General features: G+C 37.9%; 2 protein-coding genes across 3 annotated transcripts; both read left to right on the top strand.

The window, feature by feature from the left end:
* Nucleotides 1–21,663: 21,663 nt before the first annotated feature.
* On the top strand, nt 21,664–52,372 carry LOC149808433 (toll-like receptor 1). The gene is made up of 2 exons (XM_089977143.1): nt 21,664–21,844; nt 47,079–52,372. The coding sequence occupies exon 2, from the start codon at nt 47,333–47,335 to the stop codon at nt 49,700–49,702; it is 2,370 nt and encodes a 789-aa protein (XP_089833269.1). The 5' UTR covers nt 21,664–21,844; nt 47,079–47,332; the 3' UTR covers nt 49,703–52,372.
* A 22,981-nt stretch (nt 52,373–75,353) lies between these two features.
* Nucleotides 75,354–134,990, top strand: LOC149808432 (PI-stichotoxin-She2a-like). Of its 2 annotated transcripts, none has more exons than XM_089977131.1 (3): nt 75,354–75,483; nt 126,849–126,986; nt 134,770–134,990. In XM_089977131.1, exons 2-3 carry the CDS (start codon nt 126,860–126,862, stop codon nt 134,931–134,933), a joined length of 291 nt encoding a protein of 96 aa, XP_089833257.1. In that variant the 5' UTR covers nt 75,354–75,483; nt 126,849–126,859; the 3' UTR covers nt 134,934–134,990. The 2 variants fall into 2 exon arrangements, with proteins under 2 accessions (XP_089833257.1, XP_089833248.1); XM_089977122.1 differs by lacking the exon at nt 75,354–75,483 and adding an exon at nt 123,918–124,075.
* The last annotated feature ends 5,880 nt before the right edge of the window (nt 134,991–140,870 follow it).

Raw genomic sequence — 140,870 nt, 5'->3', positions numbered from 1 at the left:
CGATTTCCAAAACGATAATGTTTAATGTGATAAAAAGAGCACAGAACTAAGTCAACTGAATCACTGATTTATAATTTCTAACCTGACTCTGACCAGAATGGCACTAATATGGCATCCCCTGCACCATTTCATGCTTAACGGACTTTCCATGCTAACACGGCGCCATATTGCGCACACTATAGGCTAGTTTATTTCCATCAGACAACATAATGACGTAGTTCATCCTGTTCGGCAACTGCTGAATAATTGCGTAAATTACATAACGTTGTGAGTTTGGAATTATATCCCTCTGCATATATGAACATAGAAATTAAACCGCTTGTTAAATCCACATGAAAAGCAAATTTGTAGGTGTCATGATTTTCCTTTGCTTGATTAGACATTGTAAATATTGGAAACAGACGACTTATGTATGTACATCTATAGTCTTGATTTATCCCTTTGCTGAAAATGGACTTGTCCAGAAACTGGAAATGGATCCGAGCATGTCCGTCTATTACACTGAAAACTTCCGTTAAGCATGAAACGCGCATAAGATGAGGTGTTAGGGCCACTCTACTCAGAGTCAGGTTAGAAACTATAAATCAATAAATGAATTGACTAATTGACTAAGTTCCTTGCACTTTTTATCACATTAAAGATTCCATTATTTAAATCTGTAGGGGGGTACAAACAAACGGGTTGGTATTATCAGACTATTGTTAGAATGTTGCAAGATGTATCCTTAGTAGTGAAGTGGGGCACCCTAGGGACAATGGGAATTACCATTACAGACACCCCTGGGCAACTCTGGGGACTATGCAAATTTAACATGGAGAAAAATCGTGGGCAACTCTAGGGACAAGGGGAATTAGCATTACATGGGAATAGAGTTTGGGTCTGTCTAGGGACAAGGGAAATTGAACATGGTCAATAGAGTTTGGGTCTGTCTAGGGACAAAGGGAATTGAATATGGGATTTTTTTTAAAAAAATTTTTAACATAAAAATTTTTTAAAAAAAGGGGTAGGCAATGGAAAGTCATTCTCTTTTCGAGAAATATGGGTGGCCCTGAATAGGGCCTTTGGTTTTTTTTCTTCTTCTTCTAGCTCCTTAACTTCTTCCACCATCCTCTTATTTTTTTCCATCATTCCTTTCTTCTTCTTCTTTTCTGTTTCCGGCATCCAGTCTGGGTGACCCATGGCTCGGAACTTCTCTTGGATTTTCATCCAGTTTGCGTTTAGTTTCTCTAGTTCTTCCTTTTTCTTTCTATTTTCTTCTTTTCTTTCCTTTGACCACTTTTCTTTGATCTTCTTGACCTCTTCGGTCAGCACTTTCCTCATTACTTCTTCCGCTTTCTTAAGCTTGTCTAAGCCCCACTTCACAAAAGACCAATCTGTCCATTCTACAATGTCTTCTAAAAAACACCTTACACTCGTCACATAAACTATGGCTTCTTTCAACTTACCCACTTTCACGTACGGTGGGTTAATTAAACCTCTGATTCTCTTCTCCTCATCCTCTATCATTTCTTTTACAATATTTATGGCTAAGTGGAGGCTGGTTACTTGTCTTGAGACGAAGTCTTTTGTCACTGCATGCCTCCATTCCTGTTCAAGCCTTTCTGCTACATTCAATCCATCCACCATCCAATACCAACTTCCCATAAGGTTGTTGTACAAAGCTGAAGCTGCTGGCATCTTCTTGTTTGCTTATTCCGTAGAATGGGCTCCAATGGCAAACACTGTTAGTTTAATACTAAAAGTGCGGACGTGAAGGAAAACATCCCCCTAAAAACATAAAATTGATCTTACCTAGATCATGACCAAACAACGCGCGGACGTGAAGGAAAACATCCCCACTTTTCTCATTTTATATAATAAAACCCAAACTATACTCTCCACATACGCTAAGAAACAATAAAGAAACCCATACTCTACTATTCACACAAACTTACGTGAGCAGTTACAAACACAATCACTAACACACAAACACATACACTCTCATTATTAAAAAAGAGTTAGTGTTTATATTCACACTACTCTACCTACACACAAACACACACACACACACACACACACACACACATTGGCAAATGTATAGTTATTTCTTTTCTAGAGTATTGGGTAGCCCTGAAAAGGGCTATTGGTTTTTTTTTTTGAACTCCAGATGCACCTATCTAATGATGGCACCTTCCTGGACTGGCGCCACACACGCATCTTCTTCCCCAGTCTCCTTTCACCTTTCTTCTTGGGAGTGCAGAGGCGGGATGATTGGCTTCAGCACCCCAATCCTCTGTCTCTGGTATCTTGTAAGTCATCCTCTCTCCTATTTTTTTTCCTCCTCTTCCCTCTCTCTTCTCTCCTCCTCTTCCTTCTTTATTCTCGCCTCTTCTACTATGGCTTCCGCGGATAGTTCATTTACTATGCGCCTGGCATATTCCAGGTGCATCTGGAGTTCTAGCAGTTTCACAATTCTGGTGTTCATTCTTCTGGTGGTGTTGATCAATCAACAAGGGTAGCTATACTGCCGAGCGAGTTTCAATTTATACTGAAAGCGCGGACGTGATGGAAAACATCCCCCTAAAAACATAAAATTGATCTTACCTAGATCATGACCAAAAAAAACAACGCGCGGACCTAAAAGAAACACTCACTCACTTTTTATGCTACCCATTACTATTGTAAAAAATTTTCATTAATCACTTCTATGGACTATTCACATACGCAAAGCAATCAAACCCCCAAATCTACTCCCCACACCTCAAACACCAAAAAAAAATCATCTTAATCTACTTTCCACACCAACGTACGTGAGCGGTTACAAACACAAACACACAAACACATACACTCACACTATTAAAAAAAGAGTTAGTGTTTATATTCACACTACTCTACCTACACACATTGGCAAATGGATTGTTATTTCTTTTCTAGAATATTGGGGGTAGCCTTGAAAAGGGCTGTTTTTTGTTTGCTATGGCAATCTTTTAGTTTCTAAGAATGCGATGTCCTCTGAGGAAAGACTTTCTGGCGATAGGTTTGCTTCTTCGGAAAGAGAAGAAGAACTCTTTGGTGTCGATACGACAATCGACAAAGCCTCTGTCAGCTTCAGGTTGCTGCTGCTTCTGCTGTTGTTGTTGTTGTTGTTGCTGCTGTTGCTGCTGTCTCTGAAGTCTGTACTTCTCTGTCCATTCTTCTTTCTCCCTGTTCACTTCTTCTCTGAAGAGCTCTTCTATCAGGTCTTCAGTGACTTTTAACATTCTCACATTCTCTATTTCTTCTGGCTTCGGTATCAGACTGTGTCTGACCCTATGCAAATTCACGTAGGCTTCGCTGAGCTTAGCTAATTTGGAGCACACCTTCGTAGGAGGATGAGTCGACAATGGATGGTTAGACTGGAAACAACCCCGGTTCTTAAAGTCAAAGCGCGGACGTGAAGGAAAACATCCCCCACACGGATTTCGAGTCGCAACGTTCAATGAGTGTCTTGAGAGGGATAGTAAGAAATTAAAGAGCATCAATCAAACATTCTTATAGCTAAACAAAAGACAAGGCATTTTTTTTTTCAAAACACAACATTTTTTATTCAAAAATCACTTAACACTAAACAACGACATTTCTAACATTTTTAACAATAATCCAACATGATAACATCAAACATTTTTTCTTCAAAAAAAAAAAATGAAAAACATTTTTCTCAATTCACACTCTACTTTAAACAGGGCTGACAACGTTGTGATTTCCACTGTTGGAAATCATTAGGCCATTGATGGACACTACGTTTCCTAGCTTGAGACAAAAGATAAGCATAATGGTCACAAAACCATCGATCTACTTTCACATCGTTTCTAGTAGAAGAACGAGGATCAAAATGAGTTACTAAACGTTCTAAGGAATAGCCCAGGCTGCGATGATGCAGAAAATGCACACAATATTGTCCACACACCAAGGAATCTGTGCCTTGTAGTTTCACATTATTGAATCGGGTGGTCTGAGCATTTCTTCTCATAAAGTCAATGATATCGTCTTCCAAAGGGGGCAATCCGTACGAATCGAACTATTCCACACATCCTTCTTGAGGAAAGTAGACGGCTACCCAGTGGGTTCCTGGGAGATGACTGTCGTCCGTGTTGATCACGTAAGCTAGATGGTCTTTAGGTTTGCGATGAGGGAGTTCATCTTTAGCACAGACGACAGGATTCCAAGAAGCCGTATACGAACTGTGGTTCAAAAGGTAATAAAGTTCCCAGGTATCCATTTGTGTGTTGTTTTTTTCTTCTTCACAGGTAATAATACGTTGTCAATTCGATCCTGACTTTTTGCTTGAAAATGTCTGACAAATAACCGTTTCTTCGTTTCGTATCCTCACTCTGATTCAGGAGAGCTTCGATACGATGGATCTCTTGAGTGGTTAATGGTGGACAAGAATGTTCACGCAAGTCTTTATACCACTGGTGCCACACGTCTTCGTCCGAGATGAGACTCCAAGCTTCGTCCAGATACTCGTCCAATTTTTCTTCTTGACTTAACATCAGGCATTTATCGTGTTGAATTTGACTGGGATGATCGTTTTGACATCCATAGCAATTTTTCTTGATCAATTCCGTCATTTTTTCGACCAAGTGTTTTGCAAAACAGGAGACTAAATGGGCTTCTTGTTCTGGCCATCTTGACTTCATCATAACTTCATCGTCTTTGTCTTGGGATTCTCCTTCCATGGTCTCCTTACATTCCATGTCCAAAGTTTCTCCACTAGGTAAAGAGGGATAACAGTCTTCCATGGTTTCTAGCAATCTAGAATGACTTCTCTCAAACTGTTACTTTCTATGGCATTATCGAATTCTGCATACAGGATGACGTTCACTGTCTCGTCCAGTGGCTTTGTAAACTGAAGTTCCACACGAATCTGGCCGGATTTTATAGGGTGGAAATGTCCCTCGTCGCTGCCTTGGTCTGGAGTGAAATCGAAAGCCCACAAAGCGTAGCCTCCTGCATAATCCTCGTACGTAATGCCGTGACTGGTGTTGGTTCCTAACTGTCCCGTGGCTTCGTACAGGGACAAGTACGACCTCAAATAATTCCCGTCACCAAATTTAGGTTCGAAAGGTCGGGTACACAAGGTCTTGCCATCGCGACTGACTTCGATCTTGGACACGTCAAAGAGTTTAAAGTAGAAAGGATTTTTAGCGATAGCTCCGTTGAAGGCTGTATTCTCGACCATACCAACGATTAAACGTTTGAGTAGCTGTCCTTGGAACAGATGATCTTCGATCATGGATCGCTGTCCCCTAGGAATGGTGAAGGTTTTCACTTCCACACGTCGGATCGGATACTTGGCTGTCGTTCTGCTCAACGTCTGACTGATGTCGTTTCCCACTTTAGGTAACACTTCCACACGGCGTACGTAGAGTCTGGTTCTTGGATTTTGGTTTTGTAATTATCGTCACTATCAGCTATTAAATGGAAAGCGGTACTGCTGCGATTCAGTCTCAGGCGGACATCCACCCCGTTCAGCAAATACTTTTCTTGCAACCACATGTCCAAATGCAAACGATCCATCAGTTCTAAACTCTTTCCATCTTTGATTTTGTCTCTTCGTTCTACAAATCCCGCATTGTGGTCTTTGGTTGGATCAGTTTTGAATGTTTCAAATTCGCCTGCATCGTCAGCTTCCTATACCACACAGGCATTGAGATGAGTGTTCTTGGCGTCTATTCCGTACGTCAAGAGATTTTCCAGGTACGCTCCATAAGGGTAAGTATCCATGCTGTTACTGACTAGTTTGTTATTCAAGTACAAGTCCACTCCGGTAAACAAGGAATGCATGAAATTGTTGACGGGAGCTACTGGCTCAGTGTCTATAGCATTTCCATCCTTATCTTGAACTTTGACTTTCAAGTACAAGTAACTGCTATTCAGATCGATGTAATCTTCGGGCTGTCCTTTGATTTCAAACTCGATGGGAGCGGAATCGGTCAGTGAGGAGACGGGATGAAATTCCACCTATTGGGATTCTTGCATGGTCATCATGGTGGGTGGCATGGCAAACAGATCCAGTTCCGTCTTGGAACAGGCGCAAGACTCTCTGTGCATCATTTTTTTGTTGCTGTGTCTCAATAATCGAAAACGTCTAAGTCTCGGACGGTTCTTCTTTTCTTGGCCTTTCTAGCTTTAGACGTGTGAAGTCTGGTGAAAGGATATTTTCTTCGTCGTCTCTTTCTGCCTTGTCCTTGCTGAATGCCTGACTCGGTAGCGTGCGGGGCATTTATAGGTGTTTCTCGGCGGCCCAAAAGGTCTTTGCCCGTTTGTAGCAAGACATTTTTGCCTGCCCTCATGAAGGCTTCTTTAGGGTTTTGTTTGTCGATGATGACATTTTGGAGAAATTCTTTGCCTTGCGTCAGTGCCGCATCTTTCAAGGCGTGCAATCCGCGTGTCACCATCGGTTTCAAGACTGGGGCCACCGAACGAAAGGCCGATTTTAACATATCTCCTAAACCGTGTCCTCGCTGCCGAGCAACCCCTCGATACACTGGATACATGACTTACGAGTCGTGAGAGAACCGTTTTCGAAAATGGAGTTTCACCGTGATTTTTCCTTTGGTGAATGGAATATTTTGTCCTAGATCTCCTTTTATAGCAATGTTGACCGTGTCCAAATACGACTTGCTGACAGGCAAATAGTGAGGATGTACAAATTCGCGGTGAACGTGATAAGTGTTCCCGCCTTCCTGGTCACTGGTCGCAGCACTATCCACTTTGAAGGGAATGACACGCAGTAACGGTACAGAGGTGTGTCCCACCACGTTGTACTCCACCACATCGGAATACACAAAGATCAAATTCAGTCCTTGGTTCAGTTCTACAGGGAATCGAAAAAACTTGTAAAATTCCGTATTGCTGTTGATCTTCGGTTTAAAATTTGGAGCCATTTTTGTGTCTCCACCTAAAATATCAAACAAGTCACGATTAAAACTGATGGACAACGTTTGGGTATCCTGAAATTTCATCAGTAAGCGACGAGCCACTTTATGGTACTCCAGGGTGACACTTTTTTTGACTTTGTTCAGGGCTTTGCCAAAGGATAACTCGAACCTGGAAGTAATGGTGTCCACCAAATGTTGGCCACTAAAATAAAACCCTGCCGGAATTTTCAAGGTGTAGATATTGAAGGGTGAATTGTTGGATGGTCCTGTGTCCCCTGAAAACCCGATGTCATTCATGGCTTCTTGTAATTGTTGGTTCAGGATTTCGACCTCAAAAGTGTTTTGCTTTTCGGTGATGTTTTGGATTTGTGTAGGGTGAATCATTTCTACCAAAGCCACATCCCAATGGGATTCGTGATCTAAGGGGATGCCCTGAGGTAATTTGGCCGTGTAACAGCACAACGTGTTGTTGGGAAACACCTCCAAGGAACTGTCACTGGGTAAGGTTAAGTAAAATTGGTTTTGGTGACTCATAATTCCAGAATTCTGTGGCTGTCCGAGGGGTTACTGGACGTCAGAGGCGTGTCTCCGCCCAAAATGGGGTTCTGGTTGTTGTTGTTGGAGTGGTGACTGACACTGGCACTGGACACAAGGTTCCCGTGGTTCCCGTTCGAAGAGAATTTCAGGGAGGGATTAGGAAGCAGGTAACCGATGCAACTGCTCAATAAAATGGTCCAAAATTGTTTGTCTCTTTGTTGCAAACTCAAATTGGCAATGGCTGCCCCGATGACACAATACACCACGAAGATTTGGCAGAAAAAGACGATTTGCGTTTTAGGCACACGTTCTCCGCACCACACCCACAAGGGTTGTTTTTGTAAATCTTGCACAGAAGAACTAGGTGAAGGAGTGGTCGACGTAGCTGCGTCTGTGTGAAAGGGCATGATGGTCACTTCTTTTTATAGTCGATGACTTGCGAAGCGTCGATCCAAGAATAAAAACTGGGTGGATATCCTTTCCAACGTACTTTCACTTCTTTGACACGTCGTTTGCCCACTTTACGGGTTCTGCGTTCGAGAATGCTTTCGATGTCGTACACGTCGTCTTCTTTTTTGGTCACACGTTGTAACTCGGGCAAATAAAACGTTCCTTTGAGCACTTCTCCGTTCATGTCTTCCAATTTATAGACGGTAGGATGACGACCATGCACTCGTCCAGTGACGCGAAACAATTCGGTCGTCCAGTTAGGTAAGTAACCTTTGTCGAAAGTGCGTTTGGTTTTGCCAATGCGCACCCAATCTCCTACGGCCAACTCTCCACTTTTCTTGGGGACAGCCCTCGTCGGGGACGTACCAAACAGGCGCTCAAACACCAACACTTCGTTGTCGGGAGTCACTTCTTGCGGGGCACGTCCGATGCTTCAATGGTAAGATTGGTTGTACGCTTGCACCAGGTGCGGTAAGATGTCGATGTACTTCAGAGTGTGGTGATGCGTAAAATATTTCCACATGCGTTCTTTCAAAGTGCGTTGAAAACGTTTCACGATGCTGGCTTTGGTTTCGGGATTCTCGGTGGTAAAAAAATGAATGTCACGTTTCTTTAATTCTTTTTGGAAAGCTTGGTTCAGAAATTCGGTGCCTTTGTCCGTTTGCCATCGAAGAGGGTGACGACCGCTTTGTTTCAACACCCGTTGCAGGGCTCGCACTAACTCGCTGCTCGATTTGGAAGTCAAGGGCACGACCCAGGCAAATTTGGAAAAGACGTCGATGACACAAAACAAATATTTGTAGCCACGATTGTAGCTGGCCAAATGAGAGACATCGGCTAAATCGGCTTACCATTGATGATCGATGCCTTCCACTCGGGTGCGACTTCTGGCAAACTTGCGTCGAATGGGTTTGTGTAAAGTGTAGGTAGCTTGTTCTTGTAACCATCGTTGCACTTGAGGTAAACGGAGACTTTTCAGTCGAGTTTTGGCAGCACGATACAATTTTTGAACTCCTGCGTAACCTGCAGGATGTGAGGGATCGTAGTAAATGCTGGCTAAGACTTTTAACATTTTTTGTGTTTGTGTGTTAATAAGATACACACTCTTGGAGGATGCTACTCTTTTTCTCTTGGGGTATTTTCTTGGATTGCAATGCTTTGCGTGTGCGACCGGCAATAGGTGTTGAAGAGGAGGATGTCTGAGCGGGGGATATCGGTTCTTGTTTCACTTCTGTCTTCACTTCTGTCTTCACTTTCTTTTTCTCTTGTGATGAAGAAGGGGTGGCCATCATCTTTTTAACCCATCCAATTCTGGAGGTAGGTGGTGTTGTTAACTTGCGTACTTTTTCTGGTGGAGTTTGAAACCCTTCTTCTTCTTCTTCTTCTTCTTCTTCTTCTCCTTTTTCTGTCTTGGTCACTGGTAGTGATGGTACTGGTACTGGTACTGGTACTGGTGATGGTGCTGGACTTTTCATCAAGGTCTTAAAATCTTTCAGAGTGGGTAGAGCTGTTTCGTCTAAAGCTTTCTGGTGAAAGAGTTGCAGTCGTTGCAAGAGTTGACCGTACTTTTGCGATTTTTCTGTTTCGGACAAATCTTGGCGATCCATCAAGTACTGCAATTCGTGTTGTAACTGGGACATCTCGCTCAAATGGGGATTGGGAGGTAAATGCAGGGTGCGTTGTTCTTGCCACCGATGGTATTCCATCCATCGTTTGTAAGGCACTAAAGCCAGTTTTCGTGCTTCCATGGGGTTGTCAGGGGTCAATTCTGAGATCCTGGGACTTCCGAGGCCTTTTTATCTTGCTCCCACCAGTCCTTCCAACATGGTTCCCAAGACTCCTTTCAGTAAGGGGCCTAACAAGAGGGGTAAAATACCTCCACGTTGGACCAACATCTTCTTTTTTTGACGAATGGGAATTTTCTTTTGAACCATTTGGCGAAGAACGTGACGATGTTTGCCTAAGCATTGTTTCTGGTGTTTGGACAAAGGGATCGTGCCTTTTAAGACGTTCAAACAACATTCGCACACGGTATCGATGACCTCTTTGGAGGCCGATTGAATGAGTTTTTCCCGTAGAGGTGGAGAAGCTTTGGACAGGACAGATAACATGTCCTCATGTTTGACTAAACGTGTTGGTAGTCCTTTCCTTTTCTTTCCTTGGGGTTTTCTGGAGGGTGACATCTTTGAGTCTTCAGGAGCACCAAAAAACACTGATACCCTACTTGGTCACACACCTTTTTTATACTGGAACGCGTCGCCACTGATTGTCTTTACGTCGTATCAGTTTGAGGACAGGCATGACACGTCGTGCAGGGGTACGCAACGGACTAAATCGAGCCAGTTCTTGCTTGGACAAATCCAGTAAACTTTGTAACATGCCCAATCTTTCTTGAACTTTGATTTTGGGAGAAGGTACTTTGTGAGCAGCAGCCACTGCCACTAAATTGGAGGGTCCTGCCAGTGGGGAAGTTCTTTTTGGGGTCATCAACGGAGAAGTTCTTGGTGTGATCAACGTCTCCAAGTACTCTTCAGTTCTTGGTGTCATCAACGGAGAAGTGGATGAACGTGAGGATGCCGGAGACGCAGTCACCGCCGTGGCAGGTCGTGGTTTGCGAGTGTAAGGTTGCGTCCTGGCCGAAGTGCCTCTCTTGCGAATAGTTTTCTTCTGTGGACTTTTGTTTTTCTGGGGACTTTTTCTCTGTTTCTTTTTCTGAGGGCTTCTTTTCTTTTTCCGGGGTGGTGTCTGGTAAGAGGAGGGTCCCGCCACTGGAGAAGTTCTTCTTGGGGACCTGGTCTTTTTCTTCTTGGGGCTTCGTTGGACCTTTTTCTTGGGGAGAAGTTTGGGAGCATTAGGATCCCATCTTAAGAGAGAGAGAATGATGACCCCTCCTAGAGTACCGCTCCCTCCAGGTTTCAGAATGATTTGTTTTTTGGTTTGAGTGTCGATGCGGGGATCGGCCAGTTGGACCAAAGCGACTTTGTTTCGATCGAAAAAGCGTTTGGTTTGATGAGGAATCTGAATGATTCCTTGGAGTAATTGACGTGCCGTCACCGTGAACCATCGTAAGACTTCTTTGAGACTAGCTTCTAAGACACGAGCTCGTATTTGTGGATTTTTTTCTCGACTGATGCCATACAAGGCACGAATCAATTTGACTGGAAGATGTGACTGAAGGGACGACATGTTGACGTTGTGTGAGACAGACGAAAAAGGGTCTGAGGTTTTTATAGATTTTTTTATGGGGAGTGAAATTAAGTCGAGGACGGAGACGTGTACAGGACAGGCCCTCCGTCTTGGCACCAGTGGTGAAACAAGTGGGTACGAAATCGCAAATCCTCGGGGATCGTAGGTTTCAAATCGACGAGTAAATAGGCATGTGGCGTTTGAGTGGCATCGTCGTACGCCTGAGTCAGCCAAGGCGTTCCTAACTGTTTGGCTAAGACTTGCACTTGCGATTTATCTCGAGGGCTTTTAAACAAGACCACGTAATGCGCATTGAGACTGATGGTACGATGGGCTTTACTTTGTTGAAACAAATTTTGGGTGATGTAAACGGCACTGGCATTACGGTGATGCCCTTTGCGCGTGAACCACAGTTTAATTTCTTCTTCGTCTTCTCCTAACATGTCGTCGAAAATGACCAAATTGGTTTGACGGGAGTCAGAGACGATGCCGTCGTCTTCTTTAGGAATGCCTTCCACAAACACGATGGAATCGCCTTGACTTTCTCGCAAGAGGCTGTACGCCGATTGCCACTCTTTGTAACACCACACAATCCGTTGAGGTGGCCGATCGATCAAATGATGTTTATGTTCGATCAAACGTTTGACGAATTCGGTTTTGCCTGAACCGCTAGGTCCAGCAATGAGCATGTTAAAGGGATGGCGAAGATACAAAGCCTCCCAACTGGCACGATCTAAGTGTTCGTCGATGACTTTGACAGTAGAGGAAGAGGGAGCAGAGACAGCAGAGGTAGCCATAGTGTGAGAAATGTCACTTGTGACACGAAAACAACAAGACAAGAGTTTATATACTTTTTTCAGAACACGTTTATTGAATGTTTCAAACATGAATACGAAAGACAAAAATACATAAAAGCCAAAGGCTTAAGTACAAGGATAAAAGGCACATGATAACCATTAACGTGGAATAAACACAAGTGTCTGTACAACATGTTTTGGGTAATGTTCTGACCAGTTCTATAGGGGGTAAGGTCACACAAGTGTCCTCCCGAAAGGGTCTTTCAGGCCTGTCCACGACAGTCCTGTCCTGGGTGACGGGTTCTTCTGCCACCGTCACTAACACAGGTTGAAAAGTAACTTTTTTCCTTGAACAACTCTCGTGCATACTGGGCCACTTCCTGGGTCCAAGCCTCAAAATCCCATTATTTCCAGGCATGAACATCTGTCCAATGGGGATGTAAGTCACAAGCTACACACACATCGTCATACACGTCTTGGGTAGCTAAAAGTTGACGAATCTTTTTTTTCCCGTAGAGGTCGAGAAGTATCCAGATGAAACCGCAAGGCTTTGAGCAAAAGGAGTTTTTCGTGACCATTTAAGGCCATTGAGGTGGTAAGTACTGATCGTAAAGAGTCCACAAAGAATCGGCTGGTAAACGAAATCCCAGAAAACAAGTCACTAAGACACACACCACTTGTCGACCCAAATTGAATGGATACAGTTCTTGTAATAATCGATGGTAATGTCCAACGGTTTGAATCTGGTCATTGAGTTCCTTCCACGAAATCTGTTCAATAATATGTGACATAACCCGTGGCATGGCAACTTGATTTTATAGTGTCTTTGTTTCGGAAGCAATAAAGGTAATTTCTAACTAGACATGTTCGTTCTCCAGTAGGGAATTTAAATGTTACATACTGTAACTGAAACTTCAGAGTTTGTCTGGATGTTTCGTCCTTCTCTAAGCAGATTCCATGTAACAAATGTTGGTAATCCTTTAACTCGTCTTCCTCAATACGTTGCAGTAAGTGAATCTGGATGTAACCAAAATTACGAACGTCTAGTTCATCATCATTCACAAACTGAAAATGTTCAACAAGGTCTGACCACTGAAAAAATTTCTGACGAATCAGTCCTCTTATACCATTCAGGTACCAGTGGTTAATGATCTGGTGACGTAACGGATGCAATTGTTCTTTACGTTTGACTTGTATTTTGACCAGCTCTCGGTAAATCCTTTCTCTCAACTCCTCAGGCAAGCCCAAAATGTTCTCTTGTAAAGTATCCATAAGTATATACACTGTTTTTGGAATCGTTGGGTGGTGGCCAATAGCCTCGTTTACCTTTGTGCCTGATGTAATATCCACTCATAATCAGTATTCTTATACTTTGAAACAGAGCATAATTTAAAAACGGTTGAATAACTTTGCGTTTGCGTTTCACTTGTATTTTGATCAGTTCTCGGTAAATACGTTCTCTCAACTCCACAGGCAAAGCACGAATGTTCTCTAGCAAAGTATCCATGAATAGGTCATACTAAATCCTCTTTGGTCTGACACAAGAAATGTACTCTTTGCACAAACATGGTTTTACTTCAGTGTCGAATTTAAATCGTTTAGTCACTAATCTACACATTACAATTCGTTCAGAAGTTTCCCCTTTCACTAAGTTGACATTGTGTTCAAGATGTTGGTAATTCGTTAACTCTTCCTCTGGAATTCGATGCAGTAAGTTTACAATGATGTAGTAGATAGAATCGTCCATAACAAACCAATCCTTTTTAAAACTAGGGGATCGTTGATCAATGTCTGTCCAATGGAACACTTTCAATTGAATCAATCCTTGTATAGCCTTCAGGTACCAGTGGTTCAAACACCGGTGACGTAACGGATGCAATTGTTCTTTACGTTTGACTTGTATTTTGACCAGCTCTCGGTAAATGCGTTCTCTCAACTCCACAGGCAAAGCACGAATGTTCTCTTGTAAAGTATCCATGAACAGATTATGGTAAGTTACTTCAATGTCTCGGTCCCACTAAGGGTAAGTAATGACAATTCGGTGACCATCGAGCATGTTCTACGTAGGCCGAATCTTGCGGTTCCCAGTGGTGAAGTGACACACCGCAACTGAAGCACTTGACTTTATCTCCTTCGCCCAAGTAGAAAAATCCGGCTCTGGCTAATTCTTCGGGGGTCGGTCCTCCCAGATATTTAGGCCATTTTCCTTTGAACGATTGAAGAAGATTTTCAAAGTTGCAGTATTCCGACAAACGCACAGGGAACGAATATTCGTCTTTCACAGGTTCGTTTCGATGAGGGTTGAGTGACATGGGCAGGAGTTTGCTCAGGGCTGGATGACATCCGTAGGGGGGTAGACGTGAAGGTGAACATTCCCCTTTAAAACGAAACCCAGTAAAATGTCCAAGAGGACGAGCGGCATCACTTTCGCATCCCACAGGTTTGACACGCACAGCATCACTTTCCATGATAGCGGTAGTGAGAACAAAGTTCCCATGATGCTTTACGGCATCGCTAAGGTCACAGCGTACAGCATCGTACCCATCGCAAGGTTCACAATCGCATTCCACTTCAGAAGCCTCACACTTGAATTGTGCCTTTCTAAACAACTTGTTATGTGTTTCTCTGAAAGTATTCATCTTGTTCGCTTGGTCTTGGTAGTCACAATGAACTATCGGTCTTGCCTAGGGTTCCTTTTTATATACAGACCAATACCGACATGTCCATACGATAAGGTGAAATGATTGGGAAGTCGAACTCGCTTCTGGTACACGATTTGATAGACTTTTTCCAAGGGCCGACTGACGATGTGGTGAGTGGGTAAACGTACAATCTTGTTCGGTTGATAGGTGGTCACTTTAAAGTTTCCATCCTCTCCCGATTGCAAGGCTTCTTTCAATACCCCAAAGTTCACCACTCGACTGGTACGATAATTCAGAGTCAGTCCCTTCACTTTGCACGTCGTGTGCACTTCTCCTTGTTTGTCCCGGTATTCGTAGCCGTAATTTTTGGGACCGCCACTGACGAAACTTAGAATCTTGTCGTCGGGATGCTCGTCTGTCCAGGCTCCTAAACGGTCTCCTTCGATGTCAGGGTGCTGTTGACTCGGGTGATGGATATAAATGCAACTGTCCGTGTCAAAGTACAGGACGCGTTCTCCTAACAGTTCTAAAGCTTCGTTCAATTTTAAGCGAGCATGAGCTGTCACGTAAGCCGCAATGATGACATTTCCAAAAGGGTCGTCTTGTACAAAGTCCAGATCTTCTTCGTAATTGACCAAGATCAAATCCTCTCGAACGACGTCCACGTTTTTCATGTATTTGGTTTTGTCGTGAATCATCTGGAAGTAGCGGGAAGGTTCTGTCAAATATTCCGTCTTGGGTAAACACGGTCGTTGTGCCATTTTACCCCACAAGCAATTTAACATCACTTTGGCAAACGATCGCCTGCCTTCGTTTTTCTCGATGTGGTCTAAAGAGATGCCTTCTTGTTCATAGTATTTCTCTTTGAATTGTATTTGGTCTTCGGGACTGTGACACCAGGACGGATAGCCGCTGGCTTCTTGCTTCAGTTTCAAAAAGGCATCCACGTAGTCGGCGAAAATCCTTTCTGACTTGGGTCACCCTTGTGGTATTCTTGTGTCTTGGGAAAGTGGCATATTTCGTACACTTCTAACAGTTGGTATCCCATGTCCAGAGCTTTGAACAATTCTACGCTGACCCACGTCCCCGTCAAGGCCCGTTCTTCTTGGGTGTTCTGGCAAGGTTGGTCTTGGTTGCACGTTTCGGCACAAGTACGGCACAATGGAAACATCAGTTTGCCTTGACAATGGTGAGGTAAGACGGGATGGTATAGGTTCGTGGGAGGCAAAACTTTACACTTGATCAAGCCTTCGTATTGTCGAATGTTTTTCAGGTCGATGTGTTTCGTCAGCAATTGTGGGTGCCCTACAGCAAAGCGACAATATTTGCACACGTCCAAGTATTTGATTTCTTCTCCTTTCTCTTCGTCGGCTTGGTACAGCAAACAGGTGGCATTGGTCCTTCCTCCGTACAAACTATCCCTCGGGTTCAGCGGGTCCATGAACTGGTAACTTTCCACGAGTCGTTTAAACTCGGGATCGGTTTTCATACGGTGATCGTACTCGTGTTCCCACATTTCCATCACTTGGTATCCTTGCTGTTCCAACTTTAAGCGCCACTGACATGTGTCCTGGTACAAGTCTTCCATGGTTCGTTGTAAAAACTGATTTTTAGTGCTACGGTCAGGGTAACAGACGGGACATCCGTGAAATAAGCAACCGTTAAACTCGTACACGATCTTGGGGTTTTCTAAGTCTCAGCCATCGACCGAATACGTTCCGATGGTCTTTTCGCCCCCTCCGTTGCGGGCATGCTGAATCCACTTGTCTTCCTTGTCGCACAAGTAATGTAACCAACGTAGGGCTTTGACCGAGTATTGACGTTTGACAAAGTGGGTCGTTTGAGGGCTGATGACAGCCACGGTGTTTTCAGGCATGAATCGTTGTCGATACACTAAGGAACACGCTTTGGCAATGGTGCAAGCTTCTTTCAAAGGATCGACCCCTCCGTGTTCCATGAACAGTCCTCGAAATTTTCCACAGCAACGTCGTAAAATGTCCACGTCGGAACGACAATACTTTAGCATTTCTTCCTGAAAGTCGAAAGGGTCCGAGGCGTGAGCCTGGTACCAAGCGTAGAAAGCTTCTCGTTGTTCGGTACGCATGTTGTCGGGGTCGTAATAGTGAGCCTCAGGTAAATGGGGTAGAACGGCGTGTTGATTGGCTTCCGTATTGAAAAAGTGTGGAAAGTACCCTTTAGCCATTTCTGTCATTCCAAACGTTTTAGGCATTCGGCTCAAAGGCATGGCCAAGTAACTCATCGAATCTTTAAACTGTACTTGTCCCACTTGCATGAAAATGATTTTGGCTCCGTTCAAAGTCACTTTAGGACGCTCGGTGCCTTGTTCCGTATAGTACCTCAAAAGAAACTGTCCATCGTATCCGGAGAAATTGTGAGCCATCACCATGGCATGGCGATGACAATCTCCGTAACGTTCGATGTCCTCTTGGCTCCACGTCTTGTCGACGGGGTCTAAAACACATTGGGCAAAATCGGCTAACGTGTTCGGTCCCCGAAAGATTTCTTCATGCCCTCCGGGAATCTTGCTGCAGTGAGGGCAATGACTGAAGAAAGGTTCTTGAATGCACTTCTCTCACGCTCGATGAGCCACGCAGAAATTAGGAATGTGAATGCCGGTCTCTTGCATGCATTCGAAATCGAAAAAGATCAAATTGCCTTTCTTCTTGTGACTGTCCTCTTTCTCTGGTGGAGGTTGGTATTTTTGCACGTAGTATTGGTGTTCCAAGTCCACGATGTGGTGACAAATGTGACATTTTTTCTTTCCTCGACATACGTGTGCCTTGGCATTATTGGTAAGTATGCCTTGTCCACACGTAGGGCACAATCTCAGGAGTTGACAAGCACATTTCTGCTGTGAACCTTGCGTCTTCAAATGTTGTTGGTAACAGGTAGGGCTGACAAACGTGCGCAGACAAGTTGAACAAGGCACTGGTTCTTCGCTCAGACAGGGTGGAGAGGCCAAACATCCTGGGCATTTCAATCCACAATGCTTGTGTTGCTCTCGATTATTAAAACCATAATCACATTTCTCACAGTAATAACTGTATCCCAGGAATGCAGTGATACTGGTAATGGTATCGAAATGGTCATCGTGATAATCAACATGAATGTATTTTCCGTCCTTAAAATCTTGGCCTCGAAACAACAGAGGCCCGCGCATTTCTTGACGGTGCACTTTCAAGGTGTATCGTGGAGCTAAGGCATCTTGCAATTTTTGCATCTAAGGAATGCCACAGGGTATGTCTTTGGACAGTCCGGCTTGTTGTAACAGGAGTTCTGCTTCGTTTCGTTGTTTGGCTCGGTTCGATTTTCGAATGTTCTCCCAGGTTCTTTTCCATTCTACCGTGTCGTTCTTGTTGGCATAGGTTCGTCCCACCACGATGGCACGGGCTAAACACATCTGGTCTTGAGGGTTGTTAATTCGGACGAGACTTGTTTTGGTGTTGCGAAGGTCGTCCAACAATAACATCTTTTTGCGTCCAGTCCCTTGAGGAGGAGAGACGAGGGTCATGTCCAGTGTGGCTTTACCATCGGTGATGTCAAACTGATCATTAGATTGTTGTACGTGTTGAATCTTGTCCATGACTTTGGAAGCAGTCAATTCTGCAGGGGTGCTAAACTCGATCCAAACAGGGGATTTCAAACCGTCGTGTTGTATGGAAAGTCTCAAGCGATCGTCTTCTTTGGGTTGACATTGTCGCTTGAGTGCGGTGAGCAAAGAATCTCACACCCCAGTGTTAAACACTTCTGCTTTCTCTAACGGCACTTCAGCCTTGAAATCTTTAAACTTCACTGTGTATTTGTAAGCCGTGGTTCTAAATTTTCTAGAGGAGCGCTTTTCCGTCTCTGGAATGGAATAGTATTTTTCAGGGTTGACTAAGGGTGGTGAACTTGGTTTAGAGGGTTCGGATTCTGGTTCACTCATGTCCTCTTCAAAATCACTGGCATGAATTTGTGCCAAGATTTCAACCCTGGTACGAGGCGATAGATCACGTTTCTGCCTCTTACTTTCTTCTTCTTTCTTCTCGAATGAATAGGATCGTTTCATCTTGAGTGCAAAACGTCAAATGACTCAAGTTTAAACACCATAGACTAATTTATAGTCATGGCAGACCAGCGTATATAAAAGGGTGTGTGTCTTGTCCTTTCACTATTCATTTCACTCTCAAGCCGAGCACAACGATGGAAGAGACTAGCCAAATCGAACGTTTCGTCAGAGCTTTGCGAGGGGTCATTAGAAAATTCTCTTCAGACCAGCCCACGGACTATTCTCCTTCCTTTCGAGATAAAAGTCAAGATACTTGCTATATCTGTCAGAAGAAAGGGCATTGGTCTTCAGAGTGTCCAGACCGTCAAAAAAGAAAAAAAACAGGGGCTAAAAAAGACAAAAGTAAAGATACCTGTTATTATTGTAAAGAGAAAGGACATTGGTCTCCAGATTGCCCAAAAAAGAAACAAGAGGAATCAGAAGAAAAGAGGAATTCTTCAGAAGAAGAGAGTGATTCTTCAGAGGAAGAGAGGGATTCTTCAGTGGAAGAAAGAAGACAGGTGAAGAAAAAGAAACAGGAGAAGAAAAGAAGGGAAGAAAGCGAGGAAGAAGAGTTAAAGAGTGTGACGGTGAAGAAATTCAAAAAACAGAGAGACTAAACAAGGAGAAAGAAGAAGTCAATGAACTTTTAATTAAAGTGTTCTGTTGTGAATTGTGAATTGGATTGTAACAATGGAGAAAAGAATAAATTAATGATACAAGGTAAGTGTCTTTGAGTTTTGATTTTAAAATAAGAAGCTACACTCACGCACTCATACACAGACACGTACTATAAGGGTAAAATGGGTGGGGTTTTTTTTGAGTTATTGGCAAATTGAAAGGCTATCTCTTTTCGAGAAATGTGGGTGGCCCTGAAAAGGGCCTTTTATTGAGTTTAACCAATCAACTTTAACTGCCTTAAGCCTTTGCCACGGCCAAGGCCTACTTCTGGACTGCGTAATGTTGATGATGATTGGGTTGAAATCACTAAGGGTGGTACGGTAGGCTTAGTCACAGGGTTGACGTGTTTAGCTCGGGAAGGTCGTATTCTCTTCGGTCGTAATAAAGAAGTCTGATACATTTGTTTCAGACTTCTTAACTCCGCTAAAATGTCCAACAGTACCGTGACCGTTTGATTTTCACCCTCTTGTTTCTTTGCTGCTACTTCTTCTTGCTGTTGTTGCTGTTGTTTTTTTCTTACCTCTTCTTCTTGCTGCTGTTGCTGTAGGAGAAAAGCTTGTTCAGCTTCCTTTTGTCGTTGTATAAATTTCTCCAATTCTTCTTTCTGTCTCTGTCTAAAATTCTCCACTTGCGGTAATGAAGAAGGTAACGAAGGTTCCGGAACAAATTCTTGCGAGGTAAGAAAATCCACAAAATCCCAATGTACCTCTTCTGAAAGTAAGTCCGGGTTCCCTTGGGCGGTCTCCCCTGCTGGTGCACCCCAATGGATCGTAATGTACCTCTTCTGAAAGTAAGTCCGGGTTCCCTTGGGCGGTCTCCCCTGCTGGTGCACCCCAATGGATCGTTTTCTGAATTTCCGTCATGTTGAATCACTGTCGCATAGATTGACTGCACACAAGCGCTAGCGAATCTATATAGACCACGTAACGTCACAGACTGCTCTCTTCGGATTGGATGCGGACTGACTGAATTTTGTAACGCGTGTTCGGATTGGTGAATGAACTCAATCCGTTTCAATCCTTCCTCTACCTATAAATAAGCGTAGTTCACTGCATTGATTCACCTGTCTCGTCGCTTCAAGATGTGGACCACAGTCGAATCATCCACCCTTGTGTCTTCCATGATGTTTAGGACGGACATACTCATGTATGTCCGGTCCAAGTGGACCATTGTCGACAAGTCAGACACCAGTCTGTGGATACGAAGAGTGTACGTAGAAAGACAAGGTTGCCTCAAGAGGACACTGATTTATGGCCCTCGAGTAAGACGCAGCTTGAGGACTAGAAGATGCCGCAGATGCCCTTTATGTTAATGGATACATTAACATAAACCCAAAGGCCCTTTTCAGGGCCACCCATATTTCTCGAAAAGAGAATGACTTTCCATTGCCTACCCCTTTTTTTTAAAAAAATTTTTATTTTAAAAATTTTTAAAAAAAATCCCATATTCAATTCCCCTTGTCCCTAGACAGACCCAAACTCTATTGACCATGTTCAATTTCCCTTGTTCCTAGACAGACCCAAACTCTATTCCCATGTAATGCTAATTCCCCTTGTCCCTAGAATTGCCCACGATTTTTCTCCATGTTAAATTTACATAGTCCCCAGAGTTGCCCAGGGGTGTCTGTAATGGTAATTCCCATTGTCCCTAGGGTGCCCCACTTCACTACTATCCTTAATAGGCATTGGCTCCATACGTTTTACCGCCCCTCCCTTACCGTCTCAGTAAATAAGAGATATCCTCCCACTTTTTCAAGCATTAAGTAATTAAGTGAATGATATGAAAGGAGATTATAACATGCATTTATCACGTGCTCATTTATATCTAGGAGAATCTGCATACTTTGCTTTAAATAGAAGCATTACGTGGACAGATGTATGTTCCCACATGACCAGCAAGCTTAACGATAACCACTTCATATTCATTAATATTCTCTTCTTATAATCCCTGAGCATAGTTCTTTAAATGTATTCCTTTAAAGAGATGACCATATTTAGAAGCAGCCTATTTACATTAGATTCTAAAACCAGGCATTGCCTGTTCATTTGACTCGATCTAATTGGAATGGGTAAACAAATCGTATGTTTATGACTGTGAAATATTGGTGACTGCTTATCACTGCTAAAAGTATCAAAGGTAATAGTATCTCAAAGGGGTTATAATTTCCTTATCAGGAGTTTTAAAAGGCAAGCACGATGATAAAATTTCTCTAGTACGTAATGGATACACATTATTGTCATGCATGATTTCTTCCTTTATTTATTCTTTTATTTACTTCCTCTTTCTATTGGGATGAAATCGTGTCATTCATTTTATTATTTAACTTTTTAACGTCCTACACCAGACTTCATGTACCTTTCCAATACATACCTGTATACTTCACGCTTGGGTAAGCGCATTGAGTTTACTCGGCAAGAAAAGCGAGAGGGTTGTAAAGCAATGATAATACCCATCAAAGTATAACAAGCTTGGTAGCTGATTGCTAGTTTTATATGTTCGCATTACTTGACCACGAGGAGACGAAGATAAGGAGAAGAACAGCAACAACAAGCACAACAAGATGCTGATCGTGACCATGATCATGACGATGAAGATTTAAAGGTAGGCATTAAAATAGATTATCTTACTGAATACTTTGCGATAACGAGAAATGACTAGAATAGTTTTGCTTAAGACGCTACAGACGAAGTTAATTAAGTGCATACCAATCGATTTTGCGGTATTCTGGACACTGAAATCATTATCTTCTTGGGCGCATTTCACGACATCTGAAGCAGTTGATTTAAACTAATTCTATTAAGCAACATCTATCCATTCACAGATAGAACATTCCGTATACAGAATAGAGCAACAATCTGTACTTTCTGTGTGCAGCATTCTCCTTGTTAACAGTACTTAGTATTATCATTCGTAGATAACATACCATATGTATAGGGCAGAGCTAGTAGAAGGTTTGATCGCACATCTTCCGTGACATGTGCAAGAGATTTATGAATGAATCGGATTAAAGATCATTTGCATCGTACTTACTCCACTTCTACCTTCTGCTGACAATCTACCTGTTTTCAGGTACACGTTTCTATGGTATCCAGAGCAGCAGGGAAGTTCTACAGACCAGACGGTTCCGCCAAAATAAAGCCTCCTACGCGAACTTTCTCCGTAGAAGCCTCAGATTTCAAAAATAAGCCTTCCCACGAAAATTAATTTGCGTAAATTCGTCCCTGAGTGAATTTTTTGTGTGCAAATTCGATGATTCTGGACAAGTAAAAAACAAAGATTTTGGGGGGGGGGGATTTATTCTGGTGTCGACGAAGTTTGCAAAGTTTGGCTGCTGATCCTAATTTTACCTCGCATTAAAACAATATAGTTGAAAATAATATGAGTCCGAAAGCTAGTACAGTTGGAGAGCCTCATTCTGCCAGATTAGCGCGAGAGCAATTAGCGGCACTAAAGAAGCTTATCCCGACAAAACAATTATTCAAGAGAAATGTTCGTGGTTACGAAGATGTGCAACATGGAATCTCCGAGGTATCGTCGAAATGGTTGAAGCCAGTTACCGGAACAATCGAGCAAGTTGTATTTGGTGACGAAAAAGATCCAGATACCAGGAAAAGGGGAATTTTTCCTATGTTGAAAGGTATTGAGGAACAATCACGAACATTACCCGAGCGATTAGCAATAGCAGCAGCAGCACAACAGGGGCAACTTGCAATTGATTCTGGAGCAAGTAAAGGAAAACCTGGAAGAGGAAAACCTGTAATGATAAAAGGGAAGTATAATATCGATAATTTAAGAGAAAATTTCACCGATGAGGGATGGGAAATAATATCACAACCGCTCTCGACACTGTATAACATAGATGAAATTGGCCAATTTGCGGAAGAATATTTTAACAATCGAAATACATTTCTAACTGCAATAGGAAAAGGAAAATATGCAACTCGCGACAGTTGGTATGACATGGTATATAAAGTTTACACAGAAACAACATCAATAAGGAAGACAACGGATCCGCGTTACAGGAGATATATATCTGCAGCAAGAGATACACAAAAATATAATATGGAGCAAGCGAAAGAAAGAAAACAACAGGAAAAAGAAGAAAAGAAGAAAGCGAAAGAAAGAAAACAACAGGAGAAGGAAGAAAAAGCTAAAACACGGAAGAGAAAAGTAATACCACAGGAAGAGGATATTCAACCACAGGAACCAATAATTCAACTAGAGGAATTAGGAGCTAGACCAAAAGAAAAAATTACACCTCAGAAAAAAGAGAGAAAATCAAGAAGGAAAAAAGAAGATATTCAACCACAGGCACCGATAATTAAACCAGCAGAACCTAAAGAACAATTTCCCGAAGATATAGGAATGAAGGAAGAATATGAACTTTCTCCAAGATTAATTGATACTAAAATATCCGCTGATAATTATTTGAAAAAGAACTTGTTGTATTTACTCAATAACTATGATTCAAAAATTCAGATGGCTGCGGATAATTCTCTGGAAAATAAAAGATTATTTTTGAAAAAAGATATTGCTGATAAAGTCGAAGAAGTTGATTGGCTGGCTATAATTTATTTTGGTACTTTAGGAAAACCAATAAAATATTCTGATGAAAATTTTACAAAATTTATATCGGATGTTGGTGAATATAAATTAATGAAGATAAGGACAATTCCGTCACCTACAATGGCGAGTGATACGTTAATCCCCCAGTTTACCCCCCCTTCCTTCCACCTCCCTTCAGAATCATCACCCCCCCCCCCCCCGCTCCAGTGAATACCAAGACATTAAAAAACCGTATGACCCTACAATCTGGAAGAGTCCCGAACTTTCCCCCAAAGTAAGATGGGGTATTGATCCAACAGAGGGTTGGTTTTTTAAGGGTTCCCCCCCCCCCTTCACCTCTACAAGTTTATTCACCACTGTCGTCTGATTCGCCAGGGCCATCGTCAGATGAAACAAAACCAAAAACAGGAAGCGGATATACCGTTTGCCCTGACAGTGTTGTCAACGATGTATCTCGCCTCGAGGTATTAATCGGAGGAAAACGAGCCGGAAATAACTCCCGTGAAATAATCAACGAAGCCTCAGATATTTGTCAGCGGTTATTCCGCGGCGGTGTCATTAACTCTCACATTTACAAGGAACTCGTCGATGAACTCATCGATTAAAACAACACAATTGAAATAACATGATTGTTCACAAACATCAGCGCAGACCCAAACAGGTCCGCATAGTAAACTCTAGATTGCCCGTATACAAATATATACACGGCAATGGATTTGGCGATATCATTGGAAGTCTCGTTACGCGAATAATACCTAAAATCGGACCCGTGGTCAAACAGCTCGGGTTAAAAGCAATAGGAAAGATTGGCGAGACTGCTATCTCTGGTATCGGTAATTTGGCCAGCAAGGGCTTCAATGTTGTCAAAAGTAAAATATTAAATTTAATACGCAAAAAACAACCCGTCAAATTACCTAGCACCAGAGAAATGCCACCCGAGATCAGTAAAGCCATAAACGACGCGGCAAATAAAAAAATAAACGATCTAGCGCAGGAAGTTGCTAAGACAAATATAGCGCAGGAAGTTGCTAAGACAAATCTCGCAAATGAAGTTGCTAATACAAGTTTTATTTCAGGCAGTGGTCTTCGTTTTAGATGATATTCTTAATAATAAATGTTCGCACAAGTGTCAAATGAAGTGTTTGACATGGACGAGCCTGTAGGTAGAGACACATCCGTGCGAGATTTCCAGTATTTCTCGTACGATGCAGTTGAACCAAATACATCTAATCGCTTGGAAATTCAAGTTCACGATACAACAAGATATTTTCTTCCATCTGAGGCATATATCGAAGTTACCGGGGAAGTTGTTAAAGCGGATAATACCGCCTATGCAGCAGATTTTAGAGTCGGATTTGTTAACAACGGTATTATGGCGTTATTCAAGAGCGCCACTTACATGATTGATGGAAGAGAAATTGAGTCAATTACTAATGATGTTGACTTAGCAACGACGATAATAGGCCTAGCTAGATACTCGGATGATTTTACTAGATCAGCTGGTCCTAGTATGATGTTTGCCAAAGATAATTCTGATCGTCCCGATAGTAGGCCGCTTGACATCAGACAGCCCAATGATCGCGCCGGTCCTCCAGCCGCCCCCTTTCCAGGTATCCAAGATCTTCCTGTTGGCACTAATAATGATTATAATCTTGGATTTGCCACGCGAAAATCTATGCTGCGAAGAGATCGCAGAAGATTCTCTTGTGCTATTCCGTTATCCCATATATTCGGATTTTGCAGGCATTTCAGAAAAATTATCTACGGAGCGAAACATACCATAACACTTATCAGAAAAGGAAATAGCGATGATGCTATCTGGCGAGAAGGTAATATCGATTACGCTACTAACGTGATAAATGCTCTCGATGCGGGAAATGCCGGCCAGGTAAAAATACTCAAATTTACCTTGTGGATGCCAGCGATAACTCCATCAATAATCGAAGAAGAAAAATTATTGTCATTTATGAACCAAGGCGGTAAATCTGTCATGTCATGGCTAACAACAACAACAGATTCCATAACTACCGATATTGATGGTGATTTTACTTGGCGTATTGCATCGCAGCAAGGTACCTCCGCACCTAGGCATATCTTTATCGCTTTTTTGCACACGCGAAGATATCATCAATTATACAGCCATATGATATTCGATAGTATCAACGCAACAAACGTGTCACTGAGAGTAAATGGCCAACAAGAACCATCAGAGGAAATATCAATTAATTTTGACAACTATTCGACAGCTCGCGCGTATTATCGATTGCTAAGTTTTATGGGTCGCGATCAAAATATCGATACCGGATTGCAAATATCACAGCTAGATTTTAATACTCGCTATCCTATATACTACTTTTCCCTGGAGCATCTCGACCTGATAAAGCAATCCGTTGTTGATATTCATTTCAAAGCCAGAATTCGCACAGGAAATAATTTATATAGAGCAGTTGCGGTTATTCTCAGCGATAGAACAATGATCTTGGAGGGAATCAGCGGCAGAATGAGAGTCATCGATGCTCCTGTCGAGAACATGTGACAAATTCCAAATTTAGATTAAGCGATTATTAATATGCCATACGAACACGTCAGTGTAACTCTGACCCCAGGTCAGATGAAAAAACTCCAAACAGCGATATCAAAGCGATGCGGTATGAAATTAACACTGAAAAACGATCAGATTCACGGTGGACCTAACAAACTGTCGCTAACTAGAGGTCAACGTGAACGATTTACCAAGGCCAAATCAGCAAATTCTGGCGTTCATGTGAGCCTTTCCATAGGCGCCATCAGAGATATGGTCAAAACAGGCGGTATTTTTCCTCTATTTGCCGCTCTTCCGGGACTGCTAGCTGAGATTCTTCCGGCAGCCGCAAAAGCAGTAGGATTAGGTGCGCTCGGAGGTATAGGTTCCAAATTAGCACAAAAAGTGATGGGAGGAAGATACGGTAAAAAAAAGGGGAACGGCCTTTATCTAAGACGCCCCCCGTACGGATCCGGCCTAAGATTAGCACGGCCTTTTCAAATTTAGATCTAATCAACGAAGCAAAGAATAAAAAAATAAAATTTTTCAGAGGCGTATTTATGCGGGATCAACTACCAGAAAAACCAAACCCTACCGAGACAGGAATAATAAATCTAGACTTAAATACCGGCCCTGGCACGCATTGGGTTGCCTACGCGATTAATCCTCGCGAAGTCGTTTACTTTGACTCATATGGATTAGCACCACCAAACGAATTTATCAAATACGTGTCTTCGCTGAGACTTCCGGTTTGGTATTCGACTCTTCCAACACAAACATTAGCGGATCCACCAATATGCGGTCCAGAGTCAATTAATGTTCTTGACGCAATTTCAAAATCATCCGGCCCTTATAACAAAATTTTATTTGAATATACCGTAGATAAATATCATGGTTGACATTTATGGTAGATCGCTCTTTAGGAAGGAAAAAACAGAAGCAGGCGACATCGATACATCAAAATTTGCAACCAAGAGTGATATTAACAATCTCCTATCGCTGTCAGAAGTAGATCCTGGCGAAGTTGCTGTTTTTCAAAATACCGAGGGAAGATTACACACCAGCAACGTGAAAATAACTGATATAATCAAGCGAGAAGAATATAATGATCATATCAGTCAATTTACTCGTCAATCAGAATTAGTGTTGAAATCTATAGCTGATATTACCGATATTATCGCGGAGTTCCCACCAAAGGCCGATCTCGTGGATATAAAACAAAAAAATAGTGAGTTATCAGCGGCGATGCTTCTAAAGTCCGATAAGGCATCACAGGATGATTTCCAGGAAAAAATAACAAAAAGATTTAACAAGCTAAATAGTGATCTTAAAAAACTCGAGGAGGTATCAAAAAATCTCAATAAAAAACTCGACGAGGATATAAAAAAGTTCATCGATACCTCCTCAACTACACACAGCGATCTCATCGAGAAAATAAAAAAAAATCAACGAGGAAATTACTAATATTCTTGCCGAAATTAACGAAGTAAATATCTCGTTGGGTCAGAGAACAACAATCGACGATCTCAACAAAAAAATCAGCGAGGAAATTAATAAACTCAGCGATGTTGTTGTTCCCGAATTTACCAAGGGGTTTAACGCGGCGCGTGAATCGACAGATGAGAAAATAAAAAAAATCAACGAGGATATTAACGCGGTACGTGAATTAGCGCGTCAAAAGGTCGATACATCAGTGTACGACAGAGCTATTGACCAAAAGATCGATAAATTCGTTTACGCCACTGATATACCAAAATTGAGCTCGGATCTTCTCGACGCAACTACAAAAATTAACGATATCAACACAAAAATATCACCACTGAATATCCCAAGACTGGAGAAATTATATGTGCCAAATAAATTGATAGACAGAATTATGCGATACAATCTAACATTTGTGTTAACCATGAATGATTCTGTCTGGACACCCGAGAATAACACATTTAGCTTTACCGCGCCAATTGCTGGCACATATCGAGTACATATTATCTCCGATATAAAATTTAAGGTACAACCGGATCAGAATTATAAAATTTATGAATTCTGCCCTGGATTTTTTATTATTATTTCGTTAAGTGAATATAGCAAAACAACATTCACGCTAGAACCGCCAGACAGAGCAACATTCACGCCAGACAGAACCAGCATGGGAGTGGTGTATTATTCTGTAATTTTCGAATTTTTATCCGAACATACACCATATTATCCGTAATTGTTATCGTAAGATACTAATAAATGACCGCATCTGACTACCGTTACAATCAGGCGCGATCATGGCAGGATTCGCTAAAAAAACTCCAAGACGAATATCAAACAAAAATAAAAAAATACCAGCGTAGATTAGTTATCATTGACGTCGCTGTGTACGCGGTATCCGCGATAGTCGCTGGTGCTGGAATAATTTTATCCGCGGTAACAACGATAGCGCCGATCGTAGCAACGATAATAATCTCGTCGACAACAACAATCGCTGGTGTTCTCAATATCGTAGCGAAAAAGATATCCTCGTGCACAAGTGAAAAGTTATCATTGTACAAAAACAAATTATCCCAGGTCAACGACGCGTATTCGAAATTATCATCGTTTCTTTCTGAAAGTCTCAACGATGGCGTTATCTCCGATCTAGAATTTTCGGCAATGATCAGTATTTACTCGGAGATTGAACAAATGAATATTAATAATGTCCGAACTGGCCCAGATCGTGACAAACACGACACCGCCGACAACAACACTAATATCGTTAAGCTCCACCAAACCTGAATTTAGCATCAATTTTCCAACACCAATCAGCGTCAAAGAAATTGCGTTAACACAATTGCGTGTCTACAACAGCTGGCCTAATATCAGATCGAAATCATTCGGCAAATTATTATCAAACAATTCACTTGTTTTTGCCAACAAAAACAAACCCGATGGAACACCTGATTGGATCGTCGTTGGCATACCAACAGGCAGTTATGAAATTGAGCAACTAGGTAAGGAATTTACCAGTAGAATATCAAATATAACCGGCGATGCTACTCCGGGAATAAAGATATCTGCGCACGATCCAACACTGTCATCGATGATAGAAGTGAAATCACCGTACATGGTAGATATTTACCAATCATCGATTAGGACCATATTAGGTTGGCCTGAAATCGCACCTCTGGCAAAACCAGAAAAACCAGATGTTTTTATTCCAGGTTTTCACGAGGAAGCTCCTCCAGAGCAACCGGAGCCAAAAAAATCAGATTTTACCACCGACGAAGGATGGTACGGAGATATCAAACACAAGTCTCTAATCCACACTGCCATCAGCTTCGTGAACATCCACAAATTTAACATGTTAATGTTCGCTTTTACTTTTAGGGACGAAAAAATTCTCTCGTGGTTGGTTCTTCCCAAAATTTCCCCCGGTGTGAAAATCTTCGACGCTACCCACATTAACAGGAAAATATTCCCCATAGAAGGCATCTCGATAAGAAGAACCATCAACGAATTTAATCAAGAACATAAATTACATTTAAATTTATTGCGGGAATCCTTTCATGAATGCATCTTAAATAAATCAGGCTCATGTAGCGAAATTATCAAACGCGTGAAAATTTTAAATCAACTCGCGAATGATGTTGAATATTATCATGGTATGTTTATTCAGGCGATAGTCGACGAGATATCAATTGCCGATTATGTTCTTCCTATTAGCAAATTCGAGTTGATCAGAAATTCAGGAGAAAAACAAAAATTCATGAGAGTATTTGGATTAACCGAGGAAACGCTACCAAATTTCAAATTTCCCGATTATGATGTTGATAAAATGAGAAAATCTGTTACTGATACCATCGATGATTTATTTCCGAAGTTACATGCCGCGTGGACTAAAAAAATACAATCAGAATCGATTCTCAAACACAATAACGATCCCGCCGGGCAGGGGCGGCATATCTCGCCAGGTATCGTTAACATAACGGAAGTTATCGCGATTTATCTTCACGCGGATGTTGTCGAGGGCAGCTACAATGTTGATTCGTCAGAGTCAAATCAGGCGCAGCAGGGATTTATATTGTATTCGTTTTCACCTAGCGCTTCTCCTGGTTATTTGATAATAAAGGAGCCAGTGAATCCGTTTTACCTAAGATGTCATAATCGATTGTTGTCAAGGATAAATTTCAAACTAACGGATCAGAAAGGAAATTTGCTTGATATACGCGGGGAAACGATAAGTATCAATCTGCTGGTAAAATCGTGAGAATCGCAGATTTTTTGAATCTGTACACCAGGGAAAAATGGGCCAAAAAAATAAATAAAAACCGGGGAAATTTTCAAAATTGGAAGATTTTTTTTAATTTTTGTTTTTTTTTTGTTTGCGGAAATCTTCAGGAAAATTCAAGGATCAGAAATTTCCTTGGCCTTGCTCTCATCGACAAGTTTTTTCAGTTGTCTGACACGCGAGCTTGTAATTTTTTTTGATTCATATGCATCCGATAAAATCAACCTAGCTTTTTCCACTAGCGTAGATAATTTAACAAAATCCTCGATTTGATCATCGCTGACAGTCGCAAGTGATTGATACATGGCAATTTGGATCTTTTTTATTAATTTGTACTCTGACGGCAGCGTGTATTTGTATTCGAGTTCTCCCTGAACAATCGTCTCGAATTCGGATCGAATTTTATTCGTGTCTAGATCCGATGGAAGATTTATTTTTTTCTTTCTCAGATCATCGATGGCTTCGATGATGTTATTTATATTTTCTTCGTCCATATATAATTTTTGTAATATTCAATTAATTTTCTTCGGATATTATCGGAATATAGTAAAACTCGATCCATTCGCCAAATTCATAGGAAAATGCTGCGTTGATTATTTTTTCTGCCGCGCGTTGCACCGATGCTTGATTAATACCAAAATACCTTGCGGCGGCGTTCATCGACGTGAATACAATTTCTTCATTTGTTTCTCGATTTAATGATTTTACCGCCTTAGCTGATCGATATCCGCCATTAAATTTACAATTTACACTTTGAGTTACAGCCCGGAGATTGGATAGTTTGTTGTTAAGTTTATTTCCGTCAATGTGGTCGATAACAAGACCGATTTTTATTGGTCCGTGATAACACTCGTATACGAACCTGTGACAGAAATAAGTCGTATATCTTCGTTTTTTATCATTACCGATGGTAATTTTGAGATATCCAAATCTATTAACACCACCGACTTGATTTTTCGTTTTGATATTTCTGACAACACCATCCGAAGATGCTTCATATCCATCAATGGTTGGATGAGATCTATACTCGTGCGTGATTGTTGCTGGAGGAATCGTCGATTTCAGTTCCATATACAATATTCTGTTTGTTTAAATCGTAATTTGCCTTGAATCGATTAATATAATCTTCTTCGCAAGTTATTATCGACGAGGATCTTTTTTCATAATATCGGCGCAATTCTCGATAATTTTTCCCTCCACAGGATAAACACAATCGAGTCTTTCCTCGAGTGCCAACTTGGCAAACTAAACACCGTTGTGGTCCTTTACTGCCTCGTCGAATCGCATATATGTGAGCACCACAATAATCGCCTCTGCAGGATTTGTCGCATGATTTTGTTGATCCGATTGGTATCCACGAACATTTATTCATTATAATTTAAACATTTGTCTAAAATATAATAATGGATGCATTTGATCTTGATGAGGCAGAATATATCATTCCTGAGGCTGATCGTGCCAAAAAAGAATTTTTCGATGATGGAGCGGTTCACACTTGGTCGACATGGAAAACTAACTCTGTTGATGCTACGATGAATCTGGAGCGAGCGAAGAAGATAATCGAGCATATAAAAAACGAACATAAAGAAGAACGATTTATCTTCGGAATAAAATTTATTGCACAAATGCCTGACGATACTTGGATTATTCGCGATAAACGAGATCCAGTGCGTGGCAGTAAGAAAAACGTCGTTCTTGATAAAAATTCGAAGCCGGGATTATTATTGGGAATTGACGGTCCTTATTATGCCAGGGCGTATCCATCTAGCGCTGTTGTTTATGGAATTTATCGGCTAAATAATAATCCCGACATGAAAAATCTACCTGCGATGAAAGAATCGCCGATGATAAACTGCGTGGCTGAGCGTGTTATCGAGCATATGAAAAACGCTCGTCGTGGATCTGGTCTGACTCAGTTGAGATTGAATAAAATTAACGCGTGGGCAAAGACAGTTGTTGATGGCGCATCGATTGACGATGTTGCTGTGTTGAGCAAGAAACTTAAATTTCCTATCACGGTGAAAACGCTATCGGGAGAAATATTATATTCGTCGCCGTATAGATCTCGAGGAGTACCAATCGAAATTGTTGATCATAATTCACATGCGTGGTCGCAGTCGGTAATGATATTTCCGCGAGATCGGGTTGTTAAATTTTATCCCGTTGAAGGCGCAAAGGACAATTCCGATGCTATGTTCCGATATATCAAAATATTAGCCGCATCTGATCCGATATCGGTTTGGTTATTTTCGAGCGAAGAAAGATATGATCAGTTTATATTGCCGCGAGGAGATATTTACCGTGATGAAAAATTACATGAATCTATGAAAAATATCGCGGTGAAATATTCGTCAAATCCTGATCAGTTACTGACAAATTGTTTTACTGTTCCGTCTGTTGCTGCTCACGCTGCCAGAGAAAGAAATTCGTGGAAACCTACAAGGAACGAATTTCTCACTGATATTCAACTTAGTTGTATCGAATACGGCCATGGCGGATTGTGGAATACCAAGTATTATTTCGAAGATATGATCTCCGTTGATATGAGCGCGTGCTATCCTGGAAGTTTCCTCGGATATGGTGATTGTGCGGATTATTTTGCTAAATTTGGCCATCCCACCAGCGAGATGACAAGGGTAGCAATTAACGGACCGTTGCCCGATTTTGTCATGACGGGATTCGCTTATGTTACCTCATTCGAGTTTGCTGAAAATTTACATAAAATTTGTTATATTTGGTTTGGTCGGCATTTATCTCAACGCAGATGGGTCCCTACGGTGTTGTTGAGATATATGCTGGATTCGTCAATGTTAATATCGTTGACGGTGAGTGAGGCGATTATATCATACAGGAAACAAACTGAAGTGTGGTTGCCGACGGATTGTGAAAACGCGAAAGATATCGGAAGAAAAATAATTGGCAAATTTACTCAAGGAGGATCCGTTGATCATAAACACCGACACGCTAGGTTATTTATCAACGACGCCGAAATGGACTTTATTATTGCCGATACGGTATCGCGAGGAATATTCTGCAACAGAGAGAATATTATCATTGACGGAGAAAAATTAGGTACCGTAATTAGCTATCTCGATGGAGAATCAGCGCAGTATACGCATTTGAGGTCTTCGATGCTCGCTTATGTGAGTATAAATTTGCTATCGATGATAAATAAATTTTCTGATATCGCGGTAAGGGTTGCAACGGACTCGTTTTATATCGATAAGAAATACCAGTATAGGCTGGAGAATTTAATCGCCGATGGTTCTTGGGGAACTTGGAGGATAAAAAACGAGGATATCCTAGATTACTGTGAGGACGCCGATGTCGAAGATTGCGATAAATTTCATCGAGATAAATTTGAGAAAATATCGACGGCTGCATCTGCATTTGACCCGATTTCACGTAACAAATTCGTTTACATGAATGGTCCTGGTGGTAGCGGGAAAACAACGAGAGCGATAAATTTATTTGCGAAATCTGATATGATAGTGTTGACTCCAACTCACAGATTAGCGCGAGAAATAAGGCAACGCGGCGTTGATTCTTGTACGTATCACAGTTATTTCAAATACAGCGGTGGATTATGGGATTCGGCTCGTATGGGAAATAAATATATCAACAGAATTATAATATTTGATGAAATTTGCACAGTAAATTTAGTTGTATTAAAATCGTTCCTGATCTGGCTGGAGGGGAAAAATACCGCCGTAGTAATGTGCGGAGATCATGGCCAGCCTGATCCTATTGATGGAGAATCTCCTCACGAATGGCTCAGGAACTTCGTTGACTATTATGAGGAAATCGACGCCGATTATAGATCCGATGATATTTTACTGACTGAGTTTAAGAAAATAATTCGATTACAACCGAATAAGTTTCAATGCGATGTGATGAGAAGAATAATCGACGAGACTCCGATGGATATTTTTCTAAATTTGTGGCGTCCCGATCATCTGATTGTTGCTAGTAGGAAAATTGTTCGCGATGTTATTCAGAATATGTTATTCAAGCTTCATTGCGAGAAATTTCCAACATTGCAGGTGCCGTTGTGTTACAGGCCCGCTGATACCAGGAAACAAAATATCAGTGTTACTTTACCCTGCGGAGAGGAAAAGATCTTGGTACTGAACGATATTATTCTTGTTGATATTAATCTTGTTAATGACGCGATAAACGCAGAAAGATCGCCATGGAAATTAGGCTACGCAACAACGATACACTCATCGCAGGGATTAACCGTGGATGGTCAAGTTTGGATCGTCGATGATAGAATTTCCTGGTCAAATTTAGTGTATCTGGCCGTGTCGAGAGTAAGAAAATTATCTCAGTTAGGTAGAATTCGGTTTCACATTAATGACGCTGGCGGTAGTTGAGTATCTTTCGGTATTATTTGTAATTCCTCCTTGGTAAATCCGCGTTGTGGCGCTAGCGAATCTAGGAAATAAATTGCTGGTCTTCCCGATGATCTTGTTACGGCTGATATTTTGTGTGTTGTTACGCTCCAATTTGGATCGGTTGCTCTTTTTCTTCCTCCTTCAGCCTCGCCTTCTTAAATACCGGACCGTGACGCTACCTAGCACAGGTGGAATTGTGGAATCTCGCTTTAGGGGTATATTCGATTTTGTAATTGCAATTGCGGGTTTCATTGCTATTGTTCGAGTTACTTCGTTATTTAACGCGTTAATCACATGAGGCAATCTTGATACCCAATCATGAGATCGATTATCTTGAATAAATTCACGCGCGTATTGGTATCCGAATAATCGTTCTGCAAGAGTTTTGTTGAATCTCTCAACGATAGCTTGATTGTGATGAACACCTACAATACCGCGACGGATTTTAACATTATTCTTTTTCATCAGTGAAGTAACCGCGCCAAGAAATTCTCGACCTGGATCAACCTGGAGAAGCTTCGGCCATGTTAATGGAGATCGTGAATAAATTTCGCTAAACGCCTTAGCGATCTCCGTTGCTGTTTTATTCGATAACGGTTCCGCTTCTTTATACCTGCTGGCGATATCAACGACTGTCAAGACATATTTATATGTGACTCCGTCGACGGTATCGTAAGGAAGAAACATTAAATCAGCCTGATGGACTTCATTAGGGACACTGACGGTGAAACTTGCATATGGTATTTTCTTAGGCGGAGGAAGATATATTTGCCAGACTGCCTGTTTCGATAACCACGATTCAGCGGTGGATTGTTTTACTTTAGCGGCTTTAGCGAGTTTGGCAATTGCTGATTTTCCTCGCCAGAATCCTCGCGGAGAATAATATATCTGCTCCATTATTATTTACCAGCACCGAATACTAATTTACCTTTCATTGCGCCTTTTATCAACCAAGTTGCCAATTTTTCTTTGAAACTTTTGTCAGGAATCGCGTCTATTGCATGAATTAGCCTAATATCAGCGAGATGTCTTTGTTGTAAATCCCCGCTACGATACGCAAGATCATGATAGTAACACGCGTTATCGATGGCGTTTACTGGATCTTCGCCGGGATTTGGTTGATTATTATCGTTGAGTCTTATATCAAGCCTCGTGCCGGGTCCGCAGTAATTGTATCCTGGCAGATGCTTCTCTCCGGGATATTTCGCCCAGGGCAACCCGGGTAGATTTTTCATGGAGGCGGTAATGTCTCCTCCGGTTCTATTTTTTTTTTTACAAATTTAAACTTTCGCGTGCTACAAACTTCGCATTCTCCCTTGATTGCGTTCCTGTTATTGCGTGTGACAATTTCGATTGGATTCAACGTAGCTGTGTGAGTGCGACACTTAACACAATATAAATCCATGTATTCTAGTAACATGAATGTAATTGATTTTTCAGCCACGAAGCGACGCGAGCAGGTGAAACACAACGCGGTGTTACCAAATTCGATAAGGATGATAATTATTGGCCCGTCTGGTTCTGGAAAGACGCAGTTGTTGCTAAATTTGATAATGCGATGGCTAAAATGGGACAAATTGTATTTGGTTGCACCGTCCGTTGATGATCAGCGTTGTTATCAAGTACTAAAGGAATTTAGCGACAATACCGACGAAGGCACAATCGAATTCATCACAGACATCAATGAAGCTCCATCAGTGGAAAATTTAGATGGCGATGTTAATAATCTTGTCGTATTCGATGATGTTATGCTAGATAAGCAAACTAATCCGGCTAGGATATTCTCGCGTGGCCGACACAAGAACACCGATGTTATTTACGTGACGCAGCGATATACGCAAATTCCAAAGGTGATTAGAGACAATTGCAATATCTTATCAGTTTTCAATGGCGTCGATACTCACACGCTAAGAAATATTCATCAAACTTGGTGTAACGGCGATATGGACATAAACAAATTCAAAATTTTCTTCAGCCGCGCCCAGGCAACACCGCATGGTTTTATCACGATTAATCTTCATGATCCGCGTAGTAGATATCGAATCGGTCTTGATCAAATTTATTCATGAGACTTGCAGCCAAATCCTGACAAACTTCGTCGACACCAGAATAAATTTCCCCCCCCCCCAAAAATCTTCGTTTTTTACTTGTCCAGAATCATTGATTTTGCTCACAAAAATTGCAATCGGGGACGAATTTACGCAAATTAATTTTCGTGGGAAGGCTTATTTTTGAAATCTGAGGCTTCTACGGAGAAAGTTCGCGTAGGAGGCTTTATTTTGGCGGAACCGTCTGGTCTGTAGAACTTCCCTGCTGCTTATCCAGGTTTTCATATAGTGACTGTTTCTTTCCTGTGTAATTATATACCCAAATTTTCAGCAAGCAGTGTAGTTACTTAGCATGGGCCCATATAACTTCACTGCCCCATATCATTCCATGGCCCCGTATGATGACCTCATATCATTCCATGGCCACATATAACTTCATGGCCCATGGCTCCATATAACCTCATGAGTAGTATAGTGGGCCACCCTAGCGTCAAGGGGACTTTAGTGTTAAACTAGGGTATATCAATTCTGGCGTCAAGGGGAATTTAACATGGGGAAATTTAACATGGAGTGAATGGGGAATGGAACATATCGACAACGATTGGGATACCCTGGCGTCAAGGGGAATTGAAGATGGGAATATATCGTGGGACTATCTAGCCTCAAGCGAAATTGAACATGGGAATATATCGTGGGACTATCTAGCGTCAGGGGAAAATTAACATGGGAATATATCGTGGATTATAAACACTTATACAGCATGAAAAAAAATTGGAGAGGCAAGAAAGTCAATTCTTTTCGAGGCCTACGGGTGACCCTTACATTCACTTCACTTGTTATCTGCTATCCACACACGGAATGGTGCCATAACTAACCACACATTTACTATCCATACACGCAAAGGTGCCGTAACTAACCACAAAATTTACTATCCACACACGCGAAAAAGCCAAATTAAACCCAAATTATACTATCCACGCACGGGAAGAAGCCAAAATAAATCCCAATCTACTATCCACACACAGGAAGGAGCCAAAACATAACCATAATCTACTATCCACACACGGGAAGGAGAGCGTAGGCATTATTTTGCCACACTAACTTCGAACAAAACAATGCATCACTCATCATAAACGATTTAATTGGCTAGAATTATTTTCTTACCGCGTTCACTTCGAATTGACTTTGATAATAATTTGCTGTCCCAACATGGATAAATATATAGCAGTCATACCATATAGGACACACACATAGCACACACGGGACATAGGTGACCCCTAGCAAGGGTCAACTATGAAACCTAGGGAAGGAATTCCGAGCAGGTAATAGAAACCGTTCTCAGATGAACAGAAACACTAGGACTTCTTAGAAATACCCCAACCAACTATTTCTGAAAAAAAAAATTCTTTTTATTAAATGACACATACAACACACCTTCGGGGGATACATAAACACATAAACACTTTACTATCTTTGGCTAGGTGGGGGGGGGGCATCTGTCTGGTGTCCCCCCCCCCAAAAAAAAGAAAAGAATCTACTTCAGTAGCTCTTCACACAGTGTCGAGATAGGTCGTGTTTCACTGCTAGGCGATTTATAAAATAATTGAAAAAGTAAAACTAACGCAAAAACAATCGTACCCTGGGCGATCCCACAGAAATTGTGTCAGTTTTATAGTCAAATACATCACAGCATATTTGGATGAACTATTCTGTGAGAACTTTACATCCACGTTATCAAAAAAGGAGGAATTTTTAGTTTCCATAATCTTCAGTTCACTCTGGTGATATTTAATAATGGTGTATTTTTTCTATGGCTGTGATTATCTAAGTGGAATATGTGTTTCTTTGAATCTTTCTTAAGGAAAATATACTGTAAAAACAAACGTAAGTGTTGTGATATGTTCTACAGTAGGAATAACACTCTCTCTCCGTCATAGTAGTTTTGATTGAAATCCTAATGGTATCTGTGCCTGTTTGAAGATACCTCTCCAAAATTGTGATCAGTAGTCACCATATTTCTTTGAACTGTTCCGTTTGTCATGTAATATTTTTTTAAACACTTACATCCTCACAAATTGTAAATCAGTAAATCGTTGGATGAAATAAAATCTTGAGCTGACGAGCTTGTACAATTCAGGTATCGTAGCTTTCTCTTTATTTTGACACTGCAATGTGTCACGGAAAAAATTCTAACATTAGATCTACCGTTTTTCAAGAAGGAAACAAACAGAAGGCTTTTTCAAGAATGACGCGAGTGACATTGCACTGTATAACCCTGCCTATGGTTAACTCTGAATTCTAAAACCAAAACACATGTTCGGAAAAAATGTAACAATGTTCAAGAATGACAATATTCGACCTATTTTCTCTCAGTTTAGACTGTGGATAGAACAAGGAGCGTTATGGTGCTGTTTTTTTTTTCTCCGACCTTAGATTTGTGAAAACTTTGCAACATTGTTTGTAGTGTGTGCTGCGAAACACAGGACATATCTTAAATCTGAGATATGTTAAACAAATGTTAAGCAGTCAGTCGACAATAAATATCGCATTACCTTTTTATGAAATTGATGAATGAATGAAAACAAGGAACATATTTCACATAGAATGTATGGTTGTCTCAATAATCTTTGTCCTATAATACCGCAAGAATAACGGAACCAAAAATGGTGTCCTACGTTTGTTTTTTCTTTACCATTCTTTCCTTCTCTCTCCACTGTAATGTTAAGTCTATCTGTCCATCTCTAAACACTCCAGACTAAAGTACTGCCCGTTCTACTGTCACCCAATGCAGTAACACTTGTGTGCGTGTGCGTGCGTGTGTGTGTTAGCTTTCGCTTGCACACATATCGTTTGAACGAACATTTAATAACAAAGAAATAGCAACCATTGATGTAAACCATTTAATGTAACTTTGTAGGTGTATGTCATCGTTCTAAATTTTTATGCAAGTCACTTTTGGGTCACCTAGATTGTAAAAATATAATCTTCATGAGGTACCAAACAAATTTATTTCTTCACTGGTCGTGCTGGTTCTGTAATCCTACTGGATTTACCACCGTTGTTCTCTCAATCTCTCGATCTCATTCTGTAGTGGATGGAAATGGTTTTGGATATGAGATAATTTTATCATCTTCAAAATCGCTAGCACAAACCTCTGCTAATACATTTTGAAAAGTGGTGTGTGACACGGATTGCCACTGTCGCTTGGCGTTTGCTTTCTCCTTGGAAAATAGATTGTTTCGTCTTCACTATAAAAAATGTAATTTGACTAAGTTTTACACACTACTTGAACACTTAACATTTCACTTTGTAGATGTAAACCGTCGTTCTCAGATTTTTGGAAGTTTAATTTTGCGTTTCTCAAATGTGATAATATTTTTATGGACGGAACGAGTTTCTTTTGGCGTGAATCAAGACTCTTGGTTTTGTGGCATAAGTGGAGAGCGTTGATTCAAGCTCACTTATGTCGTCTTCGAGATTGCTGGCACAGATCTGAGCTAACACTTCAGCTCGTGCGTGAGGCGATACTACATGGATAGTGGATAGTAGGTTTTAGTTATGTTTCTGCTTGTCCGCGTGTGTGAATAGTATATGTTGGTTATGGTTTTGCCGCGTGTATGGATAGTATAGTTTGGGTTTGATTTTGCGTCTCGGCGTGTGTGAATAGTAGATTATTGGGGTTTGTAAGCGCTCGCGTACGTTTCTGTTGATAGTAGAGTGTGTCGTTATTTAACTTTCCTTCTGTGTGGATGATAAATTGGATTTTGTTTTTGCTTCTCCTCGTGTGTGGATAGTATAGTTTGGGGTTTGTTTTTGCTTCTCAACATGTGTGGATAGTATAGTTTGGGGTTTGATTAGGCTTGTCAGCGTGTGTGGATAGTAGATTTTGGGTTTAATTTGACTTCTTCGCGTGTGTGGACAGTAGATTTTGGGTTTGTTATGCTTCTCGGCGTGTGTGGATAATATATTATTGGGGTTTGCAAGCACTCACGTACGTTTGTGTGGATAGTAGAGTGTGTGGTTGTTTAACTTTCCTTCTGTGTGGATGGTATAATTGGGGTTTGTTTTTGCTTCTCCGCGTGTGTGGATAGTAGATTATTGCGGTTTGTTTCTGCTTCTCGGCGTGTGTGGATAGTATAGTTAAGGTTCAATTTGGCTTCATGGCGTGTGTGGATAGTAGATTATGGGCTTAATTTGGCTTCTTCGCGTGTGTGGATAGTAGATTTTGGGTTTGTTATACTTCTCGGTGTGTGTGGATAGTATATTATTGTTTTTTTTAAGCACTCACGTACGTTTGTGTGGATAGTAGAGTGTGTGGTTGTTTAACTTTCCTTCTGCGTGGATGGTATTATTGGGTTTATTATTGCTTCTCCGCGTGTGTGGATAGTAGATTATTGGGGTTTGTTTTTGCATCTCAGCGTGTGTGGATAGTAGTTTGGGGTTTGATTAGGCTTGTCAGCGTGGGTGGATAGTAGATTTTCGTTATGTTTCTGCTTCTCCACCTGTGCGGATAGTAGATTTTGGTTATGGTTTTGCTTCTCCACGTGTGTGGATAGTATAGTTTGGGTTTGATTTTGTGTCTCGGCGTGTGTGGATAGTAGATTATTGTGGTTTGTAAGCGCTCACGTACGTTTGTGTGGATAGTAGAGTGTGTGGTTGTTTAACTTTCCTTCTGTGTGGATGGTATAATTGGATTTTCTTTATGCTTCTCCGCGTGTGTGGATAGTATAGTTTGGGGTTTGTTTTTGCTTCTCCGCGTGTATGGATAGTATATTTTGTGGTTTGATTAGGCTTGTCAGCGTGTGTGGATAGTAGATTTTGTGTTTAATTTGGCTTCTTCGGGTGTGTGGATAGTATAGTTTGGGTTTATTATGCTTCTCGGCGTGTGTGGATAGTATATTATTGGGGTTTGTAAGCACTCACGTACGTTTGTGTGGATAGTAGCGTGTGTGGTTGTTTAACTTTCCTTCTGTGTGGATGGTATAAGTGGGTTTTGTTTTTGCTTCTCCGCGTGTGTGGATATTAGATTATTGGGGTTTGTTTCTGCTTCCCGGCGTGTGTGGATAGTATAGTTTGGGGTTTGATTAGGCTTGTCAGCGTGTGTGGATAGTAGATTTTGGGTTTAATTTGGCTTCTTCGCGTGTGTGGATAGTAGATTTTGGGTTTGTTATGCTTTTCGGCGTGTGTGGATAAAATATTATTGGGGTTTGTAAGCACTCACGCACGTTTGTGTGCATAGTAAAGTGTGTGGCTGTTTAACTTTCCTTCTGTGTGGATGGTGTAATTGGGTTTTGTTTTTGCTTCTCCGCGTGTGTGGATGTTAGATTATTGGGGATTGTTTCTGCTTCCCGGGGTGTGGGGATAGTATAGTTAGGGTTTAATTTGGCTTCTTCGCGTGTGTGGATTGTAGATTTTGGTTATGTTTTGGCTTCTTCCCGTGTGTGGATAGTATATTTTGGGCTTATTATGCTTCCTCGCGTGTGTGGATAGGATATTTTGGGTTTGTTATGCTTCCATGCGTGTGTGGATAGTATAGTTAGGTTATGTTTTTGCTTCATGGCGTGTGTGGATAGTAGATTATGGTTATGATTTTGCTTCTTCGCGTGTGTGGATTGTAGATTCTGGTTATGTTTTGGCTTCTCCCCGTGTGTGGATAATATAGTTTGGTTATGTTTTTGCTTCATCGCGTGTGTGGATAGTATAGTTTGGGTTTAATTTGGCTTCTTCACGTGTGTGGATAGTAGATTATGGTTATGATTTGGCTTCTTCGCGTGTGTGGATAGTAGATTTTGGGTTTAATTTTGCTTCTTCGCATGTGTGGATAGTAAATTATGGTTATGATTTGGCTTCCTTGCGTGTGTGGATATTAGATTTTGGGTTTAATTCGGCTTCTCCGCGTCAGTGGATAGTAGATTTTGGTTATGTTTTTGCTTCTTCGCGTGTTCGGATAGTATATATTGGGGTTTGTAGATAGTATAATAAGGGTTTGTTTTTCTCCTTCCCGTGTGTGGATAGTAGATTGTGGTTATGTTTTGGCTTTTTCATGTGTGTGAATAGTATATAGGTGTTTAATTTTTTGCTTCTTCCCGTGTGTGGATTGTAGCTTGTGGTTATGTTTTGGCTCCTTCCCGTGTGTGGAAGGTAGACTGGGGTTTATGTTTGCTTCTTCCCGTGTGTGGATAGTATAATTTGGGTTATTTTGGCTTCTTCGCGTGTGTGGATAGTATATTTTGTGGTTAGTTATGGCACCTTCGCGTGTGTGGATAGTTGATTTTGTGTTTGTTTTTTTCTTCTTCGCGTGTGTGGATAGTAAATTTTGTGATTAGTTATGGCACCTTTGCGTGTATGGATACTAAATGTGTGGTTAGTTATGGCAGCATTCCGTGTGTGGATAGCAGATAACAAGTGAAGTGAATGTAATGGTCACCCATAGGTCTCGAAAAGAATTGGCTTTCTTGCCTTCCCAATTTGTTTCATGCTGTATACGTGTTTATAATCCACGATATTTTCCCATGTTAATTTTCCTTTGACGCTAGACAGTCCCACGATATATTCCCATGTTCAATTTCCCTTGAGGCTAGATAGTCCCACGATATATTCCCATGTTCAATTCCCCTTGACGCCAGGGTATCCCAATCGTTGTCGATATGTTCCATTCCCCATTCACTCCATGTTAAATTTCCCCATGTTAAATTCCCCTTGACGCCAGAATTGATATACCCTAGTTTAACACTGAAGTCCCCTTGACGCTAAGGTGGCCCACTATACTACTATCATGGCCCGATATCATTCCATTACCCTAAATAACTTCATGACCCCTTATAACTTCATGGCCCAATATTATTCCGTGCGTCTGTGATTTAGAAATACAGTACATATACAGGAATGAAAAGAAAGTCAAATTGCATATCATTTGTGACGTTTTCAGTTAAAATTATTTAAATTCTCAAAAGCATATTATCAACTATTGCAAAAAACTACCGTGCTATGATTACGCTGCTTCATCGATTACAAAAAGGAATTCCAGCTATTTCGATTTTAAATAATCAACCAATCTACTGAACAAATGTTGTATTGTTAAGTTTTGTTTTCAGCTGGAAAACAAATGAATCATCTTCATTCATGTGATGAAGTTATATTTGAAATACGCATTGAATTCGATAACGTTCCTCTGAAATTATGTCTTGTTCATGAAACAATAGTCCTTCCCAGAGACATAAACGCTGGAATACCTGCTGTTTAAGCGGATACATAAATATTAGGAAACACTGTCGTACATCTTGAATCCATTCATGAACATGAGGACAAAACAGAATATGGTCAAAGCGGAATTTGGGGTCTATTGATGTTCCAAATCAGTAATGAATTGGATTTAAAAATTGAAATATAAGATACGGTCCTTTTGACTCACTGTCCAACCCATTGTCTTCACTCAGATGTACGAGTGGTAATACTTCAGTGTGTGGTTATGTTATAGTACAATAATGGAACGAACTATTTATGGAATAAAGCGAACAGGACCCACCGATACATTTAACCGAAAAGTATAGTCAATGTACAATATAAGTCTTTACACCTTAGACGCACCAAGGAGAAGCACACAGAAGCGAGAGAAAGTTACACCACTTTTTTAAACTTCTAAAAATCAAAAATCTGAAATGTTTAGAATAGATATAGTGTTTGGGATTGAAACAGTTTATTGACTCAAAACAAACACCCAGATTTAAACCTCGTTTTGTCCGTAGACAATCTAATAAATGCTTCGACTTTAATTTTAAAAAATTACACTTATGTCTTCCAGAATGAGTCTGGATATGATTGTGCGTCTCCTTTGTCGAACATAAAGTTTCCAATGTAATATTTCAGAGATTTTTTTATATAAATAACTGAACTCATTTCTTCAAAGACTTTTAATTTCACGACGGTATTACTGTCTTACTCTTTTCTATTATTTATTTTAAGACCATAGAGTCGTAATCAGTGCCGTTCTTAGACCGATTGGGCCTATTTAGCCCAATCGTGCACCGCGCTCACAGGGGCTACACGCAATAGTAATTTTTAAAAATACATATATAAGGCGAAAGTAATTTGAAAGCGATGGAAGAAAATTTTAAGTTCAATATCATATAAAACTTGTTTAAAAGATTATTTCCAAATGCCGTGCTTACAGGGGGCCCCGCGAGTAAATACAGGGAGCCCCGCCAAAATGATCCAACTCAGGCTCCGCGTTTGCTAAGGATATTTTTTTAAAACAGCCTGGAAATTAGAAGTAATGCAAGTGTATTAAGACATTTGTGATAAAGAAGTCTTAGCTTTGAAATCTAAAAGCAATGATTTTTTGGTAAAAACGAATGCTGCCAGAAAACGTACTTATTCATATCATGCCATAAAGATGTTGTCAGTTTTTAAAATCAAGCTCATAAATATAAGGGGTGTTTAGCTATTAATTCCCCGACTTTACCTCACGGTTCTTCGGTCAATAAACTGCCATAGAATTAGCAAAATTAATATATATCTACAATTAAAGAAATGAAGTACAAATTGCTTTGCTTCAATTAATAGAATAGGTTGCGTGAATAAAATCTATAAACTGTAATTATCTTCATATTTTCTGAAGTGGACAAAGTTCGAAATATAAAGTGTTGCTCTGAAATACGTTACTTTAAAATAATAAAAAAGATCACAGTTGAAATAACCATAGCAAAGAAAAACCGAAAAGACAAAACTATTAACGATAAAAATAACACTAATGGAGTTAAAAAGTAGTTACTTAGGACGATACTAAAATAGAATACGAAAAGAAATTAAAAGAAAGAAGAACAAAAAGAAAATGGCCCAATTGTCATTTGTAATTTTGTACAACTATTAGTATAAATAGAATTGGCACAATAAGATTACGTGTTCTTCACTTTCTTAAACACTCTGAGTAAAATGGAATACATAAGTAATATTTCCGAACGAGAATTGTCTCTAATTGAAAATATTGAAAGAGGAAACTTGCACAATACTCAATACTTAAACAAAATGCAAGATGCATTTTATTTTATTGCTTTTTTATTGTTTCTATCAAAGGAGGGAGGGGGTTATGTTTTCACCTGACGATGAGCTATACACACTGCTAAAGATAAAGCTACGCTCGATGCGGCGGCTTATCTTACTATTGAACCGGAATTTAACTAAGGGTTTTTGATGTCATGTGTTTCCATGTTCAATTGCGGTGAACTTTCATGTATAAAATTATTAAATACAGTAATCTAAAAGGTAAATGTATATTCCAGTCATGAAAAAAGTGTGGAAAAGATAACATGATAGAATTAGAAAAGGAGCAAAAATCAATCACGATATTATAATACATTAGAAAATACCCTGAACAACAAATTATTCAAATAACCTTTTTGTACTTTTTTTTCTTATTACGGTAATTTACACTTCCATCAATTTCAGTAGAAAGCAATAAAACCCGTTATAATAAAATCATAATGTATCAGTAATTATATTAAGTATTATCTGCAATATTAAATTGTTCAAAGTTGTAATGCGTGTGATTTTGCTTGATTATTTATGATGAAGTCTGCTATACACTGCAGTCTATGCTTCAAATATATATATATATATATATATATATATATATATATATATATATATATATATATATATATATATATATATATATATATATTGCTGATATACGATATTGTTAATTGTTTATTACATATTTCAATATATGTGTTTAATAAGACTATTGAAGTTACTCCCTAAACGTATCCTATTTTTCAATAATTGAACTCTTCCATACATTTACAGGTGCATGTTTTGAAATGTAAGTGAGTGACACAGAACTTTGGTTACTAAAGAAAACACGTTCATCAGGATCAAAGCTAGATTATTTTAAACCGTTAATTTATCCATTCTTTTTTTAATATAAGCTCAAGATAATTGCTTTGCATAAAAGCTTTCGTCTTGATTACATCTTCAAAAGATTTTAATTTCGGTGGCAAGACATTTTAAAACTCTCTTTCAGCGCCTTGAAAATATATTTTTCTCGTTTCAGAAGTAGTGGTAAATTTTGGCCACTATAAATACTGTTGGGTCCGATTACTTTATTCTACACGTTCCAGGAGACTAATCTCAACTCGTGAAGTAATTTCCATCAACGTAGGATATTTTCAAAACCCGTTGCTGCACTTGTCAAGGCGAAATCAATGTACATCTCTTTACTGAAAATAATTTATTAACAAGCCATCTCTGGAAAAGGGTCATACGACTGAACACACTAAGTCATATGAATGTTGCCTTCAATTTGACATGTCCATAAAATATATATTGAGTTTGATCTGTCTTGTACTTGCTCATATTATTGAACAAGGACGATCCGGATCTTGCATTTTAGAGGACACTTCTTATATCTGTAGAGATATTTCAAGGATAGTGGACTTTCCTTCTGCTTTGCCAAACTTTGTTGACAAAGTGACACTTATTGGAACAGATCAATATTCGCAATCATTCCCCAGTAGTCCTTTCAACGATAGCAGTTGGGAGAATGTATCTGAACTTACCATTCTTAACTTTGACGATACTGAAAAAATTGAGAAATCATTTTTGGATGGACTCACCCACTTGAGATATCTATCTATATCTGCCCTCCCTGACCTAAGCTTCATTGATCCAGATGTATTCCAATCAACTCCAGATCTTTTAGCACTTCATTTAGATGGAGACATTAATTTGGAATTATCTGTAATAGAGAATGCTTTGGAAGGTAAAGTCAGCAAACTAAAATATCTGTCGTTACAAGGACTTGGCATAGACCATCCTACACCAGGTATTGTTGGAACAAGATTTTTCAATGCGCTTAAAGGAAAGAACATTACATACCTTGATTTAAGTTGGGCAAATATAGCTGGAATTGTTGTGGACTCCAAAGATGATACATATTCTAATTGGCTTTATTTAGATGTATCACACACAAACAGGCCATGGATTGGAATCGGACATGAAATCAATTTCGACATTTCATTATTAAAACTCGAAATGATAGATGTTAGTGGATGTATAAGTATCATTCAGACGCTTCGACAACAAACGGTAAAGAAAACAGATTGTAAGATTCTTCATACATTAAAGTATGTATTCTTTGAGGCGTTTGTAAAACCAGACATAAGAATACAACTCGACACAGAGATACAGTTCAATCAGTGTATATCTAATAATATTGAAATTGTCCATCTGAGCAGGAACAGACTGGTTCATCTCAACGTTACTTTGACAGGATCATACAGCTTTCGCGGATTGGTGAAACTAAATTTATCAATGAACGACATGGAATACATATCTCCCTCACTTTTAAGCTCCTTCCCTTCATTACAGATTCTTGATTTGTCGGAAAATCAATTGTACAAAATGGAGAAAATGGATGATTTCAATAACTTACTGCGCGGTAACTCTGAGCTTCAAATACTTGTTCTTCGTAAAAATCATCTTTCATTAATCCCGAGAAATTTTTTGCCTTCCACCAAATTAACACTCCTTGATCTGAAAGAGAACGATCTTATTCATTTTACAATGGACCTTAGTCGCGTGTTGAATGTGCAGTCCATTGATTTGAGTAAAAATCGTTTCAAAGATTTACCTCCTTCCTTATACAAGACACTCGAGGAAATAAATTCATATCAGGTGAAAGAAAGTCAATCCAATGGTTATTTCAGTCACAAATGGCTTATAAATTCGCTTGATAGATACACAATCTCGAAAAAATATCGGTATGGATACAATCCAAACGTGAGTTTGAATCTATCGGACAACTTGAACGTTATTTCACATTACCTGACGATCGACTTGTCTGACAATCCTATTGAATGCAATTGCGAAAACCTTAGTTTTCTTACGTGGTGTGTTTCCACAAAGATCAAGTTTCTCAACAGGAAAACATTAATATGTAAATATGGAAATGCTCACTATCCACTTGACAAGAAAACACTTGAAAAGATTGAATTCGATTGTCAGGTTTCGGCTATTCTCATGAAAGCTATTCTAGCAACAGGTTTAGTTATTTTATGCTCGTGTGCAATAGTTTATTTGGTGTATCGTATGCATCGAAATAAATGCCGTATGGAGGATATTGAAATCTTGAAACGTTTTATTAACCAAAGGCAAGAAAATTTCAGATACGTTGCATTTATTCCTTATTGCAGCCATGACTCCGATCTCGTAGAGAGAAATGTTTTAACTGCGTTGAGGAACGGCTTAATGAAAAAATTGAACACAGACTGTGAGGTTCTGTGTACTGGAAATAATTTCATACCCGGTATGCTCATCATAAATGAGATACACCGATGCATCGATGAAAGTCTGGTGGTAGTTCCTATTATAACGCCGGCTTTCGTACAATCGCCCTGGAGCCAGACAGAATGTGTAGTTGCAATTCAAAAACACAGAAAAGTTGTGGTTCTGATGCAGGAGCAGACAGATATATCCCAAGCTGAGAGATCTATACAACATCTGATTGCGCATTACACCAGAGCAACATGGTCGAGCAGAAATGAGTTCTTAACAATTCATCCCTCGTGGAATATTATATGTGATAGAATAATTTCGCTAGCTGCCGAAACACTGATGAACCAAGCACAGCAACGTACTGATATCTTAAATCCATTAATTGAGGAGGATATACTGTAGGTTTCTGAACAAGTTTCTGGTTATACTGTAGGTTTCTGAACAAGTTTCTGGTTCTTACTTCAGAATTTAAAGTGTTTCTTGGGTTTGTTGTTGTTTTCTTTTTCATTTCATTAGAGGCATTACTGAAAAATAATACAATCTTCACTTCACAATTCGACAGTTTGCTGTAATTTTCGTTAAGTTTAAAATTGTAAAGTATTTCAGGCAAAATAAAAATGACCATCGAATTAGATAGAACCCCACATATTTTAACAACACAGATTATTATTGAAAGAGAGGGACAATATTCTAGTTGCCCTATTTCGGAGGTGTCTTCGCTCATGTCGACATACTGGAGAAAAAATTCTTCGAGCGCACTATAAAAGATTCTTCTCAACGTTTCTGTGGAGGGAACATGGAGTTAATAGCCTCATCGTCATACAGGCCAAGTATAGTCTCCCAAAAGGCGTGAGGTATAGTAAATTTAGACTGTATGCATTATATTTGATTGTGGAACTGTTGGATTTAGAATTATATATAGTGTATATCAGAAAACAATATGATAGGTAAGGTGTATGAACTAGCATGTTATTTCGAGATGTTACTGCCATATATACTGATAATGAGGAGAATAATTATAATAACCACAGTTATTAAGGTGAAAATAAGAATAATATTATTATTATTATTATTATTATTATTATTGATGGCAGGGTAGCCGACTGGTCTAAAGCGCTCAACGTTACGGATAACGGTTATCTCATAACTGTCCGCATGGGTTTGAGTCTAGTACTCGGCCATTGTAGGCATGTGAGAAATCTTGTCAATAGCTTCCCGTGGGTAGATGGTTCTTACCAGGGTTTACCCGGGTTCTTCTTTCACCAATTATACTTGCCGCCATGTACAGCCTATATTGCGCTGAGAATGGCGTTAAACGCAAAACGAGAACAATTAGTGGTGATTTTAGTAGTAATGGTGATGATATTTTACTTGCTGTTGTTGCTGCTTAAGTTATTATTGTTATTCTAGATGGCAGTGGTAGCGTTAGCGTAAAATACCTGTTATATATTACATGGAATCCCAAAATAGAGGACATGAAGATAGCAAACTTAATATCAGCAAAGTTTGAAGACACAAGCTTTGTAACAAAAGAATTATTTTCCACAGTTCCATCTCACCTACTTTGACGTCTTGGTGATCATGTTATATGTAAACACCAGAATTTGCATTGTGCAGTTGTTTTGGTTTATAAACTTTGTACTATGTGCCTAGTTTGTGTGTAATTGTTAAACCGTTTGATGGTGATATTCATACAGAACTCTTCTTGCATATCTAAATATCGTATAAATAAAATTCAGAGGAGAGAGGAACGGAGGAAAGAAGGAATTCAAGTACCCAAGTACACTTAAGTATGGAAAAATAACATTATCAAGGGCAGAAATAATAACTAAATGGACACAAAAGTGGTTCCACTGGCGATATAAATGTTTATCATACTCATGCATACCAAATATACCGTAAATGGTGGTACCGAGCGATCGTTGTTAGGTGATTTCATCTTTGACAGGGAGGAATCTATATATTATGGATATGTAATAAACTTGAATATTTCATTATGAAACATGTACTGAACATTTTAACTGTCATTAATTTCGTATCTTTTTTCAAGTTCTCTATGCACACCAACCTATTTATTAGTAATTTTCAAAGAGTAATCAAATATACATTCTTAGGTTATATTCTCTATCAGATTGATATCAATTAATTCTTGCTCTGATATCATTTATACAAAACATAAACAATTTCGAACTGTCTGCTTTGTTACACAATTTTGCACAATATAAAACTTTTATGTAATGATGGACAGTAAGACAATGCATAGTGTTTACCTTTACGGAAGTATATTAATAGCGTTTTTTGTATATCTATATTATGTGTATTATTTGCGTAATATTTTTATAAAGATCATTTAGTCAAGGACATTTTAATGCTAATATCCTATGATCGTAGTCTGCACTTTAAAGATGAATTATGTGTAACGCATGCGTTATTTCATTTATAACTTTCAAGTTTAATTAGAGTTAGTACGATATGTGAATGGAGGTCGTGGGTTTCTGGAAAAAGATCTCTAACCTATTTCCTGATTAGCCTGCATAAATCAGCTGATTTGTTTACTGATTTTGCATAAATACCAAGAATGTTTCATTTGAAAGCCTGGTATTAAATTGTTTCGCTGCAGCTTATTATATATCTATATAATATAATTATTACGCGAAAATATTCTTTCTTAATAGTACATTTGGTCTTGGAAGAGATTCATTGTGAGGATTGATTCATTAATTTAATTTAATATCATTCATTAGAATGCATTACTCTAACATTCATTATAGGATATTTGGGTACATTAATAGCTATACAGAATTATTGTGGATTCATTCAAATTTATGTCGATTATAGTTATACTGGAATTGCTGCGAATACGTCGAAAGACATTTTGGGATTTTATCATTGATTTCTTAAGTACTGTTGACAAACCAGTTCTGTAGTGACATCATTCGGAATACCGTTTGGGCTTTTGTCGGATTACTGGAAATATTGGAATTAATAGAACTTTTAAGATTTTAGGAATTCATTTATAATTCTTTCTTTTGTAGTTAAAGGAAATAAAATAATATTTTAACTTATAGAAAACTTGTTGGTTTAACTCTTTCTTATTATGTAGTGTAAGACCATGGGGTGGTAACAATAGATACATTGATGGACTTTAATGCTCCCAAACTAAGAAATAAGTCAAATAACTGTAAATTGTAGTCGAAACAATACCCATGTATATCAATATGGATTTTCAGACAGGTAAAAATTGCCATCAAGAACTAGTTCATCACAATTAGAAATCATAAAGAAGTAGATTTGCCTAATTTTTGTTAATTAATACATGCGTAAGTATATTTGACACTCCATTGACTTCATGGCGTTAACTGAGGTAAGATGTTATGGAAGCGTACTGCAGCAGTGACACCTAATGATATAGGTAGCCATCCTTTACAATAACGCCAGATCACCAATATGACTGTATAACAGAATCGTCGAGGCAGAATTGCCGATTTTTGACACATTCACCATAAAGTGTGCAAAAATGTATAGGAAATAGTATACAAGAGGAGTGAAGTATGTACGAGAGTGGATTGAGGACAGAACACAATACAACAACAATGCATTGTATAAAGGGAACAACTTGATTGTATAAAGTGGAGCGCTCCACAGAACGAATTAACAAATAAAGAGAAACACGCGCAATTTCGCTAACAACAACAACAGCAACAACATCAACAATAGTATTAAGATGATAAATATGATATAAGCATACCATGAAAATATTATTGATAATCCATGCAGTATATACAGCTATATTAAATACATCTGCATGCAAATGAAATCGAAACCAGATTCCGAAATTAAATGATCAAATATCCTTTCACTGTATAAAACTATGCCCGCGTTAATTGATAAACATGATATTCTTTAGCGAAACTCTGATATACATGATTGGAAAAAAGTTACTATTAAACATCTGTTAGAACCTTAGAAATTTACAGCATTGGTACGACTTATACCATACACGTTTATAGCATTTATAGAAATTTATAGCATTGGTACGACTTATACCATACACGTTCAAATCAGAAGTAACGTTGAAGGCAACACAAGAACCTTAAAAGAAATAAGTTCTGACCGCATAGGATGTTGACTGGTCAAGGTCTATGTCTAAAATGCAGTATTTTTGCGAGGGTAGAGAACATAAAATCACACTCTGTATTAGTATATATTATGGAGAGCCGCAGGTACCCGGCGGTGATCAAACTTTTTCTCTATATTTTTATATGGGCAACAATTAGCGGCTCCAACAACAATTACCAGCTCCAAAAATGATGGTCATTATAATCTTTCTCTATATTTAGGGGCCGCTAATTGTAGTAGGAGCCGCTAATTGTAGTTCATATCAAAATATAGGGAAATGTTGTAATCAACGTCATTTTAGAAGCCGCTAACTGTTGTCGGAGCCGCTATTTGTTACCTACATAAAATACAGGGAAAAATTTTGATCACCTCCGGGTACCTGTGGCTTTCCATAGCTAAGTTCCACATAATGAACATATTTATTGATCAGAAATAGTATGTGGACATGTGTTATGTAAATCACACACCTGAAACGCTGCGCAAGATTATTTACAGTTAGTATGTACTATATCAAGAACAGTGCTTCTCAAACTTGTTTTCGTTGACCACTTGCGCATTGATGAGGTCTCGGCGGACCACTTAATGATTGCTGAGTGTCTCGGCGAGGTCTCGGTGGACCACAGAATGATTACTAAGGGTTTCGGTCGACCACTTAATGATCGTTACTAATATTAATCGTATCTTAGCTAACTATTACAAAGCTTTCTCCATGCCACCTGAATGGAGCTCGCATACAACGAGTGGTCCGCTTATCAGTCTGAGAAACTCTTCTGTAGCACCTACCATGGACTAATCCAAAGTCTTTTCACAGCTCCCGTCCAATGGTGAAGGAACGGGTTCACGTGGACCGCACCTTTCTTAACCGGTCGATCTTTAATTAGAAAAAGGCTCACTTGTGCTCTTTTTACTTATCAAAACTTGTGATTGTACAGGACATATTCCATCGTGTACTGCTACTGTATTCTGACTAGTATGTAAAAAGAAATTCAAATTACAGTATAAATAACGTGATGCAAAGCCCTGCCACTCATTTATTGATATTTTTGGAGTGGCCAACACAACAACGCTACATAAAATTACACAAAGTTTATCTCAAAATGAATCCTACTTTTTCAGTAAACTGGTTTATATTAAGTTATTATGATTCCTCACCATACTGCTGTTCAGTGTCCCTCACTGCAATACCGTTTACTATATCTCATTGTAACAGTTTTCACTATCCCTCACTGTAACACTGCTCAATACCCTCAATATAACACTGTTCATTATCCCTCACTACAAAACTATTTACTCTCCCTCACTTTAACTACATAAAATTCATCTCTCTAACACTGTTCACTGTACTTCACTAAACCACTGTTCACTGACCCTCTCTTTATCATGTTCCTTCGCTACAACACTGTTCACCATCCCTCATTATATCAAATAAAAAGTCACGCACTATAACAGTGTTTAATGTCCCTTGCTCTAACATTGTCCCTCGCTAAAATACTAATCACTGTCCCATACTATAACACTGTTCACGTGAACCATAAAAGCTTACCATGTTATAAGTGAAGTAACTTTCAGTGAGGTAATGTCACTACATAAATTAGTCATCTCAAAATACAATCATGATCATACCCATGTTATTTGATGAACTACATTATAAAGAGGCACTTTGTAGCGAGTGACTAGTTTTAAAGGAGGCTTTGTTCTGCACTGAGCTGCTTTGCAGTGAGGGACCCATGTTACATGAAGAACTGTACTATACTGAAGTTCTTTATAGGTATGAACCAATGTTTAATGAAGAACTGTACTATATGAGGTGCTTTGTAGTCAGGGACCAGTGCTATGTGAGGGACTGCTCTATACCATTTGTAGTCAGGGACCAGTGCTATGCGAGAGACTGCACAATACGATTTGTAGTCAGGGACTAGTGCTATGTGAGGGACTGCACAATACCATTTGTAGTCAGGGACCAGTGCTATGTGAGAGACTGCACTATACCATTTGTAGTCAGGGACCAGTTCTATGCGAGAGACTGCACAATACCATTTGTAGTCAGGGACTAGTGCTATGTGAGAGACTGCACTATATCATTTGTAGTCAGGGACCAGTGCTATGTGAGGGACTGCACAATACAATTTGTAGTCAGGGACTAGTGCTATGTGAGAGACTGCACTATACCATTTGTAGTCAGGGACTAGTGCTATGTGAGAGACTGCACAATACGATTTGTAGTCAGGGACCAGTGCTATGTGAGAGACTGCACAATACCATTTGTAGTTAGGGACCAGTGCTATGTGAGGGACTGCACAATACCAATGTGATTTGTGGGGGGGAGGGGGCAATATGATATTAGGGATAGTACTATATTGATATGATTTATAGTAATAGATTAGTTTTATCAGGAACTTTAATATACACGCTTGCTTTGGTATTGTTAGTGATTTAAATATACTTAGATTATTTTCTAATATTTAAGAAATGTACTTGAAATTACAAAATTGCATTAAAATTCAGCAAGTCAACGAAAGCATCGTTTACTTCATTAAACAAAAGGCGAATTAATTGTCAACATTATCTCCACTTTGAGTAACAGAAACAAAACTAACACAAAGCTAGAGAGTTGCATGTAATCTCTGGGACATGCAGAATGTCCAAATTTTGACCAGGTAACAATTTATATTCTAAAAGATAAAGAATTTCACAAATAAAGGAATGATTTGTTTCTAATCTTGCATATATACAATTACAAAATACGATGGAATGGTTTTACTAATGTAATACTGAGTTCAGTTGCAAAATATATGACGATATTTGCATAATTCCATATAATTTATATTTAAATAGGTAAAGCATAGACGATGATTAGTTTCTTAAAGTCCAGTTGTCCAAAAAAAATTAATTATTGTGAGTTGTGATGAAAACTAATTAAAGCTGCCTCCATTCAGCTCTTGTGACTGATTTGATTTGTTGGGCTGAACTAAAAAAGGAAGGCTCGGCTGAACTATAAAAGGATAGCTGAGCTGAACTATAAAAGGACGGCCTAAGGATCAAAGATTAAAATAAGATACAGCCATACACTTTGTTCATGATTACACTCATTATATAAACATATAGAATAAGTGCTTTTCACATATTTTTCTACTTCTAAATTACAGATCGAAGTACATGTTTATACCTTTGATGAAAAAATTACAGGTTTAATTGTAAACAGTTCATAACCTATTATGTAGAGTATAGCTTATCCATTAATAAAAAAATATATAATATGTTGGGAGAACAATTAATAATGTTGGGAGAACAATTAATACTACATTAGGGCTACACATACTTGATTTAACACAACGCTTTGGTGCTATAAGGAATACTTGATTGAGACTATAAATAATAGCAATGTAGCACTGCATGTTTTTACAATGACATGATAGGGGCAGCAAATCCTAATGTAACACAGCATCTATTAAAGTACACACAAAGTGTATTGATCATTTCAACTCATGCCTTTGTAAATGCCACTAATTTACACCCAGTTACACAATGGAATATCCAGGTGTTATGTGTTTTACAGGTTCTCCACTGTGCTGTGGGATGTTAGAGATGATTGATTTACGGTTCTTATAGTTACCACTTTCTGCGAGTTCTATAAGGATATACTTGAAGATATATCATAATTCATAAGCTGGATAGGCAGAGTCCATCCATGTCTTTGGAGCTAAGTGTAAGTTACACCTGGAGAGAGTAATACGACTTAGAATATTACATCATTAAGCAGCAGGGAAGTTCTACAGACCAGACGTTCCAGACCAAATAAAGCCTCCTACGAGAACTTTCTCCGTAGAAGCCTCAGATTTCAAAAATAAGCCTTCCTACGAAAATTAATTTGCGTAAATTCACTCCCGATTGCAATTTTTTGTGTGCAAAATCAATGATTCTGGACAAGGAAAAAGGGGGGGGGGGAATTTATTCTGGTGTCGACGAAGTTTGCAAAGTTTGGCTGCTGATCCTAATTTTACCTCGCATTAAAACAATATAGTTGAAAATAATATGAGTCGGAAAGCTAGTACAGTTGGAGAGCCTCATTCTGCCAGAACTTTTCCGCGCACACATTTCGACGAAGGTTCCTCCGATTTTTTCAACAAAGGCGAGGATATTTTAATCGATATTGCCAGATTTGGCTTCGATGAAAGAGGTAAATATTTGAAGTCGGGACGCGTTAATAAATTTACTAAAGAAAGTTGGGTTCCCGCGGTATATTTTGCTTCAAAGAAAAAATCCATCAATCTTGATGACCCGGGTTACCAAGATTTTATCAAAAAAATAATACAAAAAAATGAAGAAGAAAAAGAAAAAGAAGAGGAAGAGGAGGACGTGTTATCGGAGTGGTTTAGCGAACCATCAACACCAGAACCAAAGACAGGAAGCGGATATACCATTTGCCCTGACAGTGTTGTCAACGACGTATCTCGCCTCGAGGTATTAATCGGAGGAAAACGAGCTGGAAATAACTCTCGCGAAGTAATCAACGAAGCCTCGGATATTTGTCAGCGATTATTCCGCGGTGGTGTCATCGACTCTCACATTTACAAGGAACTTGACGATGAACTCATCGATTAAAACAACACAATTGAAATAATATGATTGTTCACAAGCATCAGCGCAGACCCAGACAGGTCCGCGTAGTAAACTCTCGATTGCCCGTATACAAATATATTCACGGCAATGGATTCGGCGATATCATTGGAAGTCTCTTTACGCGAATAATACCTAAAATTGGACCCGTGATCAAACAGCTCGGGTTAAAAGCAATAGGAAAAATTGGCGAGACTGCCATTTCTGGTATCGGTAATTTGGCCAGCAAGGGCTTCAATGTTGTCAAAAGTAAAATATTAAATTTAATGCGCAAAAAACAACCCGTCAAATTGCCTATCACCAGCGAAATGCCACCCGAAATCAGCAAAGTCATAAATGACGCGGCAAATAAAAAAATAAACGATCAAGGCAGGAAGTTGCTAAGACAAATTTAGCGCAGGAAGTTGCTAAGATAAATCTCGCAAATGAAGTTGCTAACACAAATCTAGCAAAGGAAGTTGCTAAGACAAATCTAGCAAAGGAAATTGCAAATACAAGCTTCATTTCAGGCAGCGGTCTTCGTTTTAGATGATATTCTTAATAATAAATGTTCGCACAAGTGTCAAATGAAGTGTTTGACATGGACGAGCCTGTAGGTAGAGACACATCCGTGCGAGATTTCCAGTATTTCTCGTACGATGCAGTTGACCCAAATACAAATAATCGCTTGGAAATTCAAGTCCACGATACAACAAGATATTTTCTCCCATCTGAGGCATATATCGAGGTTGTTGGGAGTATTATTAAAAACGATAATACCAACTTTGGCGATAATTTTAAAGTAGGATTCGTTAACAACGGCATTATGGCTTTATTCAAGAGTGCCACTTACATGATCGATGGAAGAGAAATCGAATCAATCACGGACAACGTTGATTTAGCAACGACGATAATAGGCCTAGCGAGATACTCAGATGATTTTACCAGATCGGCCGGTCCTAGCATGATGTTCGCCAAGGATAATTCTGATACCGCTGATCATGTCCAATATGAAGTCAGGAGACCGAATACTAACGCTGGTCCCGGTAATCTCGCTGCCGTCGAAGCCATGATAATTAACACCAATCCCAATTACAACCTTGGATTTGCCACGAGAAGAGCTATGCTAAAGGGAAATGAACGAAGATTTTCCTGTGCAATTCCGCTATCTCACATTTTTGGATTTTGCAGGCATTTCAGAAAAGTTATTTACGGAGCAAAACACACGATAACTTTCGTTCGAGACGCTGCTGGCAGTGACAAAGCCATCTGGCGAGAAGCAGGCGCGGGTGCTGGTGACGCAGGCAAGGTAATCCTAAACAAATTTACCTTGTGGATGCCAGCGATAGTTCCATCGATGCTCGAGGAAGAAAAATTATTATCATTCATGAATCAAGGCGGAAAATCCGTCATGTCCTGGTTGACAACGATGACCGACTCCTGTGATGTTAATATCAACGGAATATTTACCTGGCGAATTGCGTCACAACAAGGCGTTTCGGCACCTAGACACATCTTTGTTGCCCTTCATGCCGCAGATAGATACGATCAACTTCACAGTCATATGATATTCGACAAATTTGCAGCAACAAATGTTTCACTGAGAATAAACGGTCAGCAAGAACCATCCGAGGAAATAGCCATCGATTTTGAAAATTTTTCGACGGCCCGCGCATATCATCGCTTGCTAAGTTTCATGGGCCGCGATCAAAATATCGATACCGGATTGCAAATATCACAGTTGGATTTTAATACTCGCTATCCTATCTATTACTTCTCCCTGGAGCATCTCGATTTGGTAAAACAATCCGTTGTCGATATTCATTTCAAAGCTAGAATTAACACAGCCGGAGCAGCAAGAGCCATCGCGGTAATCCTCAGTGATAGAACAATGATCTTGGAAGGAATCAGCGGCAGAATGCGAGTCATCGATGCTTCTGTCGAGAATATGTGATAAATTCCAAATTTAGACTAAGCGATTATTAATATGCCATACGAACACGTCAGTGTAACTCTGACCCCGGGTCAGATGAAAAAGCTCCAATCAGCGATATCAAAGCGATGCGGTATGAAATTAACACTGAAAAACGATCAGATTCACGGTGGACCTAACAAACTGTCGCTAACTAGAGGTCAACGTGAACGATTTACCAAGGCCAAATCAGCAAATTCCGGTGTTCATGTGAGCCTTTCTATAGGCGCCATCAGAGACATGGTCAAAACAGGCGGAATTCTTCCTCTATTGGGGCTAGCGAAATTGGCTCTTCCGATGATTGGAAAGGCATTAGGATTAGGCGCGCTAACAGGCATAGGTTCCCAAGTAGGTTCCACAGTAACAAGACAAGTTATCGGAAGTGGATACCGTAAAAAAAAGGGAGGGTTACTTCCCGTCCTCTCTCCCTTAATCGCGAAAATGTTGCAAAAACAACAAAAAGGATCCGGCCTTTATCTAAGACGCCCCCCATATGGATCCGGCCTAAGATTAGCACGGCCTATTCAAATTTAGATTTACTTAGCGAAACAAAGAATAAAAAAATAAAATTTTTCAGAGGTGTATTTATGCGAGATCAACTACCAGAAAAACCAAACCCTACCGAGACGGGAATAATAAATCTCGATAAAAATACCGGCCCTGGCACACACTGGGTTGCCTACGCGATTAATCCTCGCGAAGTCGTTTATTTTGATTCGTACGGATTAGCACCGCCAAATGAATTTATCAATTATGTGTCTTCGCTGAAACTTCCGGTTTGGTATTCGACACTTCCAACGCAGACATTAGCGGATCCACCGATATGCGGCCCTGAATCAATTAACGTCCTCGATGCAATTTCAAAATCATCCGGTCCGTATCATAAAATTGTATTTGAATATGTCATAGATAAATATCATGGTTGATATTTACGGTAGATTTATCTACAGGAAGGAAAAAGCAGAAGTGACTGACGTCGATCTATCAAAGTTCGCAACCAAGAGCGATATTAACAATCTTCTATCGCTGTCAGAGGTGGACCCTGGCGAAGTTGCTGTTTTTCAAAATACCGAAGGAAGATTACAAACCAGCAACGTGAAAATAACTGATATAATCAAGCGAGAAGAATATAATGATCATATCAGTCAATTTACTCGTCAATCAGAATTAGTGTTGAAATCTATAGCTGATATTACCGATCTATTAGCGGTATTGCCACTAAAGGCCAATATCGCGGATGTGGAAAAATCCGACAAAGAGCTATCAGCGGCGATACTTCTAAAGGCCGATAAAGCATTACACGACGATCTTCAGGACAGAATGATAAAAAGATTTACCAAGCTAACTAACGATCTTAAAAAACTAGACGATACATCAAAAAATCTCAATAAAAAACTCGACGAGGATATAAAAAAATTCATCGAAACCTCCTCAACTACACACAGCGATCTCATCGAGAAAACAAAGAAAATAAACGAAGATATCGCCCAAATCAACAAAGATATTGAATCGGCACGCGCATTAATTTTTCAAAAAGCCGATAGAACATCACACAGCGATCTCATCGAGAAAACAAAGAAAATAAACGAAGATATCGCCCAAATCAACAAAGATATTGAATCGGCACGCGCATTAATTTTTCAAAAAGCCGATAGAACATCACACAGCGATCTCATCGAGAGAGTAAAATCCATTAACGAGGAAATTACCAAAATAAATATCTCGTTAGGTCAGAGAGCAACAATCGACGATATCAACAAGGAAATTAATAAACTCAGCAATGTTGTTGTTCCCGAATTTACTAAGGGGTTTAACGCGATGCGTGAATCGACAGATGAGAAAATAAAAAAAATCAACGAGGATCTTCTCGACGCATCTACAAAAATTAACGATATCAACACAAAAATATCGTCAATTAATCTTGGAAGATTATCGCGTATTTCGATACCAGCGGAAGTAGAAACAAAAAATATACAATGCCGTGTTCCATTTATGGTAGAGACACAAGAGGGCGCATGGACACCCGAGAATAACATATTTAAATTTACCCCGCCAATTACTGGAGTATATCGAATATTTCTTCAAGCTATGATAAAATTTAAAATAAAAGCCTCACATGGCACTTTCGACGAAAATTTTAATTACTTTATGGCCGCAGGTTACGAGGTCACATTTGTGCTAGAACCACCAGATAGAACCAACATGGGACCAGTGTATTATACTATATTTTTCGAATTTTTATCCGAATATACGCAATAATCCGTAATTGTTATCGTAAGATACTAATAAATGACCGCATCGGACTACCGATACAATCAGGCGAGGTCATGGCAGGATTCGCTAAAAAAGCTCCTAGACGAGTATCAGATAAAAATAAAGAAATACCAGCGTAGATTAGTTACCATTGACGTCGCTGTGTACGCAGTATCCGCGGTAGTTGCCGGCGCGGGAATAATTTTATCCGCGGTAACAACAATAGCGCCAATCGTTGCAACGATAATAATCTCGTCGACAACAACAATCGCTGGTGTTCTCAATATCGTAGCGAAAAAAATCTCCTCGTGCACGAGTGAAAAGTTATCATTGTACAAGAATAAATTATCCCAGGTCAACGACGCGTATTCGAGATTATCATCGCTGCTTTCGGAGAGTCTCAATGATGGCGTTATCTCCGATCCAGAATTTTCGGCAATGATCAGTATTTACTCGGAGATTGAACAAATGAATATTAATAATGTCCGAGCTAGCCCAGATCGTGACAAACACGACACCGCCGACAACAACACTAATATCGTTAAGCTCAACCAATCCAGAATTTAGCATTAATTTTTCAACACCAATCAGCGTCAAAGAAATTGCGTTAACACAATTGCGTGTCTACAATAGCTGGCCCAATGTTAGATCGAAATCATTTGGCAGATTATTATCAAACAATTCACTTGTTTTTGCCAACAAAAACAAATCCGATGGAACACCTGATTGGATACATGTTGGTATACCAACAGGCAGTTACGAAATTGATCAGCTGGATAAGGAATTTACCACCAGAATATCAAATATAACCGGCGATGCTACTCCGGGAATAAAGATATCTGCGCACGAACCAACGCTATCATCGATGATAGAAGTGAAATCACCATATATGGTAGATATTTACCAATCATCGATTAGGACCATATTAGGTTGGCCTGAAATTCCACTCCTGGAAACATCCCCCGATACAACTCCAGGATTTACCTCGAAGGATTCATCAAGGCAACCCGAACCAAAAAAATCCGACTTTACCACGGACGAGGTATCGTATGAAGTTCTCTCATATCACTTGGATCGAGTCAGTGCAGCTATTGATTTCATTAATCAACATAAATCCGGCAAAATAATAATCGCCTTTACTTCCGTTAATAAGGAATCGATAACATTTATGTCCGTCCCCTCCACACCCTCGGATACACAAATCGTCTATATCGGTGCAAATAAGCACCCGACCATAATATACGGCGATTATATAAAAAAAACTATCGACGAATTTAACGCGGAACATAAAATGTATCTATCTCACGTGAGAACATTATTCAACGAATGTATCTCAGATAAATCAATTTCATGTGAATTAATTTCCAAATATGTGAAATATTTAAATGGACTCGCGAACGATCTTGAATATTATCACGGTATGTTCATTAAGGCTATCATCGACGATATATCAGCTGGGTTTAATTCCTACGGCCACACATTGATCAAAAACTCAGGTAATAAGAAAAAATTTGTGACATTACATAAATTAACCACGGAGACATTACCAAATTTCAAATTCCCCGGTTATGACGTTGATAAACTAAGAAAATCCGTCACTGATACCATCGATGAGTTATTTCCGAAGTTACATGCCGCGTGGGCAGAGAAAAAGCAATTAGCGCTGTTACTCAGACACGATAATGATCCGACCAAAGGCGGGCGGCATATCTCGCCAGGTATCGTTAATATAACGGAAGTTATCGCGATTTATCTTCACGCGGATGTTGTCGAGGGCAGCTACAATGTTGATTCGTCAGAGTCAAATCAGGCGCAGCAGGGATTTATATTGTTTTCGTTTTCACCTAGCGCTTCTCCGGGTTATTTGATAATAAAGGAGCCGGTGAATCCGTTTTATCTGCGATGTCATAATCGATTGTTGTCAAGGATAAATTTCAAACTGACGGATCAGAAAGGAAATTTGCTTGATATACGCGGGGAAACTGTTAGTATCAATCTGCTGGTGAAATCGTAAATCCATCCGCCAGGGAAAAACAGGCCAAAAAAATAAATAAAATCCAGGGAAATTTTCAAATCGTAAATCTATCTACCAGGGAAAAATAAATAAAATCCGGGGAAATTTTCAAAATTAGTAAAAAATTGCATAATTTCAGTAAATAAATTATTTTTGGTAAAGAAAATTGCATAATTTTATGTTTTTGATGGGGGTAAATACCCGTCAAATTGTGCAATTTATATAATTTCGTAAATCCGTTAGGGTAAATACCCGTCAAATTGTGCAATTTATATAATTTCGTGAATCTGCTGGGTAAATACCCCATCAAAATAAAGAAAATTGGATAATTTCAGTAAATAAATTATTTTGGTAAATAATAAAAAAAAATTAATAAAAATCAGAAAAATTAAGAAATTTGCGTAATTTTATGTTTTTTTATGGGGTAAATACCCGTCAAATCGAGTAATTTATATAATTTCGTAAATCTACTGGGGTAAATACCCGTCAAATTGTGCAATTTATATAATTTTATGTTTTTTGGTGGGGTAAATACCCGTCAAAATAAAGAAAATTGCATAATTTCAGTAAAATAGGCCAAAAAAATAAATAAAATCCAGGGAAATTTTCAAAATTAATATATTTTTTTAATTTTTGTTGCAGAAATCTTCAGGAAGATATTTCCTTGGCCTTACTTTCATCGACAAGTTTTTTTAGCTGCCTGACGCGTGAACTTGTAATTTTTTTTGACTCGTATGCTTCTGATAAAATCAATCTAGCTTTTTCCACTAGCGTAGATAATTTAACAAAATCCTCGACGCGATCATCGCTGACTGTCGAAAGTAATTGATACATCGCGATTTGGATTTTCTTTATTAATTTGTATTCGGATGGTAGCGTGTATTTGTATTCAAGTTTTCCTTGAACAATTGTTTCGAATTCGGATCGGATTTTATTCGCGTCCAACTCCGAGGGAAGATTTATATTTTTATTTCTCAGGTCATCGATAGCTTCGATGATGTTGCTTATGGTTTGTTCGTTCATGTTATATTAATTTTGTAATATTTAATTATTCTTCGTCACTCTCCGAATCAAATATTATCGGAATATAGGAAAATTTGATCCACGCGCCGAGATTATATGAAAATGTCGCATGTTGAATTCCCTCTGCCGCAAATTGCACCGATCGTGAGTTAATTTCATAATATTTCGCAGCTGCGCTCATCGATTCGAATATCATCTCCTCGCCCGTTTCTTGATTTATCGACTTGACGGCCTTGGCGTATTTCGGATGTTTGCCGGTATTGCCGGATCTTGAATTTTCGCTCGAAGTTACAACCCGAAGATTGGAAAGTTTATTGTTGAGTTTATTTCCGTCGATATGATCGATAACAAGTCCAATTTTTATTGGTCCGTTGAAAACTTCGAATACAAACCGATGACATAAATAATTCGTTTTTCTTTGTTTTTTATTCTTACCGACTGTGAACATGAGATAACCGGAATTAATAACTTTACCAACACGTTTCTTTGTTTTAGCATTTCTGACAATACCATCTGATGACGCCTCGTATCCCTCGATAGTTGGATGCGATTTATACTCGCATGTCATTTTCATTGCAGGAATCGTTGATTTGGCATCCATTATATAATATTTATCTGTCTAAATCATAATTTGCCTTGAATCGATTAATGTAATCCTCTTCGCAAGCTATCACCGAGGAAGATTTCTTTTTGTAATATCTGAGCAATTCTCGATAATTTTTCCCTCCGCAGGATAAACACAATCGAGTTTTTCCTCGAGTGCCAACTTGGCAAACTAAACACCGTTGTGGTCCTTTACTGCCTCGTCGAATCGCATATATGTGAGCGCCACAATAATCGCCTCTGCAGGATTTGTCGCATGATTTTGTTGATCCGATTGGTATCCACGAACATTTATTCATTATAATTTAAATATTTGTCTAAAATATAATAATGGATATTTTTGATCTTGATGAGGCAGAATATATCATTCCTGAGGTCGATCGCGCCAAAAAAGAATTTTTCGATGATGGAGCGATTCATGTTTGGTCGACATGGAAAACTAACGCTGTTGACGCTACGATGAATCTGGAACGGGCCAAGAAGATAATCGAGCATATAAAATTCGAACACAAAGAAGAACGATTTATCTTTGGAATAAAATTTATTGCACAAATGCCTGACGACACTTGGATTATTCGCGATAAACGAGATCCCGTGCGTGGCGGTAAGAAAAACGTCATCCTTGATAAAAATTCGAAGCCGGGATTATTATTGGGAATCGATGGTCCTTATTATGCTAGGGCGTATCCATCTAGCGCTGTTGTCTATGGAATTTATCGGCTAAATAATAATCCTGACATGAAAAATCTACCTGCGATGAAAGAATCACCGATGATAAACTGCGTGGCTGAGCGTGTTATCGAGCACATGAAAAACGCTCGTCGTGGATCTGGCCTGACTCAGTTGAGATTGAATAAAATTAATTCATGGGCAAAGACAGTTGTTGATGGCGCATCGATTGATGATGTTGCTGTGTTGAGCAAGAAACTTAAATTTCCTATTACCGTGAAAACGCTATCGGGAGAAATATTATATTCGTCGCCGTATAGATCTCGAGGAGTTCCAATCGAAATTGTTGATCATAATTCACATGCGTGGTCGCAGTCGGTAATGATATTCCCGCGAGATCGGGTTGTTAAATTTTATCCCGTGAAAGGCGCAAAAGACAATTCCGATGCCATGTTCCGATATATCAAAATATTAGCCGCATCTGATCCGATATCGGTTTGGTTATTCTCGAGCGAAGAAAGATACGATCAATTTATATTGCCGCGCGGAGATATTTACCGAGATGAAAAATTGCATGAATCGATGAGAAATATCGCGGTGAAATATTCGTCAAATCCTGATCAGTTACTGACAAATTGTTTTACGGTTCCATCTGTTGCTGCTCACGCTGCCAGAGAAAGAAATTCGTGGAAACCTACAAGGAATGAATTTCTCACTGATATTCAACTTAGTTGTATCGAATACGGCCATGGCGGATTGTGGAATACTAAGTATTATTTCGAAGACATGATATCCGTTGATATGAGCGCGTGCTATCCTGGAAGTTTCCTTGGATATGGCGATTGTGCGGATTATTTTGCTAAATTTGGTCATCCCACCAGCGAGATGACAAGGGTAGCAATTAACGGACCGTTGCCTGATTTTGTCATGACCGGATTCGCTTATGTAACTTCATTCGAGTTTGCTGAAAATTTACATAAAATTTGTTATATTTGGTTTGGTCGGCATTTATCGCAGCGTCGTTGGGTCCCTATAGTGTTGTTGAGGTATATGCTGGATTCGTCAATGTTAGTATCGTTGACGGTGAGCGAGGCGATTATATCGTATAGAAAACAAACTGAAGTGTGGCTACCGACGGATTGTGAAAACGCGAAAGATATCGGAAGAAAAATAATTGGCAAATTTACTCAAGGAGGATCCGTTGATCATAAACATCGACACGCTAGGTTATTTATCAACGATGCCGAGATGGACTTTATTATTGCCGATACAGTGTCGCGAGGAATATTCTGCAACAGAGAGAATATTATCATTGACGGAGTAAAGTTGGGTACCGTAATTAGCTATCTCGATGGAGAATCAGCGCAGTATACACATTTGAGATCATCGATGCTCGCTTATGTGAGTATAAATTTACTGTCGATGATAAATAAATTTTCTGATATCGCGGTAAGGGTCGCAACGGACTCGTTTTATATCGATAAGAAATATCAGTATAGGCTAGAAAATTTAATCGCCGATGGCTCTTGGGGAACTTGGAGAATAAAAAACGAGGATATTCTAGATTACTGTGAGGACGCCGATGTCGAAGATTGCGATAAATTTCATCGAGATAAATTTGAGGAAATATCGACGGCTGCATCCGCATTTGATCCAATTTCACGTAACAAATTCGTTTACCTAAATGGCCCTGGTGGTAGCGGTAAAACAACGCGAGCGATAAATTTATTTGCGAAATCCGATATGATAGTGTTGACTCCAACTCACAGATTAGCGCGAGAAATAAGGCAGCGCGGCGTTGGTTCTTGCACATATCATAGTTATTTCAAATACAGCGGTGGATTATGGGATTCGGCTCGTATGGGAAATAAATATATCAACAGGATCATAATATTTGATGAAATTTGCACAGTAAATTTAGTTGTATTAAAATCTTTCCTGATCTGGCTGGAAGAGTTGTTGTTGTTGTTGTTGTTGTTGTGGGGTTTAACGCCATTTTTCAGCACACGATAGGCCATATATGGCGGCCAGTATTAATGGTGGAGGAAGAACCCGGGAAAACCCCGGAAAGAACCACCGACCCACGAGAAGCTACTGGCATGCTTTCTCACATATCTACATTGGCTGAATCTGAGACTCGAACCGGCGCAGACAGAGGTGAGATGGCAGTGATCCGTAACGGCGAACGCTTTAGACCACTCGGCCACTCGGGGCCCCTGGCTGGAAGAGAAAAATACCGCCGTGATAATGTGCGGAGATCATGGCCAGCCTGATCCGATTGATGGTGAATCTCCTCACGAATGGCTCAGGAACTTTGTTGACTATTATGAGGAAATCGACGCCGATTATAGATCCGATGATATTTTACTGACTGAATTTAAGAAATTAATTCGATTACAACCGAATAAAATTCAATGCGATGTGATGAGAAAAATAATCGACGAGACTCCGATGGATATTTTTCTAAATTTGTGGCGTCCCGATCATCTGATTGTTGCTAGTAGGAAAATTGTTCGTGATGTTATTCAGGAAATGTTATTCAAGCTGCATTGCGAGAAATTTTCAACATTACAGGTGCCGTTGTGTTACAGACCAGCTGATACCAGGAAACAAAATATTAGTGTTACTTTACCCTGCGGAGAGGAAAAGATCTTGGTACTGAACGATATTATTCTTGTTGATATTAATCTTGTTAATGACGCGATAAACGCAGAAAGATCGCCATGGAAACTAGGATATGCAACAACGATACATTCATCGCAGGGATTAACCGTGGATGGCCAAGTTTGGATCGTCGATGATAGAATTTCCTGGTCAAATTTAGTGTATTTAGCCGTGTCAAGAGTAAGAAAATTATCTCAGTTAGGTAGAATTCGGTTTCACATTAATGACGCTGGCGGTAGTTGAGTATCTTTCGGTATTATTTGTAATTCTTCTTTGGTAAATCCGCGTTGTGGCGCTAGCAAATCTAGGAAATAAATTGCCGGTCTTCCCGATGATCTTGTTACGGCGGATATTTTATGTGTTGTAACGCTCCAGTTTGGATCAGTTGCTCTTTTTCTTCCTCCTTCGGCCTCGCCTTCTTTATATAAATACCTGACCGTGACACTACCTAGCACAGGCGGAATTGTGGAATCTCGCTTTAGGGGTATATTTGGTTTTGTAATTGCAATTGCAGGTTTCATTGCTATTGTTCTCGTTGTCTCGTTATTTAGTGCGTTAATCACATGAGGCAACCTCGATACCCAATCATGAGATCGATTATCTTGAATAAATTCACGCGCGTATTGGTATCCGAATAATCTTTCCGCTAGTGTTTTATTAAATCTCTCAACGATAGCTTGATTGTGATGAACACCTACAATACCGCGACGGATTTTAACATTATTCTTTTTCATCAGTGAAGTAACCGCGCCAAGAAATTCTCGACCTGGATCAACCTGGAGAAGCTTCGGCCATGTTAATGGAGATCGTGAATAAATTTCGCTAAACGCCTTAGCGATCTCCGTTGCTGTTTTATTCGATAACGGCTCGGCTTCCTTGTATCTGCTTGCGATATCAACAACCGTTAACACGTATTTGTATGTGACTCCGTCGACGGTATCGTAAGGAAGAAACATTAAATCAGCCTGATGGACTTCATTAGGGACACTGACGGTGAAACTCGCGTACGGTATTTTCTTAGGTGGGGGAAGATAAATTTGCCAGACTGCCTGTTTCGATAGCCACGATTCAGCAACGGACTGTTTTACTTTTGCTGCCTTGGCGAGTTTGGCTATTGCTGATTTTCCTCGCCAAAAACCTCGCGGAGAATAATATATTTGCTCCATTATTATTTACCAGCGCCGAATACTAATTTACCTTTCATCGCGCCTTTTATCAACCAAGTTGCCAATTTTTCTTTGAAACTTTTGTCAGGAATCGCGTCTATTGCATGAATTAGCCTAATATCAGCGAGATGCCTTTGTTGTAAATCTCCGCTGCGATATGCAAGATCGTGATAGTAACACGCGTTATCGATGGCGTTTACTGGATCTTCGCCGAGATTTGGTTGATTATTATCGTTGAGTCTTATATCGAGCCTCGTACCAGGTCCGCAGTAATTGTATCCTGGTAGATGCTTCTCTCCGGGATATTTCGCCCAGGGCAACCCGGGTAGATTTTTCATGGAGGCGGTAATGTCTCCTCCGGTTCTTCTATTTTTTTTTTTTTACAAATCTGAATTTGCGTGTCTTACAAACTTCGCATTCTCCTGCAATTGCGTTCCTGTTATTGCGTGTGACAATTTCGATTGGATTTATCGTAGCTGTGCGCGTGCGACACTTAACACAATATAGATCCATGTATTCTAGTAACATGAATGTAATTGATTTTTCAGGCACGAAGCGACGCGAGCAGGTGAAACACAACGCGGTGTTACCGAATTCGATAAGGATGATAATTATTGGCCCGTCCGGTTCTGGAAAGACGCAGTTGTTGCTAAATTTGATAATGCGATGGCTAAAATGGGATAAGTTGTATTTGGTTGCGCCATCCGTTGATGATCAGCGTTGTTATCAAGTGCTAAAGGAATTTAGCGACAATACCGACGAAGGCACAATCGAATTCATCACAGACATCAATGAAACTCCATCCGTGGAAAATTTAGATGGCGATGTTAATAATCTTGTTGTTTTCGATGATGTTATGCTGGATAAGCAAACTAATCCGGCTAGGATATTTTCGCGTGGCCGACACAAGAACACCGATGTGATTTACGTGACGCAGCGATATACGCAAATTCCAAAGGTGATTAGGGACAATTGTAACATTTTGTCGGTTTTCAATGGCGTTGATACTCACACGCTAAGAAATATTCATCAGACTTGGTGTAACGGCGACATGGACATAAACAAATTCAAAAATTTCTTCAGCCGCGCCCAGGCAACACCGCACGGTTTCATCACGATTAATCTTCATGATCCGCGTAGTAGATATCGAATCGGTCTCGATCAAATTTATTCATGAGACTCGCAGCCAAATCTTCGCAAACTTCGTCGACACCAGAATAAATTTCCCCCCCCCCCTTTTTCCTTGTCCAGAATCATTGATTTTGCACACAAAAAATTGCAATCGGGAGTGAATTTACGCAAATTAATTTTCGTAGGAAGGCTTATTTTTGAAATCTGAGGCTTCTACGGAGAAAGTTCTCGTAGGAGGCTTTATTTGGTCTGGAACGTCTGGTCTGTAGAACTTCCCTGCTGCTTCATTACGTTTCCTAACTATGCTCCGCTACACCCTACAAGTGTAGTACCGTCAGTCTACTTCGTGTATGCTGAATAAAAAATAATGGTCTCTTGAGACCGTATATCACGATGTAACATAACAGTCTGGCACAAGGAATATTATTATTCGCTCAAGGTTACGAATAATGCTATAATACCTATCCAATTATGTGACTATACGTCTCTTTGGTCACCGACAAAACTATTATAAACAGTTATACAAGACTGCCTAGTGTTCAGACATGTACTTCAATACTATAACTAGGACTCTGTTTTAAAAACCCACGATATGACCTAGTAACTGTCGATCTATTGATGCGTCAGCTGATGACCTCATGAAAAAATGGCCTCAACCACTGTCATGTGGGAATTCCACGTGAAGCATATGATAATATATTCTAGATGGGAGGCAAATTATCTGTATAAAAAAATCAACAGCTTCTGTAACCCTAAAAGTATCATACTTCTTCACCCAATGACCCTATTTAAAAAAAAATAACTTATCAAGCACGAAACTCAAACTCTACCTGAAGAGTGCAGAATCAGCCTTGATACTTATAGCAGGGTTATGAAGTTTAAGCTTTGTATGCCAATAAAAAAACAAAAGTTACAAAAATCATGCAAGTTCCATGAGTCTAACGTAATCCAACATAATATTACTTAACGTGAAATATTTCACACTTTACATGGTGATAGGAAAGAATGTGCTGAATATTTATGCAAAATATGAAATGAATTGGATAGGTATTATCGCAATTCAATAAGAAAGTATCCCATGATCCCACTAAGGGAAATTTATCCTGGGGCGATATGATGTTTTATGAAGTGAACTGAGTGCATGGTTATTTAAATAATAACAACATAGCCACTGGGACGTAATCCACTGAATAACACATGCTGGCGATATTCCTAATATTTAGTGAATAAGACAGATATTACTTAGAACATAGGAATCAAAATAAAATCTTTAACCGAAAAATATTCTACCTATTGACCCCATTACCAAACCCAGGGATTTGAACCAGGTGTAGGAGTAGGTAAAATCAGTATGTTCAGGATATCTTCAAGCAAATTCCAAAGAGTATGTTATTGAATATGGAAGTATAAGCGATGAAAAAGCAAAAATGTGAACCCATATGTGTCCTTATTATAAATCTTGACCCGATGGGCAGAAATGGTAATGAGAGAAGGGGGTATATGATGATACCATATTCCATACATGAATTGAATGTGATAAAGATATATTGACATAAACGAACTGGACTGCAACAGTAAAATGCTTCAATCAAAAACTTTTGATGTTCTATCTCAAACACGAAGTGAAATGGAAAAGTGGTTATGCAAATATGTGATTAAAAGAATTATAAATTAAGACCTTTAACCAAAGTTATTTTGTATTATTATAATTCTTATACCCGTGTTTCCAAGGAGGGAGAACTCTGGGCAGGATTGGTACTGAGAGAAGAGGAGTATGTGATAATATGAAATATTGAAATGTGTATCGGATGAAAGGTAAATGAACCTTAAGCAGTCGCAAGAAATATTCAAAACCCTTTTAAATAGTTTTTATATATAAAAATTCGTGTTATAATACCAATATCAAGTTGGAAAGAGATGTATACACATATAAATCACGAACAAAACTTTGACTAAAAGCTGTAATCTTAACTAGTCCTGATTATATTTCATAATTCTATACCCCCCCCCCAACCAGTTGCAGAACCCATAGACAGGTGTGATACTGAGAGAAAGGGAATATGTAATTTATTTTCTACAGATGAAGTTAATCGGTTTAGGAGTTACTGAGCTACAGGTGCTGGGAAAAGGACTTTTAAACTTGGCGCAAACTTCTTCCCCAAAATAATAGCGTATCCCATGACTCCATCTAAGGGTAAAACAGAGGCAGATGTACTGAGACAAGGAGCGTATATAATGATGTTACATTCCAGACATAAAGTTAATTCGCAAAGGGCATGTGAAGATATAAAATTTACTTTAAATTAAAAGATGAAGTCAAATGTTTTTTTTTTCTCTCGAAAAATCAGCAGAAGTAGGAAAATTGTGAAGGTATCTAAACATTTTACGATATTTTTCTGCATCATTCCTCCACCTTGCAGCGTTTAAATAACATAGTACTTTAGAAAAGAAAATTAGCCTGAACATGTTTGAACTTTGTTGGTTTAACAGTGCATTTTGATGATTAATTTTGATCGTTAAAAAGTAGCACTATAACTGCAACCGTGAGTAAATATCCGTATAATGCATACCTGCCTCCCCTCTGTACGATAATGGATACGAGATAGGTATAAACATCACTAATGTACAATATAATAAACAGGGTGGGGCGGAGAAAGAGAAAGAAAGAGAGGGTTGGTTACTTAGGGTTTTAGGGGTTCAGAATTAAACCATTTCTTAGTTACACTGTATATCGCGCAGTTTTTCGACTATATTTTCGGCGAAATATTTCTTGTGGATATCCGGTAGGTTACCACGTCGGATATAGTAAATTCAATTCAGTGTGAAATACTTATTTAAGGAATGGATTCAAGAGTGAGATACATTAACAAGTTAACGATGACAAAATGTGAAATCAGTTTACACTTTTGGGAATATAGTTTTATCCGAGCTTTTATTCCTGCATGCCACATGTATAAGTAGATGTATATAGGCAGTTAGGATTTTGGAATGCATGTCACGTTTAAGTCCATGCATATAGGTTGTTAGAATCTTGCAAGATGCATCCTTAATAAGCACTGGCTCCATACGTTTTACCGCCCCTCCCTTACCATCTCAGTAAATAAGAGATATCCTCCCACTTTTTCAAGCATTAAGTAATTAAGTGAATGATATGAAAGGAGATTATAACATGCATTTATCACGTGCTCATTTATATCTAGGAGAATCTACATACTTCGCTTGAAATAGAAGCATTACGTGGACAGATGTATGTTCCCACATGACCAGCAAGCTTAACGATAACCACTTCATATTCATTAATATTCTCTTCTTATAATCCCTGAGCATAGTTCTTTAAATGTATTCCTTTAAAGAGATGACCATGTTTAGAAGCAGCCTATTTACATTAGATTCTAAAACCAGGCATTGCCTGTTCATTTGACTCAATCTAATTGGAATGGGTAAACAAATCGTATGTTTATGACTGTGAAATATTGGTGACTGTTTATCACTGCTAAAAATATCAATAGTAATAGTTTATCAAAGGGGTTATAATTTTCGTATCAGGTGTTTTTAAAGGCAAGCAAGATCACAAATGTCTCTAGTATGTAATGGATGCACATTATTCTCATGCATGATTTCTTCCTTCAGTTATTCTTTTCTTTACTTCCTCTTTCTATTGGGATGAAATCGTGTCATTCATTTTATTATTTAACTTTTTAACGTCCTACACCAGACTTCATGTTCCTTTCCAATACATACCTGTATTACTTCACGCTTGGGTAAGCGCATTGAGTTTACTCGGCAAGAAAAGCGAGAGGGTTGTAAAGCAATGATAATACCCATCAAAGTATGACAAGCTTGGTAGCAGATTGCTAGTTTTATATGATCGCATTACTTGACCGCGAGGAGACGAAGATAAGGAGAAGAACAGCAACAACAAGCACAGCAAGATGCTGCTCGTGACCATGATCATGAAGATGAAGATTTAAAGGTAGGCACTAAAATAGATTATCTTACTGAATACTTTGCGATAACGAGAAATGACTAGAATAGATTTGCTTAAGACGCTACAGACGAAGTTAATTAAGTGCAAACCAATCGATTTTGCGGTATTCTGGACGCTGAAATCATTATGCTCTTGGGCACATTTCACGACATCTGAAGCAGTTGATTTAAACTAATTCTATTAAGCAAAATCTATCCATTCGCAGATAGAACATTACGCATACAGAATAGAGCAACAATCTGTACTTTCTGTGTGCAGCATTCTCCTTGTTAACAGTACTTAGTATTATCATTCATCGGTTCGTAGATAACATACCACATGTATAGGGCAGAGCTAGCAAAAGGTTTTATCACACATCTTCCGTGACATGTGCAAGAGATTTATGAATGTATTGGAGTAAAGATCATTTGCATCGTACTTACTCCAATTCTACCTCCTGCTGACAATCTATATGTTTCAGCAACACGTCTCTATGGTAACCAGGTTTTCATATATTGAATGTTTCTTTCCTGTGTAATTATATACCCAGATTTTCAGCAATCAGTGTAGTTACTTAGCATGGGCCCATATAACTTCACTGCCCCATATCATTCCATGGCCCCGTATGATGACCTCATATCATTCCATGGCCACATATAACTTCATGGCCCATGGCTCCATATAACCTCATGAGTAGTATAGTGGGCCACCCTAGCGTCAAGGAGACCTTAGTGTTAAAATAGGGTATGTCAATTCTGGCGTCAAGGGGAATTTAACATGGGGAAATTTAACATGGAGTGAATGGGGAATGGAACATATCGACAACGATTGGGATACCCTGGCGTCAAAGGGAATTGCTTCATCGATTACAAAAAGGAATTTCAGCAATTTCGATTTTAAATAATCAACTAGTCTACTGAACAAATGTTGTATTGTTAAGTTTTGTTTTCAACTGGAAAACAAATGAATCATCTTCATTCATGTGATGAAGTTCTATTTGAAATACGCATTGAATTCGATAACGTTCCTCTGAAATTATGTATTGTTCATGAAACAATAGTCCTTCCCAGAGGCATACACGCTGGAGCACCTGCTGTTTAAGTGGGTATTTCAATGTTAGGAAACAGCCACACTGTCGTACATCTTGAATCCATTCATGAACATGAGGACAAAACAGAATATGGTCAAAGCGGAATTTGGGGTCTATTGATATTTCAAATCAGTAATGAATTAGATTTAAAAATTGAAATATAAGATACGGTCCTTTTGACTCACTGTCCAACCCATTGTCTTCACTCAGATGTACGAGTGGTAATACTTCAGTGTGTGGTTATGTTATAGTACAATAATGGAACGAACTATTTATGGAATAAAGCGAACAGGACCCACCGATACATTTAACCGAAAAGTATAGTCAATGTACAATATAAGTCTTTACACCTTAGACGCACCAAGGAGAAGCACACAGAAGCGAGAGAAAGTTACACCACTTTTTTAAACTTCTAAACATCAAAAATCCGAAATGTTTAGAATAGATATAGTGTTTGGGATTGAAACAGTTTATTGACTCAAAACAAACACCCAGATTTAAACCTCGTTTTGTCCGTAGACAATCTAATAAATGCTTCGACTTTAATTTTAAAATATTACACTTATGTCTACCAGAATGAGTCTGGATATGATTGTGCGTCTCCTTTGTCGAATATAAAGTTTCCAATGTCATATTTAAGAGATTTTTTAAAAATACAAATAGCTGAACTCATTTCTTCAAAGACTTTTAATTTCACGACGGTGTTACTGTCTTACTCTTTTCTATTATTTATTTAAGACCATAGAGTCGTAATCAGTGCAGTTCTTAGACCGATTGGACCTATTTAGCCCAATCGTGCCCCGCGATCACAGGGGCCACGCGCGATAGTAATTTTTAAAAATATATCTATAGGGTGAAAGTAATTTGAAAGCGATGGAAGAAAATTTTAAGTTCAACTTGTTTAAAAGATTATTCCAAATGCCGTGCTCACAGGGGGCCCCGCGAGTAAATACAGTGAGCCCCGCCAAAATAATCCAACTCGAGCTCCGCGTTTGCTAAGGATATTTTTTTAAAACAGTCTGGAAATGGAAGAGTATTAAGACATTTGTGATAAAGAAGTCTTAGCTTTGAAATCTAAAATCAATGATTTTTGTGTAAAAACGAATGCTACCAGAAAACGTACTTATTCATATCATGCCATAAAGATGTTGTCAGTTTTTAAAATCAAGCTCATAAATATAAGGGTTATTTAGTCAATAAAATGCCATAGAATTAGCAAAATTAATGTATATCTACAATTAAAGAAATGAAGTACAAATTACTTTGCTTCAATTAATAGAACAGTGCTTGAATAAAATCTATAAACTGTAATTATCTTCATATTTTCTGAAGTGGACAAAGTTCGAAATATAAAGTGTTGCTCTGAAATACGTTACTTTAAAATAATAAAAAGAGATCACAGTTGAGATAACCATAGCAAAGAAAAACCGAAAAGACAAAACTATTAACGATAAAAATAATACTTATGGATTTAAAAAGTAGTTACTTAGGACGATACTAAAATCGAATACGAAAAGAAATTAAAAGAAAGAAGAACAAAAAGAAATAGGGCCAATTGTTATTTGTAATTTTTTACAACTATTAGTACAAATAGAATTGGCACAATAAGAAGATTACGTGTTCTTCACTTTCTTAAACACTCTGAGTGAAATGGAATACATAAGTACTATTTCCGAACGGGAATTGTCTCTAATTGAAAATATTGAAAAAGAGGAAACTTGCACAATACTTAAACAAAATGCAAGATGCATTTTATTTTATTGCTTTTTTATTGTTTCTATCAAAGGAGGGAGGGGGTTATGTTTTCACCTGACGATGAGCAGCTATACACACTGCTAAAGATAAAGCTACGCTCGATGCGGCGGCTTATCTTACTACTGAACCTGAATTTAACTAAGGGTTTTTGATGTTATGTGTTTCCATGTTCAATTGCGGTGAACTTTCATGTATAAAATTATTAAATACAGTAATCTAAAAGGTAAATGTAATTCCAGTCATGAAAAAAGTGTGGAAAAGATAAAATGATAGAATTAAAAAATCACGATATTATAATACATTAGAAAATACCCTGAACAACAAATTATTCAAATAACCTTTTTGTACTTTTTTTTTCTTATTACGGTAATTTACACTTCCATCAATTTCAGTAGAAAGCAATAAAACCCGTTATAATAAAATCATAAGGTATGAGTAATTATATTAAGTATTATCTGCAATATTAAATTGTTCAAAGTTGTAATGCGTGTGATTTTGCTTGATTATTTATGATGAAGTCTGCTACACTCTGCAGTCTATGCTTCAATCCTATATATATATATATATATATATATATATATATATATATATATATATTGCTGATATACCATATTGTTAATCATTTATTACATATTTCAATATATGTGTTTAATAAGACTATTGAAGTCAGTCCCTAAACGTATCCTATTTTTCAATAATTGAACTCTTCCATACGTTTATAGATGCATGTTTTGAAATATAAGTGAGTGACACAGAACTTTGGTTATTAAAGAAAACACGTTCATCAAGATCAAAGCTAGATTATTTTAAACCGTTAAATTGTCCATTCTTTTTTAATATAAGCTCAAGATAATTACTTTGCATAAAAGCTTTGGTCTTGATTACATCTTCAAAAGATTTTAGTTTCGGTGGCAAGACATTTTAAAACTCTTTCAGCGCCTTGAAAATATATTTTTCTCGTTTCAGAAGTAGTTGTCAATTTTGGCCACTATAAATACAGTTGTGTCCGATTACTTTATTCTACACGTTCCAGAAGACTAATGTCGACTTTTCAAGTAATTTCCATCAATGCAGGATATTTTCAAAACCCGTTGCTGATTTGTCAAGGCGAAATCAATGTGCATTTCTTAACTGAAAATAATTTATTAACAAGGTATCTCTGGAAAAGGGTCATCCAACTGAGCACACTAAGTCGTGTGAATGTTGCCTTCAATTTGACATGTCCATAAAATATACATTGTGTTTGATCTGTCTTGTACTTGCTCATATTATTGAACAAGGACGATCCAGGTCTTGCATTTTAGTGGACACTTCTTATATATGTAGAGATATTTCAAGGATAGTGGACATTCCTTCTGCTTTGCCAAACTTTGTTGACAAAGTGACACTTATTGGAACAGGTGAATCTTCGCAATCATTCCCCAATAGTCCTTTCAACGATAGCAGTTGGGAGAATGTATCTGAACTTACCATTCTTAACTTTGACGATACTGAAAAAATTGAGAAATCATTTTTGGATGGACTCACCCACTTGAGATATCTATCTATATCTGCCCTCCCTGACCTAAGCTTCATTGATCCAGATGTATTCCAATCAACTCCAGATCTTTTAGCACTTCATTTAGATGGAGACATTAATTTGGAATTATCTGTAATAGAGAATGCTTTGGAAGGTAAAGTCAGCAAACTAAAATATCTGTCGTTACAAGGACTTGGCATAGACCATCCTACACCAGGTATTGTTGGAACAAGATTTTTCAATGCGCTTAAAGGAAAGAACATTACATACCTTGATTTAAGTTGGGCAAATATAGCTGGAATTGTTGTGGACTCCAAAGATGATACATATTCTAATTGGCTTTATTTAGATGTATCACACACAAACCTGCCATGGATTGGAATCGGACATGAAATCAAATTCGACATTTCATTAATAAACTCGAAATGATAGATGTTAGTGGATGTACAAGCATCATGCAGACGCTTCGACAACAAAAGGCAAAGAAAATAGATTGTCAATTTCCTCATACATTAAAATATGTATTCTTTGAGGCGTTTGTAAAACCAGACATAAGAATAGAACTCGACATAGAGGTACAATTCAATCAGTGTATATCTAATAATATTGAAATTGTCCATCTGAGCAGGAACAGACTGGTTCATCTCAACGTTACTTTGACAGGATCATACAGCTTTCGCGGATTGGTGAAACTAAATCTATCAATGAACGACATGGAATACATATCTCCCTCATTTTTAAGCTCCTTCCCTTCATTACAGATTCTTGATTTGTCGGAAAATCAATTGTACAAAATGGAGAAAATGGATGATTTCAATAACTTACTGCGCGGTAACTCTGAGCTTCAAATACTCATTCTTCGTAAAAATCATCTTTCATTAATCCCGAGAAAATTTTTGCATTCCACCAAATTAACACTCCTTGATCTGAGAGAGAACGATCTTATTCATTTTGCCATGGACCTTAGCCACGTGTTGAATGTGCAGTCCATCGATTTGAGTAAAAATCATTTCAAAGATTTTCCTCTTTCCTTATACGAGACACTCGAGGAAATAAATTCAAATCTTGGAAAAGAAAATCAAACCAATGGTTATTTCAGTCACAAATGGCTTATACATTCGCTTGATAGATACACAATCTCGAAAAAATATCGGTATGGATACAATCCAAACGTGAGTTTGAATCTATCGGACAATTTGAACGTTATTTCACATTACCTGACGATCGACTTGTCTGACAATCCTATTGAATGCAATTGTGAAAACCTTAGTTTTCTTACCTGGTGTGTTTCCACAAAGATCAAGTTTGTCAACAGGAAAACATTAATATGTAAATATGGAAATGCCAACTATTCACTTGACAGCAAAACACCTGAAAAGATTGAATTCGATTGTCAGCTTTCGAGTACTATCATGAAAGCTATTCTGGCAACAGGTATAGTTATTTTATGTTCGTGTGCAATAATTTATTTGGTTTATCGTATGCATCGAAATAAATGCCGTATGGAGGATATTGAAATCTTGAAACGTTTTATTAACCAAAGGCAAGAAAATTTCAGTTACGTTGCATTTATTCCTTATTGCAGCCATGACTCTGATCTCGTAGAGAGAAATGTTTTAACTGCGTTGAGGAACGGCATAATGAAAAAATTGAACACAGACTGAAGTTCTGTGTACTGGAAATAATTTCATACCCGGTATGCTCATCATAAATGAGATATGTAACAAGATAACCGGGTGGGATATTTCGGATTAACAACAGAACACGTTTTGACGACACAGATATATGGTTTAATGTGGCGATTTATATGAGTAGTGGATGATGAAGATATGTGCGTATTTATAATCCAAATATTGGATCTATTTAACAAAAAAAACGCACAGTTTCAAAGATGAAAAAAATGTACAAATAAATTTAGGTCAGTAACCCTAAAACACAGGATAAATGATTTCACAAAGGATTCAATAATGGAAAGATGAATATAGTTCACTCAAATAGTAAACAATGTAAGCGTTTACACATAGTAAAAAAAAATGTATTCGCTCAGGTAGCGAAATTATGTCACTAAACAAGAACGGATATACAATCTATCCTTCCAGTCCTGAATAATACACTGGGTCTTACTAACCCAAAATTAGCATACAGCTAAAAATACATGTGTGGAGATGCACTCCGTCACCCGTGCACCATATCCGCTCCACAGCTCCTCCGAATCAATTTCACAACCAATATAGACTCCGGACCCTCGGAATACTATGATCACTTGAAATATTAGACCCTCCGGACCCCCTGGTCCTTTGACGGCTCTACAGCTGGTCACCGTAGTCGCTCTTGACATTCCGGACGCTAGACATTAGACGCTCCGGCACCTTAAACGCTCCGGACACACGGACGTTTCTACCCTCTGACAACACCGGACACCCCGGATATTCCTACCATCAAAACTCAGCTGAAAATATACCCGATACAGTGTACCAAACTTGGTACAGACATAACGTAAGGACGTTATACATGGTAAGTTAAAAAGATTATATTATAATGGCAATTACAAAACAGAGGTTCAATAGTAAACCTAACCCTGCTTGATAAGACAATAGTAAACAATTCTTTTAAAAAATGTAGCTTTACATTACCAATATAAGTCCTGCACTACGTCGCAACAAGAATAAAAAATGCACGCATTATGGTATGTAAAGAAAACTATAACAAACATGCAAAGGAAAATATGGTAATACACTAGTTATCACTTAAAACCCAAAACATTACCTACCCCTACAGCTGGAGTTGTGCGAATCCTTTAAGCAGGCCGCTTGCTGACAAAACCATTAGTATTGTAAAGGTCCTTTACATGTAGTAACGTATTTATACCTTTAGAATTTTCGTTATTCTTTATCAAAGGCACCTTGCACGTGTGGCACAGGACGAATCGTACTCACGATTTCGAAATACATAGACCATATTATAATCACCCTCGGGTATCGTTGTACAGAGAAAAAGAAACGAAACCCGAGTACATGTATTTAATTAACAACATTTACACCATTCCGTGACAAGATACACCGATGCATCGATGAAAGTCTGGTGGTAGTTCCTATTATAACGCCGGCTTTCGTACAATCGCCCTGGAGCCAGACAGAATGTGTAGTTGCAATTCAAAAGCACAGAAAAGTTGTGGTTCTGATGCAGGAGCAGACAGATATATCCCAAGCAGAGAGATCTATACAACATCTGATTGCGCATTACACCAGAGCAACGTGGTCGAACAGAAATGGGTCTTTAACAATTCATCCCTCGTGGAATATTATATGTGACAGAATCATTTCGCTAGCTGCCGAAACACTGAAGAACCAAGCACAACAACGTACTAATGAACCTGATATCTTAAATCCATTAATTGAGGAGGATACACTGTAGGTTTCTGAACAAGTTTCTGCATCTTACTTCAGAATTTATTGTGTTTCTTGGGTTTGTTGTTTTTTATCTATCTTTTTCCTTTCATTAGGTGAATTACTAAAAAATAATACAATCTTCACTTCACAATTCGACAGTTTGCTGTAATTTTCGTTTTAAGTTTAAAATTGTAAAGAGCAGCAGAGGGGCTGTACAGACCGAAACTTTTTGCACAATAAACCCCTCCAGGAAACTATTCCTCGATAGAGGGCTTATTTCGACGAAATAAACCCTTCTATTCAGAATACAGGACAAAAAAAAATGTCCCCCGAAAACTCGAAGAGTTTCCAGGGACAAACTCGTTGAGTTTGCACTGACAACTTGGGTTACTTCAATAAATCTGAAACAGTTTCCGTGGCGGGGTCGTTATTGAAAAATCCATGGGTCGGGTCCATCCCCTCTGCTGCTCTGGGAAATGAGTTTCCAAGGAAAAACATTTTTATGTTAGCGGAATTAAATCATTGACAAATAAATAATGGCAAATATTGGAGAAGCACATACGACTAGATTAGCTCGAGAACGTCTCGAAGCAATTCAGAAATTTCTTCCTGTCCGTGATAGTGTCAGACAAAAATTACAACTAAGACAGCAAGCACGGGAAGGCTTTGCAGAGACTACGGAGGAATTATTTAAACCCGTGACCAAAGCTACTGAAAAATCCGCAGCTGTTACCAAAGAGGCTTTAATAGAGCAAAGGAAAATTTTACAGGATATTTCAGCTGGACTTAAACCCCCGCCTCCACCCGATGAAGTTGTTGTGTCAGTACCTGCTGGTAAGCGAGTAACAGGGAGAATTACTGACCCCGCCAAAAGATTTACGCCGGATTATATTGAACTTCTTAAAAATGTACCAGAAGAGAAATTACCTGAGACAATACTGTTAGGATTGATTAGAAGAGATGTGTCTTTAAACCCAGAACACGGTTCTATGACAGATGATAATTTTATCAAATATTCGTATCGTATACGTGAAAATAAAAAACAAATCAGCAGGGACGATACAAAATACGATAGACTTGTAGATGCTATACGTAAACTTGAAATTCCACCATCGCAACCTCAAGAAGAAAAATCACCGTTGCAACACACAGAACGACAACAATATCCTTCACGGCGAAGAGCAATAGATCCTGACCTAACTCCGTTAAGTGAATACGAGGCTGCATCTGAAGGAAGTCCGCGGGGCCAAAAATTCAAACAAACTAGGTCGCCGATAATTAGCTTAACAACATCTTCTGAAAGTTTGCCTCAAGACATTTTATCCCCAAGAATTGTACCATCAACAGGGGAGGGTTTAGGATCCGGTTTTATTGCCTGCCCTAATAATATCATCGATGATGTATCACGGTTGGAAGTTCTCATCGGAGGAAGACGTGCCGGAAACAATTCTCCGGAAATTATAAATGAAGCCGCAGATATCTGTCAGAGACTATTTCAGCGTGGCATCATGGATATCAGCATCTACCGGGGGCTCATTGATGAACTCGCAGACGGTTACCACAGCGACTAATAATTAAATTTGCTAGCAAATTCAGTTAGATAAACAATAATTAAATAAAATGATACTACACGATTCTTTTCGCAGACCAAGAAGTGTCAGAGTAGTAAACTCACGATTACCAGTATACGAGGTTGTTTACGGAGATGGAGTCGGTGATGTTGTTAGGGATTTAGTCACAAGAATCGCTCCGAAAGCTGGACCGTTAGCAAAACAATTCGCGATGAAAGCCGCTGATGTTGTCAAGGATAAAGCCATTGGCACTGTTGGTAGTCTTGCCGGGAAAGCATTTCAATCAATCAAGGATCGACTAGCACAGCTGATACGAAAAAAAAACCCAGTCGAGAGGTTGGTGCCAGTAAAACTACCATCCACTGAAGCTATGCCGGCAAATGTTAGTAGCGTAGTAAATAAGGCCGTAAATCAGAAATTAGCTGAGATCGCAACAGCAGGAATTACCTCCAAAGCGTTGCAAGATAGTGTAACTGCTAATTTGATAGCTGGTAGTGGTTTCCGGTGACGATAACATTTTAATTAGATCATCACAAATAATAATAATGTTTGCACGAAAATCCAATGACGCGTTTGATATGTCCAAACCAGTACTTAAAGATGATTCTGTACGTGATTTTCAATATTATTCTTATGAAGCACGTGATCCTAACCAACGCGGAAGAATTGAACTACAGGTCCAGGATACAAGTAGATACTTCTTGCCCGCTGAGGCCTTCATCGAAGTTGAAGGTAGGCTTTTAAAGAATGATAACACTAACTCCGGAATCGGCGACCGAGTGGATTTGTTAACAACGGCATCATGGCGTTATTTAAATCCGCTATTTACATGATAGATGGAAAAGAAATTGAAACAATTCATGATAACGTCGACGTTGCCACAACAATTCTCGGGTTGGCGAGATACTCGGATGATTACACCAGATCAGCCGGACCATCAATGATGTTTGCAAAGGATATAACCGACAGCCCCGAGAACAGGAATGTAACAATGAATAATGCCGGTGACGCAGTTGCATCGATGAACGAAAATTTTAATTTGGGTTTTGCAACACGTAGATCGATGTTAAGTGGAGATGAAGAGTTCTCAGGTGTGATTCCATTGTCTCACATCTTTGGATTCTGCAGAGATGTCCACAAGGTCATATTCGGTGCCAAACACACAGTTGTACTTGTGCGAAAACCTGATGATAATGACGCTATCTGGCGAGATGCTGCTGTTGCCCCTGGTCAGGTAATACTAACTAAACTGTGGTTGTGGATGCCAGTGTTGTCTCCGTCAATCACCGAAGAACAACGACTGTTGTCTTTCATGGACACGGGCGGTAAATCACTGCTATCCTGGAAAACAACAACCACAGACGTTATTCAGGGTGATAATGGTGGGTTGTTTACATGGCATATATCATCGCAACAAGGAGTATCAGCACCACGACATATTTTCATTGCATTTCAATACCGTGCTAGAACAGATAGCCAGGAAAGAAATCCAATGGTATTTGATACACTTGGAGTTTCTGAAGTTTCGTTGAGAATAAATGGGCATCAGGAGCCATCTGAGGATATATTAATAGATTTCGAACATCATCGTGTCGCACGCGCGTATCATCGTCTGATGTCATTTATGGGGCGCGACCTTAATGTAGACACTGGCCTGCAAATATCACAGCGAGACTTTATGAGTTTATATCCGATTTATTACTTTTCGCTGGAACATCTTGATCTGGTTAAACAATCTGTTGTCGACCTACATTTCCGAGCTCGTGTAGGTGTTCCTGCTGGTGGTTACAGAGCGATTGCTGTCATACTCTCCGATAAAGCAATGCTGCTTGAAGGTGTTGGCGGACGAATGAGGGTCATCGACGCTCCAATCGAGAATATGTAACGCAATTAAAATCAAACTTAGGATATAATGTCATACAGTCATGTTAATGTCACCTTGACTTCCGGTCAAACGAAGAAATTGCAATCAAAGAACGCAAGCACGTGCGGGACATCAATAACACTAAAACGAGATCAGATTACTGGTGGTCCAAACAAATTGTCGTTGACTAATACTCAGCTTAAACATTTTAATAAGGCACTAACAGCAAAAACCGGTGTCCGACTTGATTTCTCTGCTGCAGCTATCAAGGACATGACTAAAACCGGTGGAATTTTCCTCTTCTCGCAGCAATACCGGCGTTGATTGCCGCGGCAGCACCAGCCGTAGCAAAAGCCGCAGCACTCGGTGCAGTTGGAACTGCAGCTGGAATGGCACTAAAAAAGGCAACGGGAAAAGGATACAAGAAAAAAAAGGGACGCGGTCTAAGACTACCAGGAACTCCACCATCATGGTATCCAAAAAAATTCTAACGCCGTTGAGCAATTTTGATTTACTCGATGCTGTTAAAAAATTGCGTGTAAAACATTTCAGAGGCGTATTTATGCGAGATCAATTACCGCAACGACCGAATAATCCAGAAACTGGCATTATCAATCTCGACAACAAAGATGGTCCGGGAACTCACTGGGTTGCTTACGCGATCGATCCACGTGGAATTATCTATTTTGATTCGTACGGTTTAGCACCGCCAGTTGAGTTTCTCAAGTATGTCAGCAGATTTTCTAATGTTCCAGTGTGGCAGTCGACGTTACCAACACAAACATTAATTGATCCGCCCATTTGTGGGAGGGAGGTTTTAAATGTTCTTGATGCAATCTCAAGAAATCCAGCAACTCCTCCTCATAAAGTAGTGTATGAATATACCGCATCGAGAAATGCTAGCATTTGAAAAACAGCAATAAGAATAATGGTGGATATTTACGGAAGACCTTTCACACGAGGAGGTAAACCAAGCACAGATGCTGATCTCTCAAAATATGCGACCAAAGATGAAGTCGATAATCTTTTGAATATAGCTGGAGTTGACCCAGATGAAGTTGCTATTTTCCAAGACAGGCAAGAAAAACTAAGAACGAGCAACATTAAGTGGAATGATATAATTCGCAGAGTTCTTGGAGCTACCAAGGATAACTTCGTTGCATTTAGTGATGGCGGCCGGATCAAGGACTCGAATATATCAATCGCAAGCATCAAAGACAGTATTGATAAAGGTGTTGATAAATGTGTGAAAAAAGCCGGTGACACGATGACAGGCGAACTCAGCATGAGCGGCAACAAAATAACCGCGTTAGCGAATCCCGAATCCGACCAGGATGCGTCAAACAAACAATACGTGGACATCGTCAACGGTAAACTAAATACGCTGCGTGCAGAGCATGATGTTCACGTGGGCGCGTTTACAAGATTTCGAAGAAACTTCGTAAAAACTGATGAGGTCGTGGATAAGTTCTTTGGGACTCCTCCAGTCGTCGATGTAAAACTCGCTGATGTAAAGACCGACATTAACACGATCAAACAAACACAGCAGGATATCGTATCGGGTATTCCTGATATCGTTAACAAAACCAGTTTGATTAAAGTTCCCACTGGAGTTACTCCGGGGCATATCACCAACATCGTATTCACGGTATCATCGGGATTCGCAACATGGTCACGACAAAATAACACTATCAAATATACAGCAACAGCCACCGGTGTTTACAGGTTGTCTGTGTTTTCAGCCGCTAAATTTGAAATCTTCACAACATATCCTTGGAGACATTCCACCGATAAGTATTCCGGGGTTTGCACTGTAATACTAAACAGCGGAACCGAGGAAACATTTATGCTTGAAGCCGAGGACGATAGTTTAACAGCAACATCTTACTGGTTTTGTTTGGAATTCGTCGCTGCAACGCCTCAATTGGTTACCGCGTAATTGAATAATGTCAACGACGCCAGATGCTCAACAATATCGATACAATCAAGTCCGTGAGTGGCAATCTGAGTTAAAAACTGTCATCGAAGTAACTAGTCAAAAAGTAAAAAAATACAAGCGCCGCATAACAGTGCTGGATATTATGGTTTATTCAGTATCTGCCGTTGTTGCATCTGCCGGAGCAATACTATCAGCGGTCACTCCGGTAACTGCAGCAGTCGCCGCCACGATCTGTGTTTCCGCGGCCACAACAACAGCTGGAGTTTTCGGCATCATAGCAAAAAAAATATCATCATGTGCTAACACAAAATTACACGATTACACGACAAAATTAAATACAGCCACGACCGCATATCAGAAATTATCATCGCTGATATCATCATCGTTAGACGTGCAAAGTAGCGACGCTACGATATCAGATTCTGAATTCAAACTAATGTCAGATGCGTACAATGACTATTTGAAAACTAAACAAATAAATAATGTCAATAGAACTGCTTCAACAAATAGTCACAAACACAACACCGGTAAGGACCACAATGATCTCAGTGTCCTCGACGACACCAGAATTCGGTATTAATTTTCGAACTCCAATTCCAGTGAGTGAAATCGCGTTAGCAAAGCTCAGTGTGTATCACAGCTGGCCCAATGTTAGGTCGGCATCATTTGGTGGTCTGCAGCCAAATAATTCATTCGTGTTCGGGAAAAGCAAAGCCGACTCCGGCGAACAGGGTGAACTTGACTGGAATACAATTACACTTCCCACTGGGAGTTATCAGATCGAAGAAATCAATAATGAGATACAACGCCAAATAAAACGAATCACCGGCAAGGAAGCCAAAATATCTATAACAGCTCATGAACCAACGCTGTCTGCGGTCATTGAAATCTCAACGCCAGGATACGCCGTGGATATTTATAACAGCTCAATCCGAACATTATTAGGATGGCCAAAGGCCCCCGAGGTTAAACCTCGTCCACCAAAACCTGAAAAATCGGATTTTATGACCTATAAAGAAGCACTACACGACCTCGAGTACAATTATTATTTACTCCTTGCAGATCAATTACTAGCAAGAAAAAGTACTTTAATGCCCGATACTTGGAGTATAGAAGCTCCACGTGTTAAGGGGGGGGCAGGAGCTCCGTGTTTACCGTCTAGATGATATAGAATCTGAATTATTTATTCCGATCAATCTAGTACATAAACAACAGCTACAACTCCTGCGAGTATATTTCCAAGATTATATTTCTGATTTAACAAGTCCGCGTGATAATATTATCACAACCATAGAAAAACTAAACAAACTCGCATCGGCCATGGAAACTATAAATCTAAGAATAATTCAGGCTTTACTGGATCTTAAAGACTATATCGATGATAATTATAGACAGATAGCCAGAGCAGATTTTGCAATTAAATATGGTATTCAAGTGAATGATATTTCAGATTTTAAATTTCCTGGATATAACGTGCCCGAGCTGAGAAAATCAGTCTCTGATCTCATCGATCAATCTTTCGAAGATATTCTTGCCGCGTACGAACGAATAAAACCACAACCTGTTATTCTCAAGCACGACAACAGTACAGCATCCGATGGCAGACACATCTCACCCGGGATCGTAAATATCACAGATGTTATTGCGGTCAATCTTGTATGTGACGTCATCGATGGCAGTTACAGCGCATCAGATACTACGACGGCACAACAGGGGTTTATCCTGTATACGTTCACACCAAGAGACCCCCCTGGTTTTCTGATTGTGCAAGAACCAATCAATCCGGTCTATCTACGGTGTCATAACCCGTGGTTGTCAACGATAAATTTCAAACTCACCGACCAGAGGGGGAATTTGTTGGACCTGCGTGACGAGACTGTTAGTATAAACTTACTGGTGAAGTCCTAAGTCAAGGGATCCATAATATTTATAATAGTTTTTTTTTCTGCACTGATCCATTTTCGTCATTTTATCGTGCAAATACCCTATCAAAACCAGCATAAGTTATCGTTGAAAGTGCTAGCACGCATTTAAAAAAAAACGGTTGTGTATAATGTATCAACCCGAGTACATTCATGCACGAGTTCATATTCATGATAAGCAAATTCTTTACGAGGCAATAAAAACCGCATTTCAAATACAGACATTCCCAGAACAGTATTTCCCCGTTAAAATAGTTATTGACGTGTATGGTGACGAAGACTTCTTGTTAACTCCGTCACAATTAACAGAGCTACAGCAAAATCATATGATCATAGTTTGGTGTCAACGAGAACAGATTATGAACTATTCTCATTCCTGTATTGATGTTGAAACGCTTAAGCAAATCCTGAAAATCTGAAAGCGCCCTTCACTTGAGAAACTCTTTGAGTTTCCAAGGGCAAAAAAAATAATACACTTTTTTTTTTACCCGTGGAAATGTGCTTTACACTCCAAGCGGGGGGGGGGGGGGCGCTAGCGTTCTCAGGTTCTACTTTCACTTTGTGCTGTGAGTCACACGCTATGCGGTTTATACTTCCTTGTCGGCCTCGTAGTCAGAAACACTAGTATTTTTGTCAGAAATGCAAGGCATTTCCGTGTCTAGATTCTTTATATAACCTTTTAACCGTCTCACCCTGGTGCTAATTAATTTTCGAGTCTCATACTCTTGTGACAATCCAAGACGAATCTTCTCAACTGCACGGCACAGTGGAATAAATTCAGATACCTGATTTTCAGTTATCCCGGCAAGTGATCTGTAAACACGATCTTGCAAACCCTTAATGAACCTATAACGAGCAGGGAGATTGTTCTTCCCCAAGCGTGATAGCTCATTCAAGGATTCAAAATCTGACATAATTGTTTCAGTGTCTAGTAAAATATTAAAACCTCGCTGTTGTAATTCTTTAATTTCAACAAGTATGGTATTTATATTTTCGTGATTCATATTATTATATATTTTTATATTTTTAATAGAAACACTTTGCATGAGAAACGCTAGCTTTCCAAAACAAAACGAGACAGTCGGAAACATTTATCCCCTGCAAGGGCCTAGATCGTCAAATAACGTTCTAGAACCCCACGAGGACTGCTTCCGACATGACAATACAACATGTAACACGAAACACTTTATCCCCTGCAAGAGCCTCTAGATCGTCAAATAACGTTCTATAGGCTCAAGAGGACGTGTTTAGTGAATTGACAAGGACAAACATATAACACGTAACTTATCCTAAGGACGGACCCCTCTGACTGCCAAGTGACTCAGAGGCACATTTATTTACAAGACGAGACAGCCCTGGCTTCTAGGATCGAGTTCTCTAGCAGGCCCGGCAAACATTTATTTGACAACACAAACAACCTTTACCTCTGATTCGAGTATCACAGCAAGCAAAGGTACAATGAACATGTAATCTTATCCTAAGAGACGGTACAGAACAGACAACCTTTACCTCTGATTCGAGTATCACAGCAAGCAAAGGTACAATGAACATGTAATCTTATCCTAAGAGACGGTACAGAACAGACAACCTTTAACCTCTGATTCGAGTATGACAGCAAGTAAAGGCACAATGAACATGTAATCTTATCCTAACTTATCCTAAGACCTTATCCTATGACGACACAAACATACACAGGTGGGTCATTTTCTACGGTCAGCAGCAGAGCAAAACCATCCATTGAATCGACCATTGGATGGTGCACAAAAGACACCCGCCATTGGCGGATTAAATTTATGGTTTTGCTTGCGCGTGCTGACTTTCGATCGACCCAAAGGTCTTAGGGAGCGATTTCGTATATAACCCAACTGTTACTTGCGAGTTGGAAATTCGCTCTAGCAGTGGGCGGGACTTGTTTAAAATATTTTAATTGTATGTTTTCTTAAGCGCGGTCATATAACAAGCACAGAAGAGCAAAACAGTCGGATATATTCAGTAAAACGAGGATATTATTTGTAAAAAAATATATATTCTACGGTAAATAAATGATTACATGTTATGAACTCGATAAAATATTTTATCAAGGTGGCTTTCTTAGGGGGAGCAAATCCTCTGACCAGCAACGACAACTCTGCAAAGCGTTACACACTCTCGGAGGAGTTATCGTCGTTTGTGTCAACGATAAGAGTTATATAACAGAATGAAATCTTCTGTTTGAGCTTCTTTGAAAATGCTGTTTTGTAGATCCCATCTGCGACATGCTGTACAGAAGGTGGACAAATACCGAAATACCTACCGGCTGCGCTCATTGATTGAAATATTATTTCTTCACGAGTCTCAACATTCACAGATTTCACTGCTCTTCTTATAGCTGTTTTACATTTAACTCTTCCTCGTATGGTATTCTTGCTCTGAGTGATCGCTTGAAGGTTTTCAATACTGTTATCAAGTCTGTTCCCGTTAATATGATCAATGACAAGGCCTTTAGGGATCTCTCCGTTAAAAACCTCATAGACGAAACGATGACATAAATACCTCCCTTTCCTAACAGTAAATCTTAAATAACCAGCATTATCAACTGTACCAACTTGTTTCCTCAGCCTGTAGTTTCTCACTATGCCATCTCGGTTTGCCTCATAATTTGGAATAGTTGGATGTCGGACGAATTCTTGATTCATTATACTATAAGCAAATCATTGTCTAATTCATAATTTGTCTGAAAACTTATTTATGTAATCACGCTCGCATTTGAGAGCGTTATCACAGTCTGGATTTTTTTTATCATAATACCGTTTTAGTTCTCGATAGCGTTTTCCACCACACGCTGAACATAATTGCGTTTTTCCTCGTACTCCAATGCCGCATCTGATACACGGTATCGGTCCTAGACTCCCACCGCGGACCTGTTGAGCATGTTGTCCACAGTATTCGCCTCTGCAGGGTTTGCTACACGGCGCTGATGAATTTAGTTTGATCCACTTGCATTGGTTCATCATATAATATATTTGTCTATTTAAATATTTGTCTTAATTATAATAATGGGTTTTGAAAGACTATCCAGAATAAAACCCATATCAGGTTCTAGATTCGATCTTGACCGGTTAACCGCTGATCCACGACGAAGAGAGTTAGCAGAGGTAATTGGTGTTATCAAGAATGCCAAAGAAGAGTTTCGTCGTGATGGTGCCGCACACACGTGGTCTTCGTATAAAATTATCCTCGGAAACGCGAGCATTTCTCGTGACCGTATCATTGATGCTACCATGAACGATACAATCGCGCGTAACATAATTGGGTATCTCGACGATAGAAGATATTTCGTACAGATAAAATTTATTGTTGGAGTCGGCGAGGGAACGTGGATTATCAGAGACAAACTAGACCCTGTTCTTGATGCCAGAGGCGTTCGTGGAAAAGCCGTTCTGTTAAGTAAAGACTCAAAACCGGGAGTACTTGTTGGGATTGATATACCATATTATGCCAGAGCGTATCCTGTGACCGCAGTTGTTTATGGAATTTATCCGATGAAGAAACCACGCGTTGATAAACTCAAACCGATGAAGGTGTCGGTGTTGAATTGTGTAGCTGAGCGAGTAATGGAACATTTTAAAAATGCAATGCGAGGAAACGGCCTAACACCGCTAAGACAAACTAAAATAACAGCGTGGGCGACACGAGTAGCGGATAAAGGAGCGTCAATAAATGATGTTGCTGAGCTAGAGCGATTACTAAAATTTCCTATAACGGTTTCATCGTTAACCGGTGAGGTATTGTATGAGTGTAAATACAATTCCCGTGGAACACCAATAACTATTATCGATCATAACAGTCACGCCTGGACTGACTCGGTTAGGATATTTCCGCAAGACCGTGTTGTGAAGTATTATCCGGAATTGCAAAGCAATTCTGGGAGCATGTTTGATTTTATTTATCAGATAAGTAAAACCGATCCAGTGTCTGTGTGGTTATTCAGAAGTAGCGAAGATGGAGAATATGATCAGTTTGTGAGACCCAACGGGGAAATATACAGAACAATGGCGTTACAGCAGGAAATGAAAAAACTCGCAGAAAAATATCATGCTGGCAACACTGATACGTTACTGACACACTGTTTTACTGTCCCGGGTGTTGTCGCGCATGTAGCCCGGGAACGAAATTCATGGAGACCAACTCCGAAAAGTTTTCTTGCTGATATCCAGCAGAGCTGTGTCGAATACGGACACGGCGGTTTGTGGAATACTCAGTATGATCACCGCGGTATGATATCCGTGGACATGACGGCGTGTTATCCAGGAAGTTTCCTTGGGCGTGGAGAATGCAGCGAATATTTTAAACGGTTTGGCCACGCTGGCAATACCATGACAAGAGTAGCTGTCAACGGTGTTTTACCCGATTTTGACTTGACCGGATTTGCTTGTGTGTCGTCGTTTAAATTCGCTAAGGATTTACATCCTGTGTGTTATGTTTGGTTTGGCAGACATTTCGTTGAGAAGCGATGGGCACCGATAGTGTTATTGCGATACATGCTTGACAGTCGAATACTGTTGTCGCTGACGGTCAGCGAAGCGATTATATGTTATTGTCGTCAAACCGAAGTTTGGTTGCCAACTCCAACGCCGGTTACGTTAGAAGAAGTCATCGAAGATTGGTCACGAGAATATCCAGAAACTTCTATCGACGCTATCATCAAGAAAGCTCCTGAAGTACTTAAAAGCAAACTCAGAAATGATGAAAGCACAGCAAAAGATCTAGGACGAAGAATAATAGGGAAATTCACTCAAGGTGGAGCGTATGATCATAAACAACATCACAGTCGATTAATCATGGACAAGACTGAATTGGATCTTATTGTCGCTGATGCAGCCACGAACAACATGTTCTGTAACCGCAAAGATGTGTTTCTGTCAAACGGGGAAAAACTAGGGACTGTTTTTAGTTATATTGACGGAGAATCATCTCAGTACATACATTTGAGATCTTCGATGCTGGCTTATGTATCCATAAATTTGTTGTCGATGATCAATAGATTCCCTGTTGCCGCAGTGAGAGTTGCAACGGATTCATTTTATATTGATAAAAAACACTCAGCGCTGTTGGATAATGTTATATCGGATGATCCATCGTGGGGCTCGTGGAGAATAAAGAATGAAATGTTACACGGATATTGTAAATCGGCTGATGTTGAAATCGAGGATGAGTATCGCAGCGCAGAAATATCTTCGATGGTTTCGTCGGGGGCAACTTCGTTGTTGCCGCCGGTGCACGATCCTGTTACAAGACACAAAACAGTTTATCTGAACGGTCCTGGTGGTTCTGGTAAAACAACTCGAGCGATTGAATTATTTAGAAACTCTGACATGATTGTGCTAACACCCACACACAGACTTGCCAGGGAGATGAGACAACGGGATGTTAACGCGTGCACGTATCACAGTTTTTTCAAATACAGCGGCGGCACGTGGACACCTGAACGAATGGGAACGAAATATATTCCCGAGAAAATCATCTGGGATGAGATAGACACTGTGCCGTTGGATACATTAAAACAGTTTCTGGATTGGCTGCTAAAGAAAAATACCGCAGTGGTGATGTGCGGCGATCATGGTCAACCACCCCCATTTACAGGTGAATCTCCACACGAGTGGCTGAAAACTTTTGTAGATTATTATGAGGAAATAACTAACGATGTTAGAGCACTCGATGAAACGCTGAAAGAGTTTAAGGCACTGATCAGGCTACAAACCAATAAAGTCCAGTGTGAGATAATGCGTGAAATAATTCCAGAGACTTCGCTGAGCGACTTTTGGGAAACGTGGAAACCAGGTGATTTAATTGTGGCAAGTAGAAAGATAGTCAGGGACACACTTCAGCAGCGGTTATTTCAGTTACATCAGAAGAAATTTCCCATGTTGCCAGTGCCGTTGTGTTATAGACCAGCTGATACGCGATTGCAGAATATTGATGTTGATATTCCAGGGCGCCTGACTGCGTCGGGTCCGGAGAAACAGAATTTAGTATTAAATGATATTGTCACAGTTGATGTTGATGCTGTTGAACAGGCACTGAAAATGAGCAAATCCCCGTGGACGCTAGGATACGCTATGACCATCCACAGTTCGCAGGGACTAACTATTTCAGATACAACAGTTTGGATTGTTGATGATCGCATCGAGTGGTCAAATTTAGTTTATTTAGCCGTGTCAAGAGTAAGAAGGATAGGTCAGTTACGAAGAATTGTATTAGATGATGTTGTCAACGACAGCTCAATCGCTGATGACACAATAAGAAAGAAATTAGCCGGTTACAAACAGAGCGACAAAAAAAATGGTAGAGAGTTTGATCCCAAACAAAGTTTGGATGTTGAATTTGTAATACAATTACAACAACAGCAGAATAATCACTGTGCGAGTTGTAATTGTTTATTGCAGTATTCGAAAAACGACCCAAGGCAATTCACCGTAGATAGAATAGATAGCAGTCGCGGTCATACACGTGAAAATGTGATGTTGACCTGTCTTGAGTGTAACCGACGCAGAGGTGTTGCTGCAGTTATTTAAATGATTGAATCACTTCAGTGCGGATCACTTTAGTGATCGGGGTGGTAATTGTGTATCCTCGGGAATCACCTGAAGTTGCTCGCGTTTAAATCCGCGTTGAGGAGCAGTCGAATCTAATCTGTAGATTGCGTTTCTCCCAGTTGATCTGGTTATGCTGGATATCTTATGTGTAGTAACACTCCATGTGGGATCGGTTGCTCTTTTTTTTCCTCCTTCTAGTTCGCCTGGTTCGTATAAATACCTAACGGTGACATTACCCAGCAGTGGGGACGCTAGCGTCCCTGGCTGCGTTGAAACATTTTGTTGCTGTTGTCCGCGTTCACTGACGCGGGGTATATATTTTTTTGTGATTGCATTTACAGGTCTCATGTTTGTTGTTCTGGTAATTTCATTATTCAGTGCGGCTATCACGTTTGGCAGTCTTGCAACCCATTCACGAGATCTCGTATCGTAAATGAATTCCCTCGCGTACTGGTATCCGAATAATCTCTCAGCGAGTGTTCTATTAAATCGCTCAACAATTGCCTGATCCCGATGAATTTCAGTATGTCCTCGTCGTATGGTAACGTTATGCTGCTTTGTCAGTGATGACACCGCGCCCTGAAATTCCTTGCCAGGATCAACTTGTAATAATCGTGGCCAGTTTAGAGGTCCTCGTTGATAAATTCGTTTAAACGCAGAGGCGACTTCGGACGCTGTTTTAGTCGCTAACGGTTCTGCTTCTTTGTATCTACTGGCAACATCAACTACTGTTAGCGCGTATTTGTATATTTTTCTACGGACAGTATCATGAGGCAGGAATAGTATGTCAGCCTGATGAACTTCATTGGGCACACTAACATCAAAATGTGCAAAGTTGATTTGTCGAGGTGGTGGTAAGTAGATTTGCCATATTGCTTGTTTTGATAGCCAATTTTTGGCAACCTCGCGTGTTACTGATGCCGCGTTGGCGAGTTTATTAATTGCTGAGTTACCTCTCCAGTATCCGATTGGGGAATAATAAATCGCTTGCATTTTTATTTAATTATCCAGCGCCTAATACTAATTTAGATTTCATCGCTGATCTTACTAACCAATTAGCGAGTGACTCCTTAAATGATTTATTTTTTATGGCGCTTAGTGCATGAATTAATTTCACATCCGCGATATGCCTGTCTTGTAGATCTTTACTTCGATAAGCAACATCATGTATGTGACACGCTGCGTCGATAGCGTTTATCGGATACTCTCCCGGTTTTGGTTTAGATTGTTCATCAAGTCTGATATCTAGTCGGGTCCCTGGACCGCAGTAATTGTATCCTGGGAGATGTTTTTCTCCGGGATACTTTGCCCAGGGAGTTCCGGGGAGCTTTCCAAGTTTGGCTGCAATGTCACCTCCGCTAAATTCTCGCTTTTTTTTTGAAATCTAAATTTTTTTGTGCCACATCGCGTACACTTACCAGAAAGTGCTTGTCTGTTATTTTTTGTTGTAATGGTTGTTAGATCATTCGTAGGGGTTCGTGCCTTACACTTCACACAATATAGATCCATAATTATTATTCTTTATATACAAATGGAAATTACAGATTTTTCTGCGACAAAAAAGAAAGAGCCAGTTAAGCATAATTCAGTGCTACCAAACTCTATCCGCGCGATTATAATTGGGCCATCCGGTTCAGGTAAAACACAGCTGTTGCTGAACTTGATAATGAAGTGGATGAAATGGGATAAACTGTATTTGATAGCTCCATCTGTAGATGATCAACGATGCTATAACGTTATAAAAGATTTTAATGAGAGTGCAAGCGCGCTGAGTAAAGACGGTGAGGATGTTGTTGAATTTATCACTGATATCGAAGAAGCCCCCAGCGTCGAGGATCTTGATGAATCAATTAACAACCTAGTAGTGTATGATGATGTTATGTTGGACAAGCAAAAAAATCCCGCAAGAATATTTTCCCGGGGACGTCACAAAAACACTGATGTGATTTATGTTACTCAGCGTTATACACAAATTCCTAAAGTAATCAGGGATAATTGTAATCTTCTTGCGATATTCAATGGAGTTGATACACATACACTGAGAAATATTCATCAAACCTGGTGTGGTGGCGATATGGATTTAAATAAATTTAAAAATTTCTTCAGTCATGCTCAAAGAAAACCTCACGGATTTGTGACAATAAATTTACACGATCCCAGAACAAGATACCGTATTGGACTTGATACACTATTTGCAACATAAAAATGTTTTTCCTTGGAAACTCATTTCCCAGAGCAGCAGAGGGGATGGACCCGACCCATGGATTTTTCAATAACGACCCCGCCACGGAAACTGTTTCAGATTTATTGAAGTAACCCAAGTTGTCAGTGCAAACTCAACGAGTTTGTCCCTGGAAACTCTTCGAGTTTTCGGGGGACATTTTTTTTTGTCCTGTATTCTGAATAGAAGGGTTTATTTCGTCGAAATAAGCCCTCTATCGAGGAATAGTTTCCTGGAGGGGTTTATTATGCAAAAAGTTTCGGTCTGTACAGCCCCTCTGCTGCTTAAAGTATTCAGGCACAAAGAAGAATGATCATCACATTAGAAAGCTCCCCACATATTTTGACAACACATATTATTATTGAAAGAGAGGGACAATACATTAAAAGAAAAAATGCATTTGTTGTTAAGTCGATACGGTTTGAAAGATATTGTTTTTAGTCGACTTTCTCGTAAATCATTATTGTATTTGCACCGCCCGCCTATGTAAGAAATGATATGTATTTGGGAGCTTCTGGCCAAGACACATTAATTATGTTGGCTAAATTGTCCTTGATGTGCTGATGCATCATTAAATATGAATCAATGTATCAATGAACCATCTAACCAATATTCATTTCATTGCTGGATGCTGCTGCCATATGTTTATCACTTTGGGGGACGGAAACGTTCTTTACATGAAATTTTTCGCACTTGGAAATAGTTTCACAATAAATGACAAATTGTCGATTTAGCTTTCCTGTCAGCATATCTCTCTCTCTCTCTCTCTCTCTCTCTCTCTCTCTCTCTCTCTCTCTCTCTCAAATCGCTCCGGTGGCCTAGTGGTTAGACCGTCCGCCTCGGATGCGAGAAGTCTGGGATCGATCCCCTGCCGAGTCATACCAAAGACTTACAAAAATGGTACTAACAGCTGCCTCGCTTGGCACTCGTCATTAAGAGGTTAGTGTTAGGACTGGTTGGCCTGGTGTCAGGATAATGTGTCTGAGTGCGACATCATGCTACATGTCTGCGGCATGATGCCCCACTGCTAGACATCACTATAAACTGCCACACTGCAGACATCGCAGCGATATTACTGAAAATCGTTAAAGCTACGTTAATAATCCAATTCACACACACACACACACACACACACACACACACACACTCACTCTCCCTCTCTATCTCTTTCTCTTTCTCTCTCTCTCTCTCTCTCGGGGCCCCGAGTGGCCGAGTGGTCTAAAGCGCTCTCCGTTACGGATCACTGCCATCTCACCTCTGTCTGCGTGGGTTCGAGTCTCGGATTCGGCTAATGTAGGTATGTGAGAAAGCTTGCCAGTAGCTTCTTGTGGGTCGGTGGTTCTTTCCGGGGTTTTCCCGGGTTCTTCCTCCACCATTAATACTGGCCGCCATGTATAGCGTTAAATGGCGTTAAACCCTACAACAACAACAACAACAACTCTCTCTCTCTCTCTCTCTCACCAAACTCAAGTCCTCACAAGTTTACCAAAACACACACACCCCACACACACACGCTTTCTGTGGTTTTTCATAACACTCTTGTTTATAAATGTTCAGAGGTTCAATTTTAGCAAGTTTCCAATTATTTATACACAACAACACTGCTACTTACAACACAATTACTCCGCCAGTTTATAAACATTAAGCATGGGTGGTAATCTGCCTATTAATAGTAAGTATTGGTATAAAAAAAAAAAGATTTTAAGAAGTGTTTGAGAAATTATGTCAAGTGGATTTTTTATGTTTAGTAGTGGCAGTCATATTGGAAGGAGGATCTACATCATTTCTACCAAATTGTGTTCCCTTTTGACTCCGATTTGGTACAATTATTCAAATTATTGTTTATCCGAAGTCATTAAAAGTGTTTGTTTTTAGTAACAGCAGTCAATTTTCATTAACCAATCTGAAAGACCTTGATATCAGAATGCTTTATGGAAAATTCGGGTACAAAATGGTCACGAGGATTTTGTGAAGAATTTGTAAATAACAATTACGAATGGATGATGCACTCAGAGACAAAAGACAATTTAATAATCCAGATTATTATATCAAAGAAGTCTGCTGAATATGTAAAGAAGAAAAAATAACGTTTGTCACATAACTGAACTGTTTAGATTCGATATTTCAATTGACTCTAATAGGGGAGATCATTGGAAACGTAATAGCTAATACGTTACAAGAATTAAATGAAGCAGGCAAGATTTATATACCGTTATCGTTTTTGATGGTTAGAGATTATACTGTTGCTCCACTGTCCCAATGCTCTTCTGGAGTTAAGAGCATTTCAAGAGCAATTCAAATGCTTTAGCATAGGAACCAAAGTTCGTGTTATGCCGGAAGAGTTTCGAGGAAATGTGACAAATGACCAGATTTGGGATGAAGATTGGAAGACTTTTGTTGTAAGAAATCCATAAGGGCATTTGGGGATTGCAGTTGCTCTGCTATATTTCTTCGAGTGCGTTTATCTGCTGTATACGTAAAAGAGATACATATCTTCCATTGGAACCTTACTTCCAGTAACGCATTGGCAAATGCTCTTGTCTAACTATATAAATGTTCTTCAGGATTTACGAGCGTCAGGGAATTCAAGAAGAAATTTAGAATAAGTATGAACTTTTGTCACATATCTGAATTGCTTTGGTTTGAGATCTCAACTGACTCCAATAGGGGAGATAACTGGAAACGTATTAGCCAATGGGTTAAAAGAATTAGGAATAATAATTATTCTTAAATTACGACTAAAGGTCTTCGCAAACACTACCAGTGCTCTTCTGGAGTTAGGAGCATTTCAAAAGCTTTAGCATAGGAACGGACGTTCGTCTGATGGCTGAAGAGTTTTGAAGTAAAATGTCAAATGACGAGATTTGCGTTGAGAATTGGAAGACTTAGGAAAGAATTGCCAAAGGGCATTTGGACATTGCTTTTATTCTTCTGTAATTCTTCCAGTCGATATACCTCTTGAAGATTTAAACTAGATGCATGTCTGCCTTTTTAATCTTACTTCTTGTAACCTATTGGCAAATGCTCTTCGCTAACTTTATAAATGCTCTTCAAGATTAACAATTTTTAGGGAATTTTGGAAGAAAATTAGTCCCAACGTTTATCAAATACCTTAACTATTTTGATTCGATATTTCAACTGACTCCAATAGCAGAGATCATTGGAATCGTAATAACCAATATGTTTGAAGAATTAAGTGAAGCAGGCAAAAATTATATACCTTTATCGTCTTTAAGGGTTGGGATTATGCTATAGCTCCAGTATAACTCATCGAATCATTTTAGCACTTGAAAATTTTAAAGAGATACAGATCTTCCTTAGCACTAAAAATTCTGCTTAAATAACGACTAAAGCTCTTCGCAAACTCTTCCAATGCTCTTCTGGAGTAAGAAAGAACATTCGTCTTATACTTGATGAGTTTTTAAGAAATGTTACAACTGACAAGATTTCGAAAAAACTGGAAGACTTTTGTAAGAATTGCCAAAGAGCATTTGTGGATTACTGTGGGTCTGCTATATTTCTTCCAGTGTAATTAACTCTTGAAGATGTAAAGGCGATACATATCTTCCTTTGTAATCTTGTTTCTTGTAACCTATTGGCAAACGCACTTCGCTAAATATATAAATGCTATTCAAGATTTCGGAGCTTCAGGGAATTTCGGTAGAAAATTAGGATAAGACAAAACATTTGTCACATACCTGAACCATTTTGATCTTATCTTTTAACTAACTCAAATAGGGGATATAACCGGACACGAATTAGCTAACGTATTGCAAATATTAAGTGAAACAGTCAAGATTTAAATACCGTCAAAGTCTTTCAGGGTTAGTTATTTTTATGTAGCTCCATTAAAACTCTTCCAACCATCTTAACACTTGTAAATATTCACGGAATACAGATCATCGTTAGGAATAATCATTCTTCTTAAACTACAGCTAAAGCTCTTCTCAAACTGTTCCAATGCTTTTCTGGAGTAAAGATTATTTCAATAGCTTTAGCATAAGAAATAACGTTCGTCATATGCCTGAAATGATTTGAGGTAATGTGACAACTGACCAAATTTGGGAAAAGAATTGGAAAACTTTTGTAAGAATTACCAAAGGGCTTTTAGGGATTGTTATTGCTCTGTTATAATACTTCCAGTGTATATATCACTTGAAGACGTAAACGCGATACATAACATCATTTGGAATCATACTTCTTGTACCCTATTGGCAAATGATCTTCAATAACAATATAAATGCTGTTTAAGATTTACATCGCATACCTGAGCTGATTCGATTTGATATTTCAAATGACGCCAATAGGGGACATATTTGGAAACGTATTGGCCACTGCGTTACAAGAATTAAGTGAAGCAAGCAAGATTGCAAATGTTAACGGGATCCAGATCATCCTTAGGAATAAGAATTCTTCTTAAATTACGAATTTCAAGTGCATATCAAAAGCTTTAGCATAAGGACCAAAGCTGAGGTAATGTGTAAACTGACACGATGTGAGAAGAGACTTGGAAGACTTTTGTAAGAATTTCCAAGCGGCATTTGGGGATTTCTGTTGCTTTGCTGTAATTCTTCCAGTGCCTTTCACTCTTGAAGATGTGAACGAGATGCATATCTTCCTTTGAAATCTTACTTTTTGTAACCTATTGGCAAATGCTCTTCGCTAACTATGTAAACGCTCTTCACGATTAACGAGAGTTAGGGAATTTTGGAAGAAAATTAGGATAAGTTCAAACCTTTGTCACATACCTGAGCTGTTTTGATCTGATATTTCAACTGACTCCAATAGGGGAGATAATTGGAAACGGATTAGCCAATACGTTACAAGAATTAAGTGAAGCAATCAAGATTGATATACCGATATCGTTTTTAAGGGTTAGTTATTATGCTGTAGCTCCACTGTACCTATTGTCATTTTATCAGCAGATAGGGTGAACATACCTTTTGCTGAAACGTCATTTTGAAATCTAAGACCTCATACAAACAAAATAAACAAATATAAGCTTAATGACACCAAACCGAACTAACTTTACAGAGAGTTTCTCTAATTAGGTTAGTTTATTTTGTTACTTTATTTTTGTTGTTAGTGTTTTTCAAAAAGTATGCGCGTTTGGTTTACTACCGGACGTTTTATAGAGTTCGCACCCTCTCTGTTGCTATAATTAAATCATTATTATATCAACCAAATATTTTATTAAGTCCTATACGATGTCTTGTTCTGGGATCATGTAAATATATTGTTATGAATCCATGTGGAGTGGATTGTGCTTTTGAAAAGAAGTTTCTGAACCTAATCATGTCCATATCCCCCCTACACCAAGTCAGATGAATATTTCGCAGAGTATGTGTATGGACTCCATTAAACACAACTAAAATATTACAATTATCTCTGATCACTTTAGGTATTTGTGTATATCTCTGGGTAACATAAATCACATCTGAATTTTTGTGTCTTCCTCGAGAAAATATTCTTGCTGGAATTGTTTGTTTGCCTAGCATTACGTCGTCGTACACTACGAGATTATTAGTAATTAATCATTAATATCTGTAATAAAATTAAAAATATCATCGCCATCTTCATTGAATAACTTTGCATTTTCATTAAAAATTTTAAGTACATAGTAACATCTCTGATCATCAACTGACGGAGCCACTAAATATAACTTGTCCCACTTGAGCCATCTCATTCTCAAATTAAGTAATAGTTGCGTTTTACCAGACCCAGATGGACCTATTTTTATCATTCTGATAGAATTCGGTAATGCTGAAATATGTTTTACTGGCTCTTGTTTTCGAGTCGCTGAGAAATCAATGACATCCATGTTGTAGAAATATAATAAATAATATAAATCTATATTGTGTTCGATGTAGAGCATCCACCCCACAAGTGGATTAAAAACAATAATAACAAAAAATAAAAAGCATGCACTTGCAGGTAAATGTGTAAAATGTGGTACAAATAAATATAAATTTATCTCCCTTGAAAAGTCAAGGAAAATTGGTGGCGATATTGGTACTTCATTGTGAAAATTACCATGAACTCCACGGGCTAAATACCCAGGAAAAAACATCTTCCTGGATATCATTATTGTGGTCCTGGAAACAGACTTGATATCCGACTTGACAAGCGAGATCAAGCAAGACCTGGAGAGTATCATATGCACGATATTGATCGATCCTGTCACGCTCATGATGTAGCTTATAAAGGTAAAGATCTACAACAACGACATATTGCATATTTGAAGTTGATTCATGCATTATATTCTATGAAAAATAAATCTTTCAGAGAATCATAAGCTAATTTGTTGGTTAAGATCTGCGATGAAAGGTAAATTAGTATTCGGTGTCTATAATTAATTAATCGATCATTGAAATAATGGAATTGATTTATTAAGGGATATTGGAGGTGTAGAGCAGTGATCAATAAACCCGCTGCTTCAGCAAATGTTACACGTTCTTCTGCTGAAAAATGGTTAGCACGACCGGCAATGTGGCAAATTTATCTAGTACCACCTAAAACCCTAAAACAATTCAGCATGCACATTTTGATGTCAGCACTCGTAAATAAGTTCATCAGCAGATATTTTATTTTTACAACATGATGCTATTAAAATTGGTAGACGTCAATTAACATACAACTACACATTAACCGTCATTGACGTTGCAAGTAGATATAAGGAAGCAGAACGATTACCAACTAAAACAACAACTGAAGTTTATTCTGCTTTTGAACAAATTTATCAACGAGGACCCTTACCATGGCCACAACTATTACAAGTTGATCCTGGCAAGAAATTTCTTGGTGCAGTATCATCTCTGATGAGAAAACATAACGTAAAAATTAGAAAAGGACATACTGCAATTCATCGTGACCTGGCAAGTGTTGAACGATTTAATTGAACACTTGCTGAGCGATTATTTGGATATCAATATGGAAAGGAAATAATTCAGAAACATATGAGATCTCGCGAATGGGTTGCAAGATTACCAAGTGTGATAGCTGCATTAAATAATGAAATTACTCGAACAGCTGCCATGAAATCCTTTAATGCGAACACAAAAAAAACCCCACATATACCAAGACAACGTCATGACTTTTCAGAACATCTAGTACTAGGTAATGTGACTGTAAGATATTTATATGAACCCGGTGAACTTGAAGGCGGTAAAAAAGAGTGACTGATCCTATTTGGAGTATTACAACACATACAATTTCTAGCGTGGTAAGATCTACGGGTAGACCTGCAATCTACAGATTAGATTCAACTGCTCCTGAACGTGGATTTGTACGTGAACAATTACAAGTAGTTCCTGAAGACACACAATTACCACCGCATTCACTTTTGTAAACTAGCACCTCGACGACGATTACATGCAAGACAGGTCAGCATTCCATTTTCGCGTGTATGACCAAAAATACTATTAATTCTATCTACGGTGAATTGTCTTGAATTATTATTTGAATACTCCCACAACATTACCGGATTACAGCTCGCACAATGATTATTTTGCTGTTGTTGCATTGTCTTGATAAATTCAGCATCGATATCAAAGTCGCGCTAATTTTTTGTCACACTGTTTATAACTAATAATTTTTTTCTTACTATATCATTGTATTACCAGTAGTGTCTGTAAAGTCTATGACAATTCTCCGCAGCTGATATATTTTTCTGACTCGAGACACTGTGAGATAAATTAAGTTTGACCATTCGATACGATCATCGACAATCCAAACATTTTATCAGGAATGGTTAATCCTTGTGATGAATGAATTGTCATTGCGTATCCATAGTAAACGCGCTCTCAATAACATTGACAGGAACTAAAACAATATCATTTAATACAAGATTTTATTTTTCTGACGATCATGGTATATCAACGTCGATATTCTGCTGTCGCGTATCTGCTGCTTGATAACACAATGGTACGAGTAGATTGGAAAACCTTTCTTTATGTAATATAAATAATTGTTGATGAAGTGTATCACGAACTATCTTTCTACTTGCCACTATGAAATCATATGATCTCCATACATTCCAAAAATTGTTTATAGGAGTTTCTCTAATTATTTCACGCATCATTTCACATTGAATTGTATTAGGTTGTAGTCTGAATTATTTCTTAAACTCTCTTAATTCTGGATCAAGCGCTCTATGATCATCGGTTATTTCTTCATAATGATCTACAAAAGTCCTCAGCCATTTATGTGGAGACAATCCAACAAAAGGCGATGGTTGACCATGATCGCCACACATTATTACAGCAGTATGTTTTTGTCAATACCCAATCAAGTAATATTTTTAACTGTTCTAATATTATAACAGTACATATTTCATCCCAAACAATAATCCTTGGAATATATTTTTCTCCCATTCGTTCAGGAGTCCATTTATCTCCCTTCCATCGAAATAATTTATGTTAAGTGCATGATTTAATATTTCTTTCTCTCATTTCTCTTGCGAGTCTGTTTGTAGGTGTTAATACAACTATTTCTGAACAACTGTTCGAGAATGGTTCAATTACACGAGTTGTTTTAACAGAAGTCCAGGCCTATTGAGATAAAGTGTTGTATGTCTAGCTACATGATCATATACAGACGGTGCTGATGACAATTTTAATATTTGATGTTTTTGTTAATAAATACCCTTAATTTCAACGTCAGCGGATTCAAAATAATTAAGTATATTTTCTTGTTTTATTCTCCTTTCACAGCATGAAGCATACTTGCCGATATGTAGTTGTTCTAGCCATCATGTATTTTGTTTATTGATATAAATTAAATCCGTAGCGACTCTGATAGCAAACTCAGAAACTCTATTTATCATCACTAATAGATTTATCGAAACGTACACAAGCATTGGAGTAAACTGCGGTGACTCACCATCAATACATCTCACAATTGTACATAATTTTGTTACTTCTGATAAATTAACGTTACCTCGACTGACAAACGTATTTCTATTCGTTGTATCAGCAATTAGAAACTCTAGTTCAGCATCGTCTATAATCAATCTTGTACAATGTAGTTTATGATCATATGATCCTCCTTGGTGAATTTACCGATTATTTTTCTGTCAAGATCTGTTGCGATTTTATTCTCAAAATCAGTTATATCGGAACTTTCATCATCAGAATGTTTACTTTGTTGTGGTAACCAAACTTCTTTCTGTGGACGATATGATCTAATTGCTTCACTTACTTTTAACAATAACAGTATTTTTACATCGAGCATATACCGTAATAATACTGTTGGTGCCCACATTGTTTCTGAAAAATGTTTGCCAAACCAGACATATCAAATCGGCTGAAGAATATCGGCAAACGTAAATGACTCGATGCATGCTAATCCAGTCAAATCAAAATCTGGGAATGGTCCATTTTTCGATACTCTGGCCATTTCGTGTGTGGGATGTCCGAATCGCTCAAAATACTTAGTACACTCTCCCATTCCAAGAAGACCGCTCCGGTGGCCTAGTGGTTAGAGCGTCTGCCTTGGATGCGGGAGGTCGTGGGTTAGATCCCCGACTGAGTCATACCAAAGACTTTAAAAAATGGTACTAACAGCTGTCTCGCTTGGTGCTCAGCATTAAGAGGTTAGTGTTAGGACTTGTCGGCCTGGTGTCAGGATAATGTGACTGGGTGGGACATCATGCTACATGTCTGCGGCATGATGCCCCACTGCTAGACATCACTATAAACTGCCACACTGCAGACATCGTAGTGATATGACTGAAAAATTGTTAAAGCTACGTTAAAAATCCAAATCACACACACACACACACACACACACACACACACACACGCATTCCAAGAAAACTTCCCGGATAACATACAACCATATCAACTGAAATAACATTTATATAATCATATTCAGTACTCCATAATCTACCGTGTCTGTATTCATACAACTACGTTGCATTACTTCAAGAAAATACAATCGTGTTGGTTTCCACGAATTTTGTCTCTCCAGCAAAACGAGCAGCAACTGAAGGAACAGTAAAATAATTACTCAGTAATTGTTCAGTATCGTCATGGGTGTATTTTGACGAAAGATTTTTCATTTCTTCATTGAGTTAATCTTTATGTTAAATAAAGCCATCAGGCCGTACAAACTGATCTTAATTTCCATTATCTGAACTTTGAAATAACCATTACTGATACAGGATCATTCTTACTTATTTCGTTAATAAAATCAAATATATCTCCTTGATAAATTTAACAGTTCAATTTCGTGGAAATATTGTTACTGCATTAGTCCACGCATATGCATTATGATCAATAATTTCAATCGAAGCTCCTTTCGATTTATACTTTGATTCGTTTAAATTCTCTCCGGTTATCGTTCTTACCATTTTCGAGAATTTGAATTTCTTTCCTAATTGACCTATCGCCAGTTGTCAATCATTCTGCTCGATTGACCAATCAGCGAGCCCTGTTATACACACCTCCAGGCACTGTTTACGTCCGCCATTTTTCTCCGACAAGCTGCTTCTGTCGATATCGACTCGGCTATTGTATATATTTACAAATTTCGCAACGGTTCCGAGAAGTCGCCCCACTTCGCATGGAGAAGTCGCCCCAAGGATCATATATAGTAATTCTGAGATGTCGCCACATGGTTAAGGCTTTATTTATTGTTGTTTTTCTTCAACTTAATATCTTATTGAATTTATAAAATTTGCAATTTTTCAACTTTTCCATTTGATCAACTTCGCTTCTGTACTTAACGAAAAATAAGTGTTATCTGTCCCTTTTGCTCTGCTCTTTAAATTATTAGATGCATTTTAATAATATTTGTAGAGACAGTGTTGTCTTTATTTTTTATTACATTTACATCTAAAAATGAAACATGCGTACTAGATGCAGTATAAATAAATTTAATTATCAGGTGAAAATGATGTAGGCGATCAATAATTTTTTCATTTCTTCAGTTGAATGTTTCCAGATCATAAATATGTCATCTAAAAATCTAAACCAAACAGATGGATTAAACTTTTCGTTTTGAATAAAATCATGTTCTAATTCACCCATGAAAGGGAAGAGTATATAGGAGCCATATTAATACCCATTATCTGTATGTAATTCGTATTATTAAATTGAAAATAATTATTTTCCAAGATAAGATTTTTACTATTTTACAAATATCTTCGCTAGATAGTGTGCTATTATTAGGATTGTAATCAAGAAAATATTTACACGCTTCAATACCATTTGCACGCGGAATTTTGGTATATAGTGATGTTACATCTAATAATACCAGTATTGAAATTATCAGATAGATGTGGAATAGACTTCGACTTTTAATGAAAGTAGTTGTATCTTTAATGTATGAAGGAAGTGATTTCATTAAAGGTTGTAAAACTCTATCAATAAATTTAGATAGGTTTTCAGTATATGAATTCCAACCCGATATAATGGGTCGTCCTGAAAAATGTAAAGGTAAATAAATTGGGTAATATATAGAATTGAGGTGTACGTATGTTAAGAGGGAAAGTGTCAAATTCCTCATATACGAAACTATTATTTTTGAGATATACGTATGTTAAGAGGGAAAGTGTCAAATTCCTCACATACGGTTATTATTATTTTTAGCGATCTCATTAATGCATGTTGAAATATTTTATTTACTTTCTAATTAACGTTCAACTTCTTTAGCATAATCATCTTGATTCACAATAATAATAGTGTTTGACTTATCATCCATTTTAATTACTATACTGTCGTCATTCATTAGATTATATCCAGACTTAATTTCGTCCTTATAAGTATTACATTGATATTGCTTTAATTTAGTTAATATCTCTTTTGTGATCGAGTATATATATATATATATATATATATATATATATATATATATATATATATATATATATATATATATATATATATATATATACTCGATCACAAAAGAGATATTAATGGATAATTAAGAGGATGATGCATCTCATGTGTGGTCCACGTAACACCGATGGTGTCGACAAAGTCGTCGATGATACAATAAACGACAAGGATTATAAATTATCTCGACGATCAAAGATATTTTTTTCAGAGCAAAGTTTATTGTATTAGCAGAAACAAATAATACTTGGATTATCAGTGGCAAACGTGACTTTGTCCTTCATAATCAAGAAATTGCCGTATTAAGTAAAAAGTCCAAACCAGGATTGTTGACTGATATTGACAAAGCGTATATATATATATATATATATATATATATATATATATATATATATATATATATATATATATATATATATATATATATATATATATATATATATATATATATATACATATATACATATATATACATATACATATATATATATACATATATACATATATATACATATATATATATATACATATATACATATATATACATATATACATATAGATATATACATATACGCTTTGTCAATATCAGTCAACAATCCTGGTTTGGACTTTTTACTTAATACGGCAATTTCTTGATTATGAAGGACAGAGTCACGTTTGCCACTGATAATCCAAGTATTATTTGTTTCTGCTAATACAATAAACTTTGCTCTGAAAAAAATATCTTTGATCGTCGAGATAATTTATAATCCTTGTCGTTTATTGTATCATCGACGACTTTGTCGACACCATCGGTGTTACGTGGACCACACATGAGATGCATCATCCTTGCTAAAATCTTTCTTGGCGTCATGAGAATAGTATTAATCAAACTTTTATTCGTCGAATCAACCAGAGCTCGCATCGGTAACTGGGGGGATATTCTGTCAAGATTAAATTTATTTTTAGAAGGCTTGATTTTAATCTCCTTCAATTCGTTCATATTACAATTAAGACAAATATATTTTTTAATTGATATTACATATATACAATTATTCCAACAAAGAACAAATGCATGTGGGTCATGATATTCTTTACAACATCTTGTGACAAAGCTTGCGTAAAAGAATTCTACATATATCATTTACAAAGTGTACGGAGACGGAGTTTAGGACCTAAACCGTGTCTGAAGTGTGGTGTTGGAGTTAAAGGAAACACGCAGTTATGTGTGCAATGTGGTGATAAAAAATACAGAGAGCTCAAAAGTTATTATGATAAAAAATAACAACGACTATAATGATAACGTTATAGGATATGTGAAAGATTATCTAGCTAGATTTTAAAAATGATAATTTAGACATTACTATTTAAACAAATGATATTATATATAAATGTAGCAGAAAGAATTTGTGAGACACCCCATCATCAAGAATTATGAAGCGTCTTGTGATGGTATCATGAAGCACTGTCTATTTAACAAAAACAGTCGGTGCTGTAATGCAATTTTTTTAATAATTATCGGTACCACTACATACAGAATTCTGACTCTGCGTGATAACTCGTAAATTATCCAAGGAATTATGTTTTGGATTTGAAACAATATGATCGATCACAAGGCCGTCTTCGATTACTCCCTAATAACATTCGAATATAAATCGGTGACAGTAATAATATTTCTTTAAAGCATCAAATCTGAGATAACCAGTATTAATGACAGCACCAACTGGTGTTTTCAATTGACAGTGCATAGTGATACCATCACGAGATGCTTCATAATTCTTGATGATGGGATGTCTCACAAATTCTTTTTGCAAAAAGGGATATTAAGTCTGTAAATACAGAGACTGGGGAGGAAATAATATTTCCATCATGTATGCAGCTGGTAAATATTTTGATACCGGTATACCTTCAGTACAATCTGTCGCAAATAATATAACCAAAAATATAAACGAAAAATAATTTTCCATTATTGTTAAGAGAGATAACTGTCAAGCTAAGTTATCTCCGGTAGAGTAATTAATTAGCTGTCTCGATTATATTACTAAGTATTTAATTTTTTGTGTCATTATACTCATTGTTAGAATAATTATTGATATAACATTGTTTGATTAATCTGAAGCTTATATCGTCGGCGGGGAAACTTCCATTTTCATATATAATTATATCATTAAGGAAGTTTCACCAGTGGTGAAGTGTGTAAGATATTTTTTGTGTGCATAAAATGTCATAATACAGCAGTCAATTTATCAATCTGGGACGTATATCGTTGGCATGCCAAGTATATCACTACAACCTTTCAGTATTGTTGAAGGGAGATACCTCTGTCAAGCTAAGCTCTCTCCGGCAGAGTAATTCAGTAGTCTTTTCGCTTGTTACTGCATAATCTCACGATTTATTTATTTTTTGTGTTATCGTAAACTAATTATACAAATGTGCGATAATTTAACTATGTGCCTACTAATTAACATACGTAGTTTAAGAGAATATTTCACTTACCTCATCTGAGATTGCATTAATGTTTCTAACATTTCTACGAAGATTTGTAACCATATTTACGTGAACTGTTCGTAGCGTCGTTAATTTAGTATCTACTGTATTATAATTAGTGTCTACATATTTTTTGTTGTGGCATCTTCATCAGATGTTGGATCTCTTAGAACAACTATTTTATTTCCATTCATGCTGAGTTCACCTGTCATTGTATCACCGGTTGATCTTACACGATTAGCAACACTTCTTTCAATTTCATTTCTAATAGTTGCAATTGTTATATTTGAGTCTCTGATTCTTCCGCCGTTAGTAATTACTGGAATATTATCCGTGGTAACGCCGAGAACTCTACGAACTATTCATTCCATTTAATATTACTCGTCTTTAAAACACCGTATTTATCCTGAAAAACAACAACTTCATTTCGGTCAACTCCAGAGAGGTTCATAATATCGGCGAGTTCATCTTTAGTCGCGTAAATTGGCAACTCAATATCACCTTTTTTTTAGTCTTTGATAGAAGAAGATCTTCCGTAAATATCTACCATTATACGTTATGTTTAAAACGATTAACGGCTACTTGCATAATCACGCACTGCTTTATGAGGTGTTAATGTTGATTTTGATATAGCGTTGAGTACATTAATTACTTCAAGAAAAACACCTCTAAGAATAGTATATTTACTTTTAGCAGCATCAATTAAATCAAAATTTGACATTGGCAGAATTAACGAAGTGTTACTGGAAGTCTCGGACCTTTTCCGTACCGATAAGTGGTTCCTGGTAATCTTATACCTTTCACCCTTTTTTAAATCCTTTTCCTGTTATTTTATGAGCAGCCATTACCTCAGGCAGCACCGCATGAAACACCAAGTGCAGTGTTTTTGTAATAGCTGGAACTGCAGTGGCTATTAACGCTGGTAAAGCTGCAAAAAGTGGAAATATACCACCTATTTTAACTGAATCTTTAATGGAACTCGGAGAAAGATGAAGTCGAACTCCGGTTTTTGATTCTAAAGCCTTATTAAAATGTTTGAGTTGAGTCTTGTTTAATGATAATTTGTTTTGACCACCAGTAGAAATTTGATCTTTTTAACGTTATTTTGTTCCGCATTTACTTGCAAGTTTGATTGTAATTGTTTCAAAGGGCTGGAAGTCAGAGTGACATTAAAGTGATTATATGACATTATAAATATCATGAGCGATTTAATCACATGTTTGCTACTGGAGCGTCAATAATTCTCATTCGTCCACCAGCACTTTCAAGTAGCATTGCTTTGTCTGAGAGTATAACAGCGACTGCTATGTAACCACTAGCAGGCAGTCGAGCTACGCGGGTTCGAAAATGTATATCAACGACAGATTGCCTGAATAAATCTAAATGTTCCAACGAAAAGTAATAGATTGGATATAATGTTGTGAAATCCCAATGAGATATCTACAAACCAGTGTCAACATTTTGATCACGCCCCATAAATGTCATCAAGCGATAATAAGCACGTGCAACATGATTTTGTTAAAAATTTAACAAAACTTCTTCAGAAGGTTCTTGATGTCCGTTTCTCCTCAAAGCAACTTTAGAAATTCCAAGTGTGTCAAATACCATTGGATTTCGTTCCTGTGAATCTATTCAAGCATTTTCTTGAAATGCGATGAATATATGTCATGGTGCAGAAACTCCTTGCTGCGATAATATTTGCCATGTGATAACCCAGCCGCATTACTTTGAACGCTATCTGTAATCATTGTCAAGCATGATAACAATGCTTTGCCACCTGAATTCATAAAAGCAACTAGTTTTTCTTCTTCTGAAAGCGATGGAGTCATTACTGGCATCCACAATGACAGTTTTGTTAATATTACTTTACCAGCATCAACTGCGTTGGGTCGCCAGATTGCATCATTGCCAGTGGCGTTTCTTACAAGTACCACAGTGTGTTTAGCTCCAAATATAACTTTTCTAACATTTCAACAAAATCCAATGATATGTGATAGTGGAATCTCACATGAAAAATTTTGTTCTTCATTTAAAATTGATCTACGTGCGGAAAATCCTAAGTTGAAATTTTCGTTCATCGATGCAACTGCGTCCCCAGCTGCATTTAGTCTCACGTTGCTACTCTCGGGGTGATCAGTTGTATCCATCGCAAACATCAGTGACGGACCAGCTGACCTCAAGTAATCATCGCTGTATCTTGCCAAACCCAATATAGTCGTAGCAATATCAATATTTTCGAGACACGATTCAATCTTTTTATTCCTCAATCATGTATATAGCACTGTTAAATAATGCCATGACAACATTATTAACAAAAGCAGGTCGATCTAAACGTCCGTACGCTATATCATCTGCTTTCAAAGGACTACCTTCTACTTCTATAAACGCTTCAGCAGGTAAACAATATATACTTGTATCTTGAACCTGTAATTCGATTCAATCACGCCAATTTGGTACATGTGCGTCATAATAATAAAATTGATAATCACGTATCGAGTCATCTTTGAGAACTGGTGCGTCCATATCGAATGCTGGATCGGATATACGCTTGAACATTTTATTATAATTGTTATCGTCTAACACGAAGACCACTTCCTACTATCAGACTATCAGTTATATTTTTGTCTTTTTCTGACTGGGGTATATTAGCCAGCTCTTTTTTTTAATTTGCAGCTTGATTTATTATTTTACTGATATTTACAGGCATAATTTTAGTACTGGGTAATTTTACTGGCTGTTGTTTTCTTCATACTAATTGAGCTCATCTTTCTTTGATTGCTGAAAATGCTTTACCAGCAACATTGCCAACAGCACCAATAGTTTCAATAGCTTTCATCCCTAATTGTTTTGCAATCGGTATTGCTTTGGAGCCATTCTGTCAAATAAACCCTGAACAACATCATCAAGTCCATCTCCGTAAATCGCTTTGTAAGTTGGCAATTGTGAGTTTACTACCCTAACTAATATAGGTCCACATTGAGCATTATGTATAAAATCATTTTTAAATTACATGTTGATTAATTAATTGTTTTCAGTCGCTGTAATAATCATCGACAATTTCATTAATGAGAGAATGATAAACATTATGATCCAAAACACCGCCTGTAAATAATCTTCGACAAATATCAGTTATTTCATTAATAATTCCTGCAGAATTATTTCCTGCGCGTTTTCCTCCGATCAAAACTTCTAATCGATCAACATCGGCGATAACACTGTCAGGACAAGTAATAAGGCCGCTTCCTGTTTTCGAACCAAAATATTTATCATAAAAGATTCATCATTTACTTCTTCTGTTGTATTTTCTCTTTCCTCCTCACTTGTTATTTGTACTTATTGCTTTGATTGTTGTTTTTGTTTTTGTTGTTGTTGTTGGTGTTGTTTTTGTAATCGTTGTAGGCTTTCCAGATATTTATTTATCCCATGAATAAATTCAATATATTTTTGATCATCATTTTTGACATAATCAGTTTTATGGTATACTTTATAAATCCACTTGTACCAGGTTTCACCACTTACATGTTTATTAGCGTACCCAGGTTTCAGAAATACTTTAATATTATCACAACTGTGCACGGCAAGTGCAAGTTATCTTGCCTCGTCAATATTTTTTATGTAGGAAATGTTCATCTCGGAAAATGTATCATTTAGTTCTGATTCCTGCTTGTTTTGCTTCTGGTTCTTTTACAACAGCACCTTTAAGTTCTTCTTCACCTTCAAGTTCTTCTTAAAGTTGAGAAGCAAGTGAAGGTTGAGCAACAGCTATTTCAGTTAGAAGATCTCTTAAAATCTTTTTTGCTTGTTTAGTTCTTCTTGCTATATTTTAAGCTTTTCCAGCAGTTTGTTTTAACGTTGGAAGAAGACTTTCAGTAGCTACTGCAACTCTTTCAGTTACCTTTGTAACAGGCTTAAATAATTGTTCTGGACCTTCTGCATATTCAACTTGTGCTTCTTGTCGTTCCTGTAGTTTTTGTTTGAGAGCATCACGAACAGGAAAATATCTTCTAATTGCTTCTAATCTTTCTCTAGCTAGTCTACTAGTGTATGATTCCATTATTGATGTAATAATGATCTAATTACTCATATATTTATAGCAGCAGAGAGGGTGCGACTTCAATGAAACGTCCGGTGGGTAAACGAAAATACATACAAATTTAGAAAGACACTAATGACAAAAATAAAGTAACAAAATAAAAATAACCCAATTAGAGAAACTCTCGGTAAAGTTAAAGGCTTTGGTTTAGCGTTAGTGACCTTATATTTTTAATTTTTTTCGTATGAGGTTTCAGTTTTCATAAATGACGTTTAGAGCAAAAGGTCTGTTCACCCTCTCTGCTGCCACTTTCTTGAGAATAGACCAGAAAGAAAAAGTATGTGTTTGGTTTTGATTTGGTTATAATTAAAAGGATCTACACTCACGCATTCGCACACGTACATCGTGGGAAAAAAGGGATTTGAATTTCATTTTGATTTTTGGCAAACTTTGAGTTGTCTCTTTTCGAGAGAGGTGGGTAGTCCTGAAAAGGATCGTTGGGTGTTTTTGTTTGTTTGTTTTGTTTTGTTTTGTTTTTTAAAAAAAATGCGTTTTAGCTGCCTTATCCATTTGCCACCACCAAGGCTTACTTCTTGACCTGCTACTGTCGATGATTTGGTAAAAATTACTAGTGTTGGTATCTCAGACGTAGTAGGAGTGTTGACGGGGTTGAACTGTTTGGCCCGGGAAGGTCTTTTTCACTTGGGTTGTTTTAAAGACGTCTCATACTTTGGTTCAGACTCCTTAACTCTGCTAAAATGTCTAAGAGTACCGTGACCGTTTGACTTTCACTGTCCTCCTTCTCTCATTTACCTTGTTTCTTCTCTGCTCCTTATTCTTCCTGTCGTTTTCTACTGCCTCTTCTTCTCGATGTTGCTGTTGAATGAGAAAGGCTTGTTCTGCTTCTACCTTTGCAAACATTTCTCCAATTCGTCTTTCTGCCTCTGTCTAAAATCGTCCACGTATGGTCCGTCATGTTCTAACTCTGGCGCATTGCTTCACTGTGCACAGACGCTAGCGCACCTATGTAGGGAATGTGACGTCACAGGTAGCTCTCTTCGAATTGGAAGACAGATTCCGCACTGTGACTGAACTTTGTAACGCGAGTTAGGATTGGTGAAAGAACTCAATCCGTTTCGATCTGATCTTCCACTACAAACAACCGTAATGCACCTCATTCCATTCACCTGTTCTCGTCACAAGACGTGTACTAGCGTAGAATCGTCTACCCTCCTATCGTTGATGCTGTTCAACCAGAACTATCCAATGTATTTCAGATAATCATGGGTTATCACCAAGGCCTATACGACCCTTTGGAAACCAAGGATCTATGTGGAGAGGCAAGGCTGTCTGAAGCGAGTCTTAATCTACGGTCCAGATGTCAGACGAAGTTTGAAGAAGAGAAGAAGGACAATGCGATGCACTCTTTGTTAACTCAATGGTGTTAACAAAAACACTAAAGGCCTTGTTCATGGCAACTCATATGTCTCGAAACGATGTCTATTCTCTCTTGCCTCAATTGTTATTTTACGATTGTATAGTTGCTTGTGTGATAGATTTATGTAGATAAATCTAAGTTTGTGTGATAGATCTATGTCTCTATACATGTCTCTAACCGTCGCTATGTTTATGTTTTTATTGTATTTCACTCTACCTAGGGTAGCGCGTTTTCAGGTCAGCCCCTTCAAACACTGTTCTTCACTGCTCCGCCCGATTGAGTTCAACCACTTGCAACATTGTTACAACTGATTTCCTCACTGTCCAGTACCGTGACGTCACCCCTCTCCAATTCCCTTTATCCCTATACAGACCCAATACATTGTTGCTATACATTCCCTATGCTAAATTTCCCTTGTCCGTATGTAGTCCCACCCATGTTAAATTCCCATTTGCCGTGTATCGTCCCAGGATGTTTTTTGAATGGTAAGTCACATTTAGGCATCGTGTTGCCATTGTAATCGGACTACACATTGAGGCATCGAGTTACATTTTACTCGGACTACACATTTAGGCATCGTGTTACCATATTACTTGCGGTTATGCTCTATTTAAAAAACAGAAGACCAATCGCACGTCTAAAATTAAAATTCTTTCGACAGGAATTTCTTTTTTTTTATTAAACACAATATTGATTTTACGATTTTTCATTTTGAATTGACATAAACAAAAAATCTTAAAACAGCACCCCATTAAGTGTCTCGACTAATTTTAGTTACATATATTATCCATATCGAGCAGATCCTATAAAGTGCCCCATTCATGTGTGGAGACACCATACAATCTGTCAGACGAAAGAAGGGTGTCCTTGGTGCAAATAAGATTATCTATTTAAGCACATTTTTATTGTTAGTTCCGTTTTAGATCACGCATTTGCTTTAAAACGTCTGCTTTCCCACGTTTCCACCGATAACCCCTGCCTAACCCACTATACGCATGCACAGAAAGTGGAAAGGTGCCGTGATATCATAATAATTTTGTCGTATACACTTTTTATACTTCGTTCAAGACAGGTACACAATTATGTTATTATATCATAACTTTGTTTTGCATCAATATCAGACTACAAGTCCAATGTTGTCGAGCACACATTCTTTTTACATCGTACCTGACTAATTCACCATTCTGCTATTTGCAAAATAAAATCAAATAACATGAAAACATATGGGCAGTCAGGACAAATGATGTAAAAGTATTTTTTCTTGTTTCAAAGACACGTATCTCAAGATAAGTATGTGACGAGCCAAGCATAGTTCCAAGCCAAATATTCTTTGCAAGTTTGCCAATCACTGTTAAGCTGTGCGCCCATCTATAGTCTACTTATTCCTCCTCATATATTTGTACCACCTTATTGATTTAAAAAACGAAAAGCAAAAATGATATAAAAGATGCACAGAACTTAGTCAGTTCATTCATTTTATTATAATTTCAAACCTGATTATGACCGGGGGTCCCTTATCTCAAATGAATTAACGGCCATACTCAAAATCACAGCTAATAAACAACTGACGAATGTTGGAGATTCAAAAAAAATCACGTGAGCAGTCAAAAATTATTTTCGATATGTATATTGACAGGTGATGCAATATTAGAATGAAAAACAGAAACACGGAATGCTGGGAAACAGGTGCACATGACCTATCGTCTGACAATACAAACCCGTTTGTTTGTACCCTCGTACCGATTTAAATGGTTGGAAATCTTTAATGTGATAAAATGTGCAAGGAACTTAGTCAATTCATTCATTGATTTATGGTTTCTAACCTGACTGTGAGTAGAATGGCCCTAACACTGTCATCTTTTGCGCGTTTCATGCTTAACAGAAGTTATCACTGTAATAGACGGACATGCACGGATCCATTTCCAGTTTCTGGACAAGTCCATTTTCAGCAAAGGGGTGTATTGTGACTACAGATGTACATTCATAAGTCGTCTGCTTTCCGATGTTTACAATGTCGAATCCAGCAAAGGAAAATGATGGCAACTACAAATTTGCTTTTCATGTGGATTTAACAAGCGGTTTAATTTCTATGTTCATATATGCAAAGGGATATAATTCCAAACTCTCAACGTTATGTAATTCACGGAATTATCCGGCAGTTGACGAACAGGATGTACTACGTCATTATGTTGTCTGATGGAATAAACTAGCCTATAGTGTACGCAATATGGCGCCGTGTTAGTATGGAAAGTCCGTTAAGCATGAAGTGGTGCAGGGGATGCCAGCATTAGTGCCATTCTGCTCACAGTCAGGTTCTAAATTATAAATCAATGATTCAATTGACTTAGTTCTGAACACTTTTTATCACATTAAAAGTTCTCGTTTTTGAAATCATTTAGGGGGGTACAAACAAACGGGGATGTAGAGTCAGACTATAGTAGTACCAGTATTAGCACACGTACTTCATGGACTAGGTACTAGACAAGTATATTTGTATCAATGGAGCAACCAGGAGTGATTCGCTCCCCGCACTCTTTCAGCAGATTGTCAAAAAGACTGAATATATCCCATTCTTTTGTATATCAGGGCCCAGCAACGTGGAATGAATTGCCCACTGAACTTAGACACAAAGACACAGTGATCACATTCAAGGGTGCTCTCAAAACTCACTTATTTCGACTGCAAGAACAAACTTAAAGACCTAATAATGTTTCCTACCTTAAATATTCTCAGCATGTTTTTTAATGTTTTCTAATTTCATGGTGTTTGTTTTTGTAATCATATGATTATATGTTTTTTATCTTATATGTGTTGTCTAATGTTGTAAAGCACTTAGAGCTTCTAAAGATTAGGCGCTATACAAAGTCCTCATTAATATTATTATTATTATTATTATTATTATTATATATATATATATATATATATATATATATATATATATATATATATATATATATATATATATATATGGATGAAGAAGATAAACTCTTGTATATATGGATGAAGAAGATAAACTCTTGTACACATAGTTCTACAATGAATTTCAGCAATTCTGGTATTACATAAGGGGTCTAATTAATTTATTTAAGTAAAAAGAGTGGTTCTTGCCATTAAGCGCACATTTGAAGTCTCCTTTTCTCGACAGCAAAGCAATTAAGTACGTGAGAGGTGATTTTTCATTACACTGTTCAATATCATCACAAGTATGTGATACTTTTTACGTTAAGTGTTTGTACTATCATGAATCTAAAATAATAATTTTGCAATTCGAAAGCAAATTAAATTGCAACCTTTTTTTCTAACGAAAACAAACCAAACTAATTTAATTAAATAATTTTGGATCTTTGGTTAAATAAATATGAACTTTTATGAACCAGAAATCTATCATTTTGACCTCCATGATCCAGTAATTCCATCATTTTGACCTCCATGATCCAGTAATTCCATCATTTTGACCTCCATGAACCAGTATATCTATCATATTGACCTTCAAGATACAGTAATTCTAACATACTGACAGACTCGAAGCGAAGGTTAGTAGGAGTTTTACTAGTTCTTCAACACCTGAACATATATATATATATATATATATATATATTAATTAGACCCCTTATTTAATACCAGAATTACTGAATTTCATTGTAGAAATATGTGTACAAGAGTTTATCTTCTTCATCCTTTTGGATCGTCCGTCATTTTAGTTTATATAATAACTACTTTCATTTTCATGTGCCATAAAAGGGAACTGCATTGATTAACGTATCGTAGAATGTCCAAATATGATATAACAAGCCTTATTTGGAAAAATGTCGCTGCCGGGTACAGTTTTGTTTTCTAGACAAACTAAACACTTCAGCTCTAATGTCCTATTTAAATATGCATATCATACTTCAGCCGCATCTTTGTCGAGCCTTACGGTATAACCTGTTTTTTCTTTTAAGAATATCGGTGTAGAATTTAGAGCGCAAAAGATTTAAAATCAGACAAACTGTTTTCTTTTCTTTGGACTGCATTAACTGAAGGTTAGATTTCGCAGCTAAACACCTCACCCTCTCCTAAACAGTTATTTAGGCACTCATTTTATATCTGTTAATGGTTGGATATGTCACGTAGGCACGAAGAACCCGTTAATTAGGATCTTTTGTTGCTGTGTCTTCAAAATGACACAGAAGAAAATGCAACCGACCTCGCTTGTACCATATGCTTATATTTGTCTCTCTCCAGTGTATGGGACAGAAATTTAACCGATGTAATAACTTCCGCATCGTTTTGTATATTGCCATGTTCCCATGCTGTGACATTTCAAGGTATCGCTTGACAAAGAAAAAAATGGCTAACAAAAGCTGGACATTACTGAGCAAAGTTGTGCAAAATGTTCTGATGAGTTTCACCACTAAATAGAGAATAAAATTGAATAAAATTTGCGATTTAATAAACTGTATCTAGGAATACATAAAATTTGACTGATTAGATTTGAATTAGATCGCACTCCTTCATTCGTATGACTATGTTTCCACACCTTTCGAAGCATGTTCCTAGTTCCATCGTCATGTAATAACCATTTAATTCCACCGTTGTGATTTTGAAAGCAGACCAAATGAAACTCCAAACAAATTAGGAAACTTCATTTAGGTCATAGTGACCATTTTCTCAATGTAATCTTGTCTGAGTATGCCAGTTAGTTTACTGTATTAGGTCCAACACGTATCAATCATCGAGAAACTTGTATATTATATTGACACTTTAAGAAAATTATTTTGAGTAAAATCTTCGATAAATACAGTGTGTACATATGTGAGTGTTGAAGGAATCTTAAAAGTTATCGATTAAATGTGACCAACACAGCTTAGTCAAGGGGATTGAACTCTTAACCTGGATAAGTTGACACTGGATGAATTTACTAGTACCTCGATAAGACAGATGACCATTTCTCACGGGAAACACTGACAGTTTAAAGGCTCAGGATAGATCGGAAACAGGTACAGTTACACTTTTAATTTGTTTTCGATTTAATTATAATAAGAATATTGTTTCAGATGGAAATAATCAAAAGGATAAACACAATTACATGATATTTAACTATATAGACAAAGCATGTTTGTTTGGCTGACCAAAAAAAAAAAGACGTGTTATGTAAAGATGGCGTACAGGTAAACGCAGAAGGCGTTGATCGAACATGAATGAGTATTATGTACGTTAATGTTGTACGATTCTGCGTATGAGATATTTACCAAGTCTCATGCACGATTTGCATAATATACAAACAGGCAGAAAAACTACTTAATAAAAGTTTAAAATTAAGATGACTAGCTGGTGTTTTTTTTTTTTTTAACACTTATGAAGTCACAGCGCTAACTTGATGTGTGGCAAAATAAATGATAAATGGGAGAGAGTAGTACAATATAAATCCAAGTAACTACGATATAAATCCAAATAACTATGATATAAACAAATAACTACGATATAAATTCAAATAACTACGATATAAATCCAAATAGCCACGATATAAATCCAAATAACTACGATGTAAATCCAAATAACTACGATACAAATCCAAATAACTCATAAAGCGCAAAAGTTTCATATAGTTCTTATCCTGTTATCAAATTCGAGAACGTTTGCTTTCGTTAGAGAATTTATATATTTATTTAATTTAGATAAAATTAAGCATATATCATCCTGTTGAACACTTCTTCTATATTATTCTACCATAAAAGATAATAAAAAAGATGACAATATACCATCCTGTTGAACACCATGTCTGTAGTATTCTACCGTAAAAGGGAATAATACAAATTTTGACAATTCATGTGGCCATATTGCGTATTGCATCAAATAGCTATAAACAAGGAATAAAACTGTCGTCTGATGAAAAACGACTATGGATCATCTTTCCAGTGTGAAAGGCGGATGAAACACGAGAGATGAGATTGTAAAAGATATACTCCTGTTATCAATAACGATGCTGGTAATGGCTATCACATCAATGTTTATTTTCCAAATGTGAAATTATTATCAAGGAAAACACATTATACCATTATGAACATACAAATATTAAGGAAACTATGGGGTTCATACAGGGACGAAATCTGACTTGTTATTTCCATTAGTCTTTCAATTTATCTCATGAGAGATTAAGTCATATAAAAGTATTTCTGCAGGGCCGGGTAAAGTCAAGTGTTTTGTCACCCCAAAATGACAAAAGGGCCCGGACTTCCCTCGAATAGGCACCAAAGCAAAAGTCACTGTGTCTATTTACTCAGAGTGTGCAAAACAGCCAACAACCGTACGCAAGATTAAAATGATTCAAGTGAAAAGTGAGTGTACGTTTCAGTGTCTATAGGAATTTATTTAGAAGGGAAGAGTATTTCACGATACCCTGGATCTCCTCCCGGACTGGCCCTCTTCTGGTTGGGTATATATATATATATATATATATATATATATATATATATATATATATATATATATATATATATAAACTTCCCAACATTTTGGTGAAGAGTAGTTCCTGCCATTTAGTGCATATTCGAAGTCTCCCTTTCTCGACAGCAAGGCAATTAATTACATGAGAGGTGATTTTTCATTGCACTGTTCAATATCATCACAAGTATGTGATATTTTTTACGTCAAGTGTTTGTACTATTATGAATCTAAAATAATAATTTTGCAATTCGAAAGCAAATTAAATTGCAACCTTTTTTTCTAAAGAAAACAAACTAATTTAATTAAATAATTCTGGATCTTTGGTTAAATAAATATGAACTTTTATGAACCAGAAATCTAACATATTGACCTCCATGATCCAGTAATTCCATCATTTTGACCTCCATGATCCAGTAATTCCATCATTTTGACCTCCATGATCCAGTAATTCCATCATTTTGACCTCCATGAACCAGTAAATCTATCATATTGACCTTCAAGATACAGTAATTCTAACATACTGACAGACTCGAAGCGAAGGTTAGTAGGGGTTTTACTGGTTCTTCAACACCTGAGCATAAGTTTATAATTTTATAATTGTCATTCCTTACAAAGTACATAACTACAGAAATGATTAACTTACGATATATATATATATATATATATATATATATATATATATATATATATATATATATATATATATATATATATATTCTCCCATGGGGAAGAACTTATTTAAAATAACAAACTCCGCAGAATACGTGTTTTCATTTCTCTGATCAACGTGTCCATCAACGTGATTTCATATGATTGTGCTAAACAATTTCAGAACAGATTTGCAAAATTCTAAGTCAAGAAAAACCATGAACTGTGTCACAATGAGTATTATAGATATGGAAATTTAATCAGGTCTTCTAAATATCATCACCAAAATATGTACAAAATTAGTATTTCTTCTAGACATCTGGTTCTCTAAATATTATCACCATATGTACAAAAAGTATTATTTCTACTAGACATAATAAATCTTTTTTTGTATCATGATTCAATGGATTCGGACCAACTTGTTTCCAGAAGAAGAAAATAAATGTCACATGGACGTAACAATTGGCAATATAATTACTAAAATCTCACTATCTCATTTACACACCATTATCCCTATGCGTTTTTGAACGATTGTTTATGCGAAATATCTTGTTCTTGTTCTAATCTTGTTTAACTGACTCGGGAAATAGAAATGGACGGACATCAACAACAACAAAAAACTATCTTACGTTCTGTTGTTGCAGCGGCGGAATGAAAATAATGTTGCTATATTGACAGATATAATCACCATGCTGACGAGGACCACCTGCCTCATGGCTCTGACACTAACTATGGGTCTGATTGTAACTGACGGAGCCATCACCCAGTCACCAGAACCCACTGACCACCCCAACACCACGCCCTTTGACCCCAGAGGTAGGAAAGCAAACTTATTTTCTTGGAAAGAAAGCAAAGCAATAAAATATTTTTTTCATGCACAATTAATAAATCTACTGGGTATGAACTAGTGTTTGGATCAATGCAAATTAAGCCCACCAGGTATATATGCCCGAATCTACTAGTGTCACTGGACATTTTATTTAGCTATAATGTGTTACGGGTCTATGCTCTTAAAATAAGTAACAAAAAAGGGTGAAGACAACAAGCTTTGTAAAATTAAGCAAATAATGTATTTCCCAAGAATACAAAGTGGAAAACGAGAAAAAAGAACTGACGGTATTACGAATTAAATCCAAGAATTAAAGACACAAGTCCTAGTAATAAAAAGTCCTGAAGAAAACTCAATTCAAGTCCCGAAGAGATCCAAAATTGAAGGCTATGACGTGTATGTTATGGCCTGCGAAGTGCTGCTGTGTCAACAGTCTCTTGTTGAATCACAGAAATATTATTGCCTTTTTGAATTCAGTATAAATTCCAATCAATGTGTTTATCCAAGAATTTTGTCACAGCACTTTTGTATTTCCAGCGAAACAAATCACTTGAATTCAAGTCCAGCAAACAATGCTACATTACAATAACATAAAATGAAATAAAAACATTTAACACTAACAGACAAACGATTAGCTTAAATTTACATAACAAATGGGTTGCCTAAGGTTGTTGAGGACTACTGAACCACTGAACCACCTGTCCTGGCACGGGTACCACACTTATCCATGTCTTCAGTCACAACATGTTGACAGACAACATGAAGTAGCACAGCCTACAAACGTTGGCACGTCCTCCATACAACCCTGATTTAGCTCCAGTTGATTTTTGGCTAAATCGCTATCAGATAGTCTCTGAGCGGCTGACAATTTGAAAGCTGAATTGCGGTAGGAAGTGCAATTTTCCAGTGTATGAACAACATATAAAAATGTCAATAATCAGACAGAGAATGGGTGTAGATGTGCACCGACTTACTTTTCGTTAATTAAAAAAAAAAAACACTGCAATTCAGAACATCATAAACTAATCCCTCTCATATATCTACGATATCGCTAGCTCTATTGTAACTAGTGCAAAGTAATTTGAAAATGTTTACATATCATAAATAATGCACATGCTGATAAAATGCACAGATTAAAGGTAGGAATGTATGTGGCGTAATAATAACAATCTCTCTTTGAAGAGATAAAGTGCATTTGTTTACAACATTGGAAGAGATAAAAGATCCAAAATGACATAAAAGAAAATAAATGTGGTAAGTTAATGATTTAAAACATTAACGAAATATCGCGCAATTTTTCGGAAAAGACGTAGAATTACAGATTGCAATTAATAATGGCAGCTAACATTAACAGCTTTGAAATTAAATGATGAAAACAGCTTAGGGCAAATAATGTTAATAAGTATACATATATGTATAACGCTAAATTTACAACTTTAAAAACAGTAAAATCTTTAACAGGACAATCTACAAGTAGAGACAGAATTATGAAGACCAAATTTGGATTTAAAATGGCGACTACGTTCATGAAGCAGATATTGTAGATTCATCAATAGCCATGGGAAAATAAAACATGGATATAGAACCACATTTTAATGGATCGAGAAATGCTGCACATGGATGAAAACAAAAGCTCATATGGAGTAGATATGTCCTGGTGCTTTGATCATAACATAAAATACATTTTTTCATAAGTGCTGCGTTCTCCGGGAGTTTTTATGCCATTTTAAATGAGTGCCAGCAAATAGTTTAGACATCTTTATTTCGATCATCACAGTCTAATTTCTTATTGAAGGAAATATCAGTTGTGAGAAGAAATTAAACGGAGGAAAAAAACGCAAATCAAATTAGCTCAAATTGCACATTCCATACACATTACACAAGCAATTAATAAAAATAGTTCTCTATGTAGGGTCTTTGTTAGGCACGTACTAACCAGTGTCAGCCAGGCACTTTTGACATGTTGTCATTTGAAAAATAAAACGATGAATACAAACAAATTTTCACAGTATTACTTTCTAGAAAAACCCTTTGGCTGAGAGAGCAATAACATGACTTATATGATGTCTTCTGGGAAAGCCTAAATTATACAGTTTGACGAGAGAATGGTGCTCGCAACAATGAAATTAAGGATTCATTGGAAAATTAAAACATAGAGTACTTTTCAACCTATTCAGAGAATAAATTATTTGCATTGGAAAGGTTTAACAGAACACTGAAGACTAGAGTGTGGAAATATTTTAAGCGAAATAAAACCAGGAATTAGTTAGACGCTTTGCCAAAGAGGGATATAATAATACTCATAATAAATCAATAGACATACTTCTAGCTGAAGTAATCAAGGAAGAAAACAAATCAATCTACTGTAGTCTGTTACTTGACAACTGTTAAATGCAGAACACCTAAATTGTAATGGCAAAACAGTCAGTATTCCGATATAAAAAAGACAACGTTTAAAAAGGGATGCATTTGTAACATTTTAGAATAAATACTTACATCATGCAGGTAAATTTAGGTGGTTGTGGAGTCTTGAATGGTGAGAATAAAAGGGCGTGTTTTACGAGCAGGTTTTGTCCATATATGATAAACAAAATGACATATACAAAGTTGAAAATGTATTGAAGAGGAAAGGAGTGATAGGAAAGTGTGCATGTAAAATTGACAGGGTGTGATGCATCGTGAAGATTTACACTACGAAGTAAAATCTAGTACACTTTTCACAGTATTTAGATATATCGATCATTAAGTTTCAATTATCATATAACTTTCATTTACCATCCAGTATTAACTGAAATTCAAATAGTGAAATAAATTGTGCAGCAATCGTGCAGAATTAATAGATACAAAGTATAAATCAGTACTTGTAGTACATTACAAATGCAATATACAGAACCTGATCAAAGAAATGGAAAAACTAAATTCATATACCAGAAATGAAAATATTGTGTAAAATGAAAGGAAATTAAACTGCTATCATCATGGAAGAAAGAAGAACGATTAGATAGAGAAAAGAAAAAAAAACAGGGAATTTCACATGAATGTGGAAAAACACTTATATTCACTCTATTTACAAAGGAAATATATTTCTTAAATTTTAGTGTTAACAAACACCATTCCAAACACTCCCTAGATAATGGACAAAAAGAGCATACGACAATGTTTTGGGGAACTACGAAACACATTACACCAATTGAGCAGGTACTGTTGAATGCAGGAGAACATTGTTAACTGATAAAATGAATTATACGGCAGACAAGGACGAACAAACTTGCTTGACGTACTTTTTGGCCAGATGGTAACGGATTAATAGATGAGACGATAGCTAGAATTCACTCAGTGTATAAGGTCTGCATTATAGGTTTTTAGGTACCAAACTAAACACCTATCACAAGTTCTGTTTCGATAGAATAAAGACACTAAAAAATTCAAGGAGATATTTATTTTGGGACAACAAATTTACGACACACGTGAAAACATTAAGGTTACTTTCGACGTTACATAGCAATGTATAATAGGTGGAATAGTTAGAGAAAAGTAGTTTAAAACGGAGCAGTCCTAGGAAAAGCATATTTCGTTCAAGTCTTATTTGCTATAGAGTAGCGGTTGATGATATAGTCACTGCCATTGATGTAGCCATAGAAGCTACTGTTAATCTCATTACTGTAAACAATTGTTTCAGCCTTGTACCAATGGGATTTTTCCCTTAACATTTGAATTAAGCTTTTATTTTCACAATTTTCTACAACTTAGCTGTGTTTTTTTTAAAACTGTTAGAGGTCTATCTTCTTGTGCCTGCATGCCTTCATTATGCCAACTTTAGCTGCAAAGCAGTCTTTTTGTTTGAATCCATTTATTTGCCGGATGTCCTTTATTAAATCTCAAACATTTTTCATATATTTCAACATCAAATTGTATTGATCAAATTATCAAAATCGATAGCTTCTACAGATTTGCACTGATTTCTTGATTTTCTGTCCTCATATGGAGATTATATTATGTTGTTGCTTGCTGCAGTAAAGCTTCTTTGCTGCTCAGATGGTTCTTTTGTGCCAATTAAAATAATCTTTTGTTCTTCGAGGACCTGTAGTGGTTATCTATTAAACAACACTGGGTTATAGTGTGTCTTTAGGTTATATATCTTGCAATTGGAAGATTATACACAGGAATTAAACATAGTTCTTGCAAATTGAAGAATATATACAGGATTTAAACATAGTTCTTGCAAATTATCAGGAGATAACCAATAAAAATTAAGTTTGAACAAAAAGTGTTGGGGGAAACGGACGAGAAATAAATCATGAAGACTCGTGAAATCTTTGGAAACGCTGTTAAGATTTTAAAACCTTGTCAGATGTCACAATTTATGGTGTGTCATCAATAGTTAACTAATTTCTTTGAATCGATATCTTATACAGAATGAACTGACAAATGATACACGATATCAAAGCCATCTGATTAAAATCGAGATCTCTGACACAATGAAGATCTGACAGATACCCATCCGAGGCTATGCTCTGTAAACCTTTAGAGACACCAATCAAATTAAAAGTTCAACATTTAGATAAATGAAAGATGCTGTTCGGAATATGTCGCTTCTAAGTAGTAGATCTATGTATAAAACCGATTGGATATCAAGTTAAAGTAGGTATTTTACCAGTTTTCTCATTTAAGCTACGATTTCCTCTATCTGCACTGAATCCTTGCATAGTAATTTTAAAACACACCAGTTTCAAACGGTTTTTTTTAACAGAAAAGACTTTTTAATTACTAAAATTAAATTTAAACTTTTGCTGGTTTATTTTGGTGTTCGTCATTTGTGCTGTTAACCATAACTGATACAATAGTTGTCACGGCACAACAGCCACATGCCATGCAGTAGTCACATGTCAAGAAGATTGAAAAAACTGTTCGGAATCTTCAAGTTGGCCAGTGTGAATTATTATAATTTTATCTTACTTTATTCTAATTTCTTGATGGTATTTTGCCATTAAGACCTGTTGTTACTTACTATCGTGTATTTAGTATACGTCCTGTGCAAACACCTTTTTGTTGACTATATCAGATACATCAAACGATGAGCATGGTCTGCCATAATATACGTCTCAACCTTGATCATTTGAATCCATGTGTTTCGTTAGATTTAACTACCTTTGGTAGAAGTCAATATATGGCTCAGGTATCATTTGTAGATTATTTTAAGTCTTGTTTTAGTCCTTGTAAACATCTAATTCTTGTATTTTTAATTAATCTGAAAGTTTCGTTATTATGGTATATGTGCCTAATAGTTTTGCTACAGTGTTTTCTATCTTCAATTTCACATTGCTTGTGGTCGTACATTTTACAGTGCTCTCCTCAATTCCGTTTTTATTCTTTTCCCTGCAGTACACAGTAAGCCAAGATTTGAAATAACTGCCACATTTGTAAAACTCAGCTGTCCATTTTGCGTTTCATACCGTGGGAATTGCATCTATTTAATTTCAGAGATTGCTTATAAAAAAAAAGTTCACTACAAAGTGATTTTTTTAACTCATGTTCCAACTAAATATTTTAATGCAGTGAAGTCAGATTTATTTAATATTTTAAATTTAGATACAAATACATGGACTTTTAATAAACAGTTGAAAAACCATTGGAAACGTAACTTCACAAGTGTTATGTTTTAATAAATAACACAAAACATGGTTTGGTTTAACTACTTTAATGGCTAGGTTCAACTGACTCCAAAAACAAGAGTCAATTGATCCACAGTGTGCTGAACGTGGACTTCAACTTGGTATGTGTACAGAAATTTAAAAAGAAAAAAGACAACCTGAAGCAAAATTACAAAATGTGCAAGATCACGAACTGAAAGAAATGAAAGAGCCCTAAGCAGCTCAATATGTTATTTGATAGGAGGTGGTGTATGTCTTGTGTAGGTCTTGCTAATTCACTTTAACAGTAAAGTTCTTTTTTCATCATCATCAACATCTACTTGTAAAATGTGTTGAAACTCAACATGAATAATCATCGAATCACAACTACAACATGAAAATATGTTTCAGCTCTGTTTGCCAATGTAGCAAACAAAATGCTTTTAAACATATTTTTAATATTTCAACAATTTTGTCTTGAGCACCGACATTGAAGAAAAGCACCAATAACGGATGTTGAAGAAGCTGTTTCACTTCAAAACTGGTCACCTGAGGGCAAATGGTCTTTCACCTGACAATTATTCTTAAATAGCGTAGTCTTTGCAAAGACATAATGAGTAATAATTGTGCAAAAGACTACATTTCCCGTTTATAAAGAAAACCAAAGAAAAGAATTGAAAATGCAATTATGCAACTTACAATATGGACGGTCAAATAAAGCACAACATTAATAAAGTCATATATGCATAAGCACAAAAAAAACCATTAAGTGCTCCACCATTGTATCTTGCAATGCCCACAATGATGAACTTTTGTTTATACTGCAGCAATTAACCAAATTAAAACGCATTTGATCAAGTAGATGTAACACAATGGAGTTGTTAGAAATGAATACAGTATACGACCCAACGTTCTGAACTGGATGATGCATGTATGGAAAACAGTATCAGTTTGTATATGTGTTTCTGAAACTGCAACGGGTTTCTTCAGGAATAGTCTCCGTCATAGTGGTTCCTCTTGCTTTTTTGGTGTTGATAAATTACTGGTAGGTATTGCTACAAAAGCTACAAAGAAAATTAATTTACAACAAATATTTAAACATGATGAGATAGCAACATTTGCTATCACCAAGTTGTGCACTCTCGATGGCATGATACGCAAAGCCATCAGTGACAATGAAAACAATGATGTGGAACTTATTTTGATCATCAACGAGTACAACGGTTACACAGAGATTTTATAAATTAAAAAGAAAACATTATCCACAGAACTATAAATGACAACATAGAAATAGAAATAAAATTTCTCTAGCAGATTAAAAACTATGAGATATAGATTTTAGAGAAACTTTAAGGAAAAGTACAAGTTGAAATGAACAGCTTCAAATATAGGAATTTTAAGTTTTTTATTTTTTATTTTTGTCCTTTAAGAAATGGACTGCGACAACTTTGCAAAGCAGGACAGATACCAACAGATTCCATTAGAAGAAAAAAAATATATTGTACAAATGCAACTGATGATAGATATGGAAATAAATCCATTGTACAAATTCAATTGACAGTAGATATGGAAATAAATTCATTGTACAGATGCAATTGACAGTAAATATGGAAATAAATCCATACCTTGCTTCTAATTGATGAATGTTGGAATCTTGAAGACATAAAAATACATTTACATACAGAATTAGGTTTTAGTGGCAGAAATTTTAACTATCTGCGTGGGTTATCATACAAAAATACAACAAAACAAAACAAAGAAAACCCCAAAAATTGACAGAAAATGGGAAATAAAAACAAAGCAAAACAATGGAATCTGTATTGGAATAGAACCATGATATTCTGGACTAAAGAGAAGAAGCTCTTGTTACTTTGAAGAAAAAGAAAGAAAGAAACTTTTGATGTATTTAGAGTTTCCCTTTCACTACATAGCTATAGTCGTGATGTAATCAACGTGTAATCAACCCAATCTAAAAAGAAAAGAACCACAACCACACAAACCCGTCCTAAAAAAAAAATCAACCATGTCCTCATATGTAGAGAATGTTATGTTTTCATGCTGTTAATATAGATATCACAAATGTGTCTGACCATATCAATTTCCCTGGCATCATTGTAAACATTATTTTTTGTCTTTACAGTCTGCCACTTGCCAAGTGACCCCGGCCCGTGCAGGGGATATAATCCACGATACTTCTTTGACATCAAGACATTGGCCTGCACAGAATTCATCTATGGAGGTTGCTTTGGAAACCCAAATAACTTTGAAACAGAAGCCAGCTGCTATGCTGCCTGTGCATCTTGAGTAGAATGTAATATTCCTTAATTTGAAAAATGGAATAAACGAAGGTACTAGTTGTGACTTGATTGTCCTTGTAAATATTTTCTTTTAGACGAGGTAAATGAGTTTCGGAGTGAAGTGGATACTGTTGCTATGACCGTAGGTAAAATAGTTTTCTGAGTGAAGTGGTTATTAATGCTTTTACCGGTGGAAAAAGAAAATGTGTGAAATGAACAATAAGAAAGGCAATATTTTACTGCGAAAATACACAGTGTTTTAAGCAATCAACTTATCACAACGCCGACTGATGACCAAAATCCATTCGCTCAGTGCAGACCCAATATGGTTTGCTTCCATATAACTGATTGTTGCAGGTTGGCAACGTAGTTCTCCCCCTCCCTCCAAATCAATTCCACACGTTCCGCTGAAAAATTGTACTTTAAATATAATTTTTTTCACGGATATTCTTTTGGAGACATTTTTCCTGAGGTGAAAAAAAACAAACTTTTTAGTCTGTTTTCTTAGGATGAAATGTCCCTCTTGGATTATCTTCCACCTATGAGTAAAATTTCTCCGATGGGAAATTCTACTCTAGTTCCAATTATCTAACCCCAAAATCAAACCATTTGCCCCAATTACGTCATCATCATGGTGACGAAATGTACTGCATGTAGATATGTATCGAATATTGTGATTTGGGACAAAACAGGCGACCCAAGAACTATTTTCGGGGGTGGTGGGTGGTGCGGTGGGGGCAAACATGTACTGGTCAGTTAATAAGTTTTACGAATGTAAGACAAACTATGTTTAGCGGTGAAATCCGGGGGATTTTGACCCTGTCTCTATGTGCTACATGGCTCATATTTTGGCATAATTATATTTTGATAAAATGTTACGTGGTGGAAAATAATCCTAAAGCGACTCACTTCCAAGTAAAAATCGCTTCGTATTTTTACGTATGGGTGAAAAATGGCTCAAGATCAGTTGCTCTCCTTTCCTCTCCCCAATGTTTCGATAGGAGAGGAGGGAATGTCTTTAAAAAGACTCACTTTCATTTTTTTGTTGAATCATTAAGATGAGAAGAATACGATTTTATTCTGATTGCTACCAAGCCACTCTTCTCACTCAGCATGAATTATAAATTACAATGTCATTTTACTTATTGGGTGTAAGTCAAGGGGATACTTTCATGTAATTATAAAGTACAATGTCATTTTACTATTGGGTGTAAGTCAAGGGGATACTTTCATGCAATTATTAATTAGTGTTATTTTACTTATTGGGTGTAAGTCAAGGGAACATTTTCATGTAATTATAAAATACAGTGTCATTTTACTTATTGTGCATAAGTCAAGGGAACATTTTCAAGCAATTATAAATTACAGTGTCATTTTACATATCGGGAGTCAGTCACAGAGACATTTTCATCCAGACAATATAACTTTAATCTGAAATAATCAGTGACAGTCATCTGCCCTTTTGCGTATTACGGTTACGTCAGTCATCGCTTATCCGCATTAAATCGCTGTCCGCTGTAAACGTGTTGACTTACCTATCTATGAAAATGTTACTAGAAACACAGTAACATAAACGAAATAAAAAAATATCAATGTTTGTGTTTCGATGGAGTTCATTATCGCACTACAAACGTTTTACAAAAGACATAAATTAATAGATTTACTCTTCTAAAATGTAATGTGATTAAGGTCATCTAGAGTTTCAAGGATGAGTTATAATCGAAACTACCCTTCAATAACATACTCTCTACAATACCTAGAGTTAATTTTGTCTGAATACTACATAACTTAATTCAGAGCACCTTTTGATAGAAAGTTTGGGGATTTGTTCCATGTGTAATACGCCAAAGGGGTTTCTTTACCGAGCGCATTCAACATTGGCGTGAATCATGTGTTTCCCCTTGATTTCCACGGACTTCTATACAACTACTGTTGTGAGTTGGAAATTCCAATGCGCCTATACTATAAATAATTTTCTTCTAATTAATACATGACCACAAATCTAAAACCTTTACAATTGCCTGCCACCCTCACAACGTCAGGGTTTCTCCTTATTATATTTCCATAATGTAGCGTCAGTATTTCACTCCGTGAAAATACGCAACTCAACCCGCCCAAAACAGGGAACTCATTTTCCCTACGCTATTCTAGGTCAGTCAAATCATGATTTTAAGCCTCATTCTGCCTGTTACTCTACACCATATCATCAATAAAGGGCACCTCCAGATGACAGAACAGTCTCTTCTCAATTATTCCATTGCAAAATTTACTAGTCCTCAATCATAAATACTGCACATGGAGTCACACGATCAATCAACAGAATTAGATTTTAATAGGGACTACCAGGGACACTTATGCAGCTCTGACCTGAACTTACTAAAACTAAAACCAATGCCATCGTGAAATCTCACCAACACTGCTCTGCATGACGTTTGCTCCTAGTAATTGGCTAATTATTCAGGCTGAGGACTATATCCCCAGCAACAACTTCCATATTCAAACAAGTAGTCACAAAAATCTAAGAAATCATTAAAAGAGAAAGGTATAAACAAATGGCGCATACCCCAAATCTATTACACATGTATAACCAATCTTAGTCCTCAGTTGAGTTCAATACCAATGTAAGTCGTGATATTAGCCACTTGGGGGTGGGGGGCATCTCAATGATACATATGCCTGTAGGGTTATATGTGGGGCCGGTGTGGGGTCATAATGGGAAAATCTTATGTTAACATTGTCCATAGGTTTAACATTGGGATGGTTCGATTTGGCAATATAGAAATGTAATATTAATATGGGGAGTGTTATATGCCGTCTCCATGTTGAAATATTTATAGGGTCAAACATACTGTCCTAAAATACACTTTATTATTACAATCCAACACATACTTTTTATATACAATTTAGCACCTACTTTTTGACTTTGATCCACTGTCCAACACACACCCTACTATCCAGCACATACTTTCTTTAATTGCTATCTATGTTATGTATATTTAATTTATATTTGATTCAGTTTAACTGTTAGTTTGTTAGTTTTTAAATTTTTAACAATTATATTACATGCTATTGTAATGTAACTTTATTTGCTGCATTTGATTGTCCAGAATAGTTTAGTTCTGATATTTTTAAATTTTTTACTGAAAACAACTTTACAGAGACACTGTATCTAATGCTGACCTAGTTCCTGACTATGATTCAGAAATCAGTGACATTTGTAGTAAACAACTTTTTAAAAAAAATGAAATTCTTTACCCGAGTAAAAAACATTGATTTCAGTTAGGGCCATACTGGGAGTACATGACAAATAACGTGTTTATTGTTACAAACGTTTGGTTTTTCCAGAAGGAGGAATGCTTGACCTCCATCCGGGAATTTGTTTTGCATTGTAGTTAGACTTATTACTAATGTTTTGAGAAGGAATTGTCATTAGTGCCTTAACACTTGACACATCCAGGTGTTTTATGTTGTGTCCAGTTTGGGCTAACAGTTTTATTTTCTTCATATCTTTTTAAAGAAAATTCATTCTTTTCCCTGGAAATACTAGTGCTATAAATTCATTCTTGGACAAGGACATTTATCAAAATTTATACAGAATTCAAAAACTGGAATAATATTTTCTGTGATTCAACAAGTGACTGATGACACTGCAGCACTTCACAGGTTACAACAGATGTCGTCGTCTTCCATTTTGGATTTCATCAGGATTCAAAATCAGTTTCGTTTAGGACTTTTTAATAATAGGACTTCTATTTTTTTTTAATTCTTGGATTATTTTTTGGATTTGATTCGTAGAACCATAAATTCTTTTTCTCAATTTTACCTTGTTTTTCTCGGGAAATAAAGTAATTGTTAAATTTTACAAAGCTTGTTGTCTTCACTTTTTCCTTGTCACTTTCAGTAAGGGCCCAAACACACAACATCTATAATACATTCTATCTAATGGAAAGGATTGGAATGTTTATACACACACACTATGACTTCATTCATACAAATATCCTATCACAAGTCTGGGTACGAGTACTTACAGACACACTATACCCAGACAAACTTATAAGATTACACTTGAGGGGTCTATGGGAAATCCTATCTTAAATATTTCCATGGCTTTAACATGGGGATGACACTTACGAGGTGAACATGAAACCCTATTTTAAAAATCTCCATAGGTTTTAAATGATGAGACTATTATAGGAGCCAGCGAGACATGTAATGTTAACCTTTATAAGTACTATACAACACCGACATTTTGATTACTATCCAATACCCTTACATACCATCCAAAGAAAAGTGTTTGATGTAAAAGAAGGGGGATGAAATCACACATATGTACTATCACTAAAGAAAGAATTGTGCTAATTCAAAGAGATATATTAGACTGACTTCAGTAAGTCATGAATATTAATAAAGTAATGGGACCATGTGTTTTGAATGAACTTGTTGCTCTTGTGACGATTGAAAATGTGATGTTTAAAAAATAGAACAACTGTATCTTGTGTGATAGTGTAACAACTTGGATCTGAAAGCTATTAAAATGCTGATTAGTTAGAAATTTATCTAAATGGGCAGTTTAGATGAGCACATTCAGAATCTAACTCGTGAGCTGTGAGAATGATTTACAACTCCTTGGTACAGATTCAAGTGAAACAAATAATTGTATAAGATACCGCACTGACTTTAATTACCAATATTTGAACATTATCAGAAGACTGAAATAGTCAGATACCATGCCATGACTCCTGTCACAAGAAATAGTCAGATACCATGCCACGACTCCTGTCACAAGAGTTACACTAAAATCCATGGAAGAAAGTAAATGAAACTGCTCAAGAATTAGTGGATCAACAAACAATGTTAAAAGATCTGATTCCACAAGACAGAAGTAGTCTTTTGAATTTTGGATGCCATATCGTGTGTGTGTGTGTGCGTGAGTGTGTATGCTTCCATTTATCAACAGATTATTTGTGGCCAATTTATGAACAGTGGATATAAAAACATTACAACTACAGGGACTTTATTGTTTAAATTTACCAGTGTAAGCCACCATTCTAAGTTCTCTGGAAACTACTTTTTGAGTAGCTGGAATGTGAAAAAAATCCATTAGCTACCAGTTTTAGCATATTATAGGCTACATGTGGAGGCCAGTATATTTCGTGGAGCAAGATTCCAGAAAGAACCAAAAACACATGGGAAGTTACTGGAAAGCTTTCTCACTTACTCATGTATGTCAAGCTGAGACTCAAACCAACAGAGGAGATAGTGTGATCTGTAGCACCTTGGACCATACTGACTCCTGAGGCCCCTAAAGTATGGGACATTTTCATAATATTAATACTACTTTTAGTCTAAGCCAACATAATCTAATATTCCAAATATTCCAGGTTTTTCTAGTCTGTTAAATTCTGGAACAATTTCATAAATTTATTTTTAGTCACCCATTTTAATATTATTATGAGTTGGCTCCCTTGATTATATTTATTTATAATATCAGTACAATAGATGCAAATTTCCGTATACACCTCCAACATGATCTGAGGCACAGGTAATGCTATATATAAAAATCTCATATAATCACTAGGTAGCAGGTCATTACACACACAGAGGCTCTTAAAAGTGACCTTCCATACATGTACTATATAACAACTACAAGGAAGGACACTTTTCTCCTTTCTCGCATGACCCATTTAAGAAAAAAGCATTATTTCAAACCATATTTCACGTAGCATAATAAATCTGGTACCGATGTTTAGCTCAGGCATTCAACTATCAAAAGTTCGACTTAATATCATACCTTTAAGGAATGCCAAATCATTTTCTCCACGATACTGCTCGACATGTACCTGATCGCACCCGCTTAATATACAAAAACAACACCCTGAATGGAATACTACCTTCTCATTGTCAACTGAAATTAAGTTATAAATAAATACAGGACATAATTTTC

The sequence above is a fragment of the Sinohyriopsis cumingii genome, chromosome 1, assembly GCF_028554795.1.
Source record: "Sinohyriopsis cumingii isolate HCF-2022 chromosome 1, ASM2855479v2, whole genome shotgun sequence".
Taxonomy (NCBI): Eukaryota; Metazoa; Mollusca; class Bivalvia; order Unionida; family Unionidae; genus Sinohyriopsis; species Sinohyriopsis cumingii.
The sequence above is the reverse complement of the archived record's forward strand: the minus strand, read 5'-3'. Positions and strand labels throughout refer to the sequence as shown.

What these genes read in the sequence shown, in the direction of transcription:
- LOC149808433 (XM_089977143.1), top strand. Translation starts at nt 47,333, where the DNA reads ATGTCCATAAAATATATATTGAGTTTGATCTGTCTTGTACTTGCTCAT.
- LOC149808432 (XM_089977131.1), top strand. Translation starts at nt 126,860, where the DNA reads ATGCTGACGAGGACCACCTGCCTCATGGCTCTGACACTAACTATGGGT. An exon ending in CACGCCCTTTGACCCCAGAG is followed by an intron (nt 126,987 to 134,769) that starts GTAGGAAAGCAA and finishes TTGTCTTTACAG; the next exon opens with TCTGCCACTTGCCAAGTGAC.